The 144179-nt window shown below is 37.9% G+C and overlaps 4 protein-coding genes and 1 pseudogene across 7 annotated transcripts in view; 2 read left to right on the top strand and 3 right to left on the bottom strand.

Annotated features, from left to right (window-relative positions):
- Window positions 1-26146: 26146 nt before the first annotated feature.
- On the bottom strand, window positions 26147-26737 carry LOC105043378 (uncharacterized). Its single transcript, XM_010920902.4, has one exon. The coding sequence runs from the start codon at window positions 26669-26671 to the stop codon at window positions 26339-26341; it is 333 nt and encodes a 110-aa protein (XP_010919204.1). The 5' UTR covers window positions 26672-26737; the 3' UTR covers window positions 26147-26338.
- A 21972-nt stretch (window positions 26738-48709) lies between these two features.
- Window positions 48710-60862, top strand: LOC105043380 (zinc finger CCCH domain-containing protein 17-like; annotated as a pseudogene).
- An 819-nt stretch (window positions 60863-61681) lies between these two features.
- On the bottom strand, window positions 61682-104079 carry LOC105043379 (DNA-directed RNA polymerase IV subunit 1). The gene is given in 25 exon segments (XM_019850036.3): window positions 61682-62019; window positions 64652-64763; window positions 70324-70418; window positions 70421-70723; window positions 72765-72902; window positions 72991-73164; window positions 73251-73489; window positions 83311-83453; window positions 84459-84577; window positions 84674-84740; window positions 84840-85009; window positions 85952-86919; window positions 86922-86990; window positions 86993-87144; window positions 87146-87545; window positions 87548-87836; window positions 88632-88769; window positions 88919-89074; window positions 91512-91739; window positions 91821-91865; window positions 92453-92644; window positions 101016-101140; window positions 101230-101350; window positions 101669-101780; window positions 103739-104079. Coding segments are annotated over 24 exon segments (4695 nt in total). The 5' UTR covers window positions 101756-101780; window positions 103739-104079; the 3' UTR covers window positions 61682-61854.
- A 12979-nt stretch (window positions 104080-117058) lies between these two features.
- Window positions 117059-130997, bottom strand: LOC105043382 (uncharacterized). 3 transcript variants are annotated; one of them, XM_010920905.4, is made up of 10 exons: window positions 130776-130997; window positions 129392-129543; window positions 127304-127391; window positions 126628-126877; window positions 126347-126526; window positions 125389-125445; window positions 123282-123379; window positions 120111-120233; window positions 118342-118431; window positions 117059-117395 (listed from the first exon to the last, which is right to left on the bottom strand). In XM_010920905.4, the coding sequence occupies exons 1-10, from the start codon at window positions 130980-130982 to the stop codon at window positions 117261-117263; spliced, it is 1380 nt and encodes a 459-aa protein (XP_010919207.1). In that variant the 5' UTR covers window positions 130983-130997; the 3' UTR covers window positions 117059-117260. The 3 variants fall into 3 exon arrangements, with proteins under 3 accessions (XP_010919207.1, XP_010919208.1, XP_010919209.1); XM_010920906.4 differs by having other exon boundaries at window positions 126637-126877; XM_010920907.4 differs by having other exon boundaries at window positions 126670-126877.
- Window positions 130998-143823: 12826 nt separating this feature from the next.
- The window catches only part of LOC105043383 (uncharacterized), a 5680-nt gene continuing 5324 nt past the window's right edge, over window positions 143824-144179 (top strand). For both annotated transcript variants that reach the window (XM_010920911.2, XM_010920910.2), the window contains exon 1: window positions 143824-144061. In XM_010920911.2, coding sequence (XP_010919213.1) covers window positions 143970-144061 — 92 coding nt within the window. In that variant the 5' untranslated portion in view covers window positions 143824-143969. The remainder of the gene's footprint in view (window positions 144062-144179) is intronic.

Below are 144179 nucleotides of genomic sequence, written 5' to 3'. Positions count from 1 at the left end.
TCCGCGCCGACCGAAGCCTCACGGATGTGCGACACGTGGCGGCTTCCGGGTGGCCTGATGATTCGGCGCGCCCCATCCCTGGGCGGCCGCACCGCCCCCATTAAATGCAGGGGGCACCGGCTCAACCACCTCCGACACGTGGCAAGCGGGGCTGCGGTTCCGCATTAAAGTGCCCGCGCCGATTCACGTTCCCGATGGGATGCCTGACAGCGCACCATGATGGTCTGCGTTCCCCAGAGGGCACTGTATATCCGGTCGTCTGACACCGAATCGTCCGGCACCCGACCTCCTGACGCCGACGTGACGTCTGACGACGACAAGACGTGACATCTGACACCGACTAGACGTCTGACGCCAGCAAATCGCTCGGCATTTATGAGATGCCTGACACCGTATCAACCGGCGGTACGGTCGGATCTTTGCATACGACGAATCCACTCCTTTTCGCCCGAGATTGCTGCCCAAATAAAAGCATCCGTCAGCTCGCCGTCCGACTCAGGAGTGGAGGGGGGCAACTGTTGGGGAATACCCACCGATCGATGGCCGGAGGGACCGACCGACCGACTTACGGGTGGAGGGACCGACCGACCGACTTACGGGCGGACCGATGGCCGGAGGGACCGACCGACCGACTTACGGGCGGAGGGACCGACCGACCGACTTACGGACGGACCGACTGGCCGACCGACCGACGGGCGGAGGGACCGACCGATCGACTAACGGCCGGAGGCATCGACCGCCCGACTGACGGACGCCATCACCGGCCAATTATCGGCCCACGACCGACTGAGATGTGTCGGTCGGACGTACTCTTCCCGACCGCCTGGACCTGGAAGCCTGTTGGCCGACTCATGCAAGGCTCGCCGACCAACGGCGGGGCCCGACACCACTCAGCTGGCCACCGACCTAGGATCGGTCGACTCCTCCGATCGCCGTATAGCCGCCAGAGCTTGTCAGTCCTGACAGCCGCATGCGGCACGGCCATCTAGGGGCATTGTCCCGCCAAGGACATTGTCAACCCTGGTGATTTGACAGCCCCACGGCGACATGACACTTTTACAGCGACTCTGACAATCTACAGTGAGTTGACAATTCCTCACTTATCCGCGCCATTAATGACGGTGCCATACCGTGCTCCACTATATAAATCGGGGAAGGCAACAGTGCAAGGGATCTCTCCACTTCTCGATTTGGAGACCACAGGCTCGCTTCTCTCTCTCTCCCTCTCTCGATCGAGCTCTCTGTCTTCATTTTACTGTTGCCCATTCACTTCTCTGACTTGACTGTCGGAGGGTCTCCATCGAAGCCGCCTCCGGATAGTGTGGATTTTTCATTTTTGCAGACGTACGTTCTCCGATGATCAGACGATGAGGCGATTGGCCGCAACATAGTTTTTTTGGACGGATTTTTGGGGGGGGCGGGGGGGGACGAAGCATTCTCGTAAAATCTTTATATAGCTTTTGTTCGAGTAAGAATTATTCAGGATACTTCTGAGAACAGAAGGTGACATGATTGAATAAAAGTGGACGGATTTTAGTTTGGAGAGGATCTAATAAAAAGTTGAATAGGTACTAAAGAATCTAGGAAGCGCCTGCAAAAGGTGGAGAGGATGTGACAATTTTTATCCTTCGGAGAAGAGAAGGATGAATATTTGTTCACCAAAAGAAGGATGTAACATTTAATTAGAAAACATATTTAAATAAAAAAGCAAGGAAGTACCAGGGAACTATGCAAAGCAAAACCATAAATTATGACAATCAACTGTGTAAAAGATGACTTAGAGCCGATTTTCAAATGTTTCGTGTGGTTTCCTATGCGTCTCGCATTGTCATTCTGACTACACCTTGACTTGCATGATACACTGTTTATGGAATAAGAAAGGACACTTGATGAATGACCCTAGGTTCAAAGATTATAATATATTTGATATATATTTTATGCAGGAGGCATTTATATGAGTATGATTGTGACAAACGTGTTTAATAAGCCCAAGAGTAATAAGGGAAATAAACTCTCGAAGGCTAGTTATCCATGGAATATAAAAAATGCTGTGAAAAGCCATGATTCTTATACTTGAAGTTCTGCTCAATGCATCTTAGGATAATCTATTCCTTAGCGGTATGTGATGGAAAGAAACCATCTTTCTCCTGATATTTGAAGTGACAAAAACTCCCTCTTTTGGCAACTAATAAAAGAAGCAAACTATATTGTGGGAGCATTCCACCAAATAATTAATGCCATACCTAAGAAAAATCAGCTTAACAGGCTGCATTTGTGAGACATGTGCATGAAGGGTGGGCAACCAAAAAAAGCACGACAATGTAGAATTATTGTTACAATGGAAGATTAGAATTCGGTGTTGGGTCTCTTGCTTGATGATGATTGTTCTAATGCGCTAATCAATTGATTGGTTATGTCAGACGATTCTAGTTTTATGAGCGGGTAATCACAAGCATGGCATCCTACTGAATTTTATACAATTTTTCATGCCCAAAGAGACATTCTGCAACTTAAAGAGCAGCATCCATGATTCCCATCAAAAATTCATTTCATGCTACATTATCAATGTATTTATCTCTCTCTTGTGCAATGTTATTCTACTTTAGCTATCCGATCCCTATATTCTATATTTGCATCATGTGACATCAAATAAAAGTTTCTGTCGATTAGCTCATGGTAATATTAGCATCTGATCCCATCTATTCAATAAATTCTTTTCCTTTTAGACCCCCATATCAACTCACGAGCAAAGTGAGTTTTCTATATCTCATATTGGTTCTATTTTCCTTGGAAGATGGAAAACTTGTATCCATGAAAAAAATATTTTTTCTTCATTTGAAACCTCTTATCAAACGAGTCCTAAAACCTTTTTTTATGCGAGCAGATCCACAAAAGGCCGAAGCGAGCGGTCATTGTCTCCGGGACGAGCTGGTAAGTGGTTGGGGATCAAGACACGTGTAGGAAGACAAAAGCAGAGTGAAAGGAGAGGGTGGGGCCACGAGGGGCTGCTAATGACGGTGGAGGGAAAGGATACGGCTGCAGGGTGGCCCCACCCGCCAGCAGAGATAAGGTTGCGTACGTAAATCGAAGCCCACGTCCCATGCTGCAGAGTTTTCTTGCTTGTTGTGCCGATCCATGTGTTGTAAGCCACGTTATGCATTTGAGAACGATGGAATTGAGGGGTGGTAGGAAGACAAATAGGCTGATAGGCATTTGGTTTCCAAATATAAATATGCTTTGATTGGGAGTAATACTTAATTGAATGTGGGGCATCAGTGGCACATCAACTTGTTCACCCCAAGTAGATTATTTTGGTTTGTTCTGCCCTACATGTCTATGTGCACATGGTCATGTTACGCATTGCATAAATAGTGGATCGAAGGACAAGTTTTGAGATGTGACATTGCATCTTTAGGCGTTTGATCTCTTAATAACATTTTGCACGTGCACATAAATGCTTGTTTGGATGGTTTTTTTTTTTTTTTTTGATAGAATTGGATGGTTTAATTTTATAACTTGACGTAGGTATTGTATGAAGTATTTTATTTTTGAATGGTGATATGAAGGTGGTTTAAAAATACATATCATATTTGATTGTGTGTATTTTTTTTTTCTTCTTCTTCTTTTTTTAACGATGTATCTTATAAAAAAAATTAATTATATCTAATAATCATATCTAATTATGGAGATATCAGAGTTTTAATAAAAAAAATTTAGTTCCTACCTTGCATGCACCACATCCTCTTGCATGCAATCAACTATAATTAATTATTTATATGGGTCCCACTCATCAAACGTCCTTCCCTGTGTATTCTTATGAAAATAAGCGCCTATGATGCACAGCATGCACTGCCACATGATGTATATAGCGCAGACAATAATGTTTTCCTCATCAATCATAAAATTAATATTATAATAATAAAGACAGAAAAAGGCGCAGACAATAATTTTTCCTCATCAATCATAAAATTAATATTATAATAATAAAGACAGAAAAAGGTCCGTGCTTCTTTCAAGAGCAATAATTGATAACTTCCAATAAACATGGTTGGTTGGTGAAATGTCAAATGCTTATCGACAATAATTTGACAAGACATGATCTACTCAACGGGGCCTGTAGGTCCCACATTGCTGATAGACGAAGATTTGACCTTTTCAACTAATAAACGCAATCCCTTGTCTCCAATAGACAATTGAACCTAACTCCTTAGTTAACATGATGAATTCTGTGAACATTGAGCACCTTAACCACATATTTTACATGCTATTTAATGATCAAGACTCGTTGATCAAAAATTTACTTTCCAACTCCTTTTTTTCTACTGGTCAATTATCTTTTAGTTGTTAATCTATTTACAACACAAGGAATAAATACATGTGTATGTAAAACAATTACAAACATATACAAAACAAGGTATGGTACATACTACTGCACATCAGGGACTAAAAGGTAAATGAAGAATGATCAAGGACTAACATGAGAAGTGTGCGAGGTATGATGCTAAAGTGTGGAGCCCACCCAACAATTGACGTGTGTGGAGTTGGCTCACATGAGAAGCGGGCATTTGGTACTTTTCGGAGGGCTTGCGTACCGGTGGTCACCAATGGATAAAGTTACCATCACTACATTTTGTCGGGAAAAGTTAAGCCCAGGAATAAAAATAAAAATAAATGAGTACCTTCCATTTTATCCCCCCTTTTTTTTTTTTTTTTGGGTTAAGATTCCATTCTATCTAATTGATTGAACAGAGTCCCATACATTTTCGTTTTGATTTTACTTCAATCTTTCAAAGCTCAATCCATATTTTTTTTAAAATATTTTTTTATTTTAATTTTTATTTTAATTATAAATTAAATATATTAAGAGATATGATCATTCTAACTCCAATTGTAAATCCAATGCACCATTAAATTATAAAGGCATGTCGTCATTCTTCAGGTGGAGATTTGAGAAAAACTATTTGTCCGGCAAAAAGTTCAAGTTTGCAGGATTGTCAGGGCTGTGAATGCTTGCTCACACCTATGCCAGCGAATTATGTCTCAAGCCAGTGCGGTGGTAGGTGGAGTCCTCTGGTTATATATAGGGACGCCAATTGCAATGGGTCATGTTCTACCTGGTCCCATGCCCACATTTTAACTGCATATATGGATTTTTCTTTTTTTAATGTTTATCTAAGTTTGAGCCAATACCTGACATAAAATCATACTGGATTTGGGCCAGTAAATTGCGAACCCAATTTCCTTACGTAGCATGCGCGTTTAGGTGGCTTATAGATCACCATACTTGTTTTATGTACGAACCTAACATCTGTTATCTACGTAATTGTTAGTCAAATTTCTAGAACTTGTCCCTTAAATTTAGTATTAACTGTGGACCAATTTGAGAACCAATTCACCAATTGGTCTGGGTCTGGTAGCTTTTTCTTTTCAGTTTTATCTAATCATGTTTCAAGGGAAGAACTTTTGCTGATTGAAGATATGAATTATTTTATTGGCATTACTTGAAGCAGCCTGATTTTGGCCATCTTTCATATAGCACATCAGGTTGGGTTTCATAGAAACTAGACCAGGGGAATTATAATGCCTGCCCAGCCTAACCTCCCAGATATTCAACTTAATTTCCCCCAAAAAACTTATCCAACTTTTTTAGAATTATTTTAACACCTCTTATCTCATCTATTTTACAATTAAACTCCACGATTAGGGTCTGTAGCAGGGATTAGCTCTAAAATTATTTTACTATTAAACCAAAACTCTTGAGTTGCATACATGAGGCTAGCTTTTGATATTCTTATTTCACTCGAGACTTGACCAAGTTTTGCTGACCTGAATCCGTGGCTGATATTCCATCAATTGTCAGCCACCTATATCTTAGAGGATCGGCAATTTTCTTCGCATATGATATATATAGGGCTCAAATTCTCTTGATGACAATACCACCATATCTGTTCATTAAAAAAAATAATAATAATAATTTATTTGAAACCATCAAGCGATCCGTTTCAAAATGCATTCCCCAAACCAAAAGAAGTGGACCCAAACTACATGGCTCAAAATTTAGCTACGCGTTAGGTCCCCTGTGAATGGGCCCTGGGTGTCTTGTGGCTGTCTACATGGTGGCATTTCTCAATCTCTCTTTAGTTCTTTGGAGCAGAATAAAAGACAGCATGTGGCCAAGCTTGATGAACGAGTATATGACTTTTCTGTAGCAAAATTATGGGAATCGGAATGCCAATTCCAACTAGATGTGACATGAACTTGAGCCGTGGTGGAGAGCATATTTGCCATGATAGATTAAATGATAGAGAGAGAGCACAGAAAGGTGGATTCTGGGACATCTCCACGATCTTGACATCTACTAAGGGAATATTGACCCGCCACATGATTAGTTGCTATCTTCAACAATGGAGCGAACGTAAGATCTTCAGAATTTGATGGATTGTAATGAATAGGCATGAAAACTATGGAGTGGTTGCACATCATGAATTCAAATCTTTATGTATGTAAAATTCTCATCCCTATTTGCCAGCAGGATCTTGAGATGGAGACTCTACTTTTGTTTCTCTCCTTGTCATGATATGTGGAGTTCTCTAGGGTTGGAAATTATGAGAATGGAAGAATTAGAAGGTTTGAACATGGTTCTAGCCTATCAATTCTCATACATATTAAGGGATAATTCAAGAGCTGTTTTTTCTTTTTATGTTTGAGAGAAAGCAATGAAGAGAGGGTTGTCACTTACTCGGACCCAAATACTGGGAGATTTACCATTTAAGACAGAAAACTGAAAGCTTTCTTTGTCAGATATAAAAGTGTGACCATAGAGGTAATGCCCAAATAATTCATGCAACCGTGGACGAGCCTAAACAACCACCCTTGCCACCATTTCATTCAGAATAAATTGGTCACATAGGCGAGAGAATCCAACAAAGTGAAGATTCTCTCAAACTGCCGAGTGCCGTCAAACATCCACCTATAAGCCAACGCCTACGAGAAGCCCAAAAAGCTTATGACGGGCTGGGCCCAATAAGGATCAAAACCACCAATCTCAAGTTCCTAGCTAAGAGTTCCTATAAGCTCCTCCCACGAGGAAGAGCAGACTGGGAGATCTTATTTCTTATTGGAGCAACTGAACATTGTCCAGGACATCTTCAAGTTTACCTAATCTGTGAATGTCATCGAGGAAAAGGCATATTCTACCAACCTTAGGAAGATCATGGGATCAATTGCTGATGTTTATATTTTGACATATTTGGCTCAGACAGAACAAGAGAATCTTTCTTTATCGCTAGCATCCATTTTTCAGTCCTACATAGAACTTTCCATTTTTTTCATCTTTGAGAACACTTGGACACAAGGAAAATGATGGAAAGATATCATCAAATTTTGAACTTATATCTCAATTTTAGCTTCATCTTAATTTCCCTCTCCATTCCTCCACGTTTTGTCTTTTTTTTTTAAAAAAATTATCTACTTTTATGTGGTCCTCACACAAGATCCAACAATAATAACCATAGACCTTTTCCCCGTCATGTGTGCACCCTTTATATGTTAGGGAAATTCTTTGTACACTGTCCACGGTGTAGAAAATCCGAAGTGGAGCGTACTTCTTCATTTTATTGGACCACATGGCTATCGCTTTCTAATGTACATTTAATGTCCACTTTTACTTTTTCATTTGAAATTTTGGATGACCAAAATGCTTCTTCCCCTTCGAAAAAACTTTGATATCTTGTGCCGATATTATGGCATCCTGTATCAAAATTATAACTTTCTGCACATGATGTCATAATTTTTTCACAGGATGTCATAAAGAAAAAATGATATTTTCGTCATTAAAAAAATTATAATATTCTGTGCAGAAAATTATAATTTTAACATAAGATGTCATAATATCGACACAAGATGTCACAAATTTTTTAGAAGGAAAGGGATATTTTTATTATCCAAAATTTCAAATAAAAAAATAAAATTGTGGATATTAAATGGATATTAAATGCACATTGGGAAGTGATAGCTGCATGGTTCAATCGGATGACACGGTGCACTCCACATCGGATTTTATACACCACAGATGGTGTACAAAGAATTTCTCTTGTACGATAATATGCTCTTCAAAACTCACTCTAAAATCACCATAAAAGAGGGAAAAAAAGCAAGTGAAATCAGATGGGAATTGTATTTATATATACAATATGTTTCAAACAATCTTGATTGATCAGTTATGGCCATCCATAAAAAGATTCTTTTCTCTTGAATCAGCCATGTGTCTCCCCTCTTCGGCAAAATTTTTTGAGAGGAAAATATGGGAGTGAATGCTTAATCTGGGAGTGCAATCACTAGTTCAAGCATGCAAAATTTCTTGAGAATGGTCAATAGGATCATACACATTGATCGTTCAAAAACTCCTTCCTTGAAATCAGTTATATGCATGATACCTACAAGATGCTGTTGGGAAAGTAAGATGTATCATTTTCATCTTAAAGTGATACTTGCGCACATGAATCAATAATGAATTAAGGATCGCAAATAGGGCCAACATTTAAACCTACCATACAAGCCATCTTTCTGACTGTTTTCCGAATCCTGATCCAATCACACAATTCCTGGCTTGGAGAACTACTCTGGGCCCAAGGTTCAATACAGTTTGACGCTAAGAACGTCCAATCCCATGGGCTGTGAGACTTATAGGCTAGTCTTGAAGGGTCACCACTCACCAAAGCCAATGGGCCACAAGGTCAACATGACTTTGGGGTCTTTATTTATTTATTTATTTTGTGTGTGTAGGGGGGGGGGGGGGGGGGGGGGTGGGGATGAAAACATCCAGCAAAATCAAAAAAAAGAGTCTCCTAAAAAGTTAGAGGGATCTCCCCCATATTAGTCCATACGGTCCTCTATTATGTTCGATCACATAAAAGACCATCCAGTCAGCAGCACTGTTGGCCTCATGATACACATAACAAATGTCGATGGGGAGACAACCCCTCATCATACTCCAAATATCACGAAGAAGAGGATATAGCATCATCCCCGATGGTTGGTCTCGAAGCCAAGCAATTACAATGGCCAAGTCCCCCTCAATCATTAGCCTCTCTACTCCAAGTCTCAATCTGATAAATATGACACTAGCTCAGGCTTTGGGGTCTTTCGTAAGTGTTGTTTGTAATCACTAATATAGTTGGAGCTCATCTTTATTGGAACAGGTCTATAGTTCTTCTTTTCGAGGACATGGTTGCCCATAGTCTTTCAATCCTGCAGGGTGTCTCTCTATCGAACCAGGGATGACGATAAATCTAACACAAAACTTGAGCAAAGGCAGGATCTAATTGAAGTAACTAAGATCCATAACCCAATAATTTTACCAACTTAACTAATTATAACACTAAATTATCCAAAACCAACATTGGCTGTGCTAGAATATATGGCTCAGAAAAGCTCCCACAAAACAAGGCTAATAGCAACATTGGATGTCCAAACGGGGAACATCCATTCAAATATTTTATATTTAACAACAAATATGAACTTGGATAATAGCTGAATAATTAAATACATATCCATATTTTCTATCCACAAGGCAAACAAAGAAATTGATGGTACATTTACAATGTCCTTACTTTCTTAGGGAATGTGAATGTAAATTGATTATTTGCTATATCGATATATGTTCAAGAGTATCTAAGTGAGTCACACACACACACACACACACACAAGAATAAATAAATTGTTCAGAATTAAAAATTACACTGTTTTGGTTAGATTACTCCTTTCTGAGTAAAAATTACGCTTTGAAATTACGAAGTAAGACTCAGTGTGAAAGCGCTGTTCATTGTCAGAAATTATGAAAGTGAAATAATGATAAATAAATCTGTATCCCTATCGGACATTTGGATATCTCAATCCATATGTATGTCATAGAGAACAAATTATCAAAAAGAAATCTGAAATTGCATCCTTATCAAGGACAAATATGAATGTAAAAATTATATCCAGCATATTTTGGGTGGAACAAACGTAAGATGGTGAATTGTGAGATATTTTCTGATCGTGGGCCATCAGCAGCAGCAAAGACCTGGCGTTCCAAAAGTCATCTTGGAAGAGCAATTCTTTGTGCACACCACGCATGCAGTCATTGGTTAATGCTCGGGCCCAACGAAATTTTTTTTTTTTTTTTCCATGCGTTGCTTGGCTCCGCGCGTGAGCCTAGCACCGCGCGTGGTGCACAAAAATTTTTCATCTTGGAATATAAGTATGGGCTCCCAAGTGATATCTCTTTTTTGTCACCCAGCCCCGACCAAGTTCTTTACAGCATTGACCCTGGGCCAGGGAGGGATAAAATGTTACCACGAAACTTTTGTTTCCATTTGTTTTATTGATTCAGCAAAAGTCAGAAGCTTAATTTAGTAGATGTGGGGTTATTACCACTCTTTTTAACATAATTTTTTTTTAACTCCAACAAAGCTTCTCCAACAACTGAGTTTGTGATCAAAGTAGAAAAAAGAAGCAATCAAACCTAGTCCTAGAGTCTCCGAGGACCAGTCTGATTTGGAACGAGGGGGTGAGCATGGCCCCTAAAAGTGGTTCTTGTTTCCCCACTGGACCATGTTTGCATTTGCTAAAGACTGGATCACGAGGCAACTTATATCTTGATCTTTCCTTGGTTCTATGTGGTCTTGCTTGTTCGAAGTGATCCGCCTCCGTGTGCCCGTAACAAGGGATTCATTCATGGAACGGCGACACAACTGTGGCCTCAAAAGGTCTTGCTTGACTCACGGAGGCAATTGATAGGCCAATTTACTTGTAGAAAATGGCTGTATCAAGTGGTCTATAAAGCTTTGACTCTTTTTTCACTTGGATCAATGGTGGGAGCACCACCAATCATGCTATAAAAATAAAAGAAAAATGATCCATGGCTTGCACTTTGAGAATCCTAAGATTTGAACATGGATCCTCTTGCCAATGGAAGAAAGCAGGCATCCATTGGAGTGCAGACAATTTTACTTGACATGGACCATTGGGGCCCTTGTCCAGGCCCCAATCCATCATCAAAAACAACCAGCAGAAAAAAACCATGAGCAAGCATGACATACGAATAATGCATAGTCATATATATAGTAATCACAACATTCACCAAATTATTGAAAAAAAAGTTATTCTTGATTTTCTTTGCCTTGTCTGATTTGTCAAAGAAATCAGTCAGGAGTTATTAAATTCCTTTTGAATTATTCATGAGTTAGCCGGGATTAGTTGAACAAATATTTATAGATCATATATTTTGATGCACTTGATCTCTGATTGGAGTGGCTGTATGGAATAGAGTATTGTTAATGCCTGTTCGGTCAACTCCCATCTTCTGTCATCGGTAACGAACACCTGTAAGACAGCATCCACACAGATCGAATTGGTGTCCGGCGGGGACCCTTCGATGCTTAAGTCAGAAAGAAAGTTGGTGAACAATAGTTTTTGAATGTAGAAAGTAGTAGAGTTCTGGCCCCGAGATGGCTCTCCAGCTCATTTATCTCTTTTTATAGATGATTCTGGTGTAACCGTCGAGCACGTGGTCTCACTTTTTATGGTGTTAAATTGTCGGGCCATAAATATGAAATTAGTGGGACGTTAATTCTCCTTAATAGCCGTGACACGTAGTCGATAACCGTTTGTGACGGTTATTGTATATTGAACAGATTAGCCGACCATATGTTGGTAGAACCGACCATATGTCATAGAATCTATGAGCGACTATCGGCTAGTAGTTCTGTTATGCCGACGGTCTAAGTCGTTCGCTGTCGATCGGTAGTAGTCGAATCATTAGTCGGTCAGCCGACAGTAAGTTGGTGCGGTTCGTTCAGTCGGTCGATGCAGAATCGAAACCGCATGTTCAGCCGATGCGCAATCAGAGTCATGGTGACCAAAGTCGGGGGTCGGTCGGTTTACTCCAATAGTTGCCCCCCACTTTCAAATCCAAGGTGAACCGACATGTATATTGTCACATGATTTGTCACATTGGATGAAGGGAGTTATTTCTGTCACATCGATCCTCGATTTTGATGTCGCTTTCTTCGAGATATGGACGATCAGCTGCTTTGTCATTTTAGCTGGTACGATCATCTTTAAACTATCACACTAATCGGACGATTCAGTATTAGTTGTCAGTGTCAGATGTTGTTTCGTAAAGTTGATTCGACGTCAGATGATATGATTCTGACAAGTAGATTTGTGCCACGTGTCTGAATATTATCGGGTCAGATTTATCTATGCAGATTAGGATAACGTGGCTCAATCTGGAGCAAGTGCATCGAACCGTCCGATCAATGATCGGTCCAGATATTGTTACATGTCATCATCTGATAAATCTTCGATTCGATCGCTTCATCTTGGCCGTTGAGAGATCCTATATATATATAGGATCACTCTCAACCAAACTTTCACTTTTCATTTTATCTTTTCTGGTGCTAAAACTCTGCCAGACGGTCGCTCCAGCGTCTGAGGTTGTTATTCCCATCTTTTTCAGGTCAAGTTCCTATCTTTCCTTGAGTCTCTTTTCTTTAGAATCTCCGCCTTCTTTAGAGTCTTATCTCTTATGGCTAGGACTTCTCCTTCTCGGGACGGTTGGTCAGAGAATCCGACTGATGAATCCCAGTTGGGTTCGGAGGTGAAGGCTTCTTCACTTTCGAGGTTGAATGTCGAGCGACTCCAGGAACAGTATTGTATCCTGGTGCAGTTTTAATTTTTCGCCCCTGGGACCAATGGTTGGATGAATACCCCTCCTTCGGGTTAGGTGGCCTTCTATATCGAAGATCTTCGGACGGATCTTCAATTTTTGATTTCAAAATTTATCCAAAATATTTTGAATTACTACGGATTTTGCTCAGCTCAACTGGCACCAAACTCGGTCTGGCTGATAATTAATTTTGTCTTGTTGTGTCGGTTGCTACCGACTGAACCTCGTCCTTCTCTTTTCTGAGCTTTCTTCATCTTTGACCTCATCCGAAGGTCTGAGAGTGGTGGTTCTTCAACCCTCGAAAAAGCCTTTCCTTTATTACCAGTCTTCCATCGTCCATTCATGGATGGAAGAACCAATTCTTCTTTGCTTCCTCTATCCTTCCTTGGGATTTTCCTTCCCGTTAGGGCTATCCATGAACCGATCCCAACGACAACAGCTAAATAGAGGTTGGCGATCGGGAGGACTTCCATCGGCTGAAAGACATGGCGGTCCCGACGTAGAAGGAGCTTGTGACCGAACAGGCCCTTTATGATGTCGGTCTTAATTCTGTCGCCCGTTTAGGTATAGTATAGTCGGTCGATTATTTTGGACTTCCTTTGTCTTTTACTTGTTGAGTTGTACTGACTTCTGTTGTAATTACAGCCATGCAGCCAAAGGTGCAAGTGTCGAGCACCGACATTCGTCAGTACGCTGTCAGGAAGAGGGCAGCATCCGAGGTTGGACCTTCTCGACCATCGAAGAGGCATCAAGCTTCGACGCAAGTTCGAGCGGCAACTTCAACACTAGCTCCAGTCGTCGCTTCAACGCCGACTGAGGAACCTGATGCTCTATCTGCATCAGTTCCTGAGCCGATCCTGGCATTGTCGGCTCCGACAGTGCTCCCTGCTGCATCGTTCGAAGAAAGGGCGGCAAAGAGAACTGCCGAAGCACCGTCGGTAGTTCTATCAACTGAGAAGGTTCAGATCAAAGTAGGAGAATCCGAACAATCTGCGGCTGCGCCAGTTGCTCCTTCAGTTGGGGCGCAGTCGAGTTCAAGCTTCCCCTCGCTTTCGAACATGGGGCCACCGACAAGGGACTAGGGGAAAGCTTCGGTAACTTCGAAGGAAGATGCAGTGTCGGAGGGCTAGATGGTTCACTTCGACCTTCAAGTGCCTGGTGATGAATCAATCTTGGCCAATCCAACATTGGCCAAGCGATTGTGCTAAGCCGCTCTTCTTCCGGTTGATCGGGAGCACTGGAAGCAACGAACGGTGGCCGAGATGTTTTCATCCTTTTACCCGATGATAATCGGGGTAAGTTTCTTTTCTTCTTTTTTTTTTTTTAATCCGACTTATCTTCTGTCTGCAGTTGATCCATGACATGTGTGATTTAGAAGTCGGCTATACAAAGTTTGACGACTTTCATCAGTCGTGGATGAATAAGGTAGCAGCTGCGAATGTCGAGAAAGTGGCTGCGCTCGAACAACTTAAGTCGACAGTTGAGTGAAAAGCCAAGCTTCAAGAAAAGGTTTTCCGACTAACTAACGACTTAACATCCTCGGGGGCCGAACTTAAGCCGGCTCACGAAGCTATTTCGATTCTTGAGTCGCAGGTCAAAAGCAAAATGTTCTCTATCCACCGGCTTTGACGGGAGCGAGACGGATGCATCGAAAAACTTGAAGCCGAACGTCAACGTCATCGAGCCAACCTGGAAAGATTGGCACTGGCCAAAGAAGAGTCATCCTCTGCTCGAGCCGATGCTGATTTGGCAAAGGCGAAAGCGGAGTCGGCAAGGGAGGCATTGAGTCGGGCAATCGAGAATTTTCAGAGTTCGAAAGAATTCAAGGAAGAGATCTTCGAAGATGACTTCGCCTCGAGGATTTTCAGAGTCGGGTATGAAGACGATCGAGATGTGGTCAAAAAATTATATCTGAACCTCGACTTGAGCAGCATCGTTCCTCCAAGATCGGAAGACGGGGCTGCTGAAGAAGAAGCCGCATCGATTCAAGATGAAGCACCGACTGTGCCTGAAGTTGTTCAAGTCGCTGATACTACACCAGAGCAAAGGAATAGGAATGGCGACGAAGCTTAGTCGATGTATTTTGCTTTCTTTTTTGTGTAATCAGATACCTATAATCGGACTTCAGTCTAATTTTGTAACTTCTTTTTGACAATGAATGAAAGTATTTTCTTCTAAGTTTGAACTGTTTGTCTGGAATATTAAGTCTGCAATGTCTGTAATGTAAAGTAGCCACCGAACATTAATCGGTGATCTGATCATTCAGTAGAACTTGTAGAATATCTGTTAGTTGTGTAGTCTTTGACGTACTTAATAGAAGTTAAGATAACGATGATAAGTCGAATATTCTGTACCTGATACTTGGTTGGATTTGTACGTCAGATCATTTGATAATCGGTGGCAAGCCGAATATCTTTTGACTGACCATAGCCAAGTTGGTATAATTTTAATCCGATCTTGGTCGTTTTGGCATTTCATTCCGCTTAGTTAGGACTAAGTCGGCATATTAGTCTTTCGACTATAGTCAGCTTTTACAGTGGAAAGCCGATATTGAAAATTGAGATATAATCGATATTACGACTTTTATAGTGAAAGCCTGTATATTTGATGTCGGTTTGAGATAGCAGTCGGTATGTCAGTTTTTGCAAGAAAATCGAAATATAGTCGACATCGAAGCAGTTGATTTTTTGACTTTTACAGTGAAAGCTGAAATAAACTCCATGTCAAAGTACAGTCGATAGTTTAGCTTTTACAATAAAAGCTGACATATAGTCGATCATTGATAGAACTTGACCAAGGTTTGTGATTCTAAAATTTCTGTATTGTATTCCAAATAATGTATATATCAACAACTTTATAGGTGATACATCTTCAGATTATCGACATTCCATGTTTGGGGTATTGCCGACCCTTCAAAGATTTTTAACCGATATGTGTTCGGTCTAAGAATTTCAGATATTCTGTAAGGTCCTTCCTAATTTGAAGATAATTTTTTTTGATCTAACAGTTTTGAGATTTCTATTTTTTTAAAGACCAAATCTCCTGGTAGGAAGACCTTCGGTTTGACTCTTGCATTATAATACCGGACTATTCTTTGTCGATATGCAGCCATCCGAACTTGAGCTTGCTGTCAGAGTTTTGAAAGGAGATCTAAGTCAGCTCTCCAACATTTAGAATTGCTCGGCTCACTGTATTGTTCCACGTTTGTTGATGGCAGTTCGATCTCGAGTGGGATCATTGCTTCTGTTTCATAAGCCAAATTAAAGGAAGATTCTCCAATTGATATGCATGAAGTTGTTCGGTACGCCCATAAGATCGGATATAATTCTTTCATCCAGAGATCTTTGACTTCATTCAGTCAGATCTTGAGTCTGTACAAGATTGTTCGGTTGGTTACCTCCATCTCTCCATTTGACTATGGATGGCCGACTGATGTGAGTTTGTGTGTGATATGAAACTTCACACAAATTCTCTAAAATTTTGATTGTCGAATTATCGATCATTGTTGGTGATGATAGTGTGCGGTAAACCAAATTTGTAAATGATAAATTTCTGAATGAAGTCTTCCATTTTATTTTCAGTGATTTGGGTCAAAGGTTCTGCTTCTACCCATTTGATGAAGTAATCAATAGTAACCACTATGAATTTCTTCTAACCAGATGTTGAGAGAAAGGACTGTTAGGATTTGACGCCTCGAGATTCAGCCCACATTGAGCCTACAGTGAGGTTCGCGGCGAAAAATGAAGTCCAACGAGATCAAGATCACCTGAATCGAAGCTCGGATGGAGGAGATACGAGATTTTGAAGTCGGCACGAGAATCGAGACGGTGGAGGACCGCCGGCGGGCGGCAGCGGCGCGGCCGCAGGCGGCGGCGCGCGGGATGCGCGTCCCAAGCCCGCGTGGGATGCGGGACCCAGGCCCACGCGGGATGCGCGACCCAGGCTCAGGCCCACACGAGACGCGCGACCCAGGCCTGCTGGCCCTTGCCCCGGTCCACCATGGACCGGGTGGTCCACGGCGCGGTCTGTGGACCGCATGGGCGATTCCCACGCATTTCTCGCGGGTTACGGCCCTATTTCGTGGACCGGAGCGCGATCCAACGGCCCAGAGGGCTCCCGATCTTGATCCGACGGTCTGAGAGGTTTTTTGGCTTTGTTTAGGACTCCAATCCCTCTCTAATCAAGTTTTAAACTAGGTTTAAGCCTTAAAAAGGCCCTGTGAGGTAACAGAGAGGGTGTGGATTCGGGTTTTCTCGCCGCCGTATGAACCAGAGGAGAGAGAGAGAGGCGTGAGGCGCTGTGAGAGAAGGAGCAGGAGGCTCCTGGACAGCGGTCGCCAGGCTCTTCAGGGGTTCAGGGGGGTCTCCAAGAGAGAGAGCTTTTGTGAGGGAAACTTCAGGTGAGAGAGAATTGGGTGTACAAGGGTTGAGGGTGAGGTCTCCTCTTGTAAATTTTTTTTTTCATAGTGAAGTTTGCATGCCCCGTGGAGGCGAGCCCTTTTATGGCTGATCCACGTATTTTGATTGTTTTTCTTTTGTTTTGTTTCTTCTTTCTTCCTGCTGCATCGCGTGGTACTGAAAGGATCTTGGGAGGTGGTGTCCTGGCCAGACATCCACCCAACAAGGACCAAGTATGTCGATTCTCTATTGTATGAAGGGTCATGGTGCTACAATCAATGTCAACTGACTAGCCGGTTGATGTTGTATATTTGCATACTTTTGACATAGTTCACACCTCCGGACAAGTTCAGCTGCATCATTCTTTATGGTGGGCCTATATTATCCTTGTCGCAGGACTTTATAAGCTAGAGATTTATTCCTCAAGTGATTTCCATAAATTCCTTCATGTACTTCTTTAAGTGCATAGTCGGCATCTGTAAGTCCCAAACACTTTAGGAAGGAAAGTGAGAACGACCTTTTGTAGCGATAACTATTCATTATTATATATTGAGAGATCGTCCATCGGAGTCGTTTGGCTTCTGAAGGATCTGCAGGGAGAATCCCATCGGTCAAGTATTGGACGATCAAATTCATCCAGCTTGGTTCGATAGTGAACTGCAATACTTCTTCGACTTTATCGATACTCGGCTGTTCGAGGCATTCAATGAATATCCGACCCAGTGAATTGAAAGCGATAGTAGCCAATCGTGAAAGTATGTCGGTCTGAGCATTTTTGATTCTCGAAATGTAAAAGATCTCAAAATATTTCAAGCTCGCTGTAATATCTTTCACCTTTTGAAGGTACTTCACCATAGTGGGGTCTCGGGCTTCAAATTCACTCTTGACCTGTCCAGCAATCAGTTGTGAGTCAGTGAAGACCTTCAAATTATCGATCTCAAGCTCTTTGGTTATCTTCAAGCCGGCTAAGAGTACTTCATATTCGGCTTGATTATTTGAGACTTTAAAGTTGAACCGAAGAGCGTATTCAGTGACTACCCCTTCGAAATTTGTGAGTATAAGGCCGGCTCCACTATCTTGTGCATTAGATGCTCCGTCGATGTGCAGCACCCAGATCGATCTTAGGTCAGATTCGGGAGTCGTAACCTGCTTTATTGTATTATCATCTGTATCTTCTGGCTTATTGTTGAATAATATACATTCTGCGACGAAGTCGGCCAGAACTTGTGCCTTCATGGACGATCGTGGGCGATATTGTATGTCGAACTCGCCAAACTTCACTGCCCACTTTGCCATCCGACCTGACGTATCAGGTCGATGTAAGATCATCTTCAACGGCTGATCTGTCAAGATCACAATTGGATGTGCTTGGAAGTATGGATGAAGTCGTTGTGCCTATATGATTAGAGTGTAGATCATTTTCTCTACTCTTGAGTATCGAACTTTGACATTGTGAAGTACTTTACTGGTGTAGTAGATCGATCGATGGATTCGATTTTCATCTTTTTGGACGAGCACCGAACTAACCACTTCTATTGAAGTCGCCAAGTAGAGATACAATGTCTCTCCAACCTTCAATTTTGTAAGCAAAAGTGGAGAAGCCAAGTATTTTTTCAAGTCTTCGAAGGACTGTCGGTATTCATCCAACCATAAGAAATCTTTTGTTTACCGTAAAGTTTTGAAGAATGGCAAGCATCTCTCGATCGACCTAGAAATGAATCGATTGAGTGCGGCAATCCTTCCATTGAGTTGCTGTATCTCTTTCTTTGAGCTTGGATACTTCATGTTGATGATGGTCTTTATCTTTTCGAGATTAGCCTCGATTCCTAGTTATGAAACAAAAAAATTGAAGAATTTCTCGAAGGTTACCCCAAATGCATACTTGGTCGGATTTAACTTCATCCGATGTCATCGAAGTATGTTAAAGGCTTCCTCCAGGTCTCGAACATGATTTAAAGTTTGGAGACTCTTCACCAGCATGTCGTCCATGTACACCTCCATATTTCGTTAAATCTAGGCCTTAAAGATTTTATTGACGAGCCGTTGATAAGTAGCTCCGACATTTTTTAAATTGAAAGACATTACTTTATAGCAGTATATGCCTTTGTCAGTTACAAAAGCTGTGTGCTCCTCATCTTCTGATGCCATCCAGATTTGATTATACCCGACGAAGACATCCATAAAACTCAGAAGTCGATGACCTGAAGTCGCATCAACCAGTTGATCAATCTTCGATAATGGGAAGCTGTTATTCGGACAAGCCTCATTCAAATTCGTATAGTCGATGCAGATTCTCTACTTCTCATTGGCTTTTCTCACCATTACCACATTGGCGAGCCAATCGAGATATGTAGCTTCTCTAATGAAGCCTGCTCCGAGAAGCTTGTCGATTTCTTCATCAATGACCTTTTATCTTTCAGGGACAAATGATCGTTTCTTTTGTCTCACTGGCTTAACGTTCGGATTGATGTTAAATCGGTGAGTTATTACTTTTGAAAGAATCCCACGCATGTCGGTAGCCGATCAAGCAAAAATATCGGTATTGGCTCTGAGTAATTTTATTAATTATTGCCGCTCTGAGTCAGACAGTTGTGATCCAATTTGGATCATTTTCTCGAGATCTTCTTCTTTCAGCGGGATAGAAACCAGTTGTTCAGCTGGTTTACCCCTTTCCTGATTCTCTCTTTGGTCTAATTTATCGACAGACAGAGAATCTTCAGGTTTATTATTTTGGATGGAGACAAGGAAGCAGCGTCAGGCAAGATGCTGATCTCCATGCATCTCTCTAACTCCATTTTTCATCAGGCATCGGACTAATAAATGATATGTCGAAACCACTACTTTTAGAGCATTGAGTCCAGATCGTCCGAGTATGACGTTATAAGTCGAAGGTACTCAAACAATCGTGAATGTTATAAAGACGGTGCTATGTTGTAATTCGATTCCAGCGATTAAGGGGAGGGAGATTTTTTCTTCCATTGTGACAGCATCTCCTGTGAAGCCGACTAATGGCGTCGAAACTCTCTTGAGTCGGTCAGTCGGTAGTCGCATTCGGAAGAAAGTAGAATAAAACAGAACATCAGTTAAACTTTCATTATCTACAAAGATTCTTTTTACATCATAATTTGCTATTGTTGCCGAGACAACAACAGCATCATCATGGAGAGTCTGAATTTTTCGAACATCCTCTTTCGAAAAAGTTATTACATTATTGAGTCATCGCCATTTTGCCAACTCTTCTTCAGAAGTTGCCCCCAGTCCAGTCGTCCGGAGATCATGTTGATCACCCCTGCAGTCGGCTGATTATTTACAGCTTTCTCAGTCAGCTGAGGTCGTCGATTGGCAGAAGGTTGAGTTGATGGATCTCTCCGATATTTTTTGAGGTAGCCTCGTAGAATCAGGGCTTCTATCTCGTTCCTGAGTTAGATGCATTGTTCGATATCATGATCATGAACATGATGGAACTGACAATACTTTCTCCGATCACGGTTCCTTGACGATGCTTTCATCGGTGAAGGGTGTCGTAGGTATTCTACTCCTTCGATCTCCATGAGGATCTGCGCACGGAGAGCAGAAAGAAGAGTGTAGGAGTCATACCTATCGTAATTCAGCTTTAGACTCCATCATCGGGGCTCCTCCCTTCTTCGGTTGGAGCTCCTCCCTTCTTTTGTTTCTTCTTCTTCTGACCTTTACCTTCTATCTGATGTCGGTCATAAGCTCCTTCATCCGTATGCATATACTTGTATGCATGCTTCAGAAGTTCAGCATAAGTCTGAAGGAGAGTCTTGTCCAAAGAATATGTAAATCGAGATCCCTTCAGATCTCTTTTCAAGGCCGATATGGCCATGTCTTCATTGAGGTCCTTGATCTCAAGCGTGACCGCATTAAAACGGACCACAAAATCTTGAAGTGTCTCAATCTCTCCTTGCTTGATCGAGAAGAGACTATCAGAGATTCATGACGGCCTTTGACTGGTATTGAAGTGAGCCATGAAAGAGCGTTCGAGCTATTCGAACGAGTATATACTTTCCGATTGAAGCCCAGAGTGCCAGGCTCGAGCAGCTTTCCAAAGAGTCGTCGGAAAGTCGATGCAGAAGATGGTGTCGGTCGCCTCCTGAATCATCGTGAGAGCCTGTAGCTCTCAAGGTGATCGATCGGATCGATAGAGCTGTCATATGGCTCCACTTGCGGCATCTTGAACTGAGATGGGATCGGCTCATCCAAGATGTGTCGAGAGAGAGGCTGAACGGTGTAAAAGTCATAGTCGTTAGAGGACTTCCAACCTTCCACCTAAAGCTGGACGAGTCGGTGGTTGATTTTCTGAAACTTACGTTCGTAGTCGTTGAACCGCCGTTGCTGAAAAACTCTGGGGGTAGAACCCCCCAACGAGCTTGAAGGAGAAGCAGAAGGTGTCCACGGTCGTTTTTCCTTCCTAATACGGTTGAGATGGGAAGGAGAGGAACACCGTGAGTGGTGGGTGGCATGGTGAGAGCACCGAGAATATTGTTGTTCATCTCAGTGGGAGAGTCGAGATGGTCGCTCCGAAGAAAGGAAGGTGATCGCCATAGATAACGGCGGCTATGCTTGGACGGCACTGACTGTACCATCGATTGCTCCATCGGTGGCTGCTGCTGAGTTTACTGTTGTTGGAGGTTTTTGACTGTCTCCGTGAGAACATTCATTTGCTGCACAAGCACAATGATCTGGACGTCCATGATGATCATGGGACATGAGGAACTAGGCTCTGCTACTGAAGGAGGGGGAAGAACCTCTTTCCGACGGGAAGAGTACCTCACTGATCCGATTGCAGTCGAGTATTGGGCTTTGGTCTTCGTCATGGTATATATGATCTTTGCCCCTAACTGACGCGTCAATTTTTTGCGGTCAACTCTCCGTCGTCTGTCGTCGATAACGAGCACCTGCAAGACAGCGTCCACACAGACCGAATTGGTATCTAGCGGGGATCCTTCGATGCTTAAGTTAGAGAAGAAAGTTGGTGAACAGTAGTTTTTAAATGTAGAAAGTAGCAGAGTTCTAGCCCCGAAATGGCTCCCCAGTACTGCTCACTTATCCTTTTTTTATAAATGATTCTGATGTAACCGTCGAGCACGTGATCTCGCTTTTTATGGTGTTAAATTATCGGACCATAAATATGAAATTAGGGGGACGTTAATTCTCCTTAATAGCCGTGACACATAGTCGATAACCATTTGTGACGGTTATCGTATATTGAGCAGATTAGCCAACAATATATCGGTAGAACCAACCATATATCGGTAGAATCTATGAGTGACCGTCGGTTAGTAGTTCTGTTATGTATGCCGACGGTTTAAGTTATTCGCTGTCGATCGATAGTAGTCGAATCATTAGTCGGTCAGCCGACATTAGTCGATTAGCCGACAGTAAGTCGGTGCGGTTCGCTTAGTCGGTCGATAAAGAGTCGGAATCACATGTTCAGCCCATACGCAGTCGGAGTCGTGGTGACTAAAGTCGGAGGTCGATCAGTATACCCCATCAATGCCTCTCCTGAGCATTTTTGTGACTACATATACATAATTGTCGAGTTAGTTATATATCATTTTTCTGTGCTATCTATTTATATATTTTGTTAAAATCTCTATTACGTTTCTATGCTGAATTTTTATCCGTAATAGTTTGTTGTCAGACACCAGGACAAGTGATTACCTACATAAATAATTAACCATTTACAAAAAATTAAGCCAATTGTACAAATGCCTCAAATTTCACTATCGTTTGCTTCAGTGAAGATGACGCGAGCCCATCGCCTCTCTACCATCTCATGAGCCACACAAGAGAATAACAACAAAGCGTTCCCATCATCACCTTCTCCTTTGAGAAGGAAAAGATGAATCACACCTCACAAGCTACATCTAACATCAATCTAAGACGCCTTTATTGACCTTAATTATCAAATTTTGAAACGTCTAAACTCCAATATTACTCTGCATGGTGGTTTCACGTTAAAGGATTCAATACTTGAGTGACTTTGTTGTCACCCTTCTCTCTTGTTCCATCTCCTTCTTTAAGGCATCTGTAGGAGTCCATTAATTCCACGTCCATGCTATCTGCCATGATCCGTGGTCTTCACACATTAAAGGTGATACTCCCCCCATGACAATGGTGTCAATGCATCTGGACTTGTGCTACCTTAACATGAGGTACAAATTGAGACGGGCCGGGGTCAAAAGAAACAGTAAACAGTTTTCTCCGGAGGTGACGGTGGGTGACAAGTCTCACCTAACCTAACAAAAAACGCATTTAGAATTCGTAGGGTTCTTCCTGACACCTGTCAGGTTGGAACCTTGTTTTAAGTTATAAAAAATGATCGTCAACAATGGAATAGGATTCCAAGACTCTAATATTTATCATGTTTTTCGGTTTGAGTTATATTTTTTAGTGCGGATGAATGGTTAATCCTCTTTTGCAATGTCAATCGTTGGATTGAATATTGCACATTTCTCAAGCATTTCAATATTTTTCAAATCCATCGGCATAGGTTTCGAAATGACTATTGTGCGATCCAATAATTAACACAGCCAACGAAGATGAATTATTCTTTTGGGCTAAAGATAGCATCCAAACCCATGTTTTTCTTATAGAAGGATGGATGACTTTAGAGCCACTTCAAACTCCCATGCCATGCAAGATTTGAACTTTGACGGGTGAACATTAGCTCTCTCATATCTATCTTATTATACATCCTATCATAGAATCATCTTTTTGTTAGAATTTCCAAGAGTCGTCACCCGGTTGGAACATCTTAGTGTGATCCAACAAACAAGTGGAAGATTTTATTGAGACTATCATCGACTTATGGTAGATAATACGTCAAGAAAGTAAAATCGACCATCATCAAACTATTGTTCATATGCTATTAGCATCATTTTGTGTGCCAAGCTTACGCCATGGCCTCCTATTCATGGACACTCCATCTAGAGCCACCTAATCTTTGAAGTAGCCAATTTGGAAGTTTGAATTTCATAATAAGGACTACCCATCTTGATCCCATGGAGCGTCATTGATGATGATATTTTAAGCTGCCAGATTATTATTGTATTTACCTACAGGAAGGGTTTGTTGGACTGCATGTTTCAACAAGCACTTGTACCAATTGACCTCAAAAAAGAATCTTATTTGATAATGACCATGTCTCCATCATTATCAATTTATGTATGTCCAGATCTTTCGTCATGGTAACAGATACTATAACTTATTATGTATCCCCTTTTAGACGGAGTGGAAAAAAGAAATTGCCATGTTCTTTGGTGTATCTATTCTTCTCCGCAACTAATTCATCGAAGAAGTCAAACAATAAGAATATGACATTCGGATTTCGGACAATAAGAAATAGCTCATTTTCAGAGCAGCGCCGCTGCATCTTCCCGGTCTGATGGCGGAAAAAACTCGGTTGCCAAGGTGGACGGCCATAGCTCCATAATGTTAGAACCACTTGGTCTGGTGGCATTTAGTTCCGACGCTCACCATTTCATTTTAGATTAGGAGGAGGACCAAATCAGTAGGCCGGCCATTTCAAAGTCCAACTTGACCCATTCTGCATCATATTATGGAGAGCAATTTGCACCCATGCCTAGCCCTTGCCCATAAGCTGAAGTCAAATCATCTCTTTCAGACGTGATTGACACACCACTGCTAGTTTATCACCCATGACTAATGCGTTCAATTTGACTGCTCAGACACATTATTAATTACTTTGAGAAGATGTCTTCTACGCACCTATCAATAACTATGCGCCACATATACTTTCTAATTTCATTTTCTGCTTATCTCAGACACGGCAGAAAAAAAATAAATTTTCTTTCAAAGTTCATCATCTGGATATTGGATCCGTACAAATACTATTCTATCATAACTGATATGCAATTCATATGATATGAGATTACATACTAAATATCAATATGGTATAATATTGGCACAAGATCAATATGGTACAGTATGGGATGTATGAGACTGGTCAGTCGATGTGGTATTCTATGTTTTCTCCTAATTTTTTAAAATGATACTTCTAAAATTATTTTATTTTATAATTCCATCATACCCACACTAAAGAACCATGTTATATTAATTTGTTATTTTATAACTAGTTTTAAATGGCCAGGATTACCAACCTAATAATTTCAAGCAAAGCCAACAAGATTTGGTTAACATAGTATGCATTTTTTTTTCCTAAATTCATATCCAAGCTAGTTGGCGCTCTTCGTAGATGTATATGCTAAGAAGAGATTTTGAGCTGGGATCCAGATAATTAATGACAATTTCATATATATTAAAAAGGAATCAGATAAAGTTTGATCTCCCAAGCAAGATCCATTAAACTTCCCTTTGTATTTGTCATTTACAAGGCTACAGCACTAATCTTCAACTCCTGAATGTGGCCTCAACAGCCACGTCCCCACATGCATGTCAATTCACTCCGTCTTGGCGGATTCCTTGCTCTTCATCCAAGTCACCCTGTGCCTCCCACCCAAAGCAAGTCCTTGGTTCTTTAGTGACAATGACAATTAGGTTAGGTATTCTTTCTGACATCCCATGATGTGGATAGACACAGTGAAAGAAAAGAACACAATCAAATTAAATTAAAATTTCCACGCTAGTTCGGTTGCCTGCGCCCCTTAGTGGGCCCAAACGGTTGCACACTTACGCTCGCTTCCTTTGATCAACGGCAAAGCTTGTGAGGGCCCACGTCCCCGGTCCCATCAGTTCCACCAAACCGTGGCCTTACTTAACCTAACCTGTTCCAGTACCGCCAACTAAAATTATGACGGTCCCTCAGCAACTTTCCATCAAACAACCTAACAAATGCAATGTCTACAGTCTTCCGCGAGGCGGTGTAAACAGATGCCACTTCTTCTCTTCCTCCTACCTGACCCAACGACCCCCATGGAGAGAAGTACAAGATTCCACCTCAAGAAGGCTTCAACTCAAAGTTTGGAATCCATGGCCATGAGTTGCTACTAGTAATCTAAAACTACCGATATATATAACTCCATCAATATTAAAACAAGGCCACCTAAATAAATCTCATGTTCTTGGTGATACAAGATAACTCTTACAAAAGTTATCTATTGGTATTTCATATATACAAGTGATGCTCGGACGATTCATATTTCACCATAAAAAAAAAAAAAAAAGATAAATATCGTACACGAATCCATATCCATGTGAGGTCTATAGAAAGTCTCTCTCTCTATCTAGGCTTGGAGGGGGTGATCTTGATAACAAGGCCGGGGAAGACATCGTCGGGGTCGTGGATGTGCGGGTTCTGCTCGACGATGAAGGGGTCGCCGCACTTGTCGCTGATGGTGTGGAGGGTCTCTCCTTCTCCCACGACGTAAATCTCGTCGCAAGGCCGGCTGACGAGCTTTCCACCGCGCACCGGCTCGATCGTGTCGTCGACCGCCGGGCTTTCTTGGAGGGAGCTCAGCAAGATGAGGGCGACGATGGCCAAAGCGCAGTACCACGATGCGGTATCGGCGATGGAGATGACGGTGGCAAGAGGTCTCTTCGGGAGGGAGGCCATGGTGCTGTTTGGAGATAAAAATTGGAAAAGGGGGTTGGAGGTGCGGTGAAGGGGAATCAAGGGGTTGGGTTTATATAGAAGGGTCGAGGGAGGTCGGTCGTGGGTCGTCGTGGTGGTTTCGTGCAGGTTGGGATTGGAGACACGGGGTTTAGCCCTTCGGAATTATCCCATGAGTCACGCATAAAGGGTTTTGGCGCGTGGTCCGGGGGTCGCCAAGCACCAAAAGAGTGTTCTTTTTTGGGGTTTTGGACTATAGAACGGTTGGCCGAGTCATATCTCATAAGAGCTCTGCTTGTTTGGGAGTCCCCTACGCGATCCAAAAGGAACATGGAGTGACTGGAAAGGAAGGCTATTTGGGCCTCGAGTGTGAATTGGATCAGAGGATTCCAGACCCCAGAATATTTGGTCTTGTCGTTTTGGAACCTTTATTGTGGGTGGTGGATTGGCTGAGAAGAATGATCTTTAGCGATATGGGACGTATCTTAAAGCGGTGATGACTCAAACCTCTCCCTCTAAGTGTAGAACCCTACCAAAATTTTGGTGAATGACATTTGCATCTCTAAATTCTAGAGGGGTTTAGCTTTTTTGGACTTTTTCATCTTGCTCGTCTTTGAATTCGTAGACTGGACTTGAATTGGATCGCTGCCGAGCATCTTTCATCATTCATTAAATATTGTTTGTTTAGTCGTTTGATAATGTATGTGTAACAGTTTACCAGAGCATTTGAATTTTGGTCTATAAGCACCGCGAACGTGGCAGATTATGATCAACAAACCAATAAAAAATTCTGATTAACGATGTGGATGATTAATTTGATTCCCTTGATTGATGCATGTCTTGTGGGCATCCTTGGGGATCCATGTCTAGTTGGTGAAACGCATTCTAAGTAGTAGTTTAACAAACAATTTGTTTATTCTGGAGATAAGTATCATATTGTAGTTAGATAGAAGAGTTGTTGATATTCCTGAAAAGTGCATCTGAACTGGTGTTCAAACAAGTAGCCTTGCATTAAAATGTACAATTAAATGGAAATTAGGTTTGCATTGAATTGTATTATCAACTGACAACTCATAAGAAGTTTATGACCATGTGAGATTCTACTCAATCATGAGTTAAATATTCCTATTTGGAAAAAGCTCATGAAATGCGGAAGGTCACAAATTGTTAACCAGTGTTTAGTAGGAGATACCAAACTATACTAGCTGTGGATGCACAGAGGACAACCTAAGAGAAGTTGGATCGAACTGAATTCTACTCAACCAGCTACGGTAGGGATAAGAAGTCACAACCATAAGGATAATCGGAGGAATCTGCTCGACAACACTACACAAATTAGTTTGGAAATCGGTAGGAGATAAATCCAAACCTACAAAGCCTACCAAAATGGGTGGAACTCGAAGATATATTATCCAAAACCCGGTTGTTTAGGTGACTTAATAGTGGTTTAAGCAATTGTAGGTCACAATGGTGCAACAAACATAGATGTGCAGGAGATGATACTGAGAAAGCTTGAGAAATTATGCAATATATAATTTACCATTATATGAAATCCCTATTGGCAAGGGCTGATAACATGGTGATAATAGATGCAATTCAATTTTAGATCAAGGGCAACAGCAAAAGCTTCAATTACGAGCTTCCACCTTGCATGTCCCCATATTAAAGCTGGCAAGAAGGCAAGACGATATGTTGATGCTATGTGACCGTATGCGGAAAAGTCTCCAAATATCTTGGGAGACATCCCACATGATGTAAAGAGAAAAAATTTTGTCATGCCTCCAACTCAAGATCGCAAGCAGGAAGTCGCGGCAACCACCGCATACTTATGAAGAACTCTCTCCATAAGCATGTAAGGTATCTCATCACGATATCAATGCATCACAGCAGAATAAATTCAAATAATTATTATTCAACTTTAATTCAAGTAATTAAATCAAATATTTTATATCCAATAAAATTTTACTAAAAATAAAATAATAGATCTAAGTTCAATGAAGTTGATAATGCTAAATCTCGCCTCTAAAAGCTCTGTCCCAATATTAATTCCCACGCTCGTAATTAATTATCTGAATCTAAAAATTAAAAAGAAAGATAATGAGCTAGACAGTCCAGTAAGTAACAAATATCTCAATTAGATATTTCAAATATTATATAATTTTCAAGAATAATACTACAAATAAATATAAAAATATATTTCATGCTGATTTAATGTAAATCCAATATTTTTAAATATTCATATATAAGATAATCATAAATTCGATTCGAATCAAAATACTCGTAACTCAATAACCTCGACTATGACTAACGTTTAACCCTCATTGGCAGGATCCACTGAATACCAGCACACAACCCCCACTAGCAGGGTCCACTAAACACCAGCACACAACCCCCACTGGCAGAGTCCACTAAATACCAGCGCACAACCTCCACTGGCAGGGTCCACTGAGTACCAACGTATAATCCCCATTGGTGGGGCCCACTGAAACATAGTTAGACTGAGAGTATAAATCTGATCCATATCAAAATATTTTTGTATCATAACATATCATAATTTCTATTGAACATATGTATAATCAATAAACTCATAGTATTTCAGAATCACTTTTCATTCAAATCATAATTTCATAAATCATACATAATTTCAAAGAATAATTATTTACTTTCAGAACAAATATGAAATATCTCGAGAAGATGATTCATTACTTATCTTTCACAAACCACTGAATGAACAGATCGACTAACTTTTAGGAGATTCTTCAGTGTCTATTATCCAAAATTATATTCTTGTATTAATTTTTATTTAAAATTAAATCTAAACAAATTCTAAATCAAAATCCTACTTAAGATCGGATTCTTCACTAAGCTCGATCAAAATCATCAAAAGGAAGTCTTTCACTACGCAAATCTTAGAAAGATGATTTTGAGAGAGAAAAATCCATCAAGAGAAAGAAACAATCTAGAGAGAGAAAATTCTAGAGAGAGAAAAAGTAGAGAGAAAAAGTTCAATTCTAAAGAGAGAAAGTAAGGGTTCAGACTGAAGAAAGAGAGAGAAGAGAGAGAAACTCTCTCTCATTTTTATTTTGCTATTTATTTATTTTTTTTTTCTTTCTTCTTTTTCCCATGGGTGAAACAGGGGACCGAATGGTCCCCCCTCATTTGGTTGGCCGACCAGCGGCCGACCGGCATGGGGATGGCCAACAGTAGAAGGAGGATGACCCACCGTCCGAAGGAACCCAAACCGGTGGCCGACAACGACCAACGACGTCTAAAAATTAAAAAAACTGAAACCTCTCCCACGATAAAATCCGGCGACTCCAGTCGCCGGCGAACGTGCACACCAGTACGGGAAGGAAGGGAGAGAAGAGAGGAAGAGAACCATATGCTTACCTTGAGCTCCGACGACTTCTTCGGTGAGAAATCACGGCGAGTACGGTGATGATTTTCACGGACGATTTCTAACAATCTTCGTCGTTTCGCTCCGAGTTTTCACAATGGGAGGAAGGGGGAAAGTTCCCCCTCTTAAATAGAGTCGGAGGGGAGGAGTCAAACTCCTCCCCAGCAGCCTTTCCGACTCCAATTAGGAGTCATCGACGGTGGAAGAAGACTCCCTCAGGGAGTCTTTTTCAATTTTTTTTTGGGCTTTTGGGTTTAAGGCCCAATGGACCAGGTGTTACATTCTTCCCTCCTAAAAATAAATTTCATCCTCGAAATTTTTCTTGTTTAAATCCTCAAAAATTCAGATTACTTTTACATTAAATCATGCCATCTTCTAATTTCAAAATCGGATCATTCATCATAATATCTATCAAATCAAATTACTGTTTTGATCAGTTTGAGAATAATTCAGACCACTATGCTTTCGTTACGCACTTTGATTCAGTCCACTAATATACGTATATCAATTTAAGTTTCTAAATTATATCATGATCAGTATAAGTCATTGTCTTAATGTTCCTAGTGTCTACCCACCTACACTCATGTCTGATTCTATATGTCATATAGTTTATCCACTTATGCTCTAATACCATATTAATTATCATGCCTCCGACCCGAGATCGCGAGCAAAAGGTCGCGGCAACCACTGCATACTTATGAAGAACTCTCTCCATAAGCATGCAAGGCATCTCATCACGATATCAATACATCACAGCGGAATAAATTCAAATAATTATTATTCAACTTTAATTCAAGTAATTAAATCAAATATTTTACATTCAATAAAGTTTTACTAAAAATAAAATAATAGATCTAAATTCAATGAAGTTGACAATGCTAAATCTCGCCTCTAAAAGCTCTGTCCCATATTAATTCCCACGCTCGTAATTAATTATCTGAATCTGAAAAATAAAAAGAAAGATAATGAGCTAGACTGCCCAGTAAATAATAAATATCTCAACTAAATATTTCAGATATTATATAATTTTTAAGAATAATACTGCAAATAAACATAAAAATATATTTCATGCTGATTTAATGTAAATCCAATCTTTTCAAATATTCATATATAAGATAATCATAAATTTGATTTGAATCAAAATACTCGTAACTCAACAGCCTCGACCACAACCAACATTTAACCCCCATTGGCATGATCCATTGAATACTAGCGCACAACCCCCACTGACAGGGTCTACTAAACACCAGTGCATAACCCCCACTGGCAGGGTCCACTAAATACCAGCGCATAACCTCCACTGACAGGATCCACTGAGTACCAACGTATAATCCCCATTGGTAGGGCCCACTGAAATATAGTTAGATTGAGAGTATAAATCTAATCTGTATCAAAATACTTTTGTATCATAACATACCATAATTTCTATTGAACATGTAGATAATCAATAAACTCATAGTATTTCAAAATCACTTTTCATTCCAATCACAATTTCATAAATCATACATAATTTCAAAGAATAATTATTTACTTTCAGAATAAATATGAAATATCTCGAGAAGATGATTCATTACTTACCTTTCACAGACCACTGAATGAACAGATCGACTAACTTGTAGGAGATTCTTCAGTGCCTATTATCCAAAATTATATTCTTGCATTAATTTTTATTCAACATTAAATCTAAATAAATCCCAAATCAAAATCTCACTTAAGATCGGATCCTTCACTAAGCTCGATCAAAATCATCAAAAGGAAGTCTTTCACTGCGCAAATCTTAGAAAGATGACTTGGAGAGAGAAAAATCCATCAAAAGAGAAAAATTCTAGAGAAAAAAAGTAGAGAGAAAAAGTCCAATTCTAGAGAAAGAAAGTAAGGGTTCAGACTGAAAGAAGAGAGAGAAGAGAGAGAAACTCTCTCTTATTTTTATTTTGCTATTTATTTATCTTTTTCTTTTCTTTTTTTTTCTTTTTTCTTTTCTTTTTCCTTTTTCTTTTTCTTCCTTCTTTTCGTGGCTTTCCCATGGGTGAAACGGGGGACCGAATGGTCCCTTCCTCGTTTGGTTGGCCGACCAGCGGCCGGTCGGCACAGGGATGGCCGACAGCAGGAGGAGGACAACCTGCCATCCGAAGAAACCCAAATCGATGATCGACGACGACCACCAACGTTCGAAAACCAGAAAAATTGAAACCTCTTCCACGATAAAATTCGACAACTTCGATCACCGACGAACGTGCACACCGGCATGAAAAGAAAGGGAGAGAAGAGAGGAAGAGAACTATATGCTTACCTCGAGCTCCGACGATCTCTCTGGTGAGGAATCGCGGCGAGTATGGTGATAGTTTTCACGAACGATTTCTGACGATTTTCATCATTTCACTATGAGTTTTCATAGTGGGAGGAAGGGGGAAAGCTTCCCCCTTAAATAGAGTCAGAGGGGAGGAGTTTGACTCCTCCCCAGCAGCCTTTCCGACTCCGATTAGGAGTTGTCGATGGTGGAAGAAGACTCCCTCAGGGAGTCTTCTTCAATTTTTTTTTTGGGCTTTTGGATTTAAGGTCCAATGGACCGGGTGTTACATTCTTCCCTCCTAAAAATAAATTTTATCTTTGAAATTTTTTTTGCTTAAGTCCTAAAAAATTCAGATTACTTTTACGTTAAATCATGTCATCCTCTAATTTTAAAATCAGATCTTTCATCATAATATCTATCAAATCAAATTACTGTTTTGATCAGTTTGAGAATAATTCAGACCACTATACTTTCGTTACGAACTCTGATTTAGTCCACTAATACATGTATGTCAATTTAAATTTTTAAATTATATCATGATCAGTATAAGTCATTGTCTCAATGTTCCTAGTGTCTACCCACCTACACTCATGTCTGATTCTCTATATCATATAGTTTATCCACTTATGCTCTGATACCATATTAATTGTCACACCTTCGATCTGAGATCACGAGCAGGAGGTCATGGCAACCACCGCATACTTATGAATAACTCTCTCCATAAGTATACAAGATATCTCATCACGATATCAATGCATCACAGCGAAATAAATTCAAATAATTATTATTCAACTTTAATTCAAATAATTAAATCAAATATTTTACATTCAATAAAATTTTATTAAAAATAAAATAATAGATCTAAGTTCAATGAAATTGACAATACTAAATCTCGCCTCTAAAAGCTTTGTCCCAATATTAATTCCCACGCTCATAATTAATTATCTGAATCTGAAAAATAAAAAGAAAGATAATGAGCTAGACAGCCTAGTAAGTAACAAATAACTCAATTAGATATTTTAGATATTATATAATTTTCAAGAATAATACTGTAAATAAACATAAAAATATATTTCATACTGATTTAATGTAAATCCAATCTTTTCAAATATTCATATATAAGATAATCATAAATTCGATTCGAATCAAAATACTCGTAACTCAACAGCCTCGACTATGACCAACGTTTAACCCCCATTGGCAGGATTCACTGAATACCAGCGCACAACCCCCACTGACAGGGTCTACTAAATACCAGCGTACAATCTCTACTAGCAGGATCCACTAAATACCAGCACACAACCTCCACTGGCAAGGTCCACTGAGTACCAATGTATAATCTCCATTGATGGGGCCCACTGAAACATAGTTAGACTGAGAGCATAAATCCGATCCATATCAAAATATTTTTGTATCGTAACATATTATAATTTCTATTGAACGTTTGTATAATCAATAAACTCATAGTATTTCAGAATCACTTTTTGTTTAAATCACAATTTCATAAATCATACATAATTTCAAAGAATAATTATTTACTTTCAGAACAAATATGAAATATCTCGAGAAGATGATTCATTACTTATATTTCACAGACCACTGAATGAACAGATCGACTAACTTCTAGGAGATTCTTCAGTGCCTATTATCTAAAATTATATTTTTGCATTAATTTTTATTCAAAATTAAATCTAAATAAATTCCAAATCAAAACTTCACTTAAGATCAGATCTTTCACTAAGCTCGATCAAAATCATCAAAAAGAAGTCTTTCACTGCGCAAATCTTAGAAAGATGACTTTGAGAGAGAAAATCCATCAAGAGAGAAAAACAATCTAGAGAAAAAAAGTAGAGAGAGAAAATCCAATTCTAGAGAAAAAAAGTAAGTCTTCAGATTGAAGGAAGAGAGAGAAAAGAGAGAAACTCTCTCTCATTTTTTTTGCTATTTATTTATCTTTTTCTTTTCTTTCCTTTTCTTTTTTTTTCTTTTTTTTTTTTCTTCCTTCTTCCCGTGGCTTTCCCATAGGTGAAACAGGGGACCAAATGGTCCCCCCCTCGTTTGGTTGGCTGCCCAGCGGCCAGCCGGCACGAGGATGGCCGACGGCAGGAGGAGGACGACCCGCCATCCGAAGGAACCCAAATCGGTGGCCGGTGACAACCACCGACGTCCGAAAATCAGAAAAATCGAAACCTCTCCCACGATAAAATCCAGTGACTCCGATCGCCGGCGAACGTGCACACCAACACGGAAAAGAAGGGAGAGAAGAGAGGAAGAGAACCATATGCTTACCTCGAGCTCCGGCGACCTCTCCGGTGAGGAATCGCGGCGAGCATGGTGATGATTTTCACGAGCAATTTCTGATGATCTTCGTCGTTTCACTCCGAGTTTTCACGATGGGAGGAAGGGGGAAAGCTCCCCCCTCCTAAATAGAGTCGGAGGGGAGGAGTTTGACTCCCCCCCAGCAGCCTTTCCGACTTCAATTAGGAGTCGTCGACGGTGGAAGATGACTCCCTCAGGGAGTCTTCTTCAATTTTTTTTTTGGGGGGCTTTTGGGTTTAAGGCCCAATGGGCTGGGTGTTATAAATCCTATTCAGGATATTTGCAGAATATAGAATATGGAACATGAGGTCTGCTAGGACAGCTGGGCTAAGGATAAAATGAAGAGCAAGGAAGATTCTCTACAAAAAGTTTTGAATGGTCTCATTCAGCCAATAGTATAAACAATGTAAACAAATAAAATAAGCAACTACAGGAAGACTCCCATGGAAGTTACACCCTGCATCTTTTGAGGAGAATGGGTTAGATCCGGTGCCATTTGACCACAAGTTTACTGAATATTAGTTGCACACCGGGGATGCAAGTTATTTGCGGCATACATGTTCTTCACATAAGAAAATAATTTGAATATCTGGAGACATGATCTGCATTCGCATAAGATGATCAAACCTTTCAACGACCAACATACTTAGTCCTACTTTTGCTTTGAGAGAATGCATTTGTTCTACGAACCTTTGAATCCAAAAAAATAGAAATATATCTTCATTTCTTTTGTGAATATAAGCTAGAATTGGGGACATAAAATTACATCCATCGTTGGAAGCAAATACTCAAGCGATGCATGAGACTCTGCTTGGGGTTGTTTATCTCCACACACATTCAAGGCATGTGACATAAATGTAAAATATATGCATGCGTTTGTGTATGCACATACTTTTATATATTATACATCAAAAAAAAAGTTTTTGCACACTTGTACTTATGCATTGAATTTTCATCATACGTGCAGCATGCATGCGTGTATAACCAATAAATTTTGTTTCAAACCATTAGATCAAAGTATGGATAAGTGTATCCGAACTGCCCTATTTTCACCATACAATAAACCACTAATAATGGTCAAATCCAGGCTACCCAATTAGTTAAATTATAAGTTAAATTGTGAATTGCTACAAGTTGAACTGATTAGTAATGTGTGATTTGGTGTGGTAGTAAAAATTTAGCAAATTAAAAATCCTATATATAGAGTATCATTGCTTACAAGTGCACCCAGGATGTATTAGTCGGGGATATGTGCCAAGCATAGTGAAATCAATGGTATTAGTCACACCTTGTCTGCAACCAACCAATCAATGACTTCCACATCTTGCAATGAACTGAGGGCTGATCAATTGTGGATGATCTATAGTTTTTCTCTCATATGCAGGTTTAGTAAATTATTATTAGTTGCAGTGTATTTTGTCATATTGCTACTTCTAAATTTTGAGACTCTCTGAAAAAATGTTGTTCATATATCTCATACATCCCAATAAATCTGAACTCCTATCATTTTTTGGGATAAATGAAATTGCATCAAGAATATAAATGAATATCAACAAAAGAGTGAATTGCAAATCATGACCTATAAACTAAGTCACCTTGTTCCAAACCAAATAGATTTATTCCAAATGCCCAAGAATTTACTACCAAAGAAAGAAATGCAAGAGTATTTAATATAACCATTTACGTTCTCTTTGCTTTTTTTTTTTTTTTTTTTGATAAGAATACACTCAATTCTGAAGATACCCAAATTGGAGCTGATTCACCAACACGCAGGCCCCTTTGCATTTTAGCATTGCTTGGCTGCTTCTTACTTCCAACAGAGCATCGGATTCTCAGGTATTCATCACCTGTCTGAGAATCTGTGGAAAGATAAGACTGCGGATGACTAATATTCCTCTATGATTTTTGGGGCAAAATTCTCTCATCATCATCTTGTAATGTGGCCCCGATGTTGATGATGGTGGGTCCCCTGCAGCTGCCCACCGCCCGCCCCCACCTCAAGCAGTCAAGCGGAAACCTACATCAATTCACATTGCCCCGGTCACTCCTCGTGCTTGCATCTATCAATCAGGATTGTTATTACTAATTTGTCAACATCCACTGCAATAATATGCCGGGGAGGATGCTACCGTGGGCCGCGAGGCATCTTCGAACCAGACAGAGACGGAAGCGGGAGTGACTTCACCACAGCCGCTTTATCGAGGAATTGCACAAAATCACCATTGCGGACAGTTAATTATTGATATGCTCCGTGAACTTGGTTTTTTCCAAGAAGATACAGTGCGGAGGATTGGCAGGTTAGGATAAGCATGAAAGGCTTAGTATACCAAGAATTTCACATTATATAGATTACAGGATTAATAAATTTAGAGGATATTTGATTGGGATAATTAAGATCTAAAATAACAATTGAAATAGATGATTTCCATCCTAACTATTTGGTTGAAGAGAATTTCGTTCCGATTTTCATTCCAGAGAAGAATAGGAATGATCCATTCCTTCCATAATCGAATCTGAACTTGCTCCAACGGAGTGAATCTCATTCAAGTGGAATGATATATAAAAAAAAATTATGATGACGAGTCCCACGATAATAAAATTGCTTTTTTGGACAGTGATGAGGAGGCAGAGGCCGATGGTGGATCCTGCAATAGGATCAGGGGAGGGATAGAAGCATGGTTGAGGGGTGGAGTCTGGCAAGGATGAGCTCGTCGGAGAAGAGGTTGTCGCCGAAGAGGCCGTTGACGGCGACGGCAACTGCGATTGCATTGGCAGTGCTGGAGCTGAGGTCACTGCTGAGGGAGAGGCCCTTCTCGAGGTGGAGGGAGAGGCTGACGGAGCGGACACCGAGGGCCCGCATGGCGTCTATGCCGGTGATGTCAGCACAGTTCCAGAGGAGGTCATGGTTGAGCTTGGTGGCGGAGGCAGCGATGCTGGAGATGGAAGAGATGGAGAGGATTCCGACAAGGATGGCGGGGTCGACCACGATAGTGACGATGTCACCGACGTCGTTGATGGCGTAGTCGAGGAAGTTGAAGTCGGGGCCGAGGTTGGTGATGGTAGCGGGGGCGAAGGCGGTGACGGAGCAAAAGGCGGGGAGAGGTCGTCGAGGGCTAGGATTTTGGATGAGGTTTTAGAAGTCGGACGGAGAAGAAGCGGCAGAGAGGGGAGGGGCAACGCTGGAGGGGGTGGGGGAGGCATGGGAGGCGCCCAAGGTCGGGGAGGGGAGGCGAGGGGGGTTGGTGGCACCGGAGCCAGGGGAGGGGAGGGAAGGAGGTTTGGTGGTCGCACAAAGCCGAATGCGGCGCAAACGGCTGTGGGGCAGGGCCACGGTGGGGGCAGCGCGGTTGCGGGAAGAGGGGGATTTGCGGCAGAGAAGAAGAAGCACAGGAGGGAGGGGGGCATGCCTTCCTTCCTTCACGTCTCTTCTTTTTTTTTTTCCTTTCATTTTCTTTTTTATTTTTCTTTTTTTCATTCACTTTCTTTTCTATTTTTCATAAAATTATTTATATTTTATTTTTTATTTCATAAAATATTTCATCTCTTATTATTATGTTTAATTTTTATTAAATATCAATTTTTAAAATAATTAATTTTTAAAAATTTTTGTTAAGAATAAAAATAAAAATTTGAGTTAACTCCGATTCCTATCTTTGTGTAAACCAAGCAACAACAATGGGAATCATCCATTCTGATTTTGATTCCGATCACGAATCAAATGCTTTGGAGGATTAGGCCATTCCGATTCTAATTCCAATCCATTCTGATTTTCATTCCGATTCTAATTTCGATCACGAACCAAACACCTCCTTAAATGCTCCCCAAGCCTAGCTACTATATGTCTGATTCCAAACAGCTGAAGTGGGTTATTACAATAATTGATCAAATGAGATGGACTTTTTTTTGGAAAAAAAACGATTAGATAAGCAGCTTCCATTGTCTAGCTAGTAAGGTCTCAGTGTGTAGATCCATTGAACAAGGGAGAATAGGCATCAAGAATCTTGAACAAATGAACATTGCTTTGCTATCTAAGTGGACATAGAAATTCATAAATAATTCATCTAACTTGTGATGGCATCAAGTTAAGTGGGCATATTACTCGAGAGGAAGGCTTCGCATGCGTGTTGCAAGAAACTACTCTAGATTCTCATAGGTCTGGAAGGATGTGAACAAGCAGTTGAGCACTTTTTGGAGCTGTATTTTTTTGAACTTGGAGGGATGTGAGATTAAATTTTGGGAGGACTGTTGGGTTGGGCTTATCCCCTTGGCGGAGTTATTTCAGGATCTCGATGCAGGAGTAGTCTCACAAAATTATACTATAAAATTGTAATAGTCAGCGAGGTCAATTGCTTGAAAATTTTATGTTAGAAGGCCTCCTACTTTGGAGCAAACAGACTAGCTTGATGCCTTAAATGCTATCTTTTTTAATATTAGACCATTCAGACTTGGAGACATGCCAATGTGGAAGCTTTCACACTGGTTCATTCACTATTGAGTCTCTTTACAACTTCCTAAATAATAGGGGACTAGTGTGCTTGTATTATAAAGTAATTTAGAAGGCTGCAATCCCAGTAGAAGTTAAGGTATTTTTGTGGTTGACAGTAAAGAATAAGATTTACATGAGAGCCAATCTTATTAAGAAAGGGTGGATGATTAGCACAAGATGTTCACTCTATGGTGCAAATGAAGAGGCTGTCTCCCACCTCTTCATCAAATATCCGTTTGCAAAAAGTCCAATGAATGCCATGAAAATTCAACTAAAAATCAGATGATGGTATTCTTTTTTTAATGAGCTCCAAACATCCTGGAGAAGAAGAAAGTTTCCTACACCTTTGAGGAGATATACTGACCAACTAATGGCTGCTTATTATTCAGAGATTTGGAAGGAAAGAAACAACGGGGTCTACTTAAATAAGCCTTCAATATCTTTTTCGTCTTGCAAAAAATTATGTCTAACTATTATCTATGGATAAACTTATGTACCACGGCTAATTTGGCAAAGCATGGAACCCTTTGGAATGCTTTGAAAAGGTTACTTCCCCTACTATAGTCCTCGAGGTTACGAATGTTAGCTGAAGAGTGCCAATTAAAATTATTACTGTAAGTGATATCTACTTCATCCTCTTTTCCCAAAACCCCATGGTGGCCCATCATTGCTCTTATCATAATCTGAATTTTCTGTTTTGTTTCCTCGTATTCTGTTTTATTCCACTCTCTCCTATGTAAATATTTTTAGCAATAAAAACCAGATGGCAGACTCTTAAATTCCCCTTCACTCACAAAAAAAAAAGAAAAAGAAAAAGAAAAAGAAAGAAAGAAACATCAAGCCTATTCGAATTGGTTGATCACTACTAGCTAGAATCAAATATGAACAATGATATTTGGTGACTAATGAGGGTCCAAACTCCTTACCCTCCATTTAGATCAAAAAAGCAAAATAAAAAAAAGACAGTCAGCGAAAAAATTGATAGTTGATGAGGGTCGAATATATGCAGTCCTCCTCCTCCTCCTCCTCCTTTTGTGTGTATGTGTGTGTGTGTGTCATAAACAGGAAGACAACTGCCACCCGGCTTTTATTAGGGATCAAAGAAAAGATTTGGAGCAGAACAGGATACATAAACAAAATCAACAACTGACTGTTAAAGAGACCAGTACAAAATCAAGCTTTTCGTGAACAGAACCACCTCCCCTTGGAACTTCAACACCATTGTCCAGCTGCAGCATCTCTTGTTCTCATTTCTCAATAGGTAGCAGAGCCTTCTTTCCAAAGAAAATAGTAACAACCTCCAACATTATGCATCGGTTCAAGAGGAGAAGCAAGACTAGGATGCCGTGGTCTGAACTTTGGCAACAGAATGGGGAACCAAGGATGCAAGGCCGCTCCAACAATTACATAAGGACAGAATTTTAGGACAACTAGCAAAGGTATAAACAGCAAATTGAGAGGTGGGCAAGCTGAACACCATATTGATGCATTGGTTCAGTCAGCAATGTCATTGTGGTGCACACAAAGCATTACTGATTTGTGTAAGACAGAAGCATTGTCCTACGTAAAGTACGATTATATAAACATGTTCAACATGCTTTTTGTGTGTGTGGGTGCGTTGCTTGGATGGGGGAGGGAGGCGTGGTCCAGAGATTTATCAAGTATGTTCCAATAGGTAAACTAATATTAACCCTCTTAGTTCTTGTAGCTTATCATGCCCTGGAACTGGAAGAAAACTACTCCCTTAAAGAAGGCTTTCAGAAACAGAAAAAGGAAAGATACAAGAATGAAAATTAATATATATTTCTTCCTTAAATTGTCATCTATTCTACGATTAAAAGCAAACTCTAGAGCAATGCATGAGGCTCTGCTCAGAGGTCATTTGTCTCCATGCCCATGTACCACACCTATCAACTTAAAATTGTTAGCTAATTAAAAAATCGGGAACGAAAGTTGAAAAGAAGTCAAATATATCATGTTTTGCATACAAAATTGATTTTATATCAGAACTACGGCAACATATTAAAACAAATGTTTTGTTTCTTTGAAATGCATTTTTATTCTTCTGTTAGAGAACTCAGCATGTCTAAAAGCAAATTGTTGTTCATAGCTAGATACTCATAAAGGTTGTAAGTCCCTTGAAATCTTTTTTAGCAGTCATCCATCTAATAAATATGTTAAAAGGCAGGTAGGTTGTCTAGGTGTGTATTAGGTCCAAAGGCTGCACGCCTCTCTTCTCCTCCCTCATCTGTGCATAAACTTGGACAATATTACAAGTCTGAATTCGGATGGATGACCATTGCATAAATGCCGGAAAATAAAACAAAGAAAGGTTATTATGGTATGTACTACCCTTTTCATGCTCTTGGGATGTGCTCCAAAAAGCTTCATTGATCGGTGCATTCAGGAAGGGAGGTGGAAAAACGGTAACAACTATAGTATAACAAAATTGATATGCATTGTATGACTTTTGAATATCCAGTGAGTGAAGAAGAAAGGAAACATGTCCATCCCAAACATACCACCTAAGACTTGCATGAATGCCAGAGCCGAGAGGGCAACGCCATTTCGGCTTTGCCACCACTAAATGCACGTGTAATCACTCATGGCCATCAGAGATATGGGGGTTGGTGATCAGTTGAGAGATGGACTGCCCAACACGAAGAACCTTTTGGTGTGCATTTGACTCTTAACCAGGGGATCTCATTGTTGGGGCAAATCAACCGACCTTCGACTCTGACTCTACAATGATCAACTCCGACTCTACAACGGCCGATTTTGACTCTATGACCGAATGCCGATTGAATGTATTTCATCAACTCCAACTCTACATCGGCCGATTGAACATATCGCACCTACTCACAATCGGTTGATCGACTTACAGTCGGCAACTATCGATCAACAAGCAAACGACTTGATCAACCTCTGATCTAAGACTATCAGCATATCAGAGTTACAAGCCGATGGTCACTCGGATGTTCTACCGATATATCAATATTACCGATATATAATCGATCAATCTGCTTAACATACTGTAACCGTTATGAACGATTATCGATTACATATCACAGTAATTAGTAAAAATTAACGACCCACTAACTCTACAATTATGGTCCGATAATTTAGTGCCATAAAAAATGGGACTACGTGCTCGACGGTTACATCAGAATCATCTATCAAAGGACGGTAAGTGAATAGCACCGGTAAGACACTTCTGGGCCAGAGCTCTGCTACTCTCGATACTCTACTGTTGTTCACAAATTCTCTCTCTGACTTAAGTATCGGAGGGTTCCCCTCCGGATATAATTTCTGTTTGTGAGGATGCTATTTTACAGGTACTCTTCACCGGCAATAAGCAACAGAAAATTGGCCACAATAGCTTGGCGCACCAAGTAGGAGGCAGTAATCTGCAATCAATCATGCCGAAAATCAGAGCCTAACTTTCTACTGATTTTGCGAGGCACTCTTCCTGTCGGAAAGATCTTCCTCCCCTACCTCCGGTAGCAGAGCCTAGTTCCTCGCGTCCTGTGGTCACCACGGACGCCCAGATCGTTGCACTTGTTAGCAGATAAATATTTTGACGGAGGCGATCAAAAACCTCCAACAGCAGCAAACCCAGCAGCAACAGCAGCCGCCGACGGAACAACCGATGGAGCAGTCAGTGCCTTCCAGGCACAACCGCCGTCCTCCACAGCGACCACCTTCTTCCTCCCTAAAGCGACCGTCTCGACACTCCCATCGAGATGGATGACCACATTCTCGACACACTCATCGTGCCACCCACCACTCATGGTGCTCCCCCTTTCTTTCCCATCTCCACAATGTTAGGAAAGAGAAATGGCCGTGGACACCTTCTGCTTCTCCTTCAAGTTCATCAGGAGGTTCTACTCCCAGAGTTTCTTGGCAACGGCAGTTAGACGGCTATGAACGCAAGTTCCAAAAAATTGACCGTCCACTTGCCCGACTTCAGGTGGAAGGACGGAAGTCCTCTATTGACTACGACTTCCACACCGTCCAGCCTCTCTCTTAGTACATCTTGGACAAGCCGATCTCATCTCGATTCAAGATGCCACAGATAGAAGCATACGATAACTCCACCGATCCAATCGACCATCTTGAGAGCTATAAAGCTCTCATGATGATCCAAGGAGAAATCGACGCCCTCTTATGCATCGACTTCCCGGCAACCCTTCAGAAAGCTGCTCGGGTCTGATATTTTGAGCTTCAGTCAGGAAACATCGATTCCTTCAAGCAGCTCAAACATTCTTGCGTAACCCACTTCAGTACTAGCCGAAGGTCGACATGAACATCCGACAGTCTCTTCTCAGTCAAACAAGGAGAGACTGAGACATTAAGAGACTTTGTGACCTGTTTCAACACGGTCATACTTGAGGTCAGGGATCTCAATGAAGACATGACTATATCAACCATGAAAAGGGGTCTGAAGGGATCTAAATTTTTTTACTCTTTGAACAGCACTCTCCCTCGAATCTATGCTGAACTTCACGAACGTGCGTACAAGTACATCCGCATAGATGAGCCTGCTTCTGACTAATGCCAGACTGAAGGCAAAGGTCAGAAAAAGAAATAAAAGAAGAGTGAAGCTCCGACCGAATTTAGTCGGCTATCTTTCAATAAGCGAGCTTCACCCTGATGACGGAGCCTGAAGCCGAGCTATGGCAGATATGACTCCTATACTCTTCTCTCTGCTCCTCGTGCGCAGATTCTCATGGAGATTGAAGGAGCAGAATATCTATAGCATCCCACACCAATGAAAGCACCATCGAGAAACCGTGATCGAAGGAAGTACTGTCGATTATATTGTGATCATGGTCATGATACCGAACAATGCATCCAGCTCAGAAATGAGATAGAAGCTCTGATCCGACGAGGCTATCTCAAAAAATTTCAAAAAAATCAACTGACTTAACCTCCTGCTGATCGACAACCTCAACCACAACCTGAGGAGATTATCAACAATCGGTCGACTGGAGCCATTAATATGATCTTTGGACGATCAAACTGGGAGGGCAACTTTCAAAAAAAATCGGCAAAAAAGCAATAATTTGATGATGTAATAATTTTTTCGAAAGAAGATGTTCGGAGAATTCAAACTCCCCATGACGATACTGTCATTGTTTCAACAATAATTAGCTAATAAAAGCTCGATGGATATTTTATTCTACTCGACTTTCTCCTAAATGTGACTACTCGGTGAATTCAATATACTGCATCGCACACGTCTGTCAATAAAATACTGAACTTCAGAATCACTAAATTCGGCCAACTATTAAGTGATGGACGGTCAATTCCTATCTACATCAATATTTCGATTTTTACTGTAAAAATTGATATAGAGAATATATTTCGGCTTTCACTGTAAAAGTCAAAAGATCGATTTTATCTCGGCACCGATTATATTTCGATTTTCACTGTAAAAGTTAGAGAATATATTTCGGCTTTCACTGTAAAAGCCAAACTATCGACTGTGTCTCAGTGCAGAACATACCTCGATTTTTTACTGTAAAAATCGACTTCAACTATACTTTAGCTTTCACTGTAAAAGCCATAATATCGACTATGCCTCGGTACCAAACATATTTTGGCTTTTCACTGTAAAAGCCGATTATACCGACTTAGTCTTAACTAAGCGGAATACTATGCCAATATGATCAAGGTCGCATTAGAATCATACTGACTCGACTATGGTCGGTCGAAAGATATTCGACTTGCCACCGATTATCAAATAACCTGACGTGCTTATTCGACTAAGATCAGATGGAGGGTATGGCTTATTACCGTTTATCCTAATACTTAAAGTACGTCAAACGAATATGCAACTAATGGATGATCCTACAACTACTATCGAACGTTCGATTCACCGATTGAGCCATCGAAATGACAAAACAACCGACTCTCATACTCCAAAAAGACTAGCAATTAAGTCGGAGCTCGATTCGATACATGATGACTCTCTTCGTCCAACGTAACAGACCACGTGATGATATACACGTCGGATCACATTGAACTTGAAAATGGAGGACAATTGTTGGGGCAAATCAACCGACCCTTGACTCCGACTCTATAATGGCCGACTCCGACTCTACGACGGCCAACTTCGACTCTATGACCGAATGCCGACTTAATATATTTCACCGACTTGACTCTACATCGGCCGACTGAACTTATCGCACCTGCTCACAATCGGTTGACCGACCTACAGTCGGCAACTATCGATCAATAAGCAAACGATTTGATCAACCTCCAACCTAAGACTATCAGCATATTAGAGTTACTAGCCGATGGTCACTCGGATGTTCTACCGACATATCAATATTACCGATATATAGTCAGCCAATTGCTCAACATACTGTAACCGTTATAACGGTTATCGACTACATGTCACAGCAATTAGTGAAAATTAATGACCCACTAACTCTACAATTATGGTCCGATAATTTAGCACATAAAAAGCGAGATCACGTGCTCAACGATTATATCAGAATCATCTATAAAAAGAGGATAAGTGAACAGTGCCGGTAAGACACTTCTGGGCCAGAGCTCTGCTACTCTTGATACTCTACTGCTGTTCACCAATTTTCTCTCTGACTTAAGCATCGGAGGGTCTCCGCCGGATACAACTCCGATCTGTGAGGATGCTGTTTTGCAGGTGCTTTTCACCGGTGACAGACGACAGAAAGTTAGCCGCAACACTCATGATTCTCCTGTTCCAATATACTTGAACTTTTTTCATTGATGATTATGAACATGTTGGGTCATCTGTTCTCTTGTTCCTTAAACCTCTCTACAAGGTTAGAGGTGATAATGGGCTATTGATGGTGCCTTTCTTGGTCACAAAGATGATCCTTCAAGAGTTTACTGATGATCGAGCTAAAAATTTTATAGGATCCATGTGTTGGGTCGGTATAATCAACAAAATCATAAAATTATAAATTGGGCTATTGTACTAACCTAACCCATAAATATCATAGGTTTTTCCGCCTAATTATCCCAACCCATGAATATCACATATAGCCTTGAGGCTAATTTAAACCAACAACATATCGCAACCATGAGAAATGGAAAACATAATGATATAGAAGGAAAAATCAAAATATATATAGATAAATATATGGAACATTAAATGAAAAATCATGGTTTAATCATAATTAGAAAACTAGTTTCAAATAGAATTTCAATTTGATTTCTCAAGTTGGGTAGTTTCAAATAGATACTCACTGATTTTTGCATTGAGGATCAATTAAGTAAAATCTTTATGAATTAATTCATAGATATTGATAAAAAAATCCCTTCACTACTATTTACTTTTCTCATTATAAAAATAAAATAAAACCAGTGACTTACATGATGATTACAAGGAAAAAGCATCCAAGTTATCCCTCTTTTATTTCACAATAAAATTTCTATTTCTTTTTAGAGAAAGAAATTAACTTCCGGAGCTAAACCTGTTTGAGAATGGGTCAATAATATTTATCGTACTTAACATATAGGACATGATTGAGATTGATTTTTTTTAGGGGCTCAGGGAGATCTTGGTCTTGAGGTCCTGGAGTTCTCAACAAGAACGTGTTTTTGAGGTGCTTTGATCTTCTTTCTTTGTGTTGAGCCATTTAGTTGATTGGTGGGACTATCATTTTTTTTCCTAAATGATAAGATAAAGTACTCACACATATTTAGTATAAGTACAATCAAAGGAATAAGAAAATAAAATATCACGGAACAGCACCAGAGCTGCCCTGTTGTCCATCCATAACACCTCTCTAGCATACTTGCAACGAAGGAGGCGGCACAACCTATGATACTATTCATCTCATGATAGACGTGCCTGATGTCAGTGAAGTACACCCACTCAGGAGCCTCTAAATATCACACAAGGGAGGATGCATGGGAATTGCCGCCCTTACTTGCCTCTGAATCCACCTCGGAGTATCAGATTTTAGGATGTCAGCATCTCACACGATCACATAACCATGCTATTTTTTTTTTTTTTATTATTACAATATATTTTGAGTTCGGGACTGGGTGTCTATGTTGCTTCCCTGTGATGCTTGTAACGGAGAGGGAAAGGGTTTGGGCTTGGGACACTTGGTATATGTTATTTCAGCTCGTGGATCATATGCACATTTGGAGGCATGTTATCTGTATGCCGCTCGAATAATAGATTGAGCTATGAGGAAGATACCTTACTATACCCAGTTTGGTTGTGGAGAGAGGCGGAGAAAGAGAATCAAGGAGAATTTTTTATCAGATTTTTCTCTTCCCCTTCCAGCTCTCTCCCTTTTCTTTGCTATACCCTTCTCTAAATAGCTTATCCATCGCTGAGGCAAGTTCTCAAAGAATTGCATTATTTACCAATCATTTTTCATGAAAATCTTTAAGTGGAAACTAGTCCCAGTACTGATGTTTTGAACACGATAGTATATCATTCATGTGATAAGATCTTCTCAAGATTGATTTTGGTTTGGGAAGGGAATTTTTGAACGGTTGGGTCAACTTGTTGATACCAAGTCCATGTTATTTGACATGAGGCAAATAACATCAATTTATTTATGAAAATTAGGTTAAATGAGAACAATCTAGCTTGCCGACTCTTTTTTTTTTTTCCTCCTATTTGATCGAAAACTCTCACACTTTGAATTTTATTATCCAGATAACAAGTTTCAAATTGACAATTTTAAAACATTAATTATTGCAACATAAAATCTTTGATTATGCACTTGATGCAGGATGGACGGAAAAAGATATAGAGAGAAAGATGAAGGAGAAAGAAGAGAAGCAGAGAAAAAAAAAAATAGAGAGAAAAGAGGAAAAAAAAAGGAAGGGTGGCTCTACCATCTCAATAATATAAATTATAATTTCAATTAAAATAATAATAAATTTATATAAATGATTCAAAATTTTATCCAAAATTTGTATAAAACTAAAATATTATGCTTCACATTTCACTTCATAAAAATATATCTAAACTTTTTATCAACAAACATTCATCCGTCGGTACTTCATGCAATACCTCCTCCAAATATTTGTATATATGTGATATCCTGTAAAATCATAGTTGCACATCACCATAATTGCATGCAAGGCTTCAAGAGACAACATGGTGTAGCTCCATCACCATGCCCATGACTCCCTTAACAGGTGAAAACAAGAGGAGGGGAATTTCCCGGCATATTGTTTTCTTCCAAATATAGCATGATGATGTTCATAGTTACGTGGATCCCACAGTATGATGTAGTACACGGAGCTCAGACAATCATGCCCATACTGCAGTGATGATTCCAACTATTATAGTGGAATGGGATCTCTGTAATTAAATCTTGAATTGTATAAAATCCAAAATTAAGTAAAAGGAGTACTTTCTAAAACAACTAAAAACTATGAATTATCTAAAGAAACTTTACCAGATCAGAGGATCACACCAGTCCACTCCTACGTGTTACGTCTCATCGCACTGGCGAGTAGTTTCTTCCGTACGCACGTTGTCTGATATAACGATCGACTAAGTAGCCGCGTTTGTTGGTCCGTACACGAATGGCTTAACAAGCGACGGCGAATGGGAAGCGCACGAGCGCGATACCGACGGCGAACAGGAGTAGGATCACTGCCAGGCAGCGACGCGGTGCCAAGAAAATAGAAAACCGTAACTGGCGTCGGTCGCCTCACTCCGCTTCTTTCCTCGCCATCTCTCTGACCATCATCAAAGGGAGCAAGAGAGAGGGGGGAGACTAGAGGGGGAGAGAGAGAGAGCGCGAGTTCTGAAATCCTCTCCGCTTGGATTCTCCCCAATATCCCTCGCCCGCCGATATCCCCTCTCCCTTCTCGATCTTGGTCGCTGGAATCCAGCGCAAACCCTCCTCTCGATCGATCATCCGGTCTCTCTATCCTTCAATCCCCGAGTCTTTTCCGCTCTAGGGTCTTTTCTTGAATCCGCCCTTCTCTTCTTGAAATGGACAACAAGACGGCCGACCGGTATGGCAACAAGAGGGCCCACCAAAGAGTGGGTTCCTCGGCGGCGGCGGCGGTCCCGGACAGGGCCAACAAGGTGTGCTACCACTGGCGGGCGGGGCGGTGCAACCGCCACCCGTGCCCCTTCGTCCACAGCGAGCTGCCGGCGCAGCTGGACGGGGTGGCGGCGAAGCGGACCCACCACCAGGGCCTCGTGTGGCGGAACCCTAACAGCGGCGGCGGCAATTCTACCCCCTCCTGGAAGTGGGGGAAGGGGCCAGGGGGAGGGGCGGCCACCGGACAAGGTCTGCAACTACTTTCTCGCCGGAAATTGTACCTTTGGAGAGAGTTGCCGGTTCTTGCACTCGTGGTTTATCGGCGATAGCTTCTCCCTCTTGACCCCTCTCCAGGGGCATCAAAAGGTGGCTTTCTTTACCTCGTTATGCTCCCTTGAACCTTTGGTGGGTTTTGGACCTTTGGTGGTTTGATAGAAAGGAGTTATCTTGGCAGGCGGTTACAGGGATCGCACTTCCATCGGGGTCCGACAAGTTGTATTCGGGGAGCCAGGACGAATCTGTTCGGGTATGGATTGTCAGAGCGGGCAGGTATAAATTCTCTTGGCATTGTTTACCCATGGAATATTGGATATAATATCTTTAATCTATCATGTCTCTGGGATAGTGTGTTGGGATCATTAATTTGGGAGGCCAAATCGGTTGCATGATCAGCGAGGGGCCATGGGTATTTATTGGTATTCCCCATGCTGTTAAGGTGAGATTTTTTTTTTAATAAAATTTATTTCTTACCTTTTCTTGGAAAAGTTTGAATTTCGTGTTTCATGTATCACTCTTCTTGCATTTTGAATGGCCTCTAGTCTTCAGCTTGGATGTGGATGATTGTGTTTGCGTGGTGGTGAGCCTTGTGTGTCTCAGTTCTCCTTTGGTGGTCATGCAGGCATGGAACACACAAACTGCGATAGATCTAAGTCTCAGTGGACCTGCTGGCCAAGTGTATGCTTTGGCTGTTGGTAATATGATGGTTTTTGCCGGGACACAAGTATTCCTCTTTCTTCTTAACCCTTTTCAAAATCTTTTCTTAATTTTGTATGGAAATAAGTGTAGATGAAATGTATAGGTGAACTTGTGGCACATGCTTGAAAGAAGATTCCATGTCTTTCTTCTTTCTGTTGCAGGGTGGACGTATATTGGCATGGAAGTTCAGTGCTGTAGGGAACTGCTTTGAACCAGCAGCATCTCTTAGTGGCCATCAACTTGCTGTTGTTTCATTAGTTGTGGGTGCGATGAGGCTCTACTCTGGCTCAATGGATCGTACTATAAAAGTAAGAAATTTATGACTTATCCCTTAGTTTATATTTAATTTGATGTGCAATATTTTTAAAAATTGAGTTTGATGTGTTCCATTCGGTAGGTGAGTAATTGTGATGCTTCTTGTATAAACTTCATTAAAAATATGGTTTGCCGTACTACTCCATACCACCTGGTACAGGGCATACCATACCATAGTGCTACCATACCAATATGCCATACCATACCATACCGATACTACCATACCGTAATGAACCATGTACCGATGCTATAATATATAGAATTTTACCAGTACAGGATTTGGTACCGAGACAGTGAACTTTGATTAAAAACATGCTAGCACATACAATAATCTAGTGTTGTTAATTTCATGTGTTTGAGGGTGGCCTTGGTACAATTTTAAGGTTGCTCCATTCTAACATGGGTGTATGGGTTCAAAACATGGAAAGACTCTCTGCATGTAAAGCTAAAATTACGTATATTTGACCTGTTGTTGACCTTGTAGTGCTGGAACTTCGTGCACTTGGATGCCCTTTAAGGATTCTACATCTATCTATCATTAAACCTTGAATCTACTCGACGACCAAATATAGCATTTTCAGTTATATGATGAATTTCTCAGCTACCTTTTCCTCTTAATATTTTATTATTTTTTAAGTTTATGTATTGACAACATCATCATGTTTGGCATACAGTGCAACCATAAAGCCACTACAATATTGGTTTGCATGGGTAAAAGAACTATATGATTCAAGTTTACTTATTTGACTTTGATTTGTCAGGCTGGTTTTGATCATTGAGATAATTCATCTATTTCTTTTAATAAAAAACCTTGCCAGTCAATGTCTTTTTTTGACCTTTTGTTTCAAGGAAGAGATCAGTATTTGCATCACCCTCTTGCCATAGGGGAGGTATAGAGGAGGCAAGTGTCTGGAGCATTATGCCATTTGAGTGATGCAAGATGATTTACAAAATGTGTACCACTGGTTGTTGATTTTGATGTGCAAGATGATGTTCCTATATCAAAATAAGATTCTCCCTTGCCAATTTTCCTGATTTTCTTTTTTTCCCATTTGCTCTATTAGCATAAGATATACATTGTTCAATCTTATAAACATTTGATTTGATATATCTTTCAGGTGTGGGACCTGGCTACTTTACAGTGCATCCAGACCCTCACTGACCATGTATCAGTTGTCATGTCAGTACTTTGTTGGGATCAATTTTTATTATCTTGTTCGCTGGACCAAACAATAAAGGTCAGAACTTTTTGGTATATTTAGTGCTAATCACTTACAAGTACATGTTATTTGGGCTCATTACGTCTATGGTTACTTGGCACTCAATCATCAGGCTGTCAATTATTATTTACCTCTTTATTTTTTTTTTCCTGCGGGTCCATGCAGGTTTGGGTTGCTACAGAAAGTGGAAATTATGAAGTAACTTATACTCATAATGAAGAACATGTACGTCTCTGTGCCGTAGAATGTAAACTCATGAAATTGGAAATAACCGGTCATTTTAAAAGTGATCACTTTTTTTGAGAATAAGATTTACCTTGCTCATAACTGACAGAATTGTGAAATGAGAACATTATAGTGCTTGCTCATATAAACATCTCTCTATCACTGCTACGAAATGATTGAATGTTGAAGCTTTAACTTCTAAAAACCTCGCTTAGTCATTACTTATTTTTTGTTATGCTTGTCCCTGACATTAGATAAATGTGATGATCAAAACAATGGGGTTGTTTGGTGCCCAATGGGCCTTATAACAGGTTGGGACATTATTGGTTTTCAAAAATTACCTAATTTCAAAAAATACTGCATTTCAAGTAGATATTGTTAGTGAAAGTTATTCCCTCCGTAAGTTTTGCAATATGAGTTAGTCTCGGATGTAGTAGATCTCGCTCTTAGACCCCATCTTGACCTACTCGGTGGCCAAAGTTGTCTGAAGCAAGTTGCATCCCATTTTATTTAATCCTTTTTTGAGGAGAAATCTCTAAAAGCATATATTGGGCAAAGGGTATAGAAGAAACCTTCCCAGCAACTAGCTTCAGATTCTATGATCCTTTCGATCTTAAAGCTGTTTCACATATTTTCTCATTAAATTTTATCATGAGTTGTCTTTTGCTTTATATTGTGTTTGTCCCAAAATCTCTAGTTAAAATCTTTTCTTATGATGGCTTGAAGTAAAAGTGGTGATTTAATGCTTTTAATCCATTTAAAAGTTTTACTCTTTCTTAAGGGAACGTTTCATAGGATGTAGGTGGACCTACATTGTCAATTGTCACTATAATGGTATATTTGAATTCACTAACCTGAACATGTTGCTTAGGATTTGTGTGGACCTATGATGTCAACAAACTTTGAGATCTGTGGTAACTTAGCATAAGTTGGTATATTGAAGAGTTTGTCTGATGATTAGTCACTAGTTGACATTGGCTATACCAAATGGACTAGAACCCAAGATGCTTTTTGGTACTCGATTTTGAATGAGTAGGGCGGAACCTAGGGTAATCGCCTAGTACTAATAGGTATTGATCAATATTGGTCAGTAGTCAGTACCAAGGTTTTAAATACTGATACCAAACCTCGTAAGGTTTCTCCATTCAATAGTTAGTACTAAGGCTTTAAATCCTAGTACCAAACCTCTTATGGTTTTCCCATTGGAGCGGCAATGTCAAATATGGTACTGATACTGACCATACATATCGAAACTAACATCTAATTTTTTTTTTTTTAAACTATTGGTATTTACTAATACTGTTAGTATGGTATCACTTATATGCACCGTTACAAAGCAATACAAATTGGAATGCTCGGTACATATTAGTATGGCTTTTCAATGTCCAAGCACCTGTACCGATGCCATTTTCATGCTAGAATGGTAAGATACTGATTGTACCATCCTATTTCATTACGTTTTGGAACCATGGCGAGTACCGATTCAAAGATGGTTTTTTGCCTTTTTTTTTTGTTTTCTTCCCAATTCACCCACTCTCTTCAATGTGATTTGGAGAATAAGAGTTTGCGAGGCACTTCTACTATGATATTTTGGATTCAATAAGATTTTGGTTAGCTTGAAGCCTACAAATATATCAACCCATGATAAGCAACTCGCTCCACCTTTTTTTTGGAATTTTTTATCACTAAACCTAAGAAAGGAAGACAATTTTTTATCCATTTTGTTTAGATATGTTTCATTTTTTTTTATAATAATTTCAGCACATTTTCTGGTTTTAGATCAATTTTTGCATAAACAATTATTCCAAATAAACTTAAATATGGGAAAAAAATAATAGCATGTAAAGCATGTTAGGAATAGCTAATATAAGCAAATCCATGCCATAGAGCGTTGGTGACAACAAATAATTTTTGGCATCCAAAGCTATGATTTGCTAGAGGATTATATGGCAGGCAATCTAGGAAGTGGAGGTCTAACTAGTCCAAGTCTCAAAGATTTGTATAAAAGCTCACAAATGATGGAGCTTTGGCAGTAAGTGGGCTAGACCAAGTAAACTTTTGGTAGGAGCAGGAAATGATGTTTCATTGATAATAGTGATCTCATACTCATCGCACAATGCGATCTTGGAGAAAAGTTGTTTGCATCATTTAATTGATCGCTAAGTTCAAGTCATCAAGGAATGACATGTAGAAAGTCTCTAATTCCATTAGAGTAAGAGCTTAGAGTTTGGAGTATACCTCAACTTAAGGGTGTGAGCACTTTGTGGCAAGCATACCACCAAAACATGTAGCATTATTGCACATAGGTTTTGTGCATAAACCAACACAACTTAACAAATAGTCGGCGTGATAGAAATGGTACATACCATGTACCTAGGGTACTGATCATGATTTGTCGTACTGCCCCGTATCATATGGGATGGGGCATATGCTGTATTGTACCGATCTCATATTTGTTATCTTGTACCATATTGATACTTGATACGGTATCTAATATCTTACTAAACCACGTACCGACACTATAATAGGATGGTACCAATGTGGGGTCCAGTATTGAGATGGTGAACTTTGATACTAACTTATGTTGCATAGGCCCATATTGTAGCATGTTGTGGTGATCGCATGTGGTGCAATAATGAAATTCATGGATGGGACCAATATGTTTGGTTTGCTATGTCAAAAGCAATGGTATATGGAGGTTAGAACCAAGGTCTTATGTCCGAAGAAGACGGAGGGTGTCCTAGCCATCTTGTCCCGTTCCTATGAGAAAATAGAATTGGGAGAGGGTTGGGCTGCGAAATCTATTCACATGGGGAGAGAAGAAGAAAGAGGACAAAAGAAAGGAAGAAAATATGAAGAAAAGAGAAGTGGAAGGAAAGAAGAAGAAGAAAAACGAAAGAAAGAAAGGGAAGGAGAACAAAAAAAAAATAAAAGAAAAAAGGAAGAAAATAATGAAGAAGAAAAAGGAAAAAAAAAGGAAGGGATAAGGAAAAAAAAAAAGGAAAGGAAAGAAAGAAAGGCAGAAGACAAAGAAAGAAAAGAAGGAAAGAAAAAAAAGAAGGGAGAGAAATGGAGGATATCTACTAGGTCAGATGACTAGAATCGCCATCGGGATAGGATGGGATGGTGGGGCGTCCTGTTCCATGGAGATATTGGGACACCTCCATCCCATAAAATTTAAAATCTTAGTTAGAACCAAATATGTCTTAACTGAATATTTTATATAAGATGATCCAGGATGCCTCCTTGCTCATCCCAAATTATTCTTTTAGCCTTTTCTTGAAGCTTATTGAATTGATCAAGGTAGAAATGATATTGAATTAAGAATTTAACCTTGATTTGAAGAAGTGCAATGAATTAGATTAGGTGTTATTATTTTGGATTTTTCAATTCATTTTTAATTGAATCCATTTTCGTTAATCTTTTTTTATTGTTTAAAAAATTGTTAATTGATGCATTCTTCAATGAATTCATGAATGAAACTCTAGCAAGAATGAAGAAATTTTCGGAGAAGTGATTTTTATTCTCATGACTTGAAGAAGTGTCCGATAAGTATCCATCTATTAACTTTCAATTTTTTAATAATTTTTTTGGATTGAAGGTTGAGTAGCCTTCTTAAACACATTGTAATTTTTCATGCTCAAATATTTATGAAATTGTTCCCAACGGGGAAAAAATTTTCTATGAAAGGATCATGAATATCACCTAGAATAGTGAGAAAACCATCAGGGCTTGGATATTTTTAGATTGATTATTTTAAGTGATCAGTTGCTAAATTCCTAATAATGCAACCAATCGTTCATGCCAACTTCATAAACAATACTATAAGTGTCCATTAATAGGTCATTTTGTGATCAATCATGGATACTATATTGTTAAGTATAAATTATTTTGTTGCTCATAGTTGCTTCTTTTATATAGAAAATATCAAGACCATAAAACTAGAATCAGAATCCATGTCGACCAACCAACGATACAGTTTGGTATGCCCCTGTACCGAGCCTAAATCGATATGGCAACGAAAGCAGAGGATAGGGAGAACTAGAAAGGAAAAGAGAGAGAGAGAGAGAGAGAAAGGGGAGGGAGGGAGAGGAAGGGAAGAATAGGGAGGCTAGCGGAGATGTCAGTAGTGGCCATCAAGGCCTCTGGAGCTCCATCCTCCTATGAAGAGATGAGAATAGTGAGAGATAGAGAGAGAGAGGGAGGGAGGGAGATAAACAAATTGCGGACTTTACTGTGCATTGTGAAAAAATTAAATGCGATTGAAATAAGAGCAGGTCGTCGCTGTTTCGATCTAGCGGAGGCCATGGGGGCGGGGATCTGGCTGTCTCGGGGCCTTGATGGCCCTTTGCCTGCCACCGCCGACCTTCTTGCCACTTCCTCCTCTCCCTCCTTCCATTTCTCTCTTCCCTCCCCCCCTCTCTATCTCTCCATCTCTCTCTATTCTCGTCTCTTCATAGGAGGGTAGAGCTTTGGAGGCCTTGGCGGCCTCAACAAGCTATCGCTAGCTAGCACCATCCTTTCTCTCTCCTTCCCTCCTCCCCTCTCTCTTCCTCTCTTTCCTTGTCCTTCCCTCTGTTTTTGTCAGTGTTCTAAATTAAACACTCGAACTGCATCAATAGGCCGCCAGTATGGTTCAACACGCCTTGAACTCCCCACTTTGCGGTGTTTCAGCGAACACTGGAATATATTATGGATAATATTATATAAATTATTGAACATAATGAAATATTTGTGCTTGTGTGCGTGCTTGTTTACATCTCAAATATGATCATAATCTTATATACATCTTTTATCATGTTTTACATGATAGTGTGTAATTTATGAACAAAGTTTTTCTATTTTCCCTTTTGAAGTTCAATTTTTAATTGATAGATGCTTTCAAATACTACTATACAATTACAACCCATCTTTTCTCAATGGGTACAAAACATTCATGCTTTAGCACCTAGGGTAACTTCTCCTGCTGCAACAAGTACTGGCTTAACTTTGGGGGGGTGTGGGGGGGCGGGGGTGTTCTAATTTTTAGATTTTGTGCCACTTGTCCTAAACTTGGAATGAAATATGCCTAGGAATGGAGAGACCACTATGCAAACCCTTTCCTTCAAACTTAATGCTGGTTAGGAGGCTAGCAGGAGATGTCACAGGGTCCCTCAAGGTTGGTAACCATGAAAGCTCATCTTGTGGGCATGGGACATCAGACATTTGAGCAGTGCATTTCGATTGCATAGTAAACTTTGGATGATGACATAGAGAAGTTACCTAAGGGTTGATGATGCCTCAAGCAACGTAAAATACATAAATCTCATGATATAGATATCTTTGGAATCAGTAAAAAGAACATTACTGGTTTATAGAGTCGAGAATGAATCATAATGGAGCAAAAAAGAATTTCAGAGAAATATTCACATTTCTAAAAAAATGAGCTTCACTATGCATCAAGTACAGCTAACTGAAAGAAGTGAATTCGCAAAAGAAAGCATCAAAGACTAGAAATGCATACACCTCATGATAAAGAAAGCTCTGGAATCACTTTTAAAAAACTTTAAGGGTTTTTCAAGATCAAAGAAGAATCATAGTGGAGAGATGAGAAATGCTGGTGTATCTGCAAAAATGAATTTCAGGTAAATGTTGACATATCTAAATAAATGAGCTTCACCATGCATCAGGTACAGCCAAGCAAACAAAAAGAATTGTGCACAAGTAAAACATTTGATATGTCACCCTCCCAAACTAAGTAGGCACATGAACCAAGGTATTTGGAGCAAGGTTTGCCGTACCTCCCCATACCACCTGGTACGGGGCGTACCATACGGTATTGGCACTACCATGCCACCCTGAATCGCATACCAACACTGTAGTAAGATGCTACCAGTACAGGGTCTAACATCGAGATGGTGAATCTTGATTTGAAGGGAGATCATCTGGTGAGATAGAATTAGAGCAGCTAAGCAGAAAAGATTGATTGTTCAGCAACTCACTATCCATATGAACAGAGGGTTCAGAAGTATATCAAGGACTCCACTATGTTTCAAGTAGTGAAGCCCTAAATATGAAGACATGACTCAAAAAGGTCAATAAAATATGATTACCTTTAATGTCTCACAGGAAGTAGTTTGGAGAATGTAGGTCCCTTTGCTTTTGAGGATAATGTGCATCGGTGATTGCCAGGTTACTGGTAGAAAATAAATTCATAAAGTTTAGGAACATGAAGAACAGCATTACAGGTTCAGAGCATCCTATTGAGAAGCAGGACAGGAATGAAGAATTGCACTAGCAGGAAAGAATGATGATGACGCAAGCATGTTAGATGATCAGGAATACTGGTAACAGTCATGTGGCTTCAGGCACCTCACAATTGAAGGTTACACACAATGTTTGGCTGGACATCAATAATGGCCATGTCAAAATGATTTTGAGATGATTTGTTGCACCATGTAAGTCATGGACTCATTCAAATTAGCCTGAATAAATGGAATCAGAGAAAGAATGCTGTTGGTAATGGTGCTTTCTGTGCAAGGCAAGTATTGGAGGCAAAAGGACTGGCAAGAATATAACAGCAACAGTAAGTCATGGCCGAGGGTAAGAATTGTAGGAAAAGCTCAAGCATTGTAGGATTAAAAAGCATCAAGCATCACACAATCAGCAGAAACATACAGCCTCTAAAGGTTGGTCTATCACAACCTTTGTAGGATGGTGGGCACGAGCAAGATGTAAAATTAGAATTGACCTCAAGAAATGGAAAAAAATCAAATTGTATTTACCTAAATATACATACTAAGAAGCAACCACATAAGGTCTTTTATTCAAATCCCTACACTTCTGGAGCTAGACCCTATACTGAGGGTCTGGCTCTAGCCCTATGGACAATTGAGGAAGCTTGGCAATATTTACCTTTTAAGCTACGACAGCAGTAATACATATTACTATATTAGTACTGTCATTTCTAATTATGAGTTTAGCCTATGTAAAGCATTTTCCATTGTTTACATCCACCATTTATGCCTTAAGGTTTGGTAATATACAAATATATTAAAATTATGCTAGAACTTTTTATTATAAATGATTTACTTAAATTAAACAATGACTGATTATATACTTAGGTTGTTGCCTGGGCAATCGCCTAGGCTATAGCTAGTTCTATTACTAGGGTTGACTGAGCTATTTTTGACAGCTATGCTCTCCCTTAACCATCCTTAGAATATCTCCTCTCCAACTGCCCAACCTTTAAAACTCATAACGTCCTCTTTATCTTTAGTTTTTCAATAACAATTTATAGTCAGCCAGCCAAACATGTAAATAATTTTATAGCATCCGTTTTATCTGCTGTCAAACTAGAGCGTCATTGCACTATGTGAATGTATAGTGGCCTTGCTTAGATTTGTGTAGATACAAATACACATCGTTTCTACACTTAGGCAATCAAGGGTGAATCTCTTGACATGTCATATGTGATGTGTATGATCCACCGTTCTATTATTGCAGACTAAGGGTATTTCCTAGCACCTTCTCTTTTGAGCTCACAATGCCTGTCACTCTTCTTTGCTGCATTCGCCTGTCAATCTTCGCCCTTTGCATGAAAGTTTATGCTTGATGCCATTTGCCGAATCATCATTTCTTTCCATATCTTCACTATCTAGCATCTCATTGTCCTAGGAAAGGTCACTTGTTCATGCGCCAAGTTTATTATTTAAGAGGGGGAGACTCACAGATATTCTTTGCTTTGACAGCCGTCATTGGTTATGAAATGGCTTACCTTAATAATGCTGCTGTCTTCCATGGACTCCAAGTTTGGTCATTATGGTGGTCCTATGTACATGAGTTCCGACAATTTTTGTTATCTGAATTTAGGATTTCTATTTTTTCTGAAGCACATCAAAGTTGAGATGTCAATATGCTTTCGATAAAATTGTAAGATACGATTGTGTGCACCAATTTTGTGAATGGATCATGACCTAATGCTAATTCAGATCATGTCATTAGCAGATTTAGGGCTTCACGCAGAAAGTTGGCTAGAATGATGCTAGATCTGCTTATATATGGATTACTTTGTAAGTTTTAAAGAGGAAGAGAACTTAAGATTCCTAAACAATTAAATGGTAGTGCATATGAAAAAATTTTATCGGTGCTATAAGATCAGCAAACAACCAGAAATTTATCGTGTACTCATTGCGGTTAATGCTCCTGTCTTATGGTGAGATGGTGGATTCAATGGATTCTTTTGACCCTTACACATATTTTGCAGTTTCTTCACTGGAGTTGATATGTATTTGTTTTATGAGTTTATCTAGAAATGCAACATGCTTCTGAAAGTAGATATCAGACGGCTTTGTTTTTGTTCAACTCAGCTGTCAGGATTACATTGTTCAGTAATGCATTTATCCTTCTTCAGGGAGTGCTTGCACTCTGTGGTATGCATGATGCTCAAGCAAGACCAGTTCTACCATGTTCATGCAATGACAACAGCACCCGCATCTATGACCTGCCAGCGTAAGTATGCATATATGTGATCTGATGAGTTTGAGACCAAGCAAGTTTCCCTCAACTTGAAAGAAATCTTCCGTGTAGGTTCAGCGAGAGGGGTAAAATCTTCTCCAAGGAGGAAATGAGAGCAATACAAATTGGTCCTGGTGGGTTATTCTTTACAGGAGAAGGAACAGGTGAACTGAAGGTGTGGAAGTGGTTGACAAATGAGACACCAACTTCATGAGCTGATGACAATCCATTCTTTGTATTCTATATTCATTTTCTCACGTAATTTATAAGGGATTTGTTGAAATGCAATGCAAGATGTATGGGAACCAGTTTTGATATTTTTGCCAATTGATCAATTTGTTCCTTGGAAAGCACCTTGTCTGAATAGAATCCAGACAACAAGGTTTAAAAGCTTGTACTGTACAATCAAATGCAGGATCCCCGCAGCATGGGACGTGTCCAGAGACACAGCGTAGCGTATGCTGAGATCTGATTTCCCATTGCAATCTGAGTTCTATACAGCTTGAAAGATCCAACTTCTGTGGAAGAAAAATCAGTTCTTAGACCAATGTATTGTGTTTTGGTGAGTTGGGATTCTGGCCAGCCCAGTCAGTGGTTTCTCAAAATTTCTTGCTGATTGAGTTGCAGCCGTTTAGTGCTTATGGATGGAACAAGAATCCGTGGACTTGAGCTGTCATGATTTGGTATTAGTATTTAGAGGATCACAATCGGAGAGAATATGGATGTGCTATGGTCTATGGGACACCAAACATAGATTTGCTTAAGTTTATGCGCATGATGGTAGCATGCTAATTTTTTTTTATTTTATGTATTAGTCACATTGAAGGAACTAAACATTACTGGATTTTCGACGATGAAATATAACGGGTAACGTGGCTGAGAAGGTACATATAAGATATAAAATGGATCTTGTCCTGGAAAAAGACTTATTTGAGCAACTCAAAATGGACATCATAAATATGCAACATTGCTAAAATCTCCACCATCCAAGCGCTGAAAAGGAAGGTATGAGACACAAAATGGATCAAATTTACTTTATTTCCCAAAAAGAATTGCTTTGGATGAATTCCACATTTACATGATAGATATGCAAAATTATTACAATTTCCATCGTCCAGGCACCAGTATCTCTTTGTTAAATACCAAAATTGGTGCATATACAACTTGTTTTCTTACACTTGCATAATGAAAACAAAATGGATAGATACAATGATGGATGAATGCTAGGAAGCTAACCATAGTAAAAAGTGTGAGCAACTGAAAAACCAAGTTCACCAAAACGGGGAAAAAAAAGCTTCCGGTTATTGTTCTGGCTGGCATCCTTGACTGTGATGAGACTGTCCCCGAACATCTACGGAACAATGTTGACAGAAATCTGAGTGTATACATGGCCCAAATTTGGTCCATAAGACTGCCAATATCTGTACAAATTTCTCATGAATCATAGCCTCCAGTACATTTTCTTCTCAATCACTGATCCCAATTCCCGTGAGATGTTGTAGGCTGCACCAATGATGCATTTTCTGTATGAGAAATCTTCTGTTGTTCCATCGTTCCTCACCAAAACAAAACACCGTGACCCTGGATGCAATGGGCTATGTCCAATCTGTGAGTAGGAAAAGAGAGCTTTAACTCTGATCTTTTTGTGTTTCCTTGAAATCATAACATAATACAAAACTAGCGTAATGCCAAATATATAATATACTTTTATGAACAAAATAATACAATCAATCATCTCTACTATATAATGTGGAAGCCATGGAGGCCAGCATGCGCATGCTGGACTATGAGACCATCCAATGCTTATCACAAGGAGTTCAGCAAGACCCTAAAGCCTTTGTGCCTAAAAAATTAAAAACAGAAGACTTCAGGCGTGTGATGTCCCCCAAAACCATCTCCCTAGTATTGGTTTCTCAATTCTGCCTGTTTTTCTTCATGTATGGCAAAGATGCTCCATTTTTCTAGCAACCATAATTAGCAAACCATGTCCCAACCATTTGGGAGATTTAAAAATCACTTGTCAATCATACTATTGGGTGTGCTTCACATATTTCACAAGAAAGATTCCTTGGACACACGGAAGGACCTAAAATAGAGATCCTAAGCTTAGATTTAAGGCCAAAACAGAACAGGAAACAACTTCAGCTTCCATGCAGTTTCTTTCATTTGCCAGAAATGGAAGAGTTTAGGCTCAACCAAAGAGACCAGATTGATCCTGGTATCAACTCATGTTTGGTTTTACCAGTTTTTTTAGGCCTAGATTAACTGAAATTATTCAAACCTTGATCCCCACAACCAATGCAATTTGCAGAAACTGTGCAAGTGGTTAGGTGAGATCTACAGCTCTTGGGTTCCCAGTTACTTCCGCCAAATGAAGTCATTGGTCAAATAAAATGCCTAGTTGAGTGTTCTATAGTGTTATTCATCCATGCCGTTGAGATATATTGCAGGATCATCTCTTGAAGGGGCACAGGAATTGGTCAACTTGCAGCAGACTTTCTTACACAGATGCAACATGAGTGCAAGTCTTTTTACATTATAATATAAGATCCTTATAGTTGGATAAGCAAATGCTGAAATTACTTACTTTGTTTCCATTGACAACCTAGAGATATTCAACACAAGTATATTAAAATGAGGGGACTAGACATAAGGGTGCATAAGGTTAGCATGAATAAATATGAGGGGACTAGACACATGATTTTGTGGCATACATCTTGTATTTTGGTTGAAGAATAAAATACTTTTTCCTTGCAGTACACCGCAACAAGAACCTAGAAGAAGCAAGGTGAGGCATAGCAAAGACTTAGAAACTACAATTAGCTAGGATGATAAAGAGATTACTTAGTATATCAACAAAGCATCTAAGTCTGGAAGGTTCATCAAGCCCCAGCAAGACAAAAGAAGCAACCATGGCAGCGGAATGAGTAGAACTTAAATATAAGAAGGTGAACAGGAACCAGCTAGTTTTCTTTACCATGTTGCGTTCAAAGTCCGACTTGGCAGAGTTAAGATTAAAATATGCAACCCATAAATATCTTTAATCAAATAAATGTAGTATGATTCACAATAAGAAAAATATTATAACCACATCCATAATTTTAAGTGTATAACTGTATAATGAGCATCACTGTTCTTTCTAAACAAGAAATAATAGTTCATTATCAAAGCATAATTTTTATATTCCAAGGTAATAAAAATAAATATGAAACTGTTAATTTCTGTTAGATGCACATATTTCTCTTTTTGGTAAAAGATAATCACTTATCAAGATTCAAGAGTATGTCACTTACAATTATATCAAAATAGTTCCCTTAAGCCAATTAAAAACTTGAGTAACACGAAAACTACGTATGATAATATAATCAGTTTGCTAAACAAGAGAAAAATTTTGCTTATGGTTTGTCTTCTTTTTCCGTGCATCTCCTTAATTCCTAAAGCAATTTTCTTATTTCAACAAGTGATATTGCTCTAACCCATGGTTGATTATATTTTCTATGATGACACAAAACAGGTCAATGTTTCACACAATAATGTTGTCGTGAAGGTGGTGTTGCTATGGATGACAGACGATGGTGTTTTTGGAGTGAAAAGAGACCACTGGAAGAGATTGTGAAGGTTGAACTCAATGCAGTTCGGAAAGCCTGGTGTCAGGTGCCAGAAAACATTTTAAGGCTATTATGGCAGTGTCAAACATGTTGGAAGTATTTGTTAACAGGGTAAGATGCTACCATTTTGATTACAGGCAACTTTTCAGGGATATAGGTTGTCAAAATTCCTGATTTGGGAAGTCAAGGCATATAGGTACAGAAATAAGTGGTGAGATTGATATGCAAGCAAAAAAGGTTAGGAAGAACAAAGCAATGGATTTGGGCAATGGCAATTTCCAAGTGAGAAATTAATGTTTGTATTCGGATACCATGTAACCATTGTATGACTATTTCTAGTTCTTGGGATTATCTATCTAGAATTTAAAACGATTCCAAGAAGGATGATGATAGTTAATTTAATAATCGTAATCAAAATCAAATGCTTCACATTTCCATTTTCCAAGATGGCTTCAGTATGACAACACTGGTGGTCTAGTCTCTCCACCGGTCCACCCTTTTGCACATTAATGCATTAATGTGTTTTCTGTTCCACAACGACAGCCTATGAAGTTAAAATAAATAATAAAGCAACTAATTCTAGAACAAAAAAATATGAAACCCAACACTAAAAAGTAATCCTTGTATTACCTTAATTCCCTGAACTCCAGTTCCCATCTTTGCTTCTCTTTTGGGATGATAGGATAAAGCCTCCATAAGACATGATTTATCTGTCTCATTTAAGTATCCATTTATGGGGTACCTTCATACAGATTTAACTCCATCAGCACAAGTTTTAACATTTGAGAGCATAAAAATAGATAGCAACAAGGTAGAAGATTTTAAGAAAGATAAACATATGATGCATGACTACCTATTTTACAAAAACAAAAAGTGACAAAAACAGAATGGTTGCATGTTTATATGGCACATTGTGCAATAAGGTGCAGAACTAAAATAACTATTTCTCTATGAAGTTAGATTATGAGTGCTGACATTTAATTGCCAAATTTGTTTAGATGTCCTGGCATTATATAAAATTTCTCCACATTGCCAGGCAGAATGAGTCCATATGAAATATCTCTCATCTTAACCTCTCTGCTACTAGACGTTTGAATCATCAAAAACATTACTGCAGATAAAGTATAAAGTTGCTAGCGATTTGCTCGTGTGAAGTATAACCATACATGTCTACAGAAAAAAAAATTCTAGGTTGAGAATGTTTGATACCCCATTTCAGGATTAATTGTTGCCAAAGATCAATGATCTCAAATTTAAAATTTCATGTCTGCGATACCAGAAGAGAGCTGGTACAAGCCTACATTAAACACAAATCTCACTGAAGCTTTTTAACGTGTGCAAGATTGAAAGTCTCTTTAAACTCCACAAGCCAGTAGCCAATTATCCACCAAACCTATTGGGGTTTGAGAGTAGATGTGAGAAAAAGAGAGAGGCAAAAAAAGCCAAAGGTATAAAAAATTTCGATCTAGGAGAAGGAAAAAGCTCTTTACTTTCTTTAAAAAATGCAAATTGAGTACAACTTAAAGGTGAGTATTTTGCATCGCAAACCAAGGTCAAGTCCTTGCTATTAACCGGTTCTTTTGCTTGCTCCAAGTACACCATAGAATAAAGAATAGTGAAATCATAGAGGAAGATAGTCAATAAGTTATTCACATTTGTTGGTGAATTCCGTGCCCTTTCTTTTCTTAAATCTTTGTCATAGTTCAGCAGCCTTGAGTTCATGTTTAGTTGTGGCGGAATGCAGATTTCTAGAATTGAAATACTTGATAACAGAAGAGTGCACAATGCAGGAACCAAAAGCTTTTCAATGACCTGGATACTAAATCTTGTGAACAAATGGAGACCAAATTTGGATAACAAGAAATGAAATAAAGTAACCAGACAGTGAAAGAACATGAAAGCCAAACAGGGGGTTCTATCTAGGGCAATGAGGATTTTGTCCTTGCATGGATCATGGGAATGAAAAAGGAAGACGCATCCCAATGAAGCTTATATTTCCACCAAGGTTGGAGGACTTGGTACTGAAACCCATACTGGCCGGCCGGCAATACGGATCTGTACCAGACTGGACCAGTGCAAACCGACACAGAGGAGAAGGGAACTAGGAAGAGAAAAAGAAAGAAAGAGGGAGGGGGAGGGGACGAAAAGAAAAGGCCTTAGCTGGTCACCGTGGCCACCAGGCGCTGTAAGCATGAAACAGGGTGATCGCCCCTGTTTCATGATCGCCTTTATTTCATGGGATTTTTTTTAAAAATCCTCAAATAGTGAAGCCAGCAATGGGTCTACCGACTGTGCCGACTTCACTGGGCTTTTCAAAAGAACCCTCAAACAACAAGCCAACAATGAGTCCGTCGGCTACACTTGAACAGGGACAATCACCCCTATTTCGTGGCGCAGCTCCGCCTGCATATTTTCTACCGCTCGGTGGCCAAGGGGCCACTCGGAGCCCTCTAGCATCCTCTCTATCAGCTGTGCCTCCCTTCAATACCGTCACTCTCCCTTCCTCTTTCTCATTCAATTAAATGCCCTATCGAGCAACACTGAGCCCGGAGGCCTCCGCGGCCCTCCGGTGGCCTCAGCGGGCCACCACCAGCCTCTGCGGCATCATCCCCTATCTCCCTCCATTCATCTCTCTCATCCTCTCCCTCCGATGAGCCATTTTGCTTGATCGAACTATCTCGATTTGCCATCGGGACGGCTCGGAATGCCCAGAACCATCCGATTTGGAGACGGTTTGGCGATCCTTGATTTCCACCTAAGTTCCATTTTCTCCACGTTCTCTCAACTGTGAATCCAAAAAAGTTCTTAATGAAGGACCATGGGAGTGATGGGACAACGAAAAAGCTAAGCTAAATGACAGTAAAGAGGCCCTCATAAAATTGATTTGATGCTCTTCTCAACGATAGACATTCTGTGCCAACAATTCTTTGTGCTTGATATAACAATAATAAATATTTCGATTGCTATATGCTTCAACCTTTTAAAAGGTGGTGGCAATATGCATCATGTAGGCACATATATATAGTATTTTAAAATAGTTCTTCATACCACCCTATATTCAAACCACACCACGCCAATAACAAACCGATACTCAATACAAGGGGCATACCGAGTGTTAGTATCATGAATCAAACCATACTAACGCTATACTAGAAAGTATCGATATGAGTATCAAAACCGATATTGCAAATCATGATTCTGAATACCTAAAATAAATAAGATACATTCAATATGACATTGACAGCATTTTATAAATAATAACAATATTCATAAGCATAATATCCAACAATTAGTGCTTACTGCTTAAATACTTAATTTTTGGTAGCAATAATGACAACATAATTAATATATCGATACCATTAACATGCACATTTTTGGCCTATTCGAAACCCACATCCACCTGAACTATTAGCTTGAACTTGCAATTTTAGCATGAGACATGCATACGAGTGGCCAGATATGCAGTCCCATAATGTAAAATGTCCACATATCCAATCATACAATGATAAATAATAAGTAGGCTGCATATGTAATATGTGTACACAGTGTTAATCAAAGAACATTCGGTTCATATGTGGCCCAACTGCACATGGTAGCTGCATTTAGGTATATGATGTGGTCAGGAACTGCATCCATATGTCACTGCATTCATGACCTCATACATTGCCTTTTAAAACACTAATAGGCATGATTCATCCTATCGAGCCATACCACCCTACATGAGGCATACCATAGTAGTGAATGGTACTTCATACAAGAGGCATACAAAGTGTCAGTACCATGAATTGACCTGTACTAGCATGGTGCTGGTAGAGAACCAACCAGCATTGCAAACCATGCTGACAAGCTTAGGCTCATTCACCATTAATTCAGCATAACTTGATTATTTGATGTCTCCTCTTAGCAAAAGTTGGATGCTACGCTTGATTTTTCTTTTTTCCCCAAATTGGTATCCGACACCCTTAAATTGACTACTGCAATCTGGAATCGAACACCATGTGGAGATTGATTTGTCATACTTTCAAATAAAATTTTAAACAAAACACCAAATTTATCTCTATTATAGTCCCACTCTCAAACTTCTCACCTACTCCATGCCCTAACTGCTCCATTTAACCCTCCCCCTGGGAACTTGGAGGCTATTCCAGCTCTAATGCGGACACATGACATGATCATCCTCTTCTCCACCAGCAAAACATCTAATCCTGCCAGGACCATTTTAAGACTTTATTTCTTTACCCAAGACTCTCTTCTCCCTCTCAACTTACATTTAAGCTACTCTAGCAGTAGTTTGGCGTCACAGTCTCCAAAAGGAGCAGAGATAGGGGGTAGTGTTAAGGCAAGCAGAGAGGTGGATAAAGGGGAAATGCCTACATTTCTATTTTTGAACTTTTTCATTTACCTAGAGGAGCCTATTTCTAAGACATGGAAAACACCATGTAGCAAAGTAGGCATCACAATCTAGCTTTCCTCCTTTGATCTTGGCTGTAGGTATGCCTAGAAATGTAGCATCATATCAAGTAATTTGCCTTGATTACCTAAACACTTCAACCTAACAGATGCTTACATTTTCAGACATGAAAAAAGAAATCCCTTTAATAATCCTTTGTTACCATAATTGAAAGCAGATTCAATCTACTAAATTAGATTGGACCAGATTCAATATCCCCATCATTATTTTATTATAACATTTTCAGGGTATATATGCCAACCTTATTAACCTCCTAGATCTTTTCATATCCCTCCAATGTGGCCTTTGGCCATGTCATCTTGGGTTTAATAGTGTTTCCACATGATCTAAGCAATTTCGCATTCTGTCATCCTTCAATGTTGAATTGGCAATTCAATGACTTGGACTGATTTTGGTTGAATATCAGGCAGGTCTCCCCCTCCAGCTCTCTCTCTCTCCCTCCCAAAAACATAATAAAGGCACTTTGACTTTGGTCATTAAGTATGACTTCTTTATTTATCTAGAATTAAGATAAAACAAGCGGCACATGACCATGTGTTATAGTCCATATGCCTCCAAGTATACTTTCTTTCCACTACTAGTTTTATGTGCTACTTTGTGTACATCAGATTTTTAGAAGGCAACAAATTTATGTGAAGACCAAAAAAAGCCTTTAAGCCTTCCTCTTATTCATTCAATCTCGACTGGCATATGAAACTTTGACTCTAGCAATATAAGTGCTGCCAAAAACCAAGCACCCCTATTTGTGGAAACATTGTCATGCTACTATACATTGATGATGCCTAACAAAATCAGCATATATTTACATTATAGTCTCAGAAAAATATTAAGCACCTTCAGACATCAAGGTTGTGTCTTCATCAAGGCCATTATTAATGCTAAAGTAGAATAGCTTCAATCTTGATTTTTTCTCTCACTCATGGTGAGCTGCAGTAGAATTCTCTGTTATATTACAATTTGGCAACAAATCATATGCAATTCAACATCTTCTACAGCCTACCATACCCTATTATAGTTCTATGACTCATGCTCCCCATGTTGGAGGCTGTTGCCTTTTTGGATGTTAATGTGTTAGCGTCTAGCCCTATTATATCATGGGGTTTTATAACTCCATTTTAGTGATCAGTACATGCATCATGAAATCTTACTCCTAGAAGGGCAAGCTTAAAATAGACATAGAAACAAGCCACTTTAGGAAGAAAAGAGGCACTTTGAGAAGGAACAAAGACTAGAGCATTTTTCTCGCATAATAAGTTAATATGTTCTAACAAATAACATCTGTGATAGAATGACAAGACAGAACATGACCAATGAAATTGTAACCAGTTACAATATCAGTATCTACATATTTCACAAGAAGACAAGTAACTATAATAATTTTCTTTGATGGATCCACAAACACCCCCAACTTTTTCATAATGTGACAGATGAAGCCAGATTCGAAACAAACTGCAACTTCAAGAAGACAAAATAAGGCCTCAATCACTTAAGTTAATCGTCATAAATATAAGAAAAATGAACATCTTAGATTGTAGTATTATTTCTCTGTGGAGCACTTTCATTTTGCATATTTCAATTAAGTAAACATCTAACATTCTTTCTAGCATTCTATTTTTTGTAAATAACTGATTCATTCAATTCAATGAATAACAGCAAACCAAGTCCAATAGGAATAAAGACTTTGAATTAAGAAACCTGATAACATGAATTCCTTCTTTTGAAATCAAAAGAGGTGAGGCAGATGCTACTGTAATGCACTAAACATAGTTTCAAAGAACTGTCTAAAGTAAAAGAAAAACAGAAGGCAGTTAGTTATCAAAAGCTAACTTACTCGTGTAAAATTGTTCGCAAGTTAGAACACATATCCACGATATTAGCCCATGAACCAGCACTACTTAAAGCAGACCTTTTCTGAATCCCAAAGTTGTTTTTATGTCAGAATTAGAACCAGCATTGGAAGACACTAAATGGCCTTTGGATTGCCTTTCCCATTTGTTGACAGGATTTTCACATGGACATCCTTGCCCCATGCAAGCTTCATCAGAAATCAACTGGTCTATTGACTCTCCAGTAGAAGCATCAGCATTGGATAGAATTCTTTTGTGTTTCCATTTGGTGGAGACATTTTTATCACCATGTCTGCATAATTTATTGTCATCTTGCCAAGGCTTCTCAACTTTAAAGTTCATCAACGTTTTATATATATTCTCGTTCTTTTGGGAATTATGCACCTGCAAAAGAATCAGAAACACTAAGATGCCATCTAGCAAAATAGATATTGCTATCAATGTAAAAAATTATTTGATACAGAAATCAAGCAGAAAGCGAGAAATCCAAAAAATATTACAGATTACACACAAACTGTGATCTGGGGCATTCAAATATCCAGGTTATGCAACATAAATCTAGCCAGCAACTTTTAGGTCATCAATAAATTTTTGGAACATATCCTAACAGGCTATCAAGCTGTCATAAGTGGAAATGGAAATGACACTGTTATGAAACTCAGTGATCCTACTGAAGGATCCCCAATGTGGAATGGATAGGCAGCAATCCTAGTTGCATTGATTATTGGATCACTGAATTGCATGCAAATGATCCAACCTAAATCTTAGAAATCCAATTTACACACTCAGTAAAGCTTTTAAGTGGAGTCAACTCAGTCAAGTTCCCAAAATCAGCCATATGGATGTGTTACATCTATATTGCGAGTACTTATGCTTATCTAACAATTATTAGTTATTTCTTTGATAGTTTTCAACAACTATATTAGAAGACAAGTTGATGGGTAGACAGACCAAACTTATCAGTGAAAAATTTAAGATAATCGAAATGGGGAGCTTATAAACTTATAAACAAGTTTAAAATAACCACACAGATAGGAATATTACAGATGAGGAAGAAAACATGTTTTGAATTTCATTAGGCAATTACTGACAAACTTATAAACCTCCCACTCTTTTGTAATGCAGTCTGAAGACAAGCTATTAAAATAACTGCAATAATGGATAAATCCTAAACAATAATCAATTCATTTATTAGGATCAAAATCTCTATTACAACAAATGTTTGATTTTATGCAGCAAAGAAGTGTTCCTGAAGACATTTTGACAAATATTTCAAAGATCAGAATAGCATTAGTTTTTAATGTAAGGACTTCACTGAAGTCGACTTAATTTACAACCAGACTTACAATGATGAAAGAAAACTAACAGAAAATGTATGCTATCTCAGGAGCTATCATCTAGTTTCATTTTTAATATGAAGGGTTGCAGCATAAAATAAGTTTAACTTGACATCATTATTACAAGAGCTTTTCCTACATTCTACACAATATCATATTTAATGCATCACTATGATAGCATGGAAGAAAATTCCTGAGCTGATCACTAGCATAGCCAACATAATCACATATATTGGTAGAGTTCAACAGATTTAGGGTTAGAACTGGATTGATATAAAAATAGACCAAGTAATAAATGGTCATATATCACAAGCGAAGAAGTCACGTGTAACCATTACATCTATTACAATTTTGCCTAGCCATATGTGTAACACTTCTGTATGATGATATCCATACAAGGGACAGGTTCAATTAAATCAAAATGTATCTAACTTGTGAGTTCCTAGACAGTCACATGTTACGCAATGCATTGGCAGAAGCTCATGCCATCACATGGCTATATCATGATACACTGATTGAAAGCACTACCATATGGCATAATGTGCCAGTGTTGCATGTGGAAGGTGCATTGGCATGGCAGCTGTCTTGCCAATTGACCATTGTAAACAGAACAATAATCTATGTGCAATAAGATCAATCACAATCATCCATCCTGCACAGTCAGAAAACAAAAGGCTAAAATAAACCACATCCCCAATGACAAGTGCTTTGACAAGCCATAATTTTGCAAGTCACAATATCGTCAAAATTCATCCTGCATGCCTCATGAAGTCCTTCTGTAGAGTTCTTATCTTGTTTACTTGAAAGACTAGATGCTCAGTATTATTGATCAATTGTATAGGATTTATTTTAAATTAACAATTTAATTTCGAAATGGTAATGCCATTTTCTCGCATCTATTTAACCATCTCAATTAATTATAGCATTTTAGTAGGCACACAGAAAGTCCTGAATTCTTGCACTGGGATAATAATCTATGATGAATGGAAATGATAGATTTACACACTATTCATCTTTGAAACAGAATGCCATACTCACTTATGCCACTTCATAAGTAATGAGCAGTATATGACTAGCACCATAAATACCTTTCCCGAATATATGATTTCAAAAGGTCCTCCAGTCCCGATTGGAGCTTCTTTGCCCCAAGCCATTGCATCTAATGTACCACAAAGGTGATCCACAGAACCCTGCTTAGCAGCATTGATAAATCCGTTGCCTGGATTCTGCAAAGACTCCCAACAATGTGATGAATGATGTTGAAAAGTAGTTGAATATGAGATATAGAATGTGATAACTTCAACTAATACTCACAGATAAACAAGCTAGAGTAAATGGAGATGAGATGGATGCTTGATCTCTTTGCTTTTTAAGTCCTTTGGTGCTTAATCCATGAAATTCACCAGTCACTGAAAGGCAATCTGCAGCCATAAGCAAATGTTCTTCATGCATACACCTCCCTATATCAGATGTTGCCGACTTCAAGTACTGCAAGTTGGTGTCATATAATGAAAACATTCGCTTAGTTAAGCAAAACAAGTTTTTGAAAAGAAAACAAATGTCAAGCTACTTACTTTTAGAAAGTATTTCCATGCAGCATCTATCCCATAAATGCTAAAAATATCATACATGCTGTTTGGATGACTTTGTTCCCAATCAATCAAATCCATTATTGGAATACAAGCATTTTGAAGGGCGCTCCAGAACTTTCCAGGCAAACATTTCTCAGACATGGTAACTCTCAGAAAAAGTCCATCAAGCGAATCACGCTGAATATCACACAGTATTTCCACCTTCTTGAATTCCCAAAATCCTGGAAATCACTCTCCCACCCAAAAAAGAAAAAAACAAAAATGAATATATAAATTTCAAAAGAAGATAACAAAAACAGCATGCAAATCAAGAAGATTAAATCGAAATGGATTTTATAACATGAATTCTAACAGAAGAAAATTTGAAATTCACTATAAGCAATACCTTAAGTTTAAATTTTATAAATTATATGAAGCAAGAGTCCAAAAAAAAAGTGTAATAATCAAACAACATTGCAACTCATTGACCCACTTGCAGCCAAATGGAACTTTTAACCTAACATCTAAAAAACACTTATGGAGGTGTTGCACCAGCCACCAAGTGCGAATCATGAAGTTAATATGATGACTTACAACTTGAATGGCATGATCAAAGTTTAGTATTTTGCATTGAGGGTACTAAAAAAGTGGACAGGGAAGCTGTCAAGCAATTAGGATTACAAGTACTAGAAGAATTTGTAAAAGCATTGAATCATGCATGATCATGATAATTAAACTTAGATTGAGCCACAATTGATGTCCAAGCAAGATGCTTATTTGAAGGATCAGTGGATGCATTAGGAAAAAATGCAGGTGACTAGGTGAGATTGAGTGCATTTTGAACTTTATCGGCGCCAAATTCTAGGAATTCAACTACTAATCAGAGGCTACAAGGCCCTGCCCATATGTACATCATCTAAATTCAAACAATGAACAATATAAAGTAAAAACAAATTTACAATATACTAGAGATTGCAAGACAAAACAATGATGTTTCTAAATAGAAACAGCTTAGAGAGTTATAGATATCTAATAACTGACTTTAAAATTATTAATCCCATGGTTGAGAACCAAGGTTTTTAAATACCAGTACCGAACCATATATAGGGGTGAAAGGGACAAGATAATATCTGTCCGGATCTATTTTTGCATCCAAATATATCAGGATATGGTTGAAATTTGAGTATCCAACTAATATCTGTATCCATATCCATATCCTCCAAAGAGAAATGGATATGAATATGGATAGACAATTAGTAATCCATATCCGAATATCCGATTCTTTTGTAACCATATTTAATTTTATATAGCACTCAAGAACTTTTAAAAAAAGCATACAACCACATTAACATACTATTCATTTGATTTACCATCCACTTAATGATATCTTTGATTTTGTGGTCAAAAAAAAATTAATTATCTGATTTATGTCCATATTTATATACATACTTTCAATATCCGATTTGTATTGTATCTGTTTAAAACAAATATGGATATAAATATATCAATATCCGATCCAGTTTCAACCCTAACCGTATATCATTTTCCATAAGAACAATATGGTGTCATACGGTTCTGGTACCTACAGTATGTAATTGAAACTAACAACATCAAAAAAAAAAAGGTCTATATTGATCGACATGGTCGATATGGTGCCATTGGTATTAAACGATATGGACAAGTACAACCAGCATTTATTGCTACAAAGTACAAACTTTTTTCAATGTCTTTAGTTCTGCACTAACAACAGTTTCTTATTGGAACAATATGCTACCATGGTACCATTCTGGTAGTTCATGAATCTATGGCGATAATATTTAAAAAAAAAAGTAACAAAATGTTTTTGCACTTGGGAAAAAAAAAAGTGCCTATAAGTGGGTTTGCTATACTGGTGCATACCACCCCATACTGCACCAACACCGTATCACATTGGTACCAAATCCACACTCAGCATAAAAATATACCGATGTCGGTATAATGAATCGATCTGTAATGATACTATACATATGATAACATGGTCCAATTGGACCAGATGCACGAATTAAAAAAAAAAAAAAAAAGAAAACAAAACACAGAAACGAAGACTCCTGATGGGAGTCATCTTCATCATCGAATCTGGTTAAAAACCAGACACCTAAGGGCAACCAAAAACCCTGGGGAGTCTTCTATAAATCTCTCCCTCCCCCTCCAAAGCAATCCACGATGAAGCCGCCCTCCTCTCTCCTTCCTCTTTTTTCTTTGTTTTGCCGATTTTCTAGCATTGTGCCGACGGAAATTAGAGTCGGAAACGTCGCCGGAGTGCGAGGTAAACCCTGACCCTTCTTCCTCTCTTTCTTCCCTTCTTCCCATGCCTTTGCACACAGCCGTCAGCTATCGGATTCACCGAAAAATCCACCAAAAGCGAAGCCCTTTTTTCCCCTGATTTGACTGAGTTTTCTTCCTTTTTCCTACCAGCACCACCATCACCCTTGGTGCCATACCCCTGGATCACGACCCCTGACCTCCCTGCCATCTTTTCCCAAGGTCATGGCCATCGATGATTGACCAATGATCAAAGAAAACATCAAAAAAAAGCAGATCCCCTGTTTTTCGAAATATTTTCCCATGACTCCTGCCGTTCGGCCCTTGCCGCTAGCCGTCCCTTGCTCCATCGCCACTGGCCGCCTGTGTCGCCACCCATTACCACCGCCCACTGCTGATCTTCCAGCCATGAAGCACCACCCCTTTTGCCCCCTGTTCAGCCAAGAAAGAAGAAAAGAAAGGAAAAAAAAAGAGAGAAAAAGGTTCTCTCTTATATCTCTAGAGTTTCTCTCTCTATCCCCTCTATGTCTATCTAATCCAGACCCTAGTATAAACCTAAGATGATCTTTTCAAAAAATCCAAAATCGCTTTGATATACATGCAATAGATCAGATCCCAGCATGATCTTTGCCAGAAATTCATAGCATCTGATCACTGTTGACCCCTACTGAGTCATCCTGATACGACACCTGATGATCTCAATCATGATTTTCTCTTTTGAGAGATATAAAAATTCTCTCCACTTTCTCTCTCTACTTTTTCTCTATAGAAAGACATACATTAGGATAGAGTTTCGAGTTGACCTCGATAAGACAACCTCGAATCGCTTTGATACCCAGACAACAGATTGACCATCCAAACAACAATTCTCTTTCCTTATGATTTAATTTTATTGCATTCATCGAATAAAAATTGATCATATTTTTGATATTTTAAATAAGATTAACAAATTTATCTAACGAAATCTGAAGATTTAGGGCGAACGAGGTAAGATCTTTCGCTGCTTATTTATTTTCAAATTATCAAGTTTTCTATGCATATGATCTGTTTTACTATGACAAGTGATTTCATGAATATGTTTTATAAAAATAGCGTATTTATGAAGCATGAATTTTATAATTTTTTCACTTATGTATACATGTTTTAAAAAAAAAAGATATAGAGATTTCAAAACCTCTCATGTACCTATGAACGAATCGTTATGAGAAGTCGGCATTCGGAGCTAGTGGCGGGTATAAAGTTGACATACGAAATAAGAACTCTGTTGATTAAGAATACTGATCTTGTCACAGATATAAAGTGACCATAGTACGAGTATCTAAGCAATATTTTGAAATATGATAAAAACTTATAAATCATCATATTTATGAAATGTTCATGATTTATGCATGTATGATTATCTTTATGACTCTTTTATTATATGCTTTATGAAATACTTAATTTTTTAATATTGTTATTTTCTAAATGTTGCATGATGATGGAAAAACTTATGCTTGATCCGATAAGCATAGTTTTATTTATTGAGCTAGTGTATAGCTTATACCTCTTTACTTTTCTTTTCCTTTACAGAGGAATAACGTTAGAAACGACGAAGGATCCAAGCTTGAAAATCTGTGTAGCAAAGTTGGAAATTTTGTAGCGAAACTTAGTTATCTAATAATCATGGACTTGTAGTTAACTTGTTATAAATTTGAGACAGGTTTGATATTTGATTTTGGATTTAGATCTCTGAACCAATCTTGGTTTATTCACCTTGATGAATGATCGAATTGAATCTTTTATCATATTTCAATTATGATGAATTTTAGTTGATTATGATTGATTGGCTTAATGTTATCGAGCGCAGCATCCCTTGGTAGCATAATCGTATTATATTTCAGATTTGAGGCGTGATAGGCGCAACATGCTATTTGTATGGCTACCAAAACTATTATCGCAAACATTGCCTATAAGCAAAACAAGATAGAATAACATAATGGAAGAAAGCATGATATAAATATTCTAATGAGGAGTGCTTTATTATATGACTAGAAACAAAGGCTTATAAAAGAATAATTACACTTGAAGAGGACCACCTTGTTTAGGCACGCAAATATAAACAAGTCCAGAGAAGCATTTGCTAAGAGTTACAAAAAGCCAAAGGTTCAATGAGATATAAATAATGCGATATCAAAAAATCTATCACCAAAAATCACCATGAAAAATATCAAGTTTAGGGCATCAAAACTAAACTTTTCCCCTGTAAACAAAACCTAGCATTCTATACAACACATAAAATGGGATGTGCACCTCAATGTTTCCAACGCATGGCCTTTGTCGTAAGTTGTAATAGCTAACAAGACTACTATCACAAATCTTGCAATGCAATCTTGCACCTCTAGTACTTTTAAATATCAAGCATTAAGCGCCGCCCCCCCCCGCCCCCCCCCCAAAAAAAAAAAAAAACACCCTCGCACTATTTCATAGTGCTGGAAAGTCATAGAACCCATGCTGCAATTATAACACTTATTGTCTTATCCCTCGAGCTAAGCATTCCATGCATCATACAACCTGATGTAGGACCACTTAGGCTTGCCCTGCATTGCAAGAGGACCTAGCGATAAGACAATTTAGGGTGTACTGTAGTTTTATTGCTTGCTATCCAAAGTCCCGAGAATAGGACAACAAATAATAGAACTGAATTTATCAGCAAGTGGTAGCGCAAAAAAACTATTTCTGGGTTTTTGAATGAGTAGCTGGTAGGAAAAAGAAACACAAAAAATGCAAAGTTTAGTTCAAAGGCCCGATGTAGATTTTAAAACAGATTACAGTAATATTGAGCTTAGAAATTTGCAGAATGCAGCAAAACACCAAAAGAGGAACCAATATAAATCTTAGAATAAACAAATATGATATGTTAATCAAATAAATCATAATATCGATATGCATAATTTGCTGAAAGAAATATGATATAAAATTAAGCAGCATCCATAGTCAATAATAAATAGAACAAAAAAATAATAAAGTGGAAATAGAAGAAGAAGAAGAGAGAACAATAAAAAGATGGGGGAGAAGTACAAGAGACGGGAGAGAAGAGGAGATGACCTAAATTTGGCCAAAAGGATTTCTCTATTCCTTCATAAAGTTTGGTGTACTACAGTTTTCTTAATAGCCCTGGATTGTTTATATACTGTAGCAATCCCATAGTTTAAGTAGTCTAGGACTTTCATAAATGCATAAAGGAAAAAACCCCCTTGAAATCTCACCACCAACTACCAAACTAATTGATTCTTAATAGGACTCCAAAAAGATCATGGTTAATGTAGCATGTACTGTTTGTGTTATAGTGATGCAAACAGTAACTCCTGTTCGTGTTATAGTTACTTTCCTATCATCAAAAAAAAAAAAAACTTTCCTATTTAGATACATAAATTACTGAAGGAAATAAGATAGATTAATCAGACCTAAATAATTTCTAAACCAAATAAAATAGAAAACCTTGAATTGCCGGAGCTTTGTTGACTACTCTATGAACCCAAAGGATGCTCCCACAACATATGCTTTGATTGAACAGATCCACCATTAAATATTCAACATTTGATAATGGGGCCCACATATGATTTCATGCTATCAGGTCACCATTAGGCTTATAAGATGCTCTTTGATTGATGGCAATAAGTTGTGAATCAATGATTTGATCATGATCCTTGTCCGGCAAACACATGAGGAACGAATTCATATTTCTCTCTCTATTACTGCATTTAGGACAATCTTGCCATGCATGTTCTTCATGTAGATCTTCCTTGTTATAATCTACTCTCCAGATCAAGGAATGTTGTAACACCCCAAACCGTTCGGTTCGGGGCATATCGAGCCGTACCGAGGAAGACCAGCACGGTTCCACCCCTCAATTCAAAAAATCTTGCGAAATAGGGGGAGAGAGAGAGAGAGAGAGAGAGAAGAGGGGGGCTCGAAAGCCTTCCTCTCCTCAAATTCTCTATAGGGACAGTTGGAGGCTCCCCTATTCAAAACAAAATAGAGGTTCCATCCTAAATTGCTGATTTCACTTAAAAAATCACAAAAAAAAAAAAAGGGTTGAGATCCTAGTTTGTTTCAGAATACAGGCAACCCCTACAGCCCCTACAAAAAGTCTAAGGAGAGGGCTTTCGAACCCCCCCCCCTCCTCTCCCACCTTCTCCCTCTCCATCGCCGAATCTCCCTTTGTTGGTATGCAAATGGAACAGCACATTATAATGCCGTACCACCAAGCAACTGGTATAGGTCCTGGTACCAGTATTGACTTCATTGTTTAGTCAAAATACCTGAAAAATCAGCATCTGCAGTTTTTTCAATCAACAAATCTTCAACTACAACATCTTTGTATGATGAATCCCCTATGATAGGTTCTCCATGAGATGAAACCCCAATTATAGGCTCTTCTTGCAATGATTTTTCAACTGCATGACTCGCTATGTGGTTCAATCTCATGAAGCTTTCCAACCTATTGCTACCACAATTGCCTGCCTGTAGCATTCATTGACATCATATCATTATTGAAAGATGCCAACTTATTTTTGATCAAAAAAAGGATAATCTCATATTTGACATGCTCATGAAGATAACCAATTCTAGAACTCAAGTCCAAAGTTTGCCGAACTAGTACCGAGGGTTGTACCAGCCAGTTACCAGTTCAATAAGGTACCAATATGTACCACCATATCAACCTGAGATGTGCTGGAACCAAGCAAAGAAAGGAGGGAGGGAATGTAGGAAGGGAGGGATAGGCATACTTCCAACCAATGACCATTGATTAGACAGCGTACCTCCGACCAATGACCATTGATTTGCGGTCTCCAGGCACAATACCTATCCTCATCATCTACAGTGGCAGCAAGATGGTGGCTGGAAAGAGAGGTCATGGCAGCGATGGAACATTAACCCCATTGTTGTTGACGATGGTGGCAGCAACAATAGAAATCACAACTCGCAACTCATGAGAGAGGAAAGGAATCACTATCAAGAGAGAAGAATCGGGAGAGAGGGAAGAGCTGAAAGGAGAGTTTTATAATGCCTAAACCAGCTTCAGTTCCAAAATAGGCTGAACTGCGGAACCAAATGGTTCAAGCTGGTTCTAAAGTGGAACCGAATCAGATGGCCCAACTATCCCAGCACCTGATCGGTCCATTTGGATACACCATTAACCACCCAGTATGGACAATTCAGCAATTCTTGCTCAAGCCCTCATTCATGATTATAACAGAAGCGAAAGAAATAATAGGTAAATAGAGAGAAGATCAAGAAAGAAAGAAGACAAGTTAGGATCCTTCATCTCTAATACTGATGATGCAGGACTATTTATCATTGGCTTGCATTGCATGAGAGGACCGAGAGAGGATAGTTTCGGATGTAAAACAGTTTTACTGCTAGCCATCCAAAGTCTTGAAATAGGACAACAAATAACAGAATCAAATTTATCAGAAATGGTAGTGCAAAAGATTATGTCTAGGGTTTTTGAGTGAAGAGCTAATAGAAAAAGGAAACAAGGAATGTAGGGCTTAATTAGAAGGCCTGTTGTAGATTTAAAAACAGATTATAGTAAATATTGAGCATAGATATTTGTGAAATGCAGCAAAACACCAAGAGAGAATCAATATAGATCTTAGAATATACAGATTGATATATTAATCAAATAAATCATAATATGGAGATTCAAAATTTGTTGACAAAAATCTGATGTAAAATTAAGCAACATCAATAGTCAACAACAAATAGAACAAAAATAGTAAAATACAAATAGGGAGGAAGAAGAGAGAACAATACAAAAAGATGGGTGACAAAGTATGAGAGAGAGGAAGAGCAAAAAGGAGATGGCCGAACTTTGGTCAAAAGAATTTTTCTATTCCTTCATAAAATTCAGCACATGGTATTCCATACCGGCCCGAACCGACCGGTACACCCAGTACCATACCATACAGGCGGGGAACGGTCCGGTTCAGGCCGGATTTTTGAAAAATGGCCTGAACCGGACCGAACTGATCGGTTCGGTATGGTATCAGCCCAAACCACCCGATGCCGGACAGTTCGGTACAGTTCGGCCTGATTTTCTTTTTTTTTTTTTTTTTTCTTTTAGGTGGGATTTTTTGATTTTTTTTATTAATGGTACAGTATGGTACGGATCAGTAAGATACAGTACCGTACAGATCGACAACCGCCACGGGTTCCATACCGAGTCCACAAATCTTGATTCAGCATACTATATTTTTTCAGTAGCCCTTCTAGACTCCGTATAGCCTACCAATCTCCTAGTTTGAGTCATCGAGGACTCCGACAAATATAGAAAAAAAAAATCCCCTCGAAATCCCATTAACTCTTAAACCAATTTGACTCTTACTAGGACTCCAAAAGATCATGGTTACTACAGCACGTAATGTTTGCCTACAGTGATGTGGACAATAACTCCTAGTTAATTTCCTATTCAAATACATAAATTACTAAAAGAAACAAAATAGCTAAATCATACCTAAACAATTTCTAAGCTAAATAAAATAGAAAAACTTGGACTATTCGATTTTTGTTAACTACGCAATGAACCCAAAGGACGCTCCCACATCACAACCTCAAGGAAAGGTTACCAAGACAGTTTAGCAAGTGTTTGACTCTTTGGCCACTTGAGTGTGGAGCCACACAACATACTCTGTTGTTTCAAAACAAGGTGAAATACTGATCTCAGCATCACAGATGATTACAGATCTAGATTAAGGCAACTTTTTTAGATAGGCATTAGTGAATATCATTCTGAGATTCTCTGTCCAATTAAATCTGGGCACTCAAAGCATCAATCAAAATACTTGGTATAATAGTAGTAAGCTACCAACACAATCCAGGGTTTGATACATTGTATGATTGTAAGGGCCTAATTGGCCCATGCTGTGTAGAAGCAACCGGTGCCGCCCGGTTATGTGTTGTAGCAACCCATACCACCCGGTTTCAAGCAGTTCCATTCCATGGCTGTGTGTGAGAAAAGGGGCTGTCCTAAACATATCAAGCAAAACAGTACCCATACGGTACTCGGTGTTGATATAATGTACCTTGCTTCCAACTTATCAAATCCCCTTAAACTTTAAAATGGTACAGAATTAAAAATTCTCAAGCAAAAGTACCATGAACCAGTCAACTTGATGTAATAATCAGCACAGAAAATAGGCCATAATTAAAACATGGGAATCAGAAACACTTCATATAAAATGGAAATGCATGAAAGATGTTAACAGTAAAATTAGATCGTGAAGTGAAAGCATATGGAGTGACAATGAAGCACAATATACCATGAATGCAATAAATGGCTGAAAATAGCATGCACAAAATTACAGCCATTAAGTTATATAAAACAAAAAATAAAGGAGCAAAGAAAGGTATGAATGGACTGATTACATCTAATTTGGATCAACATATTTGCCTTTTTACCAGCTCAAACCAGTTAGATGTTAGATGCTAGATTTTGTTTAGACATATAGGATGCCAGTAACTGACAGTGGCACCACACATTTTCTACCTCTCATTCTTCTCCAATGATGAAAAGTCTTAAAGAAATTTTTTTGTACTCGATTCATCAAGGCCAGCAACTGAAAAATTCCAATGCACTTATTACTAGGAAATAAAACCCAACTTAAGATATTTTTATGACAAAGCAGAAGTATAATCATAAGAGAAATGCCATCTTTTGAAAAGTTTAGAATTGTATCATGAAGCAGCTATAGAATAGCACACTAGACAAAATTATAACCTTTTATGAGTGTCTCAAGAAGAAGCGGTATAATCACATCTCTTATGGTATCCAATTGTATGTCCGACTTGGGAGCATCAACCAAAACCGTAACACAAAATGTCTCATCATGTTCATTCTGGATATCAATTAATGAACAATCCCTGCAACAAAGTCATGTTTCAAAACATACAAATAAAAAAGCAATAAACACTAAACCAGTGTTAGACTAGTATATAGTATAGATGAATTTTTTTTAAAAAATATGGCATACAGTTAAAATGAGAATTTTTTTTTCTGTATTGCAGTATCTTAAATGCACGATAAACTAGATAACAAAAAACTTGGGGAAAAAAAATGTACAAACATACTTCAAGTCCATTTAAGTTGTGAATTTGGAAAAGCATGATATCAGGAGTCTGATAAAGAATTGCAATAAATGTTGTGATGTGCCAAAGTCGTAGACAGCATGGAATTTATGAACTATTTGCTGTCACGTTTGGATTTTGAATCTTAACAAGACATTAAAAAATATTGCAATTATTGAGCTGTATAATAATAGGGAACAATTAGCTGAATGAACAAAAGACAAGGAGGATTTTTAATAGCAAACTTTTATAATCAAGGCATAGTTTGCAGGATAAAAGACTTTGTTCTAATGCAAATATACAGATAGGCAGGGAAAATAACTGTTTTGCTAAACAATCCAAGGATATGTGTATGTCTGTGTACATAAGTAGCTGCATCTATCCATATGTTTTAGCATAAAAAAGCTAAGGAAAAAAAAAACAACTGCAGCCAATAAATATTGCAATGTCCACACTATTCAACTAGCAGATTTTTTTCAATGTTTAAAGATGGTATATGACTTCAACTGGCATGTTGATACTATCCAAATCCAAAGGATAATCACAAATGCTCCATACTTACAAATTTAAAACTGCACAAATGCAGTTTATTGTACAGATCAAACGGAACATGATTGTTCAAGATATCAGGTGCATCTTTATTTGCATTGCATATTATGTTTTGGGTTCATGCTGTCCAATGACCACGGCCTTGTTCAGTTCATTTTGAATTATTCATAATTCATAAAAAAAATCTGAACAGTTAGCCACACATAACATGGAAGAATAAATTAGTCATACATGCTTATAAGGGACTCTTACTTGCTTGAAATATGCAGTACTGGAAGCTCTGTTCCAACAGTTTCTCTCACAAAATTATAATTTCCGGAAAGCTGATCTATGATGGTCTGTGCTCTTAATCTTTTCCTCATCATCCTTTCCTGAAAAAGGGCAAACACAAAATACATACATCAAATAGAAACCAGAACGTATGCTGTTCAGATACATTGCAAAATAAACTCCAGCATCCTCATTACCTTGCTCACATGAAAATGTGTAATCCATGGACTGAACTTTGTCCCTTGAACATCAAGCCCGGCATAACTAACATCAACACAATATCCATAAACAAAATTACATTTTACAGGTTAATGATATCCAGAGTATCGATAAGAGAATGATGGAAGATGAAGATATACTAACAAAATCAAGATGGTGGTAACCAAATCAGAAAAAAGAACTCTGTCAAGATGATTCTTAACTTCCAATGCTCCATACTCAAAACCATATCGTTGTTTTTTAAGTCCTTTCGACAGGAAGATAGATGCAGATTTATCCATAGATGCTTTAGTCTTACCACAATCTAACACCTTCTGTATAGTCAAATTCAAAATTCAGTCAGAACACATTAAAATTAGATTAGTAGTGACAGGTTTGACAGCAGAGTCTTAAATTTAGTCATCAAACTAGTAGGAAACAGGAAATGACCATGATAAATATGGTATTACTGACTTAATGGATTAAGAAAAAACTTATGTAATTTATTTACCACAATGTGAAATCAACATAATGACTAATTTATGCAGGAAAGATTTCTCATGAATTTGTAGTGCCATGAATGATCCACATTGTAAAATCTCATGTGACAACCAAAGATGCAATAGCATAATGCAGCCACAATGATCACAGAGTACAATCTTTATCCATCATTACAAACAAAATCTGAACATATTTTCATCAGATACTCAGGATTGATATGCACCTTTCATAATCATAGTCATGGAGTATTTGCCAGAAAAACCTCCTCATAAACAGTTGCAATAATAGATCTAACAAAGAGCTACATGTTATATAACCAACCGTGCAGCGGGGGGTTTAAAGCTATCTGATTTTTGAATATCAAAATTATATTAGTACTTATTTGAGTACTCATCAGCAAAAGAGTGAGTTATTCCACAATGCATATTTTAGTGCAATGCGCGTGTTAGACAATGAATAACCACTATATGTTTGTGTTAGGACTTAGGAATTCAAAAATGAGAGAATAACCACTGCATGATACAGTATACTAGCATCTATTACTCTAGTGAAGCAAATAAGGCACAACAGCATCAAAAACTAACCAGAACAAGAAAAACATATTTCTTACCAGACTACATCATGAAAATTAAAAAGTCATGTTAGATACCATAAAAGGAGTAAAAAGTAATTGCACATAAACCATTCTTTACCAAGAAAACGCCACTCAAGATCTATAAAGTTGTAACTATATAGCTGCCATAATAAGTAAAACACAGATCAGATAGCAAAACAACCTTTAAGTTCATCAAAGGGGAAGATTCCAGACTATTCATCGGGTGATCTAGAGCTCCATATGCTGCTTCTGAAATGGCACAAGCAGCCCATGAACCAACTGGTTGACCACCTAGACTATTATTTTCTGCATCATTTTCACCATATGTCATACAAGAATCACCTTCTTCACCGGATGATTTCCCAGGTATATTATAAGAAAACTGCACAAGTTGCTGTCCATACGTACTTCTAACTGTTCCATCATAAGCAGCGTACAAATCTCTCATGTAAAACATTAGCTTCCTTGTCAACATTCCTGGAAGTTCTGCATTCTCACTAAACATATTGGATCGACCTGTTATTGCATGCACAAAACATTCTAATGGGTTCAGACCATCAAGAAAAGAAGCTTTAACCACAGCATAAGAATTCTGCCCCCCGGCACATTCAGCCACATCCTGAGGTATGCCATGCTCTGATTTCTTCTGAGCATTCCATGAAACACAAGAAAGCCTCCGAGGAATTCTAAAGGGCAATGGACTTGATGGAAGTTGTAGACCTAGGCATGCACCTTGCTGGACTAATTTTGACAAGCTGCCCTTGCTTCCTGCATGTATCATAGCCAACATCGAATTATCCCTGCTTATATATTGATGTATGACATTTTGCAGATCGTAAAAGACATCCCTAAATGCAGCAATGGAGAACTGGCTTATGTGTTTTCGATTTCTTGCATAATTGTACAGATTCCTGTAAGTTCCATCATGACTCTTGAAAAGAAACTCCATTTCAGGGTCCAACATTATTTGTTTGATATGGCAAGCATCTTCTGCTTCTTCCAACCCATAGAACACTTCATCAGTCATCTTCCTTCGGGAATATAGGTCTGAAGACAAGTAAACATCACCTAAAGAAACACTTAATCCTCTTGTTGTTAGATATTCACATAGAACTTCCTGAGCAGAAAAAAGAAAATCAAGAGCTTTTCGCCATAACATTTGAACATGCTAGAAAATATACTAGAAGTAGTATTCTGTAGCCAAGACGATACTCCAGAATTGAAAGAACTTCACCCTTACTGATTTGAATCTTATTTGGACCCATGCTGAAATCCATGGCAGGTGGAAGAACCATGCTGAATAATTGCTGGCCAGTCCAGAGAGGAAATCGAGTGGTTGGAGCTTTAATAATCGAAGGAAACGGTAACCGTGAAACAAAGCATTTCCAACTGCTGCATCTCAAACTTGTTCAAAAAGACTATGTTGCTTGTTAGCAAATGTGCAGCAGTTAAGCTATCATGGCTCAAGGAAACCAGGCTACGACCATCTTGTGCATTTAACAACTGGTGGTCTAAACTAACCAGCTCCCCAAGCTCCACTCTACAATGGACAGACTGTGGTACATATCCATGGAGGCAGTCTCCATCAAAATCTCCCAATAAAGGAGCACAGCATAAAGGGTTTATTGAAACAACAGATTGAATGGGCAGGATCTTTGCCGACAATGCAATTAAGGAATGTTGATGCACAGATGGTGGCCTGTTTACCAGAATGAGATCACCATTTTCCAAGGGTCTATAAATTGTATCACCAATTTGAAGTTGATTTGATTTCTTACAGAAGTTAGTCGGCCCTTGCTTCTAGTATGGAGTTCTTCATTTGTAAGCAGATGCAGATTGCAACTCATGTTTAGTTTTTCCAAATTGTAGGCATTAACATGCTCACTGACACACAGATTTTGAGATAAGTCAAATGGAATGCCTATTTGACCCAATTTTATTTTTGGATCACCAATCATGGTCATGCGGAATGCGTTGTCTGACCTCTTGCTTAGAACAACGTCTTTCAGCCATTTCAATCCAGATAAACAAGAAGAATCTCCATTTGAAGAATTACGAGTACGTAGCTGTAACAAAAGCGAACTTACTGGTAGCATGCTTGCAGATATGTACCTTCATATATTAAATCATGTGTAACATATGTATTTACACAAATGCAGATGTGCATAAATATCACACTTATCTCAGTGTGACCAAAACAACCTAATATAATAATCTCAAGGGCATACAAGGCAATGCTTTACAAGCATCATTTATTTCAAGAAGAATGGCTCCACTTGGCTTTTCTTCATGTATCATACATGTATGATGCCTTCAAATAGATCAAAAGGCATAAATGCTATATCTACCATGCACAGAATATGCAGACCTTCACGCAAAATTAATGATTGCATGAAACAACTAATCAAGAATCAGCATGCCTACAAAACAACCTAATATAATTATTTCAAGCATGACATACAAGCAACACTTATGAGCTTCATTTATTCCAAGAACACCTCCATCATGAACACCTCCAAGAATCACAATGACTACATAATCCTTTTATTTATGTTATAAAAACAAACAACAGCCTTCTTATCTTTGACCTCTAATAACAATCACATTTACAAAGCCTAACAAGCATATACATGAAGAGAGGTAGACGATTAGAATGTCGATGTTTTTCACTGACCGTAGGAATTCAACACATGGATGGTACAGCCCTTCAATCCTTAAAGTAACAAAACATGAGATGCATGATACATGCATTCTAGTTTATAATATGAAATATAAAACACATGCACACAGATATATGCACAACAATGTATTGCACTTTTACCATCCATGCACATGTACACACACACAGTTATTTTGCTTGCCTTAGACACATTTAGGCAGTCCAGCACTCGGTTTGTAATAAATGATGTTGCAAGAGGAACAAACTGCTGATGCTGCCTAAACTCCTCGATCTTCCTGCTTATGTCAACTAGCCTTTTATAAGCTTTAGTACGTTCATCCTGCTTCCATATGAAACATAAAGCATAACATGATCACAACAACAACCATATAAAAGAAAGAGTGAGATACTTGATATCTCAATAATTTATACAGGTATACATTATGTACATGCAGAAACAGAGAGGTCCACGAAACAGAACCAACTTACAAAAGATAACTGTGGGCCATCAGCATGAACATATGATGTTTCCACCACACGATGGCAATTTGGAGCTACTGGAAGATAAGAAAGAAATAGCACATCTCGCCTTAAGGCAAACTGTTTAATAAATTCTGGATCAAGTTCTTTCAATAAGCAAAATGCCTGAAAAAAAAAATAAGAGGGTGAAATGGAATTAGAGCACAAATGTGAAATTCAAAAATGAAAAATAATACCATTTCAATTAAAATCTCCATTGGACAAGAGTATATTACGGAGAAAAGTAACACATTTCATAACATTTGAATCTTTAAATAATTATCAAATTGTTCAAAATATATTAAATGTAAAACCAGCAGACAAATCAACAATCTTTCAAGATTGATGTTTAAACAAATCCCACCATCAGGATTACACTCAAAACTTTTTGGCTAGCTTGGAACTAAAATGTCGGTTTCTAGCAAGGATTCAACAATGCAGATATCAAATAATATCAGATCTCCTTGGCAACATTATTTACCATTATAGTGAAAATAATTGCCATTATTTGACCAAATCAGTGCTGAACAGGATACTTTCAGAATAAATCTATCAGGTGCCATACCAATACTTTATTGGCAAAGTATGACATGGTACCATGTGCTCCTATACTGATACACAGTAAGGGTGTCAGTCAGAACAACATTCATGCCAAGTGTCAGTATGATATCATATCAAGCCCCTACCATACTGGTTTCCTTCCAGCATGGTATGGTACACTCACTACAGACTGGTGCAGTCTGGTAGGTATAACCTGGAATAAATTAGCAGCCGTGACAATCGCCAGCATTAGCTGTCCTAACAGGAAAAGGCAGATAGAATAAAATTTAGATTTCACAAAATGGAGGCTTAATGTTCAATCATATCATTTTAATAGGAATCCAAATGGTCAAAAAAAAAAAAATCCAAAAATTACCACTGGATGGGAAAAAAGGTCAAATGATCTGCATGAAAAATGCATCATTAATATTTTGATTTTAGGTACCAACCGAACATTGGTGCTTAAAATATCCCAATCAATGTTTTTCCTAACAGAGAACCTGATGTCCCATGTGAAAAAAGTGAAAAATTAAGGACAAAGGAGATTTTAGGTCCAATATGTGCTGCCCCTGCTTCCAAATATATTGCTGTTCAGTCAGTCAACCACACTCCTTATTCCGAGCATCATCAGATCATATTAGGTAGGATATGATTATTAAGGATTAAAATAGTATTTTTTACACCCTTAACAGTCTTCTTATTCTTATTTGAAACCAAAAGCATCAAGTTGACTCTCTGGATCTTTATGGCAAACCAAATCTGAATCATGAATTAAGTTGTATCCATGCCCAAATTACAAACCCATATCAGAAGAAATCCAAGTTTGGATCTAAAAAAATATAATCCATCTGCATTCATACCCCATGATCAACAAAGCATGATTGACAAACAACACTACTTCGCTAGTTCTTAGCAATCAGGAAAGAGAACACTTTCATGACCCAATGACAAAAATTTGAAAAACCATAATGAGCCGATAAAACTTAGCTTACATGGCTTCCCTGCTTTTCCTGTCAAGCTAGCCTTAGTCTTAACCTTGCACTCCCAAAGGCCAAAAGAATTATCAGTGCGATCATCAATCAAGTTCGTCAAAAGGATCAGGCATCCAGATATATCATCTAACAAAGATTAGAATTTATTATGTCACACGCACAACAAAGGGCTCATGCATCATCAGCACCTTTGCTCTAATTCTTGAAGGCCAATTTACCCATTCGGCCATGGAGAAATGTAAGATTGATAAAGTAAAGGCCACATTGCTACTTTGTAACTTTTATAATCTTTATCTTGGTAGAGAAGATCCTTGCTGTTCGACATATGGACAACACAGCCTTCCATTTTTCCTGTAATTTTCTGTGAATATTCTGTTTCTCCCTTGTATTCCAATTCTCAAAAAAATGATAACACAAATTTGTCCAAAAAAAATGAAAAAGTTTCACAACCAGAAAGAAGTGAATTTTAAAGAAATCAACACATTCATGCACTGAATCTCTGCAATCAAAGGACCACCTAGACTCTCAAACCGCCATAACACATTTAACAATTTTCCACCAGTTTAAACTTTATATTAAATCCCTAATTGAAAATTACAGAACACAAGCTTAGTTACAAGCAAATAAGATAATGGAAAATTTTCGAATTTCACTGACTCATAAATTATTCATCTGTTTAGACTTTGAAAATTCAGCTTATTTTTCTAGGCTGTTCCAACTCCTTGAAGTGTAGCACCAAACCAATATCACACGGTTACAAAAAAAAAAAAAAATAACATTGGAATGCACTTTTAAAACGTACATGACTGGCCCAGGTTTGAAATGTACAAGCATAAAAAGTCAGCGGGATCCTTCAATGTGAAGATTTGGTTGTATTAACCAATTATATACTAGAAAGCTTAACATGAAACTCCATGAATCAGAAATAACTAGTTGCAAAAAAAGCTAGATAAACAAAACTCTGGGCAAAAATTTGATAAGGAAGAATAGCATGGAATTATTTTTATATTAAATTGGCAAGAAAGATTTACCTGATATGGTGACACAGTGATCCTGTTAGCATTTGATTCTTGCTGCTGTGAAAATGAAGGGACAAAGCTCCAAAAGTCTTGTGGCAGTACATCGCACAGACTTTTATTTTGAAATTTCTTTGGTAGCTTTTCATTGACTTCTGCTATTATTGAAAGGCTTTTCTTCCCTAACATGTCCTTGGAAAATAACTTAAACTTCACAGCAGGGTACCAATTAGTTGCATTCCTCTGTTAAGAAAATTAGCATCTTTTCCATAATTAATTCCACAAATTTATTTAGTTCAGAAAACAAAAGTCCACTGGACTTACAGCACAATATTTACAAGTTGCTTGAGCATCCGTTTTTGCCCATTTCTTTGACCATGCAGTACATGCAATAAAGAGGAAAGCCATCATTATCAACATGCAATTGTACAGTAAATGAAAAGATTCCAACAGAAAAGTAATTCAATGTTCAGTGAAAGATGAGACATCGAATTGTATGCCAAAGAAAGAAAAAGGAAAAAAATTAGACATCAGATCTCTAATTCAATATACTGCTAAACATTCAAGAGTCAACAAATTAAATTGCCTCATTTGAGATACCTAAATATGAGAGAAACATTGGGGAGGATCGTGTCTTTGTAATTGAAGTAAAAATAATAATAATAATAATAATAATAAAATAAACGTTATTCAGTCAAACCATTCCAGAATCAAGAAGGTTTTCATGAAATATAAGTATAGAGGTTTTACTTACTAGCTCTAATTTGGTTAGTCATATCATATAATAGAAATCAACAAGCATAAAAGTATGCAAAATTGGAAATGGTGTGGATTAAGTTTAGTGAACTACAAATAGTTAGAGACCAAAGAATGGAAGCATCCATAGAACTTAGTCAAAATATGGTAAAAAATTCTCCTGATGAGACTTCCATGAATCCAAATAGCAAATAAATTACCTTTCTGACCTCCAAACAATTTTTCAAGTAGACCTTTTTAACATGCTGTATAACACTTTGAGGAGAAAATGACACTTTGGACTTGCATAACTTCAAAACCTTTCTCTTGACAGCAGCGATAGTTTTGCCAAAAGCCTCTGAAACGTGATCTTCTCCAATGAATTTCTCCCAAGTTTCTAAATCAAATGAGTCCTGTAAATATGCATGAACATTAATGGCAGAGCTCAAAGATTCTCCAAGGGCTAGACTAAACTATAAGTTCAAATATTTCAATTCATCATACTAAAAAAAATGATAAATGATTCCATGTTCTTAAATTCAATCAAGGTGCCAGTCAAAGTTTTGTTTGTCATAACCAGACCAAACCTTTAGCCCTTTCTTCTAGCATGGGCTGCCCCAAGACTCAAGCCTGTGCCATTGCACTTGTCAGCCCAGACCCTTTACCACTGCACCAAGCAATGGCCCTTAAGGAGCAAAGAAAAGCTTCACCAAAAAATATGCAATTATCAAGTCATTGAAAAAAAGGCCAATATTAATAAATACCCCAGGGATACCATTAAGATGAATGCTTTTATATTAATAAATAGGGTCCCTCTAAGATTTAAGTCAGTTCCAAGTAGAAACTTCTATATGACCATTATTTTCCACTCAATCATCACCAAACCAGTTTAGTGCTCCAGTTGTCATCCTTCCACATCTCACATCCAGCTTCTCCTTTAATGTTGCAAGAGTGATCACTACATGAACGAATCAGTTTTATTTTATAAATATGAGCAACACATCTAGACTGGACCTACGAAGATGAGGCCCGGCCCAACCAAGCCCGGGTCCACCTGCAAGGCGGTGCGCCTGTGTTTATCTGAAGCCGAAACAGGGGATAAATCCCTTGTTTCACCTAATGCCAACCTGAGCCCTCCATTCACCTCCGTGCAATGAAACCCCAACCCCATCACTCTATCCCTCTCCTTCTCTCATCATCCCATTCCCTCCCATCACTCTCCTCTCTTCTCATTGCTCTCTCTTGCCCATCATGTGCTCTCCTGCTTCTCATTGCTCTCTCTCTTGCCCATTGTGTGCTCTCTCCCTTCCTGTCACTCTCTTTCTCCCCACGAACGGTCTTTCTCCCCTCTTTTTCCTCTTCTTCTTATTCTTCTTCTTCCTCCAATTCTTCTTCTTTTCTCTCCCTTTCTCTCCCTTCATGCTAGTCGCCATCCCTTGTCTTCTACTGAACTCCAGTAAGACCCAAACTTCTTTGAACTTAATTTCTTAGATCTTAAGTCTGATCATGAATAGGTTAAGGTAATAGATGACAAAGTTTCTAAAATCTTAGAAGATGGGATAAGAATATTATGCAAACTTGATGTTATTCTTAGGACGGATAAATTCTGCTCCATTTTAATCCGGCATTTTTTAACTCCTTTATGGCTAGTATTTTGATCTGAAATTTTAATTGGCAATTGTCAACTCATTGATCAAGCAATCTGCAAAATTTGAAAATTTTTGGAGTGTGTTAGCTAAGATAAATAAATCATGAAATGAGACTGATGTGCAGGAAAGGGTAGTTAGCTAGAAACTGAAATTTTAAAGTTTTTAAAGAATTTTATAAATTATTATAGAACAACAACATGGCATTAATTTCAAATGTATGCGTGTTTTGGAATTATTAGGTTTGGAAAAGTTTAAGTGAAGAATTTGGATAACCAGTTTGTGGGAAATCGCAAAGTAAGTAGCCTCGACCTAACCAAAGAAATCATACAAATAATGAATAAATACAGTTTGGAAATATATTTTAAATTAATTGTTATCAAATATTCTGAAATTTGCATTATTTGCCATCTATACTGTTAAGCTTGGACCAAGCATGAAGCATGAATCTATTGTATTTTGAGTCTTTAAAGATTCATGATACCCTACAATTTGATAATTATGAGTTGTTAGAATGGTTTCAAATTAATCGAATTTTGGAAATTTATATGCAGAATCTGTATGCTGATAAATATAACTGTATACATTGAAAAACCAACTTTGATAATTATTCATTATTATAGACTATATATTGAATATTACAAACATACACATGGGGCGATAGTAATTGCATAAACTGAATTTTTGTATAAGAATTGGACTCACGGTCTACCTACATTTTAGACCTTGCCAAATGGGGGTTATACGTTCGCATTTGGTATTGATTGTTCCGGAAATTGCTACTTTGCACCTACTCGTAGGGGTTAAATGCAGTGTTTTGAAACAACTCCACAAGGGTTTAATGTGATACTTTGGACCTACTCCGCAAGGGTTAAATGGCATACTTGGGACCCATCATAGGGATTATATGTGGCTGTGTGTAGACTGATGAGTTAATAAAATACTTTAGAAATGTAAAACCATAAGATAATCTTGGAAACTTTGGTATAATTATTTCATTTGATAATGGTTCTAAAATACTATTAGATCCTATATAAAGTTCGGGTTTGGGTGATTATATTTACGTTACAAAGTCATAAATATGACCAAGGTTTTAAATCCCATCAGACAAAGATGTCTCAATTTCTCTATGAACAGAATGCCTCACTATCCCATCACGATCATGCATCCTGGTATATATCTTCTATCTTTCTACCCTTCTTTCCTTTTTTTTCTTTTTTCTCTTCTTTCTTTTCTTTCTTTTCCTCTACCTTCTTTCTTTTTTTTCTTTTTCTTTCTTTTTCTTCTCCCTTCCTTTCTTTTTTCCATTTTTCTTCTTTCCTTTCATTCTTTCCTTCTTCCTTTCCTCTTTCTTCTTCTCTCTCCCATGTGGATGGGTTTCAGAGTCCCAAAGCCATCCTGATCCCGTTTTCTCACAGGAACAGTACGAGACACCCCTCCCGTAAAACCTTGAGTATGACTTTAATTATAAATATTATATTGCTGAAGTGGTTCTTGTATCAAGCAGTTATATTGGTTACACTTGCCTAATTTCTTTAATTATGTCTTGGTTACTTATTGGGCAATTAGCCCATTCTTTGGATTTCTGTGTTGCAAAGCCCGAAGCATAAAAGAAAATGGGTAGAGGTTGGATCATGAGCATAGAGTGAGAATCTAGCTAGCTACATCAGACCAACCTTTAAACTTTTGTAGAACCCATTCTATGCTGATTAATGTAAAAATATGTAAATTATATGAATGGAGTTGTCTGAAGATGGAAACTTATGAATGCTTTAGCATTTGGATTATCAGATCTTGAATTGTGATTATTATTTTGCTTGTCTTAGTATATTATTGATAGGTTATCACCTTGCATGCCCATGGGACCCTATCCTGCAGTGTGTGGCAACTTGTTGTGTTTCTTGATATATGCCTTTTTGATCAGGGATGTGACAAGACCAACCCAAATCTGGCCTCAACCACAAGCCTACGGGTCAAGTATGGATTCAAAAATAGACCCATAAGATATTTCATATCCAGCTCTAGGACTAGAAAGGCAAACGCCACTAGGACCTATCATGATTTTCAAAACCGTCCCGAACCGCGTGATTCAAGGCATGCTGAATCGGACCGACCGAGAACCGAGACAATTCCGACTTGGAAAATGGCACACACCGGCACCGAGGGAAAAGAAGAAGAGAGAGAGGGGAGGAAAACACCGGACGATGCCATCGGAGGGCGGCGCTGGCCTGCCAAGGCCACCGAAGGGCCGCAGAGGCGTCCTTGCAATGTCGCCCAATAAGGGCTTTAACCCTGACAAAGAGGGGGAAGGGATGCTACCGAATGGCAGGGATGACAGCGGAGAGGATCTCCGATGCCATTGGGTGGCCACTGTGACCATCGGACGGAGAAAAATGCACGGGCAAAGCCGCGGCTGCGAAACAAGAGCGACCATCCCTATTCCTCACGTCGCATTTTTAAAAACAATGATGAATAGTTAAGCCAGCAATTTTGATTTGCCAGCTTCACTTAAGTGGCCGGCTTCACAAGTGAACCGACAAACTTGCTGTCTGCTTCATTACTTCAATATTTTTTAAAAAAAGTTCAAAAACAGTGAAATCGGCAATTGATTTATCAACTTCACTATTGTTGGGCTTTTTTTAAAAAGCTCGTGAAACATAAGCGATCACCCTGTTTCATGGCTGCGGAGATGCAGGTGCCATTTACACCGCCAGACGGCCAACCGACGGCCTCTCTGTTGAACCCCCCCAGTCCTTTTCTTTCCCTCCCCCCTCTCTCTCCTATCTCTTTTCTCCCACAGACAACGCAAAGCCGCGATGGCCTTTGAGGGCCCATGCAGCCCTCCGATGGCCATCGGCAAGGCCCTCGGAGGCCACCGGCAACGTCTCCGCGAGGGGTGGCAATGGGTCGGGTATGGATCAGGTTGACGATATCCATACCCGCCCCGCCAGCAAAAAATCCATACCCATACCCGCCCCGTATCCGTCTTGGATCAGATCGGATTGGGCCAAGCTCCAAGAACGGATTGGGTCGGGTCGGATATACCCGAAATGCCTTTATAGTTAAACAAAAAATTATGTAACGGAATAGAGTCCCATAAATTAAAATTTTGTAGCCAAAGAAGAATCTTTTCAATCAAAAATCCCTAACCCTACAAAATATCATGCTTCTACCAAGATTAAGCTCTCAAAACCTCAAGGAACCAACTCATACCGTCACAACTCGGATAGAATCCCATATACTTGAGGAAAAAAATCCAATCGAAACCTCAGAAACTCCTCTAATCTCTCTCAAGTGCTCTCCTTTCCCATGAATCTCTGAAAAAGATAATGACAAGAAAAGAAAAAGAAGTAAAAAGCAAAAAAAAATAAAAATCTATGTAGGAAAAGGACTTACCTCAATTTTTTTCCATTTTTTCTTTGTTTTCCTTGATTTTTCCTTCATTTTCTCCCAATTTTTCCTCTGCTTTTCCATCCTCAAGAGTCTCAATTGGGAGGGAGGCTTGGAGTGGCCGAATATAAAAGCTTAGGAGAGGCGGAGCGGCCGAATACGAGAAGCTTAGACAACTAGGGTTTTGTGTTAGATATTTATATATATATATATATACATAGTATACATATAATATATATCGGGTCAGATTCAGGGCGGAACATGCTATTACCCATACCCGCTTCGGATTTTTTTCTAAAACTCATACCCGCCCCAATTTTAATCAAATCGGGTAAAATCCGCCCCATTCGGATCGAGTCAGATCGGAGATCCAACAGGTCGGACCAAATTGCCACTTACTCTGCCGCCTCAACCTGCTTCCCTCCCCTCCTCTTTCTCTTCCTCTTTTTCCTCCTCCCCGACTCGTCCCTTCCTCTCTTTGTTGATTCGCGCTAGTCGATCCGATATGGGGCCATACCGATTCGTACGGCCGATCGATCGGAAAGTATCCGGTACCGATTTCGAAAATCCTATCCAACCTGATCGTATTATATATAAGTACAAATTGATTTTTGTGCATTCCATCCAGACCCATGTTTTTTACTAAGTATACAAAGCATAGACTTATAGTTATACCCTTCAAATTTCTTACAAATTTACGAATTATACTTTGAACGTTTGTCATTAGCAAATTGTTTGAGGGCATAATGGGAATTGGAGTTACAAAGATTGCTACTCCCTAAAGAGCTGGACTTGTGCCCAATTTATACGCAAGGTGAAGCTGGTACGTGTTGGGTGGCGATCCTATGAAATCTTGGCCACCCAAACTGAAACTTGACCGGATCCATGGATCCCAAGGTGGATCCCTAGGGTTCTTGTAAAAAATTAGACTCAAAACCCCTTGTCCAAGGAAAGAGTGATCGAGGAAGAAACAAATGCACAAGGATGAGGGATCACGACTAAAGAGATTATAGACATATTGGTAATTGTAAAATTTTGAATCAATAGAACTTTTTGAAGCACTTAATTAATCACAGAAAAACATAATAAATTAGGGTGTTAATCTCAGCAATTTCCTATGCAAATCCATTAGCATAGTTACTGAAAGTTGCATAGCAAAACATTTATGATAGAAAATAGACATGAAAATGGAAATATTAGGCTTTATAGGAAACATATTTGGTGAAGGTTTAAGTGAAAAGAAAAAAAGTGCGCAAACAATTATTTATGTTGTCATCTACTCAAGTGGATAAATACTAGCTTACTTCTAAAACAATGTAGACAAATTCACATGCAAATACCAACATGCATCATCTACGAGGTATTATTCCAATATATAACAAAGTAAGCAAATGATATAAATCTGACTTCAAAGTCAAGAATACCATAATAGCGATTGATATAAATGAAGGGAAAAGAAAAAAAAAAAAGAAAAGTAAAGGAAAAAATATGTGAACAAGAGAAAAAGGAAAGCCGTGAGGAATGGAAAAGAGCGAGTACTTGCCAAAACATTTTGCAACATAAGTATGCATAATGGTTATTATATTAATGGATTTACGTGCCAGTCAAAATGTAACTGCATCATATATGTACTGTGCCAGCACTACAACAGCACAAGGCGCTAGCATGGTACTAGCTGCATGTCAATACCCATCATGCTGCTGTGCCTGTGAATGCCCATCAGTGGCACAGAATAGCATGTACAGCATGCTGTGACACTTATCATGCCAATGCCTGCCAGCACCGCTACTCCAACACTTTCTTTAGTTTTTATCATGTTGCAAATACATAAATGAAGAGAATCAAGCAAGTAAAACTATCAAAATATCAGCCAAAAAGAGTAACATCATATTTATCCATTGAAGTCAACAATTTTATTATTTATTTTTCATTTGTCAAATACACCAGATTAAATATTATCATAAGCCTCCAAACAATCAATTCATCAGTGGCCACATTTATTGCATTAGGGAAACATATTTTCAGGTTGGGAATGCTCAGCTTAGCTTTATTTTTTTGAGGTCACTTCTATAACTCAAATAGATCAAAAAGTAGTCGCTAAAGATTACTTACAATCAGGCTAAATGTTGACTAGTTTTCTAAAGGTTTTAAAATGACTATATTTCCACACTTACAATGTTGAACTACATTGTAGCATGGCATGTTTCTTTAATTTGATATCATGTTCACATTTATGACACTAAGCAAGAATTTTATTTATTATAAATGTCCTAATATCGCATTGTCTTCATGTTCTTTGTTGTTCAACAATGAACAAAGGGCAGACCATGGAGAAATAGAGACATTTTATGTTGATCACATACCGATCCTTAATCCTTTAACTGACACATATTTTACTATTGCTGCTTGTCCAGATGAATGTCTATAGCTGCCAAATGTCAACACAGTTAGGCATTTCTCCATTTTTACAGCATCATAGGGTTAGAACAAATGCCACTAGGCCACAAAGATTGTCTAGATGAATGTCTAATATTGCCAGATTATCAACACAATGAGGCATTTCTTGCTTTTACTGCATTATTGGGTTTGAATAAATAGCACCAAGCTAAGAACATTGTTTAGTTCCCCTAACATAAATTTTAAGTTCGCTAAAGCTTTTCCAATAATTAAATACTTTGCATTCCACCATTAATTATAACTAATTCTCAAAGTACCTGGTATTCTCTCATGGTTTGTTCACATAATGGCTGGATTTAGCTATGCAAAAACTGGATCAGTGTTATCACTATGATGCATAGTCCAACTTGTTTCTTCAAGTAGAACAAGAAAAGTGTAAAAAAATTGGAAGCACACAAAATATCCACAATTGCTTCACTTGCTTCATCTCTTCTCCATATGAGCATCATCCACAGCCATGGATTTACCAATCGAAAATATAACCAAAGGATTCCCAGATCACTAGCATGCATAATCTTGGCATGTTAAAGCATTAGGATAAACAGTCATTCAGTTAGATTTAGCATATCATTTAGGATCTCATTTTTAACAGAACCGTCTCTCATTATCATTGTATGTCTTTAACATCTTCAAAACTGTGACTAATGTGAATTTCACACTCCAATTGAAAAGTGTCCAGAAAATGTGTATTAATTGTTAATACTTCATTCTCATAATAATAGATCTAAGAGGTCTACCAAAAATCTGTAAATGTGGCTGGTACAGATTAGAATCTTGTTTCTTCCCCTTACAACTTGAGCAATAAAATTATAAGTGTTATGTTTCAACACTTCTTTTCTAATTTTGTTTCTACAAAAAAGTTAAATGTGAACCTGTCCAAGCTTTTATAGTTTTTCTTTTCAGCAAAATACAAAGCCACCAGGAGGCAACTAGCAAAACATCAAAGTGTGACAGCGACCTTATACTAGAAAAGTTCTTTAGTTGTGCAGCACAAAAGCAAAAATATGCATGGCAAATTAGTATTTAATAATCCATCTCCATCTCTATCCCAAACATCAACACCTTCAAAAACCTTTTAGATATGAAAAGAGTCGAGGAGAGGTGGGAGCATCTCAAAAGGAAAACAAAGTATTTACAGGTCAATTCACCAAAATATTACAGCCATGTAGAAGCAAAAGGTAATCGACTCATATTCTATAGTAAGTTAAAATGCGGAGTGGTAATAAAAAGATTCAAATCAGTTATCTGTATGACACAGCCAAAATTCGCATCAAAGTTTAAGGTAGCTCACCTTTATTTGCAGGTCTCCCTTAATGGACATGCAACCAGGACAGATTTGGTTCAGAATTTGAATGACTTCTGTTACAAAATATGGATGATAAATTGTTCTTGGTAGTTTGATAAATCCAACATGACCTGATAAAGTAGTATTAGCATATCAGAAAAATCCATTATGAAAGGAAGAAAAACAGTATAGTAATATCCATTGCAAAACATGTACCCACCCTCACAATCTCTAGTGTTTCTGGAACCACATGTTTGACAACGAGAAGATGCATTTGGCAAGCCCAATTTAGCATTAGTCACATCATTGCTCTCTACAATGCTGACATGACATATTTTTTCCTAAAAAATCATAAAAATGCAGAGTAAGGTGATATTATAAGTAGAAAAGCAGTAGCAAATGAAACGTTTCCCTGACAGAAAATTCAGTAGACATAAGCAATGGGAATATATATATATATATATATATATATATACCATAGAAAACTGATCTCACAGAGAGAGAGGGGGGGGAGAGAGAGAGAGAGAGAACTCAAACACTCACTAATCAAGCTAAGCTCGCATGAGATCCCAATGACACACAATTTTCTCAAACTTCACGAATGCAACAAGAAAGAGCATATAACCGCAAGCCTCAGTTGGAATAAAAAAAATGCTTACTATATCATCATCAGTCAATATGTCAAAAGTGATGCCTGTTAAGAGCCCGGATGGTGCCATCAGCTCAATAATCTGATCACTAGCCATGCTTAGTACCCAATGTTTTGCTTGCCTAGATGAAATAAATTATCAATTATGAGTAGAAATAATATATACAGAAGAAGAAGTGTCAAGATAGTAGTAACATAAAAAATTTGTATTAAAGCAATGTAGTGCATTTTCAGAAGACCACACAAACATAATTTGATTCTGCACATCAAGAAAGAAATGCAAATACTATCACAGCAGACTTCCAAAATAAAAAGGGTATGGTAACTGAAGACATGATTTAAGTTTGTCAAGAAATGAATACCACTGTCCATCAAATGATCAACCATTTAAATGTCTAAACAACTAAAGTATTACAAATAGATTCTTACTTTGAGATATCCAAGCCCATTTCACATTCCCAGATAGAAAAAGAATTATTCAGAATATACTTATGAAAGATACCATTGAAAGACCCTTTTGCATACTAAAACAAGAGCAACCACTGTGGCCTAATAATATGTGTGATATGCATTGTTGTACACCATATCCAATTGTGTGCATGAGAATGCCAACTACAATAGTCAGTCTTCTCAGTTTCTAAATCTGTCAAGACAGCTTAAAATCCTCGAGTACTGAAACAAATGGCAGCCAACTTTGGCAAGTCAATTGGTTAGTCTTTGCCTTTCAAAGTTAATTTATCAGTTTAAGACATGATCGGTTGCAAATAAACAATAGCATTTATGATGAAACAGAAGTAGTTTTCTCCTGAAAGATAAATGTCAACATTGGCATTTACAATGAAACATGATTAGTTGTATCCCCAGCAAAAACGTGTCAACCTTAGCAGTTAGCACTTGCCGCTCATGATTTAACAGATAAGTTGTCCTAAATGAAAAAGATTCTAAACTGATACAAACTAACTTATACCTGCTGTTTCTAAACAGCAGGGGAATGAGAGATGATTCTTCAAGGTACTTCAGCAATGTGGTTTTTCATAAAATGCTCTATGTAAACAATCAGACAGGCGCAATTAATTTATCACAAGTTTTGTTTATTTAATCGCCGTCCACATTTGTGATGGAGATTCCATTATAGTTAATAGAGTAATATTCATACATGTATTACTTTATGTCCACGGACACAATGAAAATCCAATATATAAAAATGAGTTAAATTATTGGACTTGTACCGCTTGTTTTTATTTAATTGAGGCACATGTAATAGAGTGGGAAGAAAAAGCTACATTGTAATAAAGACAACTTGAAAAACAAAGCAAACAAAGAAGTCCTTGCCAAAACACTCCCAAACACAACTTTTTCATGCGAGATTTCTTGAATCTATAAGTTAATTTCACTGTGCCAGGAAAAAGTTTGTGCCACACAAAAGCATCTTTTGTTTCAGTGAAAAAAGAAAAAGATTACATGCCCAGCAAACTCTGTATTCCCGAATTCAAATCAACGACTGATGTTAAGGAGATGCAGAGGGTTCAATAAAGGAAAAAAAAAGGCAGCAATGTCAAATACAAGATTGTATAACAATCACGACTGCCCAGTTTCAGCATAAAATCCATACACATTGTTCAAGAAAACCATCAACACCGCATAACAGAACACTCACAGGCAGAAAACTCTACACCAGGGAAGAAGAAAAATAACAGAACCAATCAAAAATTGCACAAAAAACTCTAAATTGAAACACAAAAACAAGAATACATGCCAAGAAACATCAAGAAATCAAAAATTCTCAGCGACATTAATCTTTTTTCCACCCAAACAATCAAGATTCCCCCATAAAACTCTAAATTGGCTCACAAACAAGAACCATATCAAAAAACATCAAGAAAGCCACAGAATCGGCCACATTAATCCTTATTCTACCCAAACAACAAAAATATAGAACAAGGCATCATCAAAACCAAGAAAACCAAAAAAAAGACCAATCGGAGCCAGCAAGAACCGCACGATTCAGAAACAGAACACCAAGAAAAGGGACGCGAGGTAGAAGAGGAGGAAAAAGGGAGAAAGGCGAGAGCTTTCATACCAGAAACAACCCCAAAGGCTCTCTTTGCTTGACCGGAGGCGTTACAGACGAGCAGGGCAATATACACGAGACCCCAAACGCCCTTTTACGCAGAAAAGAACGGAGTTTCCCGAGGGCAGGGCGAGGTGGACACGAGCCAGCAGAAGAAAACAAAAAAAAAAACAGAGGGAACAGGTAGAGATACAGCAAACAAAACAACAAGAGAGAAGAGAAAACCGAACTCCCTCTCTCCGTGAGCGAGAAAGCAAAGAAGAGGAGAAGGAGAACAAGGAGACAGCAGCGATTAAAGAACACGCCGCCGGTTTCTCCTCATGGTTCTCTCTCTCTCTCTCTATCTCTCTCTCTAAGAATTCAAGTTCTTATAGGGTTTTTATTTTTTTATTTTATTTTTTTTGGAAGACGGAAAGAGCACTCGCTGGCGCGAGGAGGGGAGCGGGTTGTCAGAGGAAACGCCCCCGAAAGAATACGGAATTACGGAACTGGCACCGACTCACGAGCCGGCAACATCCGCTGGGACATTCAATCTATGGTTAGACGGCGAGATATACGCCCCTAAAGGCGTCGAGATTTACTGGGAATGCCCTCGTACGTTGATCTTCCGGTCACCTGTCTCTCGGACGTCCTTTTCGTTAAATAGGACCCCACAGTGGGGACGAACCATGGCCTGGTTGATGGTCCCGATAACATGGTCGCAACGTTTTTGCAAAGTCGTTTCGGAGGGCCAAGCGTTGCGATTGTGGTTTTAATTTGGGGAAGTTACGAGGCGTATGGATGGAGCAGCGTGCCATTGCAATATACGATTGAGTAGGTAGGGGGGATATTTTTATCTTGTGTCAGAGTAGAATTCCAAATTCGTGATTTCCGCGAGCAGATCATGAAGGACTGGGAATTTACTTACTTGGAGTAAAAATTGGTCATTGGGAATTAATTTATTCGTCTAATCAGATGAAAAGGCGTGCTTTTATTGACTCATAAATAACCAGGTTATCCATTTCGATATTCCGTTGAGGTGAGCGTATCCATTGCAATATTCGATAGGAGGGGGCGCATCCGCAACCGCAAGGTGAACATTTTATCCCTAGTCCTTGATTCTGATGATTTTTTACTTTTAGTACCTCAGTTGTCTTCCGAATATGATGACGTGTCAATATGCTAGGTATATGGTTGTGGGTGTTAATGGTTCCACTAATAAATTTGTCCATAGCTATCACCAGGGATCTGGTTTCCTACTTTATGGATTATAATTGGAAAATGCTCCGTCTCCTACAAAACATTCCCGAAAGGCTGAAACTCATTGTAACTCTCAGTTTTTCTGAACCATCCAAGGCAAAATTCTTATTTTAACCCCTACTGAGCACCTATGGACCTGCTTCGTTTAGCGAGGAGGAAAAAAATAAGGTATGTACCGTTCCAATGAAATTATTAAGAGTTGTTTGGTTTTTTGAGGGCCAAATACCACTTCCTGAAGGACCAGTAATTCTTTTGAGTGATTTTAAGTGTGGTAAAGCACATTTTGTATTTATCCAAAAACTGAAAAATTTAGTAGAGAAAAGTCCAATTTAGAGCTTTTGACAAAAGCTTTATTTTAACATGCTTGAAAGATAATTTTTTGAGACGATAAACTTAGGTTCGAATCTTGAGAATAAAATTACTTAGTGATAACTTAAAATAATTTATAATTACAATACTGTATAATAATTATTTTAATAATTTGATATAATATAATTATATTATATTATATTATATTATATTTATATTATATTATATTGACATATTACATTGTGTCTGCGGATAATTATTTTATATCCAATAGATTAATGATTTTTATAGTGTTTAAATGCCCTTGGACTTATCAAAAATCTAGATGTTCGGATTCCTAATAGGATTTTAACATGATATTAAGGATGGCAAAATCGATCTGATCCGATTGGTATGCACCCTACCCAAATTCAGTCAAATCTAAAAAATAAGGTTTGATCGGATTTGCATTCGAATTTAAATAAAATTCGAAAACTGTAGCATGAGTATAGGTAGGGCATGGATAATACTATTTTCTATCTGAATAATACTATTTTCTATCTGAATCCGAATCCGAATCCGAATTCGATCCGAATTTATGGGTATGGATAATATCCGAACCTCTACTCAAATATATATATTTATAATTTTATTTTGATAATTTTATTTTGATTGATAATATGCATAAAATAATTTTAATTATTTATATATTTTATGTTGAATTGTAATTCTATTTCTATGTTTGATTTCTATAAATCTGGACTTATAAATTATGTTCATTGTTGAATTGATAATTCTGTTTTGGTTGATAATATGCATAAAATTATTTTGATTATTTATTTTTTTGGATATGAGATGGATATGGAGCGGTTATGGGTTGGGTATAGGAAATGGATTATCCATGGGTATCCCCGAATCCATTGGGTATGGAGATGAGGATCTCTTTTTTTATTCGATCGAATATCAGGTAGGATTTGAATATAGAATATTAAATTTGGATTTAAAAATAGATAATATATTATCCGACCCAAATCTTATCCGTTGCCATCCCTACATGATATTTGAGCCCACCGATTCTTCTTGATATTCCATCCCTCAAGCTCTATATATAAGAGGGAACTCAACAAATTTTAAAAATTATTATTAATTATATTATTTCAATAAAATATTAAATAAATAAATTATATATTAAGAATATTTTAAAATAATAATTTCAAATAATATAAATAGTTAGATAAGTAAAAATACTATGGATTCAGATAGATTAGAAAGTAGCTTACCGATCTGAAAGTACCATGTCTAACTTATTATTGCATAATAAAATTTAAAATATATATTTTTATAATTATCACATACTAATAAATGGTGCTTAGCCAAGATAGCTATATGGCAAAATAATGTGATAAATCTGCTTCAAACGGCTAGTTATAATTTTTTTCTTAGTGCCTAGATGACAATTATATGAAATTTAAAGGTTTTATAATTTTCTAAAATATTCCTTCTCCTAACGTACATGAAAAATGTTTCGGGTGGCCCATTATACATATACAAAAAAATCAGATCTAAAATCATAGATTTAACAAACCTATAATCAATAAAACCTCGTATATGTCATCAAATGTTCAACTTGTACCAGTCCCTTCTTGCCACATGACACGAAAATTATTTGTATGCACAACAGAGCTCTATAGTATCATGCGAAGTACAATATCACAGTCTACAAGTATAGCATTACTCTTGGATCTAAACCAACCTGGTCAACCCAGAGTCCCCCCAAAATCCCACCCAATCTATAAGCAAGTTGAAGCGGATCTAGATGGTAGACCTAGATTTAAATGGGATTGGACCCTTATCTATGCAAAAATAACTGAGCTGGTTAAGCATTGGACATAAATTGCTTGCATACAAGGACCAATAAATCACAGCCGAACAAAAGATTGATTATTAATATTTGTCTAATATCTAGAGTTTATCTAATCATAAAAACATATGCAATCTAAAAATATCACTAGGGTGGGTTTGGGGAAGTATGTCTGATAGTTTGAACATGACTAACATGGTGATTCTACCTGAAACAATGCAAAATTAGGCATTGAGATTTTTACTGGTGTCCCTAATATTGGCTATGAGAACTTACAATCCGAGCCAAAATAGAAAGCAAAACTTAACACTTAGATGTACCTTTGTTTCTCAACCGTGTGATGATTTGTCCTTATGCCGAAGGTTTTCCTTCCTGCATCTCAACTGATATTTTTACCTAATCTTTTTAATTAAATAGATTTTAGTTTCTATCAATGCAGGTAAATCTACAATATACAAAAATTGTTAACCCTCATTATCTCAATTGATATAAACCAATAATCCCCAAGATACAAGCCGATATAATACCAACACATTGACTAATATTTTTATATACGTAACCTTTTTACTTCCTTAAATAATTCTTTAGCAAATAAATTACATAAAATGTTAAGAATAGTTGCCAATTTGGGTGTTCATCATTCCAATTATTCATTCTAAAAGGTCAGCTAATACCTTGGAAAATCTTTTTTTTTTGGGGGGTAAAATTTTTACTTTGATCTCAATTAAGATAAATCAAGATCTCGCTTCATCTCAATCTCTTTAACTTACAAAGATGACATACATATATATATATATATATATATATATATATATATATATATATATATATATATATATATATATATATATATATATATATATATATATATATATATATATATATTATTTTTGAAAACCTTACCATGCACACTTAGCAATTCTACATTCAGTCCTTTGAACACAGGTAGACCTTCTTTCTTGTGCAAGACTTAATTATATTTTACATGCAACTAAACCTAAATTTCCCATAAATCAGAGATTAAAAATATAAAACCAAGGGCCAAGAATAAAATATCCAATCAAATAGGGACCACACATAAAATGGAAATAAATCCATGCTTCGCAACTTAATTTCCTCTACTATATAATCTTTATCCTAATATCAATTCCTGAATATTGGCCAATTTAATCTTTATAACATAAGATATCGAATCACTCAACAACAGCATATAGGTCAACATGTTTTTAAAAAATATAATATATTATATTTTTAATTAATATTTATTACAATTTATCATCAATCTCACTTGCACTATATGGCATGTTAAGTTTTAACCTCTGAAGGGCTTCAAGCTTGGCATCTCCAGGTACCCAAATTTTGAGTACACCATTTCTTAAAGCAGACATTGTTCTGTACCTTACGAGAGCGGAAAACTAAGTACTGGTCTGCCGCTTCCATGTATGTTCCATAGGGGATGAATTCTTTGAACTTCTGAAAATAGAGCCAGCTCCAATATCGAGTTGAGGCTAACATGCGGCCTAAGGAAGAATTAATTGAAAGGAAAAGGAAAAAGATGTATAAATACACCGAGAGTGAAAATGGTAGGATATGTTACAGAGTTGACCAATAAAAAAGGATGGAAGAAGCGGGAACTAGGAGTAAATATTTATTGCAACAGTGATATCATGTCAAATTTATCATAACTTAATGAGAACGTTTGCATTTCATCAATTGTCATGTATTTTATCGATTTTTATGATGATATTTTTGATTTTTGATTGGCTTGTTATTAATTTGACGTGATATCACTGTTGCAACGAATATTTACTCGAGGAGAAGGAGGGGTTGGAGAAGCACTGATCCTTCAGTTTCAATGATCTTTAGAATACCACAATCCAAACAAACATGTTTTTTAGCATCCAAAAGGCTGGAAATTGTGCAAACTGGGTTATAGCCCTGAGAATGCACCCATTCTTGCATAATTTCTTTGAAATGACTAGCAGCATGCTCCCCATTGTCCTCAGAAAGAGCTTGGTATTGTGTCACCAACATTCTTACTGAATTCTGATCCTTCCTACTCCCATCCTTTGCCTTCTCAGCTCGGACCATTCAAAGACTTGCATTAGAAAAAGTTATCTAGGCTGTGGTGAATTGTTATAATCCTCTTCCAAGATCACAAGCTACAAGGGATGTTGGTTATTTCCATAATTTAACCTTAGTATTCTCAGAATCTGGTTAAACATATATGGTATATTTGTTAGATCTGACAGTTATATGAACCAAGTCATACAATGCATTGTTATTGCTTGCAATGATCCATGGTCCAGAGCCAACTTCTGGTTCTTAGACAAAGCTCCTCCATTGATGGTGGAGGGCACAAAGGAGTGGAGGGGGGAGATGATATGGATGGAGAAGGAAGCCCAGGTGTGTGGGGTTGCCATAGTCGATCCAAGTAAGGATATTCTCACGAACTCCTTGCTGGGACTTCAACCGAATGCATCGCTCTTAATGCAAGTACTCCATTGCTCCCTCTACTGAAGGTTATATTAGCACACAATCATATCATTTATATCGTAGAGACAGAGACAGCCACAGGTACAGATATTTTCTTACATCTATTAATTTACCCTCTTGATATTGTCTCTTCACTTCCTCCACTGGCCATCTCTATTATGTGGCACATATGCCACGAGTGGAACACTAGAATGTTTTTGAAAAGAAGGTTGACGGCAGCTTCGGGTCTGCATTAGGTTTTATATGCATTCTCACCATGGGATAATCTATGCTCCGAAAATGCTTTAGATAGCTATAAAGCTATTTTGAGCAAGTTGTCCCCCTTGCTCTGGTCGTATCCTGTTGTGGGATGGACATCGGGGGCATCGAGCCCGAAAATCCCATACCGAAAAATTGCAAAAGACTCTACTGCTTAAGTACTACCAGCCTCCCTCTCCCACGTGAGGCGCCTTTTGCGGGGCAAAACCGTGAGGGGCGGGATGTTAACCGGGTCAAAGGCTTGAGCCCCGTTCCAAAGCGGACAATACCTCACGATTGAATGGAGGTGATGGGTTGGTACGACTGGGCAGTAGATCTCGAACAGTGGCGCCGTCTGTGGGAACCCGTCCCCTACCCGCGCAGTAGCCTCTCTTGCAGGGGGCTCTGTTGTGGGATGGGCATCGGGGGCATCGAGTCCGAAAGTCCCATACCGAAAAATTGCAAGAGACTCTACTGCTTAAGTACTACCAGCCTCCCTCTCCCACGTGAGGCGCCTTTTGCGGGGCAAAACCGTGAGAGACGGGGTGTTAACCGGGTCAAAGGCTTGGGCCCCGTTCCAAAGCGGACAATACCTCACGATTGGGTGGAGGTGATGGGTTGGTACGACTGGACAGTAGATCTCGAACATATCCCATCCCTTCTTTGTTCCATCTGTAAATTTCTTGTGCTAATGCAGCGTCAGAAAATTTCTCACTTCCTCCACTTTTCCCTAAAAAAAAAAAAAAAAAAAAATCTCTTCACAATATCCAATAAAGTTGGAACTTGACAATTTTATTCTCCTTTTTTATGGAACAAAATTCAGCTGATTTTGGATGGTTGTCGTAGCAAAAGTATGCCAAAAATAGGATCATTTGGAAAGCTGCCGATAAAGCTACATTTTACACTTCATACCCGGAATATTTGGCAATAACATACATATCTGGAAACTAGAAACACAAGCTTTTTCGATCAATTGTTCCGCAACAATGATCAGAGATTTAAGCTTTGTTTATGGTTGTATGGCTTGTTGTTCTTCATCAAATACATGGTAGTAAGATTGGTTCTTATTAATCTCTGAAAGGAAAAGAAATTGCAGTAGTATTTTACCATAACTTCCGGTCAATGGCTGTGGATCCGACTTGGCAAAAAGACATGGTCTGGACCTTGGTGAAACAGTTTAACTATAGCACGAAACTGATCCCTCACGACAATTTGCAGACTTGATTGGTAGGGTTCTCTGTGCTGCCATGGCAAAAACATAACAATGGAGTTTTGAACAGCACATTGGCGATCCATATCTCAGTTTTTGCAGCGACAAAAGTTTTCAAGAAAATCCCACATAGTTTCACTTCAATCCTTTGAGAAGGGTGCGGTGTAGACCAACTAGTTTCTAAACGTATATTTCCAGCGGATAGAAGCAAAATTATAGACTATTCTGTTTCTCAAGTTCTCAGCATTGAGTTGGATGTAACTTGATTGTTGTTCCCTCTTTTATTGTATGATACTTTTGTTCCACTGTGTCAATGGAACTGCTTGATCTTCCGTGAAATATATTTTTTTTAAAAAAAATTAGAAACGATAGATGGATACTAAATTCCCAAATCAAATCATCCATCTACTATTACCTTGGTCCATGCAATAAAACACTCGATCAATTCTAACTTTAAAAGGTGCTTATTATTTCCCACTTTGTGAGTCTCTGTCTTTCTTTTTCTTTTTCTTTTTTTCTATTTTTTTTGATGCAAGTGGAGGAAGGAAGACCTTTCTCCGAAATTTTTTAAAAAGAAAGAATAACGAGTAAAAAAAAGTAGTACGGGAAGAAAGAAAATGGTGAATTGCAAGAAATGGATAATTCTATACAGACTCGTCGTTCCTCTCTAGGATTTGAAGTCCCATTGTTTTGTGCAATTGGGGGTGGTTGGTAGGAGTAATACCATACTCCACGTGTGCCTCCAAAATGGCTGGAAGGAGATAAAGGCAAAATCTGACCCAGGGTAACATAGCATTTTAGGAGGTCATATTATCAAAAGAGTGCGCAAAAGACCGAAAAGATGGCATTTCTTCTGAGAGATACGCAACAGATTACCAAGTCAGTCATGTCCCTTGCGATAATTAACGACCACACACTGCAAACTTACACCGCAACTCATGCAGCGCATACTGCTGGAGCTTTTTGTTAATATTTCTGAAATTTTTAATTATCATTTCTGAAAAAAATATATTTTGAATAATTTTATATCGGATAGTTTAATGTAAGTACACTCGCATTTAATGAACTGCAGTAGCTCAAAATCTAAGAGGATTTTGCGGATTTTGGTCCGTTGACCAGCCTGTGTACACACTGGGCCATGCCGTGCCCTGCCTCAATGTCTGTGCTGATGGAAAGTATGAATGGCAAGTGTCTCCTTTTCTTGGCCCCCCTATATCCCATTTAGCGGAACCCTATGCTGCGTTCCATCATCGCTAAACGTTTTTAGGCATTAGCTATAATACTTCAAGGGATAGAATCATCTTTTAATCCTAAAAAACTGTCGGCCATCTGATTCAACATGGATCATTACAATCTTTTTCTAAATACGCCCAACCAAACGGACCTTTAGAATTTTTTCCTAAACACCTCTCTCCTTTTTCAAACCCAATTCACCAACTCCACCCCCTCCGTCCCCGTGGGGCCACCTCTCCCTCACCATTAGACTCACCCCATCATTGTTGCCACCTACTCTTTCACCCCCTCTACCTCCTCCTTCTCCATAGGACTCATCCTGCCAACATCACCATCTCCTTCTTCATTGGACTCACCCTACCACTACCATCACTTTCTTTCCTTCCTTTCTATCGCTGCCACTGCCGACCTCCCCTCCTCACCTGTCTCCTCCTTCCTCACCTCCTCCACCTTTTTTTACGGTGTGGATTCACCCCACCACCATTGCCACCTCCTCCACCGAACTCACCCTACACTGCCACCACTTTCTCTCTATCTTTTCCGTCGCCGCCACCACTAGCCTCCCCTCCTCACCCATTTCTTCCTTCACCTTCGGACTCTACCAACCATTGCGCTATCCCCTTCTCCATCGAACTCACCCCGCCACTGCAACACTTTCCTCCCCTTCCTTTCCATCGTCGCTGTCGCCAACCTCCCCTCCTCGTCCGTCTCCTCTTTCTTTACCTCCTTCCTCTCCATCGGACTCACCCGACCACCATGCCACTTCCTCCTCCACTGGACTCATCCACCACTGCCACCACTTCCTCTTCTTCATTTTCTCTGTCGCCACCATTGACCTCTTCTTTTTTGTTCATCTCCTCCACCACCGATGAACCGATGGAGAGCCGGGCAACGACAAAGAGGCCGATACCGATGGGGAAGTGGCACAATGAGAAGGAATAAGGTTTTGATCGGGATACTACAGGATCCCAGGTGAAAGAGGCTGCTGAATAATAAATAAAAAATTAATAGAAATTATCTGAGCCAAGCTAGTTTTAGATCCGACTCGGTCTAGAACATCTGATTTAGTTCAACCAAATCAAAATGCTTTCCTAAAAAAATAGCAACCGGTTCTTTAACCTATTGAAAGAAAATTATCCTAAATACCCTAATGTAATGGACGGTTAGGACCTTTTGCATCATTTTATTAAAAAATAATAAAAAAGCATCATAGCACAACTCAAGTTCTTAATATATAAAAGCTTCAAACAACAATGTAAAAGTCCCTTGTCAAAAAAAATAATATAGAATGGATCTTTATTTTCATGCAAGTGACTTAGGTTCGAGTCTCGATGGACGTCTGAGCTTCGATTAAATGGCAAGACGTGAATGATCAGGAGAAGCTGGTTCTAACGATTTGTGTACGGATATGGAAAGCGATTTTTGATCTATCAGACTTTGATAGTACTGAGATGATGTACTTATCTATTGGATTTGCCTATATGGTGGGGAGGAGATATTTTTTTTTCAAATTCGCTCTCTGAATCGAATATTCTTCAACAGAATTGAAGCTCTATGGTCACGTCCATGAGAGATAGCCATGCTTGGATGTCCCCTTCAATCATTTTTTTTATCAAAAAATAATAATAATATAGAAGCTCCGAATAATCACGAAGAAGGCATGATCATGGCTGTCCAACCTACTTCTGATCCTGTTCGCTTATGGCGATGATTTTTCTAGCCATTTATGGCCTTCTTGAACGCATGCTTTCATGAAAACTTCAAGAAAACACTAAAAGGCAAATGCTCTAGGTTGGATTCAAGCACCAGCGTGGATTTATCATTAAGCAAGACAATAGAAAACCCCTCCAGTCTTCGCCTATTTTTGTTTTTTAATACTATCTAAACTTTTAATTCTTCAAACAGGAAAGAGAAAACGGAGTTTGAAACCGGCTTTACGATCAGAACAAAATTACCGGGCATCATTTGACCATGGTAGCTCACTCGCGCGACCCAAAGACGCCTTCCTGCCAGAGGTGTCAGTGGATCGAAGAAAATTCAAAATTCAAACCTATCTAAATTAAAATAAAAAATTAAATCAAATTTTTATATTTTAATTTTATATTTAAATTAATTTTTAAAAATTTTAGATTTTGAACTATACATATATGTCCAAACTATGGGTCCAAACTAAATCCAATTCATTCTTCTAGTATGGATTTTTAAATTTTACATATATATTTATTTATGTGTATGTGTTTCAATTTTAGTTTCTTTTAAATATTAAAAAATTTATTATATTTTAGCAATATAATTTTTTAAAAAAATCTAGAACTCATGTTTTTGACATGATGCTATTATAGCACAACTTGTTGAGATTCTTGATATTGAAATTTATATTTTTTATTTTTTATTCATTACTATTATAATATTACTTATTAGATGTAGGATGATATTGTTGAATACCTATAAGTAGTTTATATTTCGAATTCATATAATTTATTTTTAAATTATGATTTAAGTTGCAGTTTAATATATGTAAAAGTTCAAAAATTTAGTCCACTCCAATCCGAACTTTTTAAATTGGATTGAATTGGACTAGTAGAATATTTGATTCAGTTTTGGAGTCAAATTTACAAGTCTAAAATATTTCTAAATTAGAGTTGGATTAGATATAATCCAATTCAATTCAGCCCATTTACACTCCTACTCCATGCTAATTACTGGGTTATTAATATTTGAGCTTATATGGTAAGTAATGAAAAAAAATAATAATAATAAACAAATAAAAATAATGAAAAATGAAGAAATATTTCTTTACATAAGCAGTAATATAGACTTCTACATTTTGCTGTCGACACTTGAATGGGACAGGAGGAGAAAAGAGAGGTGGCTGAAATTGGAATGTCCCCACGGTCAAGTGATCAACGAGCAATTTCACCCAGAGACTACTCGATCAAGATAAACAAAAGAGTGGCACATACTATAAGATTGCTTCAAAAAATTAAAAATTGGTTATAAGTGCAACTTTGCCACGGAAAAATATGGCTCACATTTCGAAATCAATACGAATCGAAGTCGTCCACGTACGTTTAAACCAAATCCTCCTCCTCCTCCTCCTCTCTCTCTCTCTAACCAAAGAAAAGTTCTTCAAATCAAATACCTTTTTTTTATTATTATTCTATCAAAAAATAATCAAATACCTTTTTACTTAACAGTCTAACTCAAAATAAGCACGAAACACCAAAGTTCAACGGCGACAAAAGGAATTGGAAACGTCCAATTTTCCAATTAAGTGCTTCATGCAAGAATTGAAGCAGCTCACACTGGAAACGTGGCAAGCGAGATTTTTTGTGCACCATGGATAGTGTAAAAAATCCAATATGAAGACATCACCTTACTTGATTGATCTACATAGTCATCATTTTCTAATATATATTTAATACATGCAGATTAATTTTTTGTTTAAAAATTTTGTATAACAAAACTATCTCTGCTTTTTACAAAAAAATATAATATTTTATATTTATATTATAACATCCTACATCCATAATATGCACAGGATGTCATAATTTTTTTCTAAAGAATAGAAGTTTTTATCATTTAAAATTTTCAAACAAAAAAACCAACCTACAAGTACTAATAAATGTATATTAAAAAATAATTGAACAAAAATATCCTTCTCATATTATGATATCCGAGATCATATTATGACATTCTGAATATAGAATGTCATAATTTTTTTCAAAAAATAGAAATATTTTTGTGATACAAAATTTTTAAACAAAAATATCGATCTGTAAATATTAAATATGCATTAAAAAATAATGACTATATGATTAATCATACGAAATAATATACTTCACATCAAATTTTCTATATCGCCTCCGATGCACAAAAAAATTTCTCCCCGTGGCAAAGCAAAGTATACATATTGTCACAAAATTTTGCTGGAACATTCAGCATAAGACCACAAGTGCGCAACAGCTAAAAATCTCCTTCAATTTCTGGGATCAAGTCAGAGGATGCAAATTGTCGAGTACAACCAACAGGATCAAATTTGGACACATAAGCACGCATGCAGGATTACAGTACATAATGAATTAGCATCCATGACAGGTGGTCTACCAAAATACCAACACAAGTCTAATGAAGCGTTTTGATTATTATTTTTCTTTTCAAGCAATTACCAGGACTTGAACCTGGTCTACCACGATACCAACACAAGTCAAATGAAGTGTTTCTTCAAACGCTCAAGAGAGATACCGGCGACCGTGCTGCGAATCATCTCAATCTATTACTACAAAAAATCATCTCAGATGCTGCACCTATATGTCTTCTGCATAATGTGGGGCACGCCTTTGATGCAAGGTGAGATGGTGAAGAATGTGCAATTTTACAATGCTATCATCTGTACTGAAGATGCATCACCCGTGTGCGAAATACACAGACGCGGAGGTAATGCACATGCCCAGGGGAAAAGTAGTTTTAAGGTGTCATCAGTTGCAATCCATAAAACGTTGAAAACGGAAGGTGAAGCAAAGAAGCCATCCAACAAAACGGAGAATTCCTACTCCAGAATAATGGAGATGCGGGAACCAGACTGTCCAGAAATGAGCACAATAATGAAAGCACACAATCACAAGAATAGAGTGGATAAAACTATTCATGCAGCAGGTAGGAAAAGAAAATTGGTTTTTTGGACCAAACACCGCATCCAATCCTGAACCTTCTGTTCCCAAAATTCTGAAGACCTTGTCTGCCACCAAAAATATAGCAACATCTGTTTGATGGAATAAAATCATTTCTTTGAATAATTCAAAGCTTTTAACAGAACACTTCTGAATTGTCTTGGATATATCCCAAAATTTGTTGGAAGAACAATATATGGCCAACCAGTTTAAGGATTGACTCCAAAATTAAGATTTAGGATGACAACATTACACCAATTATAGCAAAATTCAATAATGTAATTCAGTCGGACATACTCAAACAGATGGGGCATAATCTTTGATTGCTGCAGCCAGCTTTGTGGTTTCTTCCTCATTCTTCATTCTCAGTAAGTATGTACGGGCCACGACATCGATATTGCCAGCTTCATTACAGTTTGGCTGCCCAGCACCCTGAAAAGCAACACTTACCATCACATAATGCTGACTAGAGACCATCAAATATTTGCCCTGACCATATTTGGATCAGATTGTGTGATCTAAATGTCAGTTTAATTTGGCTTCAGGAAAAGATTTTTGACCCGCATGTTAAGTTTGGGTTAAAGTCATGGCAAGTTTTATGTCATAACATTGTGACTGGACTGGTCAGGTTTGAGTAAGATATAGCAAATGCCTAGGTTAGTAAAGCTTAAAAAGTTCCAACAAGTCCTGGGCCTAATCCAATACAATGAAGAGAGGATATTTACTGAATTGCCAGGATCCCAGCAAAATGGTTTCCAAATCCTGCATGTAATCTACAGGACCACAGGTTTTAGTGATTAAATTTGTTCCAAGTTACTGATTCGATAGTTTTAGTTCAATTCTTTTATTTTCAGTACAATTCATCAACTCTTTTAAAAAACATTTCATTAAGCAATGATCTAATTAATAATTACATGGATTCTCAGAACAAAACTAAAACATCATTTATTCTCCAGATGGCTCACAAAAAATGATGCTTGGGCTAATCACTCAACCTGAAACCAAGGTTTTCCAACCCACTGCCATGCCTAAACACATACTTCGGCCATTACCCGTTTATGGTCCCCGCAGTCTGAGGTCCTGGGAGGGGCAAACTAGGGACAGGCCTAACCTCTGGCATATTTTTGCACAAAGTGGCTGTCCTAGGACTTGAACCCATGCTATTGTGCTTGTCAACCCAAGCCTTTAATCACTGCACCAAGCAATGGTCCCTATGCTTAAACACATACTTAAAAAGGATATATTATCTATGAATCATAACCTGTTCATATGAAGCGACAATAAACACATACTTAAAAAGGATATATTATCTATGAATCATGACATGTTCATATGAAGTGACAATAAAATTATAAGTCTAGATCTCCAGATAAGTTACCGAGGTATGAAATATGGAGGCAATGCTGTTCTTTTGAATGTTCATCTTTATGCCTGGATATATCAAAGCATTAAGCAAGATTTTACCAACCTGCAAAGGAAAAAAAGAATTAAAGCGCAAGAAAGAAGAAAATATGGCCAAGAAAAGCGGTGCAGAAGGCCCCTCCTGGCCCAGTAGAGCTGAAACTTTATTGGGCTTAGAGCGTACAGTGGTCGTTAGTTGACAACAGTAGCTTACAATTTGCAGTCAAGAAAGTCCAATCATGAAAACCAAAATTTGAATAGACAGTACCCAAAACAGAATATTAAGAATAATGCACCTACAAGTCTCAAAAATAAAAACCATAAGCAAGGTTGAGTTGGATCAAGATTTTAACAATAATGTTCTAAAAATTTCACTGACTAATTTGAAGAAAAGTCCCAAGCCACATATTTGATAGAACCAGGTTTTAAAGTTCTATTTAGTATTAAAGTGTGGGGTGGGAGTCACTAGGATTATGTCTTTTTGGCAGTTAAAGCATCATAACACATCAGCTCTATATAGTTCTTATGTTCTGCATCCAAATGCATATTAATTTTCCTAATGAGACATTAATTTAAAGAATACCAACAAATACCAGGTCTTGTACATGTATTCTAGTCCCATGGGAAGCTCAAATACTAGCAGAACTGTGAGAAACTTAACTACTACCTAGATCCCAGCAGATGTCATGAAGTACTCAATTAATGGAGATTACCTCATAAAAAGTTATTAAAAAGCTAAATTAAGAAAGGTACAGGATTGATGGTTGCGTACAGTAGATTAATCCCTATAAACCTTTTATAAATGCTTATAACCACATGATCCATGTGATGCCATTGAATTGGTATCTAGTGATCCAACATATAAAGTTCAATAAATAAAAGCAAGTGCTTAATTGAAAAATTATTATGTCACTTGCCACATTTTCTTAAAAAATTACTATGTCACTTGCCACATTTTCGTTTTGAGATTACAGGTCACATACAACTTATAAAGTTTTAAATAACTGGGAAATGCACATCAATCCAATCGGTGTATATTTCACCTAATACAAACTGACCTATGGATGCCGAAGGACTCCAAGGACTCCAAGAGTTTGAGAGATTTTAGTTGTTATATAGTAAAACGAGAACCTTTTTAAAAAATAGATGCTTCACAACTTCTTGAGGACTAGGAAACATACTCTTTCAAAAAATTTCAAAATTAAATTGGTATAAATTTTTAATTATATTTTAGAAAGAGCTGGATTAACTACCGATGCAGAGTTGATTGATATTTATCAATTTCAATAAAATCACAAAAAGTTGGGACAATTCACTCACAACTCACAAGAAGATTGGGATCAACGCACCACTGAATGTAATCATGCATCTATAGATTTTGGACTTAAATGTAGAAAGAAGGAAAGAAGGAAAAAGTCTGGGATTTCAACCGATCATTAATCTTTCGTTCATTTATGAGATCTTGGTGGATTCGATTTTAAAATCATGTTATTTCAAATAGATGTAGCAATTTGATACAACAACTGAACATTTTATTTATCTACATTAACCATTCATATACCTTTATTGCTTAGTAAGAGAATGCTAAGGTCATTTGCTGTATCTTATCTTTCTTTTCTGCAATGTATATAACAAATCTAGCACGACCCATTTCAAAATTTCAAAGTAATATTGCATAGAGTTCAGCCATAAAATCAAGATACTAATGATCACTTACAAACCAGAAGATCAAATTAAAGAACATACATCATTTCGAATTACAATTGTAGGCTTTGATTCTTTTGTCGCTTTCTTGGCACCTTCCCTGCATTTGATTGATAGCTGGCCCACACCCATATCTTTCCAACCCTTCTCTGCAGGATTGTCCGGCTGAAAATATCAAAATACAAACAATGTTAGAGTTAGGTACCAACCACCAAGGATCCAAATAGATCAAATCCAGTAGCTCAATACAACTCACTGGATGAACCCTGAATGTAAGACAAAGCCTTATCCAAAAAAAAAATGTCAGACATAAAGCGTGTAGGGAACTCAACAACAAAAGGATGGTAATTTTCTCATGTTAATCAACAAGAGGAAAAATTCCATGTATAAATGACTTAAAAATCTCCTTCTATACCTTCTTGAGGATACAACTATGAAACTGTTTTGTTGCGTTCACTTTCACTTGCCCACACAGAACTTGCAGGTGTCTGTCTACAACTGCAGTCTCAACTCTCAAGAGTTACTTTCTGTTTGTGATGCCTGAAACTATGAACAGCAAGTGCAATTGCTGTTTGGTTGTCTTACATGAAGAGAGGTTTTTGGCAACAAAAACAATTGACCTGGTAAATTTACACCCTTTAGGAACAGTGAATTGTTTACTTAATTTTATTGCACCAACAATTTACTTGGCACGTCACTACTGTGACCATATTATTACAGAACATGTTATTATAGTATACATCACATTTTTAGCAATACAATAATATAGTAATAAAATGCATTGTTATATAATTCTCTGTACATGATGTTATTATATTTATCAAATATCTGAGTATAAGTTATTATTATATTATATATAATGTTATTAACATAGCAAATGATTTATTACTATAACACAATACTTATTATCATATTCTGTTAATATATTTTATAATAAATCCTATAAGTAATATTAATTTAATACGACTACTTTATTATTTATAATGTTATGAATATATATTAATAATAACAACTATAATGATATTAGTAACATGAAAAATATAATATAATATAATATAGTATAACATGATATGTCAATAAATTATTATCTATTTTATAATACAATATACAATGCTTATTCATAAAACAATAGTAGCATTGTAATATGACAATAAGTTTATGCTAATAATGTCACAGGATTGTTGATAAGATAATAACGTCATATAATAATATCAGCATATTTATATATCATATTCCTTATATTATTATTTTGTCTTATCATATATTGTGTACTACTATTTCAGTTGCATTACATAAAAGGATATTACTAGTTTATTATAACAATACTGTATTAATAAGAAGGTCGATTATTAAATAATAATATAAGAACAAGTATTATCAAATTCATAGTTATTAAGCCTGGATGATAGTTACACTCAAGCCAGGGTTCCAGGTCACTAGTCGAACCACCAAGTCAATTGGTTGGACCAAGTTTATCGAACCACCAAGTCAATTGGTTGGACCAGGTTTATATCGATTATACTAAAAAACATATAAATATTTTATAATTATTGATAAGTTTCTTGTTTTGAATACTGATTAAATCACAAATATCTACATCCTATATCGCTTTAATTGTGATATAAATATAAAATAATAAATTATTTAATTTTATAAAATATAAATATAATATGGAAAACATATAAAATTTACTGATGTTTCATTATTATAATATATTTCCAAGTATTATAATATTAAAATCTTGAAAAATCAAAAAATAAAATAAAGTTTTAATTTTCTATAAAGGGGGAAATTATTATTTATGAAAAAAATTGACCATCTAAATTTTATAACCTGTACATAATAAATATCACATACATAATATTTTCTGTATTATATACAGAAAATATAGAAAAAGAAAATCTTCTCTAACATATAATGAAAAATTATCATAATAGCACCATTGCGACCACCGTCTCAGTGGTTGGGAGTTGTTTGAATGCATGAGGGAACAACAGTTTGAATTCTAATCAACCCTTAAATCAAGGTTTCCTATACCGGTACCGATGGCCGGATCGGCTGGCCGGCGGTACAATACAGCACGTCTTCGTTCCGTTCCGAACCGAAGCGAACCGACGAAGGAAACCAGAAAAGAAAAAGAGAGAAAGAGAGAGAAATAGAGAGAGACAGGGAAGGAGAAAGAAAAAGAGGGAGGAGAATCCGCCGGAGGCCCTCCGACGGACAGCCGTGGCCGTCGGGCGGCGGAACTGCCTCCCGCGGCTCTGCGCGGGGAATAGGGGCGATCCGCCCCTGTTTCTCGATTTTTTTTAAAAAAGCTTTTTCAAAATGAAGTCGGCAAGTGGTTTGCCGACTTAATTAAGTGAAGTCGGCAAACCACTTGCCGACTTCGTTTTGAAAAAGCTTTTTAAAAAAAAAAATCCGAGAAACAGGGACGATCCGCCCCTGTTCCCCGTGCGGAGCCGCGGGAGGCCGTTCCGCCACCCGACGGCCACGGCTGTCCGTCGGAGGGCCTCCGGTGGATCCCCTTCCTTCTTTTTCTTCCTTCCTCCCTCTCTCTCTCTATTTCTCTCTCTTCCTCTCTTTTTCTTCCCGACAATGGCATGTACCGTTTTGCATGTCGGAACCATCTCGGTTCCCCGCCAGGACGGTTCGGCACGCCCCATACCGGGAGGTTCGGCCCGGTATGGCAAACCCTGCCTTAAATATTTTTAATTAAATTTTGCAAAACAACCTGGTTGACCCTGGTTTATCTGTCCTGTTCACCAGGTTTCACGAAAACCAGCCGGTCCAAGCTGGTTCTTGATGGGTCACCTGCAACACCAGTCCAAACACAAAACCAGACAGGACAGATGGCTGGTTCACTGGTTATCTGGTCTGACCGACTGATCCAGCCCAGTTTCAATAACTATTATGATATTATATTAGAAAAAGGAATGTTTCTCAAGAGGATGAAAGATAACCCTCATGATAAGAAGCAGGTGCAAGTCAGTCCACAGATAACCTGCAACCACTAGCTGCAAGTGCACTCAACCAAATTTCCTGGTGAATGGTTTAGCAACAGAACGACCACAAGTTGCTAATCATTGCTCAAGTGAAGTTAATTGTAGACAAACAAAGCCCTACAAGTGCCTGCCTAAAGTCGCAGCAAATGTGAGTTGCACCTTGCTCAGTCTCAAGCAATCAGAAGATGATTATAGATAACAAGATGAATACCTTTACATAAACCTTGCATTTGGCTTCATGGACGACAACAACTCCCTTCTCTTCAGTTTTTTTCAAGGACGGACTGCTTGGCTGCTCCAGATCATTTTCTACACATCCACAATAAGAAAAATTAAATTGTAAAAATTATGCTTCATGAGTCTATATTTACATTAGTAAAGAAGGAATACTCACACTATTTAGCAGAAAACAAACTAGCATGCATAAATAGGTTAGAAGTTAGAACAGTTGAATTTGATGTTTGGTATGGTATGATAACTGCTTCCCCAATTTGGAATCTTGAAGTTAGATGAACAGTTATGACCAGCATAGGCACAAAACATGCTCAAAAATAGAATTTACACAAGTTCTCTAGATCAAAAGTAATTCTGCCAAAGATTGTGTGCCAAGATATTCCAAATGACAACTATAGCAGAATAAAAAGATTGTCTTGAAAAACAAGTTTTAGTTTCAATATACATGAAATATGCCCACATTTCCCAAATCGAACTATACAATCAGTAAATTGATCCAACAATTAAAAGGAAATAACAAAAAAAAAGAATGTAATTCTTTGCATTTTTGCACCATTTATCAGGTCAAAATGACATAGAATAGATAATAGAATAGATAGTAAGTTGAGAAAATAAAATGAAATTTTCAGAAAAATAGACAGCATGCAACTATATAATCAAACTAAGGGACAACAGACAACAGACACTAAAAAAACCCACAACCAACAAGCTTTTTAAGTCATTTGAAAATTAGCTTTTGTCTCCTTCAGAATCAGAGTTTCATCAAAGATTATGTTGAGGTTAATGACACTAGCACTCGGTGATGAAGCAATCATCCAAGACTTGAAGTAGAATCAGCTGACGGACTGTCTCTCAAAAAGAGAAGGAAGCTTTGGATTATCACCTCATATACTAATCTTTTGCCTGAAAGATCTGGTCTCTCTGCTTCAAAGCTTCTTAAAATGAAACACAAACCCTCATCCCATGAGTACAACCTTAACGGAGCAGATGCTTCATGAGGTGTTAGTAGTTTCAGGAGAACAGTGTTCCTTGTAAAAAGCACTAGCTCACCCAAGCAGGAGAATGACAAAACTATTAACATGAAAGAAATCTGTCTCCACATTTTACCTCAAATATACTAAAAACATATTTGTTACCAATCTGTGAAACTGAAACCCTCTTTATTTTATGAGTTGGTAGTGATCCCAAAACTTCATATTCGCATAATGCATGATACTCATCTTAGATAAGCCATTTTCTTGGAAGCTAGTCATTCAATAATCATGACTTGATGTAGAAAAGATCAATTCTGCTAATTGTCCTGTTTGTAGCTGCATAAAATATAGTAACCTTAGCAGAGTTTGACAAAGCACTTCACAATGATTGCACTACCCTTTTCATTCTTCAAATAGAGAAGATTGTGTAGGACCTACTCAATTTATGAAGGCAAGCATATATTGGATTCCCTGTAATCAAGCAATACCTAAATGATTCCTTGCACTCCTTACTGCTATACAATTCAGGCATCCAACTGGGGATGGAACGATGGCTTGCAGTATTGGTTTCGGAACCCATACAGATATCATGCTGGTACAATGTTAATATGGGTTGGTTCATGGTAACTCGAGTACTGAGTATCAGTTTGTTAGCAGTATGTTACAGTCTGCCATGTACAAGTGTTATAGTCCAGTGCCGCAAATTATGGATTGAAACCTTTCTTTGAGTGTCACTATAGAAATGGGTCTCACTCACAAACTAAATGTAGCAAAAAATACAACTTTAGATATCTCCTTCGCTACAAAACTTTCCAGACAATGCATGCAGCAAAAATAAAACTGAAGTCTACAAGGAAAATGTGTACCATGGAAGGAAAAAGCGATGTACCACCAATAGTAAAAAAATAAACACTACCACAGATATGACTCTTATTTGTTGTTTAAACAACAAAACTCCAATCAACCCATTGCAGGATTCAAATTCAGACCTTGTCAATATAAAATGGAAAACTCAACCATCGAAACAACCAGCTACAGACAGGCTTCATGATAATCAAAAACACCAATTATATACAGTTATCATAAGAACACAGTCTTCTCTTTTCTTACCTTCATCTATATCACCTGAAGCTTCTACTTTTGGGGAAGCAGAAGAACTTTGATTTCCTGACAAAAATGGCAGCCAAGAAGTTTAACTCTTTAACCCCCAAGAAAAGCATACAAATACAACAACAGCAATAGAAGTCTAATATGAAGGATGTGGCACAATCAGGTCTACAAGCTATCTCATCAGTCAAATAAGAATGTAATATCTTTTAAGACACATACATTTGTCAGTCTGACATGCCCATGAATAAGTATTTTTGTTTCTGATACTCTTAATCTCAGATATTTTGCTTTATGATAATCCAAAAAATTTAGTGCAGAACCATTAAGTATAACAAAAACAGTTTTAAAAAATATGCAAGTCTGCATAAAAAGGATCCAAGTACCAACTGTGAAACATGGATATGGTACCACACATGGATATGACACCTTGTAGACACACTAATATCTAAATGATACAGCTGTGATACAGTAATAAATAAATATTATTTTATATATATGTAATAAGGCACCCATAAAGCATGATAAGTAACTCCATGCTTCATACAATAATGCCAACATCCACAAACTGCATCATTTAGTAGTACTTAAATCCAAACTTCATAGTTTATACTTGATATAATATCATCAACAGCACAACTATTTATGGTTTATACTCTGTATAAAATCACCATCCACCATGCCCATCTTGTTGTTAACATTCATTAAAGATCATTAAAGAAAAGATAAACCTCTTCTCTCATCGCCAAATGTATCCAACAAGAACCTGGAGCCTTTTTCTAGTTTAAGAAAAAGATTGAAATAAGTATCCAAGGCATACCCTTGCTAGTCCCTAGCAAGTATATATATATATATATGATATGTATCAAATATAGATACAGCATGCAGTCAATACCATCCATGTACCCAAGCTATCCAAAAACCATGCCTCCAGTATACAATTACACAGACAGTGACTTACCAGGAAAAGTTGATGCTTGAGTAAAAGAAAATAGACCAGAGCTTTGTGAACCTGAGTTCTGAAAGCTTGAAAAGCTCGTTATTGCAGCCTGTTTCGTGATCCCATTGTTTATGTCAGGGCATACTGTGGGTTTACTGTTCTCTGATACAACCACCAAGTTCTTTTGATTACTTGGAGAACCTGCAGGTAGTTGCGTATTGGTAAGAATAATATAACAAAGAATAAAACACCATTTAGAAATTGTACCGAGTCTGTCGGCAACTAGAAGTACCAAAACATACACGTAGAACCTGGCAATTGACTAAAAGATAATAGACCCGAACTGTGCAAACTCGAATTCTGCAAACTTGAAAAGCTAGCTGATGAATCTTGTTTTGCAAACCCATTGTACTTATCATGGTGTAAATTAGGTTTATCATTCTCTGGTACCGCTGCTGAGTATTTCTGATCACTAGAAAAAACTGCAGTTGATGTACTTCCTGATTTTGCAGCACTTGCCCTAAGCCAATCCACGACATCCTTAAACTTCTCCTGAAATATTCAAAAAAAAAAAAGATGATGTAAAAATGTGTTCACATTACCATGTTCAGGAGAACATGACCCAGCATACACCACTATCACACTGCTCCATCTTTCAATATATAACGAAAAGTTTCTGCAAACGAGCCTATGTCAACTTCACCATGAATTAGAACAGCAATGAGCCAAATGATTTAGACTGATGCCATTATAGGAATTATGCTAATGAACCAAATTGGTGTGTTACGGTTTTAACAAGCGATCATCAACTAAGTCTATACATGGATATTATAAGAAAGAAAGGCCATTCTAATCCAGACACAAGACATCAACATAAATACAATTTTAGACAGCTATATGGTAAAGCATTGTTGTAATTGTCAGCATATCACAATATACAGGTCATGTTAAAGTGCAATTGCATGATAAGGAGCTTACCATGATGTGTGATGCATGAGATAAATAGTCCCTAACACCATCTTCCCAAAGCTCATCTGGATGATTTTGCAACTGTAATTGTATCCAGCTGCTCACATTGGATAAAAAAGTTCAATAACTTCCAAAGAAGCTCTGAAAGAACAAAGAAATGAGATACAGACAGACAAATGGATACACACATGCCCGTCACTCTGTTTGCATGTACATATGTATGTCTTTATATGCTAACAAGAGCAGGCATCATTACGACTCAATTAAACATAAATAACAATATTTAAGAACTGAATTCAATTCAACAAATAATATAACTAGTTCCCAGAAAAAAGACTTTTAGGATTACACAGTTTCCATAATGTCACCAAGAAATACATAAAAGAAATAAAATTGAATAATCGATTTCTGTTTATACATATTGCTTTCAGATATAGATATGACCATTAATTCTCGAAAAAGGCAAAGAAATGCAATACAAATATCAAACCTGGGAACATATGGAATTAATTCAATGACTATGTATATTTAAACACAGATGAGTTGCTAAAGTTCATAAAATTTAACAGTTCATCTTCCTGCACGCTTGCCTTGTTATAAACCATAGTCATACTAATATTACCTTTTTCCTCCAAAGTGCCTGATTTCTAGCCCAAGGACACCCATGTACCCGATATAATTATCAGAACAACAACCAAGTTAATAACGTGCATTTTGCCCCTTTTGTGCATGAGTAAGCACATTCAAATGGAACTATTCTAGCAAGTAACAAGAATTAAACTTCATTTTTCCTTTCAGCCATGATGAAGAAATACAGTTTGCCATTTACATACAACAGATGCCATTTGTTTATGGCCAAAAAACAAGCCCATCAGCTCACATAGGACGTGCAGCACTGCTCCGCCTGGTGAAACCTGCCGATGCCACCGACCTATTCATGTGTCAGCAGCCTCTTGAAGCAATTGTGAGCAGAACGTTAGCAGCCAAGGCCCTTCCACACAGAACATGCATCCGAGCTGCCCAAGATGTAAGTCCCTAAAATGCACAGCGCCCCCCCATACCGACCACAATGTGAGCCCTGTGCGCATGGGAAACGCACCCAGGCCAGCCGCAGCTGCAATGCTCCTTGATGCAAGATGACACATGAATATCACTACCCATGCATGCTGATTGTGAATTCTTCAGCTAAAACCTCTAGAGTTGACAAAAGTACAACCAAATTTTCCAACAAAATTCCATGAAACAATATCTATCACCTTTACTGAGCAAAACCTCACCCCAATTCCTTTTAGGTCATGTTTCATAGACAATAGGTTATGCTGTAGTCATATATGTATCAGAATTCTACTCTACATCAGACCTCTCACATCTCCTTTTTCCTTAGTCATGAAAGATCTCGTCTCTATTTAAAAAGGTTCTATGAATGATAACAAATCCAAAGCCACAACATGCTTTCACAGAAAATAAGCACAAACTCCAGCCTTTGAGAACTGTCCTTGCAATAGCAGGAAAAAAAGCTCCTAGCATGGACAGCAACAAGGTTGTTCAAGACAGCCTCCCAGATGCCTGGATGACCCAACAGCCTAACACTTGCCCTTTCAAAGCCTTCAGGAGGGGCAACAGCCCAGAAGTATACATAGGAACCAAGGCACAAATGTGTTGCATCATTTTTGACATTTCTACATAAAGAATCTTCCCTGTATTCTCAGATATTAAACAAGTATGTTTAATGGTTTACTGAAAACGTTGTAGGCAAGCACAATACGTTTCATATGCAAATGGTAGTCATAGATTATATTGATGTTTGAAGCACAAAATACGTATGACAAAGCCAATATTAATGATGACAGTTTTACCATTACTGCCCTTAAACATGACACCAAAAGCCAACCAAAAACTAGATTGCAAAGTGAAAAAAAAAAAAAAAAAATGTTTTCTTGTATATGGTGGTATTGTCGAGCCAAGGTAACAACCAAAAGGTGAATAACATGTTATAATATATGCATATACATGTGCATGAAGGCATGTATGAATGAGGGAGAGAGCTAAACATAAACTATGAGAATAGAAAATAAAAAGAAACAAAAGGAAAACAACCTGGCAAACTGGGTATTGAGAGCCCTCACATGCTGGCTAGCTGATAGTGCCCGTTGAATATCTAATGGTGGTCCTGCCATCAGATGCTGATGGGAAGACTCCACCCTGTGAACATCAAAAGAGGGTGCGTCCATTACTCTTTTACTTGGTAGCTGCATCATTTTAAGAAAATGAAAAGAAAAATGCTTCACAAGCAAACCCAAGAGCACATAAAAATTATTCGGAAAGAAAAAAGAATCCACAGTCAGGACAAGCAATCCACTCATGACAACAGAAGTATATCACGAGTGTAAATTATATAACATTTGCATTAAAAATCTAATTTTCACCACTGAAAAGAATGAAAAGTTAAAGAAAGAAATCTGAGTAAGAAGTATCAGTAAATCATATAATTTAATAATAATGCCTCCAAAGTGCCAATAAGAGCCAAGTAGATATTACGAAATTAAGTTGTATATAATTTATAAATAAAAAGGATCTTAAAAGCATTATCTATTTGTTTGACACAAAGAAGGGCATATGCATAAACTTCAAAAATACTTCCAACTTTTCTTTAAAGTAAGCATTTTTTTTTTTCAATATAGCATCTTCAATGATGTTATAAATCAATGAAAAAGTTCCACGGTTGTGCACTTGAGAAGATATGTTGAATTTAGAGAATGAAAATTTCCTCAAATATAAGATTCACAACATAACTCAATCAGCAGTATGCTGTATCTACTGCAAGCATCAAAATCCAATAAGACAGATAAGGAAAAAGTTATGGAAAACAGTAGACCTAAAAAACAAATCAGTAATTCATGCAGTTCAAACAGTGTGTCTGTGAAGTATCGACTTTTCTAAATAAGAGCATCAATTTATAGTGACATAAGGAAGGGCATACGCATAGACTCTAAAAATACATTCCAACTTCACTTTTTTTTTTCTTTTAATACGGCAGCTTCGATGATGTTATAAAACAGAGCAAGCTCAAGACAAATCGACCGTTTGAGAAAAAATATTAAATCCAGAGAACAAAAGCTTCCATTAGATTCTTTCCTTGAAACCCTATAATATAGATTCAACCATAAAAGATAAAAGACAAATAAGGATACCAAAATCAAACTAGTCTTTTTTACCGCTAAAACGAAATAATCATCCTCCCGAATTAACGAACATCATAATGTTATTGTTCTAAAGCAATCAGAATCCTAAAGCAACCAGATTTTGGCCGAAAACCCTAAATTGAAGCATAGGTTCCCCAAGGCACCAGCAGCCCATTGCCACACGGCGTCAGGCCTCGGAGAAAACGGCATCAATGGAACAAGAACGCGAGGCAAGCTAAGGTTTCATGTCCATAGAAGAAAGAGAAGCGAAAAGAAGTCGAGATGGGAGAGAGACGCACCGCGGCGTCGGAGGAGTTGGGGGCGGAGTCGAAGAGGGCAGGGCGCTTGGATCCTTTCTTCATCGTGCGAGATGAGGTTCGAATCCGGCGGGGATTCGAAAAATTGAAGCCGAGACCGGAGAGAAATCCCTCGAGTGCCGGAAGAGAGGGGGAGGAGGGACAAAAGCGCTCACGCCGATACGCTGTCCAAGAATCATATATCGGCATGGGAGAGGCACTGAGTCGGTGTCAGTGGTGGGCCCAGGCCGAGCTTAAATAATGTGCTTTCGGGACGGTATTCCTGGATCTTTCGACGGACCAAGATAATAATATCGGGCTGAAATTGGACTTCTTTTCTCGATCATATTGCATCAGAATAATTATTGTTGCCGACTGTCAATCGGCAGGTTGTGCTTACAAAGCCGAAAGTCAGAATCGAAGGATTGACTAAATTATCTCAATAGTTATTTTTTATTTTTAAATTTAAAATATTTAATATATATATTATCATATAATCTATCATATTAGATGAAAAAAATTATCACGTATTATTTTAAATTTTAATTCGATTACAGACATTAATAATTTTTTAAAATATAAAATTTTTTAATCATTTTATTGTTTCGATAACTGTGAAATCATCTTGGAGGTATCACTTCGAAAAGATAATCTAACGTCTAAATAATTCGAATGATTTGATTCTGACTACGTATTCAATATCATTGGTTCTATGCCATTCACGCAGATAATAGTGAGATGGTGTGATCTGAGAGTAGGTGTGTCAAACCGTCCGATCAATAGTCGATCTTGATGTAGCTATATGTTGACATTTGAGAAAATCCTGATTTAAATGACTTCATTCGGACTGTTGAGATGTCCTATATATATAAAGTCATTTTCATTTGGACTTTCTGCTTTTATCTTCGTCATTCTCCTCTGCAACAAAAGATTCTACCCCAGTGTTAAGAGCTTTCAAAGTTTCTCTATTCTTCGCATCATCCCTAATTCCAAGTTAAGTTTCCATTCCTCCCTCTTAGTTTTTGTTCTTTTTCTTCTAAGTTCTTTTATTTTCAATGGCAAGTAAGAAAATGAAAGCTTCATCTTCTCAGGATAGTCGCTCAAAGAATTCGATCGACGACTCTCCTTCAGATCTGGAGATGGAAGTCTCTTCCTTGTCCGAGCTCAATGTCGAACGGCTTCGAAAATAATATTGTATATTGGAGCAATATTAGCTTTTTGCTCCTGGTTCGGACAGTCGAGTGAACTCTTCTCCTCTGGACCAAGTTGTATTCTATGTTGAGGACTTTTGGATCGGTCTTCGATTTTTGATTTCGGAGTTCGTCCAAAATTTTTTTGATTATTATGGTCTTTGTCCTGCTCAACTGGCTCCGAACTCCATCCGGCTGATAATCAGCTTCGCCTTATTGTGTCGTCTTATCCCAATCAATCCTCGCCCTTCTCTTTTTCAGGCTTTATTTATTCTTCATTCTCATCCCAAGGCCAAGGATTGATGGTTTTTCAATCTAAGGAAGGGTCTTTCTTTTATTTCTGATCTTCCATCGTCCATTTCATGGATGGAAGAATCAATTTTTTCGTTTCTTCTTTATCTCCTTGGGCTTTCCTTCATGCTGGGGTGATCTGAGAACCGGCCCCAACGAGCATAGTTGGGTTGATACCATCGATCGAAAAGATTTTCTCCGACTTAAAGATATAAAAGTTCCACCGCAACGAGAGTTGAGGATAGAGCAGGCTCTCTATGATGTCGGACTTAGTTCGATAACTTCTTTAAGTATAACATAATCGGTCACATCACTTTTCTTTTTGTTTATTTTTGAATTTTGTACTAAACTTTATCTTTCGATTACAGCCATGCGGATGAGAGCACGAGTTTCGACTGCTGACATCTACCTACATGTTGCTAAGAAGAGGACAACGACCGACGCTGCATCCTCCTGACCCTCAAGAAAAAGTCGGGTCGATTCCCAGTCAGTACCGATAAGGGACACTCCCGAGCCGGTTATAGCGTTGTCGGCTCCGACAATGCTTCCTCCAATTGAAGTGCCGTCAACTGGAGTTGGGACGATAAGAGACGAAGATGTCGCGGTAGAACCATCAGCGGCTCCATCAGTGGAGGTTCGGGCCGAATCAGAACAATTGCTGCTGCACCAGCTGTTCCTCCAGTGGAGCAGTCTCGGGCACAGTCAAGCATCGATTTTGTGGCGGTCTCAAGCGCACAACCACAGATTGGGGACTGAAGAAAGGTGTCGGCTACTTCTGTCGATGACGGGTCATCTACGAGCCTCCCCACCCTCTTTGGCATCTGAATCTCCACTGATGAGTCGGCCATCGCTAATCCGACATTGGCCAGACGACTCATCGAAGCTGCATTTCTTTCGATTGATAGGAAGAACAGGAGAAATCGAATAGTGTCCGAAATATTTTCTTCATTTTACCCGACGATGCTTGGGGTAAGTTTTCGACATTCCTGTCCTCTCTCTTTTTTTTTATCTGACTTGTCTTTTCCTTTCAGTGGACGTACAATATGTATGCTCTAGAGAACGGATATCGAAAAATCATCAATCTTCGCTGGGTATGGATGGACAAAGTGGCGGCCGCCAATGCTGAAAAAACTGCTGCTGTTGAATAACTTCAGGCGGCAACTGAATGGAAGAAGATGCTCCAAGAAGAGATCTCCCATATGACGGTCGACCTGCAGTCCTCCAAAGCCAAACTTAAGTCGGCTCGTCAGAGCATCGCATCTCTCAAATCTCAGATCAAGAGCAAGAAGCATTCCATCAGTCAACTCCGAAGAGAGAGAGACAGATGCATCGAGGAGCTTAAAGCAGAGTGCGGAAGGCATCGGGCCACCATGGAGAGGCTGGCACTGGCCGATACAAAGTCGGCCTCTGTAAATAAAGAAGCTGAGTTGGTGAGAGGTGCTCTGAGCTTAGCTATCAAGAATTTCAAGGATGAAATTTTCGAGGGTGGATTCGTCTCTTACTATGTCGGATACGAGGACGGTAGAGATGCAGTCGAAAAATTATATTCGAATCTAGATCTGAGCGGCATCGTTCCTCCTAATTCGAAAGAAGAGGTTGCTGAGGAGACCACTACACCGACTGAAGGAGATGCATCAATTGCACCAGAACCTGCTCCAACTACTGAGATTATGCCAGAGCAAGATGATGAAGAAGCCAATTGGTCACCGGTGTAATTTTTTTTTTCTTTTTGTAATCAGATAGCTCAATTTTGTAATCAGAACTTGGGTCTAATTTTGTAATCTTTTCTTCAATGAATGAAAAAAAATTTTCTAAGTATAAAATCTCTTTTTATATTTGTACTTTCAATATCGTTAAATAACATTTAAATTTTTGATCATTCATCAGTGAGTTGAATGTCGACCAACAATCGTAGTAGAGTTTGTTTGCTAGTCGGGTGTCAGCCGACTTCACTTACATACTTTTTAAGTATTTGATAGACGATAATAAGTCGAATATTCTTCGACTGACTGTAATCAAGTTGGTATATTTTCTACTTAATCGAAATCAAGTCGGTATAATATTATGCTTAGTTAAAACTAAGTCGGCATGAGTAATCATTCGACTGAAGTCAGTTTTTACAATGAAAAATTGAGATACAGTCGGTAAGTCAATTTTTACAGTGAAAAATCTAGATGTAGTGAGTAAAAATTGATCAATCATTTATCGATTTAATATCATTTTGCAGATATAGTTTATTGAAGTTTTCATGATTCTGAATTCTAATATTGCATTCCGAACATTGTACATGTAAATAATTTTATTGATAGTATATCTTCAAATTATCAATATTCCAAGTCCGAAGAATAGTCATTTCATCAAGAGTTTCTAGCCGATATACATCCGATTGAAGTGTTTCGATTATTCTGTAGGGTCCTTTCCAGTTTGAAGATAACTTTTTATGATCCAGAGATTTTGATACTTCTGATTTTCTTAGGACTAGATCTCTTGGATGAAAGACCTTCAGCTTGATTTTTGTATTGTAATACTAGGCTATTCTTTACTGATATGCCGCCATCCGAACTTGAGCTTGCTATCGGACTTTCGGAAGTAAGTCTAGGTCGGTTCTCTGACATTCAGAATTGTTCGATTCATTATACTGTTCCACTCTTGCTGATGGTAATCCAATTTCAAGTGAAATCATCGTCTCTATCTCATAGGCTAGGTTGAATGGTGATTCTCTTATCGGTATACGAAGAGTTGTTTAATACGCCCATAAGATCGGATATAATTCTTCCATCCAGAGGTCTTTAGTTTCATTTAGTCTGATCTTGAGACCATGTAGGATTGTTTGGTTTGTTACTTCTACTTTATCGTTGAATTGTAGATGGCCGACTGATGTGAGTTTGTGCAGAATATAAAATTTTGCACAAAACTCTTTGAAATTCTGATTGTTGATTTATCGACCATTGTCAGTGATGACGGTGTGTGGTAGATCAAATTTACAAATGATTGACTTCTGAATGAAGTCTTCCATCTTACTTTCAGTGATTTATGTCAAGGGTTCAGCTTCTACCCATTTGGTGAAGTAATCGATGATAACTACTATGAATTTTTTCTGACCGGATGCTGGAGGGAAAGGATAAAGTATGTCGATTTTTTATTGTGCGAAGGATCATGGTGAAACGATTGATGTCAGCTGGCTGATCGATTGATATTGTATGTTAGCATACTTCTGATATGGTTCACATCTTCGGATAAGTTTAGCTGCATCTTTCTTCATGGTGGGCCAATAATATCCTTGTCGTAAAATTTTATAAGTCAAAGATTTGCCCCCCAAGTGATTTCTACAAATCTCTTCATGAACTTCTCAGAGTGCATAGTCGGCATCCGTTGGTCTCAAATACTTCAGTAAGGAAAGAGATAATAACTTTTATAAAGTTATCCATTCATCAAAATATATTGTAAGACCATCCATCTTAGTTGTTTGGCTTCTGAAGGATCTACAAGTAAAGTTCCATCAATCAAGTACTGGATGATCGGATCTATCCAACTTGACTCGTCATTGACTTGTAGTACTTTTTTGACTTTATCAATGCTCGACTATTCAAGACATTCGATGAATGTCCGTCCCAACGAGTTGAATGAAGTTGTTGCAAGTTAGAAAAGTACATCAACTCGAGCATTCTCTATTCTTGGAATGTGAGAGATCTCAAAATATTTTAGAGTCGATGTAAGATCTTTCACTTTCTGAATATACTTCATCATAACGGGGTTTCGGACTTCAAACTCATCCTTAACTTATCCGACAATCAACTGTGAGTCGGTGAAGACCTTCAGGTTGTCAATATCAAGCTTTTTGGCAATCTTCAAGTGGCTAAGAGAACTCCATACTCGGCTTGGTTATTTGAAGCTTTAAAATTAAATCAAAGAGCATATTCAGTTACGATCCCTTCGAAATCGATGAGGATGAGACCGGCTCCACTATCTTGTCCGTTGCATGCTCCATCAATATGTAGCACCCACATCGATGTTAAGTCAGTTTCAAAAATTTCAACTCACTTTAATTTATTGTTGGGTTCATCCTCAAAGTTATTGTCAGATATGGTACATTCGACAATGATATTGATCAAAACTTGTGCTTTCATCGACGGTTGTGGATGATATTGAATATTAAACTCGTTAAGTTTTATTGTCCACTTTTTCATTCGATCTAAAATATTAGATCAGTATAAAATTATCTTCAACGACTTATTTGTCAAGATGACTATAGGATGTGCTTGGAAGTACAGACGAAATCGCTGTGATGATATGATTAGAGCGTAGATCATCTTCTCCGCTCTTGAATATCTTATTTCAGTATTATGAAATACCTTACTGATATAGTAAATTGATCGTTGAATTCAATTTTTATCCTCCTAAACGAGTACCGAACTAATTGCTTCTATCGAAGTCGTCAGATAGAAATACAAAATTTCTCCCACCTTCGATTTTGTAAGTAATAGTGGAGATGTCATATATCTTTTTAAATCTTTGAAGAATTATCGACACTCGTCTGACTATGAGAAGTCTTTTGCTTGTTTAAGGTCTTGAAGAAAGACAAACATCTTTCGGCTGATCTTGAGATGAATCGGCTAAATACGGCAATCTTTCCATTAAGTTGTTGTATCTCTTTTTTGGAGCTTGGATACTTTATATTGATGATAGTCTTTATTTTCTCAAGATTGATTTTAATTCCTCATTGTGACACAAGAAATCTAAGAAATTTTTTGAAAATTACTTCGAATGCATACTTAATCAGATTTAATTTCATTAGATGTCATCGAAGTATGCCGAAGGCTTTTTTCAAATCCCAAACATGATCAGAAATTTGGAAGCTTTTTACATCATATTATCAACGGAGACTTTCATATTTCGTCCGATTTATGCCTTGAATAGTTTATTGACTAGCCGTTGATAAGTAGCTCCGGCATTCTTTAAATCGAACGGTATTACTTTGTAATAATAGATGCCTTTGTCGGTTATAAAGGTAGTGTTCTCCTTATTTTTGGATGCCATCCGAATCTGATTATAGTCTGCAAAGACATCCATGAAGCTTAAAAGTCAATGTTTCGAAGTTGCATCAACTAGTTGGTCAATTTTTGATAAAGAAAAACTATCCTTCGGATAAGCTTCATTTAGATTTGTGTAGTCGATGTAGATTCTTTATTTTCTATTGACTTTTCTCACCATCACTATATTGACGAGCCAATCAGGATAATTGGCTTCTCTGATGAAGTTAGTCGTGAGGAGCTTGTCGATCTCTTCATCGATGACCTTCTATCTTTCAGAAGCTAAAGGTCTTTTCTTTTGTCTCATTGACCTAATTTTAAGATTAATGTTCAGCCAGTGGGTTATTACTTTCGGAAGAATTTCTGACATATTGGTTACCAACCAAGCAAAAATATCCACGATTGTCCTTAGTAGATTCACTAGTTGTTGCTGCTCTGGATCAGTCAATTGTGATCTAATTTGGATCGTCTTCTCAGGATCTTCTTCTTTTAATGGGATAAAAATCAGTTACTCGGTTGGTTCATCCTTTTTTTCATTTTCTCTTTGATCCAATTTATCAACGGACAAAGAGTCTTTAGATTCTTTGTAGAGACCAGAAAGTAACGTTGAGTAAGTTGTTAATCTCCATGCATTTCTCCAACTCCATTTTTTATTGGGAATCAAACCAATAAATGGTATGTTGAAACTATTGCTCTCAGGGTATTAAGTCCAGATCGTCCAAGTATGGTATTGTAAGTCGATGGAACTCGGACGACTGTGAATGTCAAAAGAACAGTACTTTATTGTGGATCTGTTTTCATGGTTAGTGGGAGAGTAATTTTTTTTTCTATAGTAACTGCATCTCCAGTAAAATCGACTAATGGCATCGAGACTCTTTTGAGTCGATCAGTTGGTAGTTGCATTCAGAAGAAAGTCGAGTAAAAGAAAATATTAGTTAAACTTTCATTATTAACTAATTTTTTTTAATATTATAGTTTGCTATTATCGTCGAGACGATAATAGCATCATCATGAAAAGTTTGTATTCCCCAAACATCATCTTTCGAAAAAGAGATTACATTGTCTAGTCATCATTTCTTCACCAACTCTTTTTCGGAAGTTGCTTCCCAATCCTTCAGTTGTCCAGAGATCATATTGATTACTCCCATCGTTGGTCAATTGTTGATCATTTTCTTAGCTTGTGACTAAAATTGTTGGTCGGTGGGAGGTTGAGTCGGACGATCTCGTCAAAATTTTTTGAGATAGCCATATTGAATCAGGACCTCTATTTCATCCCTGAGTTGAATACACTGTTCTGTATTGTGACCGTCATTACGATGAAACCGACAGTACTTCTTGTCACAACTCTTCGTTGGTGCTTTTATCGATGGAGGATGTTGAAGATACTCTTCTCTTTTGATCTCTATTAAAATCTGCATATGAAGAGTAAAAAGAAGAGTATATGAGTCATAACTGTCATAGTTGTTCGACCTTGGACTCCGTCGTCGAGGTGAAGCTCGCTTATTTGTGGTAATTGATTTGATTCGGTCAGAGTTTCATTTTTTTTTGCTTCTTTTTCTGACATTTTCTTTCTGTCTGGTGTTGGTTAGAAGCACCTTCATCCACGCAAATATACTTATATGCACGCTTTGAGAGTTCAACATAGGTCTGGAGGAGAGCCTTATCAAGAGAATAAGTGAATCTGGATCTCCTCAGATCCCTCTTTATGATCAATATGGCCATATCTTCGTTGATATCCCTGACCTCTAGTGTGATCGTGTTGAAGTGAACCATAAAATCCCTCAATATCTCTGTCTCATCTTATTTGATGGAGAATAGACTGTCTGATGTCCGTGGCACCTTTCGGCTAGTGCTAAAATGAGTCACGAATGAATGCTTAAGCTGCTCGAAGGAGTTTATGCTCTTCGATTGAAGCTCAAAATACCAAACTCGAGTAGCCTTCCAAATAGTCATCGAAAAGCCAATACATAGGAGGGCATCGGTTGTCCCTTGGATCATCATGAGAGTCTTATAGCTCTCCAGATGATCAATTTGATCGGTGGAGCTGTCATATGATTTTATTTGCGGCATCTTGAATCGAGACGGAATCGGCTCGTCTAGAATGCGCTGAGAGAGAGGTTGGACAGTGTGGAAGTTGTAGTTGTTGAAAAATTTTCGACCTTCCACCTAAAGTCGGACAAGTTGGCAGTCGATCTCCTTGAACTTACGCTCGTAGTCGTCGAGCCACCGTTGCTAAAAAAATTCAGGAGTTAAATCTCTCGAAAAACTCGAAGATGGGGAAGTAGAAGGTACATGTAGCCTCTTCTCCTTCTTAATGCTATGTACATAGAAAGGAGAAGGAGATCACCATGAAGGATGTGTAGCATGATGGGAATATCGAGAATGCAATTGCTCGACTCGATGAGAGTGCCGAGATGACCGTCGTTCTGGAGATGAAGAGGGTGAATACCGTGGAGGACAGTGGCTGTGCCTAGACGACATCGAATAAGCCATCGGATCTTCCATCAGTGGTTGCTGCTGTTGTTGTGTTTGTTGCTGTTGAAGACTGTGAACTGCCTCCGTTAACACCTTCATTTGCTGCATTAGAGCAGTAATTTATGCGTCCGTAGTAATTACTGGATATGAAGAGCTGGGCTCTACCAATAGAGATGGGGGAGAAAGATCTTTCCGATGGGAAGATTGCCTCGCTAATCTTGTAGAATATTGAACTATGGTCTTAGCCATGATTGCTTGATTCTTACCCCTTCCTGACGTACCAATCTGTTGTGGCCAATCTCCTGTTGCACCCGTTGCTGGAGAAGAGCACCTGCAAAAGAAATCCGCAATAATCGAATTTGTGTCCGATGGAGACCCTCCGATGTTTAAGTCAGTGGAGAGTGGTGAACAGTAGATAAAATTTTTAAAAAGACAGAGTATCAGTCCAGAAGTATCTTACCAAATACTGTTTATTTACCTTCTTTTATAGACGAGTAGTTGGTAACCATTTGTAACGGTTAGATACGTGGATCCTGCTTGTTTCGACATTAGGTGGTCGTGTGATGGGTGGTTATACCCGTCATTGATCATGTTCTGGTTATTATATATTTTTTATGCTGGTAGTTTCAAGTAAGCTGACTATATGTCGGTAATCATAGTACGTCGATCGTATGTCGATAGTCGTGGAAGTCTAAATAAATATCGGTCGGTAATTCTGATATGTCGATGGTCATTGGTCTGAGATCAACCGAATTGTCATGGTTGTATTTATTAATAGCTGAGATTAGCCGACTGTCAGTCAGTCAATCGATTGACAATTGGTAGGTCGTGTTTATAAAGTTGATCGAAAATCAGAATTGAAGAGTCGACTAAATCACCTCAACAATTATTAACTCAAGCCAACCTGGTTCGGGACCTAATAGGTTACCTTGAATATAATTCATCAATCAAACCATTCCTTCGTACCTATATTTGGGGTTGGCAAAAGGAATAAAGGTTAATCATGTCAATAATGAACTCAATTTAAAATATTCACTTGTAACATCATGCCTACCACTGCTTAGTCAATGGGCAACCGTGTGCAAAGTGAAACCATTAGCTCAAACAATCATGTAGCTTGATATTGTTATCTGTCTCTGCCCACCACTCAGGAGGCTTCCATGTTCACTAACTAGCATTTTACAGTCTTAAACCAAATAAATAATTTTATATTATTATAGAAGAGAAGATATTATTGATTATGAATCAAAAAAGATTTTTGTCTATATGAAATAAGATCTTCTCTTTTCTATGAGATATCTTTAAATAAAACTGTAACGCTCTATATCATAGTATCAAAAGGCAGAAGTTGAAATGGATAATATCTCACAAATATGGAAGTGGAGAGCAATCCATTCAAACTACGAACCCTTGTCACAACATATATTACATCCAAAGATGAAATTCATAAATGTCTGGTAGCTCATATGCAATTTTTTCTTCAACGAAAGAATAGGATTGGATCTGGCAGCAGAAATTTATCGAGTTGCCGCAAAAAATGCTAAGAAATAAAAGAACGCTCAAGCATTAAAACAAAGAGGTAAATAAAGAAGAAGAATGGAATCGCTAAGGACACAACCTTCATGAAATGTTCGAACTTCTTCCCCTGATATAGTTATGTGACCCCTTCTTGGCTGCAACTACAAAACAACTCATCTTGATACTCTGCTTTCCTGTGTTGGACAGAGAAAGGGAATGGATAAATCTGATTGGAACCGCATCTTGCCTCATTAAGGCGGATCGTACTCTTGCCTCATAGAAGTGGGCAAGAAGTCGAACTACTGTACTTTTTCCAGCACCACTTGCCCCTACTAATGCTGTAGCCTGCAGTCAAGAGTCAGGTTGAGACCATTTAGGACCCGACGAGAGGAGCAAACATCCATCACTAATAGGGAAAATGTAAACCATAGACCTGTATTCTCACACATTTGTCATTAATTAATAGCACTATAACCGTATGATCTTTCACATATTTTATGTTCTAACTCTTAGGATATATTTTTCTCTATATTCATATAAATCACATCCGATTTGACCCCCCCAAGAAAATCAGAAAATGTAAGAAGAAAAGTCTAAAGCACACCATGTAGGTGTTGATATCGAACTAATTGTCGAAGTAATCTAGAAAACTGATCAAATTGAACATATCTGTAAACTTTCAAATGAGAAAAAACCATCTCTCTTGCGGGAAAAATAATGTAGGACAAATATTTTTTGAATGAAAATGCACCACGTTATCATTCAAGATCTTAAACTATACAAATTGATTTATGTCTACATTTGGGTTGATGTGGTATATTATCAGCCAAATTTTGATAACCACTGGTCTATATTAGACTAATTCTAACTTACTAAATTAAACATTCAATCATAGGGTTGAAATAACGATTAATCTTAGAGTTGAAATCAGATCGCATACTAGTATATCTATATTCATATTTATTTTATCTACGAATATAAATATGGATACGTATATCATTTGAATGTAAAAAATTATATTCATATTTATTTTATATGAATATGAATACAATTCGAATATTAAGAGTATAAATATAATTATGAATATAAATTAGATAATTAAACTTTATAACTATAGAATCAAAAATTTTACTAAATAGATAATAAATCATATTAATAACATATTTATATGATTATATATATATTTTAAAAATTAATAAGTATCATATAAAATTATATAGAGATAGAAATAGATTTAGATATTCAGATTAGATAATTATTTATTTATATCTATTTTATTATTACATTTATAGATATAGGTATAGTCAGATTTTTAAATTTATGTTTATATACAGATTAATATGGATATGAAAATAGATTTGAGCTAATATCTCTAATAAATATTTTAAGATTGCTAATTAATTTTGTGGCTACATTATTGGACTTCCGTGATACCCAGCCCGGTCGGGTTGCGTCTCTGACGCGGCAGAATGATCAGTCTTCCACCGTTGATCACCCATTGGACAGATGTCAAAACACTCCGAAGTCCGTCATTCATCCGTGGGCGCAGTTGTGAAAGCGGGAAGCTGATGATCCAACGGTGATTTTGCGCGAAGGAAGGTCAATCATTCTTCCGCGCGAAAGATTCACCGCTGTCCCCTCTGTCAATACACACGTGGGCCCATGGAAATTCCTTCCAATATTCGGATGGGCACGATGATCTAGAGATGGCAATGGATAGAATTTAGATCGGATAGTATACTATCCATCTCCAAATTCAAATTTAATATCCTATACCCAAATCCTATCCGATATCCAATCGGGTAAGAAAAGAGATACCCATCTCCATACCCATCGGATTTGAGGATATCCGTAGGTAACCCATTTCTCCATATCCAATCCATATCCGTCCCATACCCAATCCATACCCGTCCATTCTATACCAAAAAAAAAAGTAAAATAATTTTATGCATATTATCAATCAAAAATAGAATTACCAATTATATATATATATACATACATACATACATACATACGCACATACACACTTCTAACACACATACATACATACATATATGCATGCATACATATACATACATACATATATATAATTATATATATATAGAGAGATCGTATATATGTGTGTATATATATATCTATATATATATATATATATATATTCAGATATGGGTTCGGATATTATCCATATCCATAGGTTCGGATCGGATTCGAGTAGAAAATAGCACTACTCATATCCTACCCATATCCGTACTATAATTTTTGAGTTTTATCCAAATTCAAATTCAAATTCAATCAAATTTTATTTTTTAAATTTGATCGAATTCGGATAGAATGTATATTGGATTAATTTTGCCATCCAAATGATCCCACCACCACCGACCTGTCAGTTTGCGCTGCACACACCCCCGGTAGAAAAGCCGGGAGGGACCCGTCAAATAAACCCAAGCCTAAGTTATAAAAGGTTCGAAATTTCTCCCCTCTCGTCCCGTCGTGCTCAATAATCGAAAGAAAAGGAAAGAACTCCGCCTATTCCCCTCACCTCCTCCGAATTCCTCTCTTTCTTTATATGCATATATATTATATAATTTATCATCGCTCCGTCTCCGTCGCTTCATTCTCGGTTGGAGTTCATTTGTTTGTCTGGTTCCAGTTCTTGATCCCGCATAGACGTGTTCTCTTTTCGTTTGAGAGAGATGTCAGGCCGTTGGGTGTTGCTGGTTGTGTTATTTGGTTGCATCCTTGGAGCCACCGATGCCAGCGAAGGCGACGCCGATCCGCTTTACCGGTACGTCGTCTTCTTGATTTTATTCCATGACTTTTTAGAACGGAGTTAGTTCTTCGTTCTTTTGGTTGGATGAATTGATTGAGAAGATTTTGTTTACGATCTCAACATGTTCTTCCTT

The sequence above is a fragment of the Elaeis guineensis genome, chromosome 4, assembly GCF_000442705.2.
Source record: "Elaeis guineensis isolate ETL-2024a chromosome 4, EG11, whole genome shotgun sequence".
Classification (NCBI taxonomy): domain Eukaryota; kingdom Viridiplantae; phylum Streptophyta; class Magnoliopsida; order Arecales; family Arecaceae; genus Elaeis; species Elaeis guineensis.
The sequence above is the reverse complement of the archived record's forward strand: the minus strand, read 5'-3'. Positions and strand labels throughout refer to the sequence as shown.

What these genes read in the sequence shown, in the direction of transcription:
- LOC105043378 (XM_010920902.4), bottom strand. Translation starts at nt 26,671, where the DNA reads ATGGCCTCCCTCCCGAAGAGACCTCTTGCCACCGTCATCTCCATCGCC.
- LOC105043382 (XM_010920905.4), bottom strand. Translation starts at nt 130,982, where the DNA reads ATGCCGATATATGATTCTTGGACAGCGTATCGGCGTGAGCGCTTTTGT. An exon ending in TCAATTGCCAGGTTCTACGT is followed by an intron (nt 126,527 to 126,627) that starts GTATGTTTTGGT and finishes AACTACCTGCAG; the next exon opens with GTTCTCCAAGTAATCAAAAG. An exon ending in CAATTGTAATTCGAAATGAT is followed by an intron (nt 118,432 to 120,110) that starts GTATGTTCTTTA and finishes TTTCCTTTGCAG; the next exon opens with GTTGGTAAAATCTTGCTTAA.